A 144,179-nucleotide genomic window follows, 5' to 3' on the forward strand; every position below is an offset into this window, starting at 1 on the left:
ATTCTAGTGGCTATTAATCCATTCCCGTGTCCGGTTAAATGAACGATTATTCGTACATATAAATACCCCGCCCATCGTATCCGATCGAGTGTATATGGTAATTTATAAGGACATCCAATTGTAAATCTTTATATTAACATTAACAAACTATCATTTAGTTAAACAAATATAAAGCCTATTAATAGCCCATAGTCTAATTTCCACAAGTGTCGTTCTTTTGTCCAAACCCTAATTATGGTACAAAGTCCAATTACCCAATTTTAGTAATTAGCCCAACATCATGATTACTTCGTTTTAAATAAGCATAATAATAACTTAGCTACGAGACATTAATGTAAAAAGGTTGAACATAACTTACAATGATTAAAAATAGCGTAGCGTTACACGGACAGAATTTCGACTTACACCCTTACAATATTCGCTAACATACCCTTATTATTAGAATTATAATTAAAATTAAAATATAAATTATAAATATATATATATATTTTACGTATGAGAAGAAGAAGAAAAAGATGATGAAAATGATCAGAATTCGGTTGGCTTTATAGGCAGTTTTTCATTTTGGGGCTCCGCGACTCGCGGCCATTTTGGCCTTCAAACTCCGCGAGTCGCGGAGAATGAAATTACAGCTCAGTCCCTTGGAGTCTTTCTCTGCCGACGGTTTTTATTTATAAATATAATATATATATAATTAATATAATTAATTATATATTATATTATATTTATATACATAGTTAACTTGTAATTTTTAGTCCGTTGCTCGAGCGTTAAGAGTTGACTCTGGTCCCGGTTCCGGATTTTCGAACGTCCTTGCGTACAATTTAATATCTTGTACTTTGCATTTTGAATCTTGTACTCTTGTAATTTCGAGACGTTTCTTATCAATAATTGGAACCTTTTTGATTGTCTTTTGTACTTTTGAGCTTTTTGGTCGTTTGCGTCTTCAATTCGTCGAATCTGTCTTTTGTCTTCACCTTTTATTATTTAAACGAATATCACTTGTAAATAGAACAATTGCAACTAAAAGCTTGTCTTTCTTGAGAAATAATGCTATGAAATATATGTTCGTTTTTAGCATTATCAGTAACCTATAATGAATAATGATAAGATTATGATCAAGTATTATAGTTAATTGTTAATAATAAGATGAATGAATATAGTTAATAATGATTAGGGTCATTGGCTAATAATAAGATAAAGGTTGATCAAGTATATGTTAAGTATCATGAATGTAATGAATAAAAGGTTATGGATAAAAGAAAAAGTTATTAGGTTATAGTTTAGTTAGTATGCTTACATGAATTAATATGAACTAGTTTATATAAAATTGGAATGGACGATAATTGTGATTAGTAAGTGTTAATATATGAAAAGGATTATGTATGAGGTTGAACGTATGATAAAAGAATAATGATAACCTAGTTTAATAAGTTAAAGGTTTAACATGGGTACTTTTTATGGTTAATGAATATGGTTAGATGGAATATAAAGTAATGATTTTATGTGATTAAAAGATAATAAAGATTATGATTAAGGTTGATGAATAAAGTTATGATTTTATGTGTTGATTTAGTTAGGAGTATGAAGATTTAAATAGATAAAGATTTTGAATTGATTACGGCTAAAAAGATTACTAGTTATTAAGTTAAAAACTTATGATTTTATGTTAAAGCTAATAGTTTAAAGTTATGATAATTGGGTTATGATATCATGAGTATGAGTTAATTTAATAAGTAATAGTGAAGATGATACACGTGCATGCATGCATGCGTACGTATGGGCATGTATACACTGTATGTATATGTGTGTGTGTATATGTAAATATATACATACGTGCATATGTATGGGTATATGTGTATGTATATGTACGTGTGTATGTATATATGAATGTGTATTATATAAGTTATATAAGATTAGTAAAAATAATAATAAAAGTAATAAGTATATGTATATGTACCACCATAAATTATTATATAAGTAACACATACATCTACTATATATATATATATATATATATATATATATATATATATATATATATATATACCATATAGTTATGAACACATACATGTATAACAATAATAATAAAGAATATGTATATGTATATATCACATAGAGGTATATTTATAGATGTAACATATAATGATAGGTATATATAAAAGTTGAATAATTAAAGATTAATAATACTATTATTAGTATAACCTATACACATACCTATATAGTAACACTTAATAATACTAAGTATATTAACACTCATATAAATATAACTTTCTCGAAAACGGTCACTGTTAATATAGTCTACTATATTAATAAAAAAACTTTATTTCTATTAGACATCAACTAATCAAACATTATATCTCTAGGTTGAGATCTCCGATTACACACTCCATTCATACTACTTGCGTGGAATTTGTTTCTTGCTATTAAGGTGAACTTCATAGCCCCACTTTTTAACTGTTTCTATTACTTATTTTAAACTTTGGGGTGAGACACATGCTTGCTTTCAAACTGTTTTACGCTTAGACACAAGTACATGAAAACTTTCTTTTTATTAGTTCAAACTGTGCTGCATGCTTTGATTCATGCTAAATCCCTACCATGATATCGTTAATTGCTACGTATAAATGTAAACTTAGTTATTGTGAGTAGGCCTATTGAGAGCGACGTCTCAAACCATTTGACCACTGGTCTTTGGTTACATAATAATAATTTAACGACACGAACGAATAAAGTGATCACGGGGTAACTTTGTTTAGTCTCGATATCATACACCTCAGCACTACTACCGAACTGATTGAACTTTATAATTAAATCTTGTGGTCTAAACAATATTATAAACCTATGTTGTTCACTCAACCTCTTTGGTTGACACTTTAAACATGTAAAAACCCGACCTTAACCATAAGGACGAATACAATAACATATGATTTCATCGCGAGGTATTGACCTCTATATGCGATGTTTTTCAAAAACTGCATTCGTTTTTACAATACAAACCATAACTTTTATTACAAATACAAGATTTAAACAAGATAATAATGATTATCGTTTAGCGATAATCTTAGACTTACAAACTTTACATGTGATAATAACAATACGACTTCCAACATATTTTACATTACAAATCCTCCGATATGCAGTTTTATTTTTGACACAAATATGCATACTCAAGATCTTGCTTAAATTCAACATGTTGCAGCGGAAGCTTTTAGTTATCACCTGAGAATAAACATGCTTAAAACGTCAACATAAAGTTGGTGAGATATAGGTTTAATGCCGACAGCGTTATAAATATAGACCACAAGATTTCATATATAAACGTTTTAATAAAAATATTCTAAGTTGTTGAGCACTTGATAACCATACTTAACATTTAATCAATGTCGCATATTCCCTTTATTATGAAATCTTACTACACCGTACCAAGTGTAGTCACCGAAATGAAGTACTGTGCAACCGTTGAATACTGGTCGTCCAGTCCGGTTGGGGTTGTCAGGCCCGATAGATCTATCAACAGGATTCGCGTTTACAATACCTCATGTAAATAATAGTTACCAAGCTACATGGAAGTATGCCAGTGGTACAACTCAACGTAGAATATATATTTTTAATCACTTGTGTCCATAACGTAAATCATAAAATGCATGTATTCTCATCCCAAAATATTTAGAGTTTAAAAGTGGGACTATATACTCACCTTTTCCTTGAAGGTATTTAACTCGACTTAGTCTCCGATAGATATCACGAACCTAACCATATATATAATATATTAATATATTTTCTTTTCAAGTAATCGTTACATATATATATATATACTTATAATACTTTTAATATTTTCTTAGTCCGTAGTTAGCAGTCCGATGTTAGTGGTCCACAATTAGTTGCTTAAATAAAATAAATAAAGACCCCATCATATTCGTATTGATCAGAATTAATCTCGACCCATGGTACCATGTTGTCAAGTGAAGTGTTGCGTACATAAAGTACCGTGTTGTCAAATGACGTGTTGCGTACAATCATGAGGTCTTATGATTAATCTTCTCGTGTTGTTTACGGGTGGTCCTGAAATATATAAAATCAAATCATAAGTAAATATATATTTAATATTATGTTAATTAGCCAAGATATGATTAATCCGATTTTGTCATAATATGATATATTACAGGTCTTGAAGTGTTTTAAAAATCAAATTAGAAGGATCTATTTAGTTTGCGAACAAGTTTGAAATCATTCAAACTATGTTCTTGTTGTTAAAAATTTTATAACACAAAATAAGATAGCTATATAAATATGAATCGAATAAGATTATGAATAAGGTTACTACCTCAAGTTACTTGGATAAAGCTACTGGAAAAGATAGAAAATAATCTTGATCAAACTTTCTTATGATGATTATAGGTTGTTCATGAAACTAGTTCTTCATAAGTATTTGCTGAGATTGTGAAGAACACTTAGAGTTCCTAAGAGTGTGTTTTTGGTTAGAGAAAGATGGTTGTAAGAATGAAATGAAAAACCAAGGTGATGGTGATACTTATAGGACAGTCTGGCTGTTGAGGGAACAAGGACAAATTATTGTGTTGAATTTTTGAGTAATAATGTATGCTAGCTTACAAATAAGATTCCCTCTTATCTAGGGCAGATCAAAGGCTGATAAGGATATTGATTTGATGTGTATTTACCAATAGTAAATACGTATAGATGATGGATATGATACGGTAAAAGAAGCTCAAAATCGGGCTTTTATTTTGGGTCCAACGGGCCAAAAATAAAATTTTAAGACATTTTCAATAAAGCAATGTCAGCACGACCCCAGCCAGGGGCTCTGCCCCTTGGACCCCGCCAGGGGTTGCCACCCCTTGGACCCCGCTTATCGGGGGCGCTGCCCCCGAACCCCCGTCATAATCAAGATAAGTTCAAACAAGTGTGCACTCCACACTTCCCCAAACTTGTTCGATATTTATCAAGATTATTTTTGTTACAAATTAATCCCATTACACTTAAATCATATTGGTGACATAAATCACAACACATTATAGATTGTAAGTATATATGTCAAAGAACGTTACATATAGTTATCGTTTTGAAAACTTAAGTTAGTGGTCTCAAAGTATACTTATAACTCATTGTTGTTAGTTCAAAATGAAATGTTAAACCATCCTTAAATCATGTTAAATATGTATAGATATGTACATATACATAATCGTATAATTATCGTGTGTTATATAGTTCGTGATATCATCGGTCAAATTGGACGGTCAAACGTTGTGTAAAACTCTTTTCAAAAATATAAGTCTCAACAGTTTGGATTGCTTATCATGTTGGTAAGGTTTAATTTATGTAAATATTAATCTCATAGGTATAAAATGATCGGAAAAATCCGAGTCGTTACAGTACCTACCCGTTAAATAAATTTCGTCCCGAAATTTTAAAATTGTACCTATTTTGCGTTCTCGGGAAACAAATGTGGGTACTTTTGTTTCATCTGATCCTTTCATTCCCAAGTAAACTCGGGACCCCTTCGAGCATTCCAACGAACCTTAACGATCGGTATGTTGCTCTGCTTGAGTTGTTTAACTTCACGGTCCATGATTTCGACTGGTTCTTCTATGAATTGTAGTTTCTCGTCGACTTGGATTTCTTCAAGAGGAATGGTGAGATCTTCCTTTGCAAGACATTTCTTAAGGTTTGATACGTGAAATGTATTATGTACTCCGGCGAGTTGTTGCGGTAACTCGAGTCGATAAGCTACTGATCCAATGCGTTCGATGATCTTGAACGGGCCTACATACCTTGGGTTCAGTTTACCTCTTTTTCCAAAACGTATTACACCTTTCCAAGGTGACACCTTTAACATAACCATGTCATGAAATGTCCCGTTCTTATTGATTAAATAAAACGTTCCATATTAATTGATTTCGTTGCGAGGTTTTGACCTCTATATGAGACGTTTTTCAAAGACTGCATTCATTTTAAAACAAACCATAACCTTTATTTCATCAATAAAGATTTAAAAAGCTTTACGTATATTATCAAATAATGACAATCTAAAATATCCTGTTTACACACGACCATTGCATAATGGTTTACAATACAAATATGTTACAACAAAATAAGTTTCTTGAATGCAGTTTTTACACAATATCATACAAACATGGACTCCAAATCTCGTCCTTATTTAAGTATGCGACAGTGGAAGCTCTTAATAATCACCTGAGAATAAACATGCTTAAAACGTCAACAAAAATGTTGGTGAGTTATAGGTTTAACCTATATATATCAAATCATAATAATAGACCACAAGATTTCATATTTTAATACACATCCCATACATAGAGATAAAAGTCATTCATATGGTGAACACCTGGTAACCGACATTAACAAGATGCATATATAAGAATATCCCCATCATTCCGGGACACCCTTCGGATATGATATAAATTTCGAAGTACTAAAGCATCCGGTACTTTGGATGGGGCTTGTTGGGCTCGATAGATCTATCTTTAGGATTCGCGTCAATTAGGGTGTCTGTTCCCTAATTCTAAGATTACCAGACTTAATAAAAAGGGGCATATTCGATTTCGATAATTCAACCATAGAATGTAGTTTCACGTACTTGTGTCTATTTTGTAAATCATTTATAAAACCTGCATGTATTCTCATCCCAAAAATATTAGATTTTAAAAGTGGGACTATAACTCACTTTCACAGATTTTTACTTCGTCGGGAAGTAAGACTTGGCCACTGGTTGATTCACGAACCTATAACAATATATACATATATATCAAAGTATGTTCAAAATATATTTACAACACTTTTAATATATTTTGATGTTTTAAGTTTATTAAGTCAGCTGTCCTCGTTAGTAACCTACAACTAGTTGTCCACAATTAGATGTACAGAAATAAATCGATAAATATTATCTTGAATCAATCTACGACCCAGTGTATACGTATCTCAGTATTGATCACAACTCAAACTATATATATTTTGGAATCAACCTCAACCCTGTATAGCTAACTCCAACATTCACATATAGAGTGTCTATGGTTGTTCTGAAATATATATAGATGTGTCGACATGATAGGTCGAAACATTGTATACGTGTCTATGGTATCTCAAGATTACATAATATACAATACAAGTTGATTAAGTTGTGGTTGGAATAGATTTGTTACCAATTTTCACGTAGCTAAAATGAGAAAAATTATCCAATCTTGTTTTACCCATAACTTCTTCATTTTAAATCCGTTTTGATTGAATCAAATTGCTATGGTTTCATATTGAACTCTATTTTATGAATCTAAACAGAAAAAGTATAGGTTTATAGTCGGAAAAATAAGTTACAAGTCGTTTTTGTAAAGGTAGTCATTTCAGTTGAAAGAACGACGTCTAGATGACCATTTTAGAAAACATACTTCCACTTTGAGTTTAACCATAATTTTTGGATATAGTTTCATGTTCATAATAAAAATCATTTTCTCAGAATAACAACTTTTAAATCAAAGTTTATCATAGTTTTTAATTAACTAACCCAAAACAGCCCGCGGTGTTACTACGACGGCGTAAATCCGGTTTTACGGTGTTTTTTGTGTTTCCAGGTTTTAAATCATTAAGTTAGCATATCATATAGATATTGAACATGTGTTTATTTGATTTTAAAAGTCAAGTTAGAAGGATTAACTTTTATTTGCGAACAAGTTTAGAATTAACTAAACTATGTTCTAGTGATTACAAGTTTAAACCTTCGAATAAGATAGCTTTATATGTATGAATCGAATGATGTTATGAACATCATTACTACCTTAAGTTCCTTGGATAAACCTACTGGAAAAGAGAAAAATGAATCTAGCTTCAATGGATCCTTGGATGGCTCGAAGTTCTTGAAGCAAAATCATGACACGAAAACAAGTTCAAGTAAGATCATCACTTGAAATAAGATTGTTATAGTTATAGAAATTGAACCAAAATTTGAATATGATTATTACCTTGTATTAGAATGATAACCTACTGTAAGAAACAAAGATTTCTTGAGGTTGGATGATCACCTTACAAGATTGGAAGTGAGCTAGCAAACTTGAAAGTATTCTTGATTTTATGAAACTAGAACTTTTGGAATTTATGAAGAACACTTAGAACTTGAAGATAGAACTTGAGAGAGATCAATTAGATGAAGAAAATTGAAGAATGAAAGTGTTTGTAGGTGTTTTTGGTCGTTGGTGTATGGATTAGATATAAAGGATATGTAAATTTGTTTTCATGTAAATAAGTCATGAATGATTACTCATATTTTTGTAATTTTATGAGATATTTCATGCTAGTTGCCAAATGATGGTTCCCACATGTGTTAGGTGACTCACATGGGCTGCTAAGAGCTGATCATTGGAGTGTATATACCAATAGTACATACATCTAAAAGCTGTGTATTGTATGAGTACGAATACGGGTGCATACGAGTAGAATTGTTGATGAAACTGAACGAGGATGTAATTGTAAGCATTTTTGTTAAGTAGAAGTATTTTGATAAGTGTATTAAAGTCTTTCAAAAGTGTATAAATACATATTAAAACACTACATGTATATACATTTTAACTGAGTTGTTAAGTCATCGTTAGTCGTTACATGTAAATGTTGTTTTGAAACCTTTAGGTTAACGATCTTGTTGAATGTTGTTAACCCATTGTTTATTATAATAAATGAGATGTTAAATTATTATATTATCATGATATTATGATATATAATATATCTTAGTATGATGTATATACAGTTAAATGTCGTTACAACGATAATCGTTACATATATGTCTCGTTTCGAAATCATTAAGTTAGTAGTCTTATTTTTACATATGTATTTCATTGTTAATACACTTAATAATATATTTAATAATCATTTAACATAATTAACCAAGTGTATCAATATCTTAATATGATTCATATGTACCTAGTAAGACGTTGTTATAACGATAATCGTTATATATATCGTTTTCGAGTTTCTTAAATTAATAGTCTCATTTTTATGTATATAACTCATTGTTAAAATACCTAATGAGATACATACTTATAATAAAAACATGTTAACTATATATATAACCATATGTATGTCATCGTATAGTTTTTACAAGTTTTAACGTTCGTGAATCACCGGTCAACTTGGGTGGTCAATTGTCTATATGAAACATATTTCAATTAATCAAGTCTTAACAAGTTTGATTGCTTAACATGTTGGAAACATTTAATCGGGTAAATATCAATCTCAATTAATATATATAAATATGGAAAAGTTCGGGTCACTACAGTACCTACCCGTTAAATAAATTTCGTCCCGAAATTTTAAGCTGTTGAAGGTGTTGACGAATCTTCTGGAAATAGATGCGGGTATTTCTTCTTCATCTGATCTTCATGCTCCCAGGTGAACTCGGGTCCTCTACGAGCATTTCATCGAACCTTAACAATTGGTATCTTGTTTTGCTTAAGTCTTTTAACCTCACGATCCATTATTTCGACGGGTTCTTCGATGAATTGAAGTTTTTCGTTGATTTGGATTTCATCTAACGGAATAGTGAGATCTTCTTTAGCAAAACATTTCTTCAAATTCGAGACGTGGAAAGTGTTATGTACAGCCACGAGTTGTTGAGGTAACTCAAGTCGGTAAGCTACTGGTCCGACACGATCAATAATCTTGAATGGTCCAATATACCTTGGATTTAATTTCCCTCGTTTACCAAATCGAACAACGCCTTTCCAAGGTGCAACTTTAAGCATGACCATCTCTCCAATTTCAAATTCTATATCTTTTCTTTTAATGTCAGCGTAGCTCTTTTGTCGACTTTGGGCGGTTTTCAACCGTTGTTGAATTTGGATGATCTTCTCGGTAGTTTCTTGTATAATCTCTGGACCCGTAATCTGTCTATCCCCCACTTCACTCCAACAAATCGGAGACCTGCACTTTCTACCATAAAGTGCTTCAAACGGCGCCATCTCAATGCTTGAATGGTAGCTGTTGTTGTAGGAAAATTCTGCTAACGGTAGATGTCGATCCCAACTGTTTCCAAAATCAATAACACATGCTCGTAGCATGTCTTCAAGCGTTTGTATCGTCCTTTCGCTCTGTCCATCAGTTTGTGGATGATAGGCAGTACTCATGTCTAGACGAGTTCCTAATGCTTGCTGTAATGTCTGCCAGAATCTTGAAATAAATCTGCCATCCCTATCAGAGATAATAGAGATTGGTATTCCATGTCTGGAGACGACTTCCTTCAAATACAGTCGTGCTAACTTCTCCATCTTGTCATCTTCTCTTATTGGCAGGAAGTGTGCTGACTTGGTGAGACGATCAACTATTACCCAAATAGTATCAAAACCACTTGCAGTCCTTGGCAATTTAGTGATGAAATCCAAGGTAATGTTTTCCCATTTCCATTCCGGGATTTCAGGTTGTTGAAGTAGACCTGATGGTTTCTGATGCTCAGCTTTGACCTTAGAACACGTCAAACATTCTCCTACGTATTTAGCAACATCGACTTTCATACCCGGCCACCAAAAATGTTTCTTGAGATCCTTGTACATCTTCCCCGTTCCAGGATGTATTGAGTATCTGGTTTTATGAGCTTCTCTAAGTACCGTTTCTCTCATATCTCCAAATTTTGGTACCCAAATCCTTTCAGCCCTATACCGGGTTCCGTCTTCCTGAATATTAAGATGCTTCTCCGATCCTTTGGGTATTTCATCCTTTAAATTTCCCTCTTTTAAAACTCCTTGTTGCGCCTCCTTTATTTGAGTAGTAAGGTTATTATGAATCATTATATTCATAGATTTTACTCGAATGGGTTCTCTGTCCTTCCTGCTCAAGGCATCGGCTACCACATTTGCCTTCCCCGGGTGGTAACGAATCTCAAAGTCGTAATCATTCAACAATTCAATCCACCTACGCTGCCTCATATTCAGTTGTTTCTGATTAAATATGCGTTGAAGACTTTTGTGGTCGGTATATATAATACTTTTGACCCCATATAAGTAGTACCTCCAAGTCTTTAATGCAAAAACAACCGCTCCTAATTCCAAATCATGCGTCGTATAATTTTGTTCGTGAATCTTCAATTGTCTAGACGCATAAGCAATCACCTTCGTTCGTTGCATTAATACACAACCGAGACCTTGCTTTGATGCGTCACAATAAATCACAAAATCATCATTCCCTTCAGGCAATGACAATATAGGTGCCGTAGTTAGCTTTTTCTTCAATAACTGAAACGCTTTCTCTTGTTCATTATTCCATTCAAATTTCTTCCCTTTATGCGTTAATGCAGTCAAGGGTTTTGCTATTATGGAAAAATCTTGGATGAACCTTCTGTAGTAACCAGCTAGTCCTAAAAACTGGCGTATGTGTTTCGGAGTTTTCGGGGTTTCCCACTTTTCAACAGTTTCTATCTTTGCCGGATCCACCTTAATACCTTCTTTGTTCACTATGTGACCGAGGAATTGAACTTCTTCCAACCAAAATGCACACTTTGAAAACTTAGCGTACAATTCTTCCTTCCTCAATACTTCTAACACCTTTCTCAAATGTTCACCGTGTTCTTGGTCATTCTTTGAGTAAATAAGTATGTCATCAATGAAAACAATGACAAACTTGTCAAGATATGGTCCACACACTCGGTTCATAAGGTCCATGAACACAGCTGGTGCATTAGTTAAACCAAACGGCATGACCATAAACTCGTAATGACCGTAACGTGTTCTGAAAGCAGTCTTTGGAATATCATCTTCTTTCACACGCATTTGATGATACCCGGAACGTAAGTCAATCTTTGAATAAACAGACGAGCCTTGTAGTTGATCAAATAAGTCGTCGATTCTCAGTAGTGGGTAGCGGTTCTTGATGGTAAGTTTGTTCAACTCTCGGTAGTCGATACACAACCTGAATGTACCATCTTTCTTCTTGACAAACAAAACAGGAGCTCCCCACGGTGATGTGCTTGGTCGAATGAAACCACGCTCTAAAAGTTCTTGTAATTGGCTTTGCAGTTCTTTCATCTCGCTGGGTGCGAGTTTGTAAGGAGCACGAGCTATTGGTGCAGCTCCTGGTACAAGATCTATTTGAAATTCAACAAATCGATGTGGGGGTAATCCCGGTAATTCTTTCGGAAATACATCGGGAAATTCTTTTGCAATGGGAACATCATTGATGCTCTTTTCTTCAGTTTGTACTTTCTCGACGTGTGCTAGAACAGCATAGCAACCTTTTCTTATTAGTTTTTGTGCCTTCAAATTACTAATAAGATGTAGCTTCGTGTTGCCCTTTTCTCCGTACACCATTAAGGGTTTTCCTTTTTCTCGTATAATGCGAATTGCATTTTTGTAACAGACGATCTCTGCTTTCACTTCTTTCAACCAGTCCATACCGATTATCACATCAAAACTCCCTAACTCTACTGGTATCAAATCAATCTTAAATGTTTCGTTAACCAGTTTAATTTCTCGATTCCGACATATATTATCTGCTGAAATTAATTTACCATTTGCTAATTCGAGTAAAAATTTACTATCCAAAGGCGTCAATGGACAACTTAATTTAGCACAAAAATCTCTACTCATATAGCTTCTATCCGCACCCGAATCAAATAAAACGTAAGCAGATTTATTGTCAATAAGAAACGTACCCGTAACAAGCTCCGGGTCTTCCTGTGCCTCTGCCGCATTAATATTGAAAACTCTTCCGCGGCCTTGTCCATTCGTGTTCTCCTGGTTCGGGCAATTTCTAATAATGTGGCCCGGTTTTCCACATTTATAATAAACTACATTGGCATAACTTGCTCCGACACTACTTGCTCCGCCATTACTCATTCCGACACCATTTGTTCCTTTCGTTCTATTAACCCCTGGTCCGTAGACCTCACACTTCGCCGCGCTATGACCATTTATTTTACACTTGTTGCAAAATTTGGTGCAGAACCCCGAGTGATACTTTTCACACCTTTGGCATAGCTGCTTCTGATTGTTGTTGTTGTTGCGGTTATTATTGTTGTTGGGATGATTGTTGTAGTTGCTGTTGTTGTTGTTGTTGTTTTTGTTGTTGTTGTTGTTGGGCCGTTTGTTGCAGTTGCGATTGATATTGCGATTGTTGGGATAATTGTTGCGATTATTGTTGTAATTGCTGTTGTTGTTGTATTGGTGATTCTTATCACCGTTTTCCTCCCACTTTCTTTTGACTTGCTTCACATTGGCCTCTTCAGCAGTCTGTTCTTTAATTCTTTCTTCAATCTGGGTCACTAGTTTGTGAGCCATTCTACATGCCTGTTGTATAGAGGTGGGCTCGTGTGAACTTATATCTTCTTGGATTCTTTCCGGTAATCCTTTCACAAATGCGTCGATCTTCTCTTCCTCATCTTCGAATGCTCCCGGACACAATAGGCACAATTCTGTGAATCGTCTTTCGTACGTGGTAATATCAAATCCTTGGGTTCGTAACCCTCTAAGTTCTGTCTTGAGCTTATTGACCTCGGTTCTGGGACGGTACTTCTCGTTCATCAAGTGCTTGAATGCTGACCACGGTAGTGCGTACGCATCGTCTTGTCCCACTTGCTCTAGATAGGTATTCCACCATGTTAACGCAGAACCTGTGAAGGTATGCGTAGCGTACTTCACTTTGTCCTCTTCAGTACACTTACTTATGGCAAACACCGATTCGACCTTCTCGGTCCACCGTTTCAATCCGATCGGTCCTTCGGTTCCATCAAATTCCAAAGGTTTGCAGGCAGTGAATTCTTTGTAGGTGCATCCTACACGATTTCCTGTACTGCTAGATCCAAGGTTATTGTTGGTATGTAGCGCAGCCTGTACTGCGGCTATGTTTGAAGCTAGAAAAGTACGGAATTCCTCTTCATTCATATTCACGGTGTGTCGAGTAGTCGGTGCCATTTCCTTCAAAATAGTCAAATGGAACAAGTTAATCATACAGAATATTAAGAGTAGTTAATAGTATTTCGTACCATAATATGAACTCATTTATAAAAGCTTTTTCTTCATATTAGCGTTTTATAAGTTTAAATTCGGGTAGTACCTACCCGTTAAGTTCATACTTAGTAGCTAATATACAATTCAACTACTACAATTCTATATGAAAAACTGATTATAATAATATTTCGCGTTCAAACTTTTATACAATATTTTACAAACTTACAATACCGCTTATTTTACATAAAGCATGAAATATAGCACACAATAACTTTGATACAAGATAGTTGTGAAGATAATTCTAGCTAGTACACAAGTTGTCCAGCAAAGGCAATAAAGACACGTAATTCATACGTTCAGAAACAAGTCATGCATTCTGGTTTTACTAGGATTACTTCCCATCCTTGGTCTTGTGGAACATAACCGTTATGGCCGTTGATAAGACAGCGTGTTGTAACGTCGTCAAAGGGATGAGGGTTACGTAATGTCCAACAGTCCCGTAACAATCTAAAAACCTCATTTCTTACCCCAATTACCGACTCCGTCACTTGTGGAAACGTTTTGTTTAATAGTTGTAGCCCGATGTTCTTGTTCTCACTTTGGTGAGAAGCGAACATTACTAATCCGTAAGCATAACATGCTTCTTTATGTTGCATGTTAGCCGCTTTTTCTAAATCACGAAGTCCAATATTCGGATATATTGAGTCAAAATAATTTCTTAACCCGTTGCGTAAAATAGCATTTGGGTTCCCCGCAATATATGCGTCAAAGTAAACACATCGTAACTTATGGGTTTCCCAATGTGATATCCCCTATCTTTTAAACGAAAGTCTCTTATAAACCAAGACATTCTTGGAACGTTCTTCGAATGTCTTACAAACTGATCTCGCCTTAAATAGTTGTGCCGAGGAATTCTGACCGACTCTAGACAAGATTTCATCAATCATGTCTCCGGGTAGGTCTCTTAAAATATTGGGTTGTCTATCCATTTTGTGTTTTTAAACTGTAAAATAGACAAGAGTTAGATTCATAAAAAAATACTTATTAATACAAGCAATTTTTACATATATCATAAAGCATAAGCACACTATATTACATATATTACACCACACGAATACAACTATCTTATTCCGACTCGCTCTTTTCTTCTTCTTCGGTTTTGGTTCGTTTTGCCAAGTTTCTAGGGATATATGATGTTCCCCTAATACGAGCCGTAATTTTCCACATTGGTTTAGAAAAACCTGGTGGTTTAGAGGTTCCCGGGTCATTGTTACAACTTAAGGACTTCGGGGGTTGATGATACATATAAAGTTCATCGAGGTTGGAATTAGATTTCTCTATTTTTATGCCCTTTCCCTTATTATTTTCTTTTGCCTTTTTAAATTCAGTTGGGGTAATTTCTATAACATCATCGGAATTCTCGTCGGAATCCGATTCATCGGAGAATTTGTAATCCTCCCAATATTTTGCTTCCTTGGCGGAAACACCATTGACCATAATTAACCTTGGTCGGTTGGTTGATGATTTTCTTTTACTTAACCGTTTTATTATTTTCCCCACCGGTTCTACTTCTTCATCCGGTTCCGATTCTTCTTCCGGTTCCGATTCTTCTTCCGGTTCCGACTCTTCTTCCGGTTCCTCTTCGGGAACTTGTGAATCAGTCCACAAATCATTCCAATTTACATTTGACTCTTCATTATTATTAGGTGAGTCAATGGGACTTGTTCTAGAGGTAGACATCTATCACATAATATCAAACGCGTTAAGAGATTAATATATCACATAATATTCACATGTTAAAAATATATAGTTTCCAACAAAATTTGTTAAGCAATCATTTTTCAAGTAAACACGGTCGAAGTCCAGACTCACTAATGCATCCTAACAAACTCGATAAGACACACTAATGCAAAATTCTGGTTCTCTAAGACCAACGCTCGGATACCAACTGAAATGTCCCGTTCTTATTGATTAAATAAAACGTTCCATATTAATTGATTACGTTGCGAGGTTTTGACCTCTATATGAGACGTTTTTCAAAGACTGCATTCATTTTAAAACAAACCATAACCTTTATTTCATCAATAAAGGTTTAAAAAGCTTTACGTAGATTATCAAATAATGACAATCTAAAATATCCTGTTTACACACGACCATTGCATAATGGTTTACAATACAAATATGTTACAACAAAATAAGTTTCTTGAATGCAGTTTTTACACAATATCATACAAACATGGACTCCAAATCTCGTCCTTATTTAAGTATGCGACAGCAGAAGCTCTTAATAATCACCTGAGAATAAACATGCTTAAAACGTCAACAAAAATGTTGGTGAGTTATAGGTTTAACCTATATATATCAAATCATAATAATAGACCACAAGATTTCATATTTTAATACACATCCCATACATAGAGATAAAAGTCATTCATATGGTGAACACCTGGTAACCGACATTAACAAGATGCATATATAAGAATATCCCCATCATTCCGGGACACCCTTCGGATATGATATAAATTTCGAAGTACTAAAGCATCCGGTACTTTGGATGGGGCTTGTTGGGCCCGATAGATCTATCTTTAGGATTCGCGTCAATTAGGGTGTCTGTTCCCTAATTCTTAGATTACCAGACTTAATAAAAAGGGGCATATTCGATTTCGATAATTCAACCATAGAATGTAGTTTCACGTACTTGTGTCTATTTTGTAAATCATTTATAAAACCTGCATGTATTCTCATCCCAAAAATATTAGATTTTAAAAGTGGGACTATAACTCACTTTCACAGATTTTTACTTCGTCGGGAAGTAAGACTTGGCCACTGGTTGATTCACGAACCTATAACAATATATACATATATATCAACGTATGTTCAAAATATATTTACAACACTTTTAATATATTTTGATGTTTTAAGTTTATTAAGTCAGCTGTCCTCGTTAGTAACCTACAACTAGTTGTCCACAATTAGATGTACAGAAATAAATCGATAAATATTATCTTGAATCAATCCACGACCCAGTGTATACGTATCTCAGTATTGATCACAACTCAAACTATATATATTTTGGAATCAACCTCAACCCTGTATAGCTAACTCCAACATTCACATATAGAGTGTCTATGGTTGTTCTGAAATATATATAGATGTGTCGACATGATAGGTCGAAACATTGTATACGTGTCTATGGTATCTCAAGATTACATAATATACAATACAAGTTGATTAAGTTATGGTTGGAATAGATTTGTTACCAATTTTCACGTAGCTAAAATGAGAAAAATTATCCAATCTTGTTTTACCCATAACTTCTTCATTTTAAATCCGTTTTTATTGAATCAAATTGCTATGGTTTCATATTGAACTCTATTTTATGAATCTAAACAGAAAAAGTATAGGTTTATAGTCGGAAAAATAAGTTACAAGACGTTTTTGTAAAGGTAGTCATTTCAGTCGAAAGAACGACGTCTAGATGACCATTTTAGAAAACATACTTCCACTTTGATTTTAACCATAATTTTTGGATATAGTTTAAATCAAAGTTTATCATAGTTTTTAATTAACTAACCCAAAACAGCCCGCGGTGTTACTACGACGGCGTAAATCCGGTTTTACGGTGTTTTTTGTGTTTCCAGGTTTTAAATCATTACGTTAGCATATCATATAGATATAGAACATGTGTTTATTTGATTTTAAAAGTCAAGTTAGAAGGATTAACTTTTGTTTGCGAACAAGTTTAGAATTAACTAAACTATGTTCTAGTGATTACAAGTTTAAACCTTCGAATAAGATAGCTTTATATGTATGAATCAAATGATGTTATGAACATCATTACTACCTTAAGTTCCTTGGATAAACCTACTGGAAAAGAGAAAAATGAATCTAGCTTCAATGGATCCTTGGATGGCTCGAAGTTCTTGAAGCAAAATCATGACACGAAAACAAGTTCAAGTAAGATCATCACTTGAAATAAGATTGTTATAGTTATAGAAATTGAACCAAAATTTGAATATGATTATTACCTTGTATTATAATGATAACCTACTGTAAGAAACAAAGATTTCTTGAGGTTGGATGATCACCTTACAAGATTGGAAGTGAGCTAGCAAACTTGAAAGTATTCTTGATTTTATGAAACTAGAACTTTTGGAATTTATGAAGAACACTTAGAACTTGAAGATAGAACTTGAGAGAGATCAATTAGATGAAGAAAATTGAAGAATGAAAGTGTTTGTAGGTGTTTTTGATCGTTGGTATATGGATTAGATATAAAGGATATGTAATTTTGTTTTCATGTAAATAAGTCATGAATGATTACTCATATTTTTGTAATTTTATGAGATATTTCATGCTAGTTGCCAAATGATGGTTCCCACATGTGTTAGGTGACTCACATGGGCTGCTAAGAGCTGATCATTGGAGTGTATATACCAATATTACATACATCTAAAAGCTGTGTATTGTACGAGTACGAATACGGGTGCATACGAGTAGAATTGTTGATGAAACTGAACGAGGATGTAATTGTAAGCATTTTTGTTAAGTAGAAGTATTTTGATAAGTGTATTGAAGTCTTTCAAAAGTGTATAAATACATATTAAAACACTACATGTATATACATTTTAACTGAGTTGTTAAGTCATCGTTAGTCGTTACATGTAAATGTTGTTTTGAAACCTTTAGGTTAACGATCTTGTTGAATGTTGTTAACCCATTGTTTATTATAACAAATGAGATGTTAAATTATTATATTATCATGATATTATGATATATAATATATCTTAGTATGATGTATATACAGTTAAATGTCGTTACAACGATAATCGTTACATATATGTCTCGTTTCGAAATCATTAAGTTAGTAGTCTTATTTTTACATATGTATTTCATTGTTAATACACTTAATAATATATTTACTAATCATTTAACATAATTAACCAAGTGTATCAATATCTTAATATGATTCAAATGTACCTAGTAAGACGTTATTATAACGATAATCGTTATATATATCGTTTTCGAGTTTCTTAAATTAATAGTCTCATTTTTATGTATATAACTCATTGTTAAAATACCTAATGAGATACATACTTATAATAAAAACATGTTAACTATATATATAACCATATGTATGTCATCGTATAGTTTTTACAAGTTTTAACGTTCGTGAATCACCGATCAACTTGAGTGGTCAATTGTCTATATGAAACATATTTCAATTAATCAAGTCTTAACAAGTTTGATTGCTTAACATGTTGGAAACATTTAATCATGTAAATATCAATCTCAATTAATATATATAAACATGGAAAAGTTCGGGTCACTACATGTCACCGATCTGAAACTCTAATGGTTTCCTTCGGACATCAGCGTAGCTCTTTTGGCGACTACGGGCTGTTTTCAATCTCTCCTTGATTTGCACTATCTTGTCAGTAGTTTCATGGATGATCTCGGGTCCAGTTAATTGTCGATCTCCTACTTCGTTCCAACAGATAGGGGATCTACACTTCCTTCCATACAGTGCTTCGAATAGTGCAGCTTTAATGCTCGCATGATAACTATTATTATACGAGAATTCTGCTAATGGTAGATATTTATCCCATCCGTTTCCAAAATCAATCACACATGCCCTAAGCATGTCTTCAAGAGTCTGAATTGTTCTTTCACTCTGCCCGTCAGTTTGCGGATGATATGCGGTACTCATATCCAAACGAGTTCCTAGGGCCTCCTGTAGTGATTGCCAGAACTTTGATGTTAATCTACTATCACGATCGGATATAATGGAAATAGGTATTCCATGCCTTGAAACAATTTCCTTTATGTACAGTCATAATAGTTTCTCCATTCTATCCGTTTCCTTTATAGGCAAGACATGTGCAGATTTGGTGAGTCGATCAACTATTACCCAAATGGTGTCATAACCCCAGGCAGTCTTAGGTAACTTTGTGATGAAATCCATGGTAATACCATCCCATTTCCATTCTGGGATTTCTGGTTGTTGAAGTAACCCTGACGGCTTCTGGTGTTCTGCTTTAACTTTAGAACAAGTTAAACATTCCCCAACATACGTTGCAACGCCTGTCTTTAAATTAGGCCACCAATAATGCGTCTTAAGATCTTGGTACATCTTTCCAACTCCAGGATGTATCGAGTATCTTGTCTTGTGCGCCTCATTCAATATCAACTTCCTTAATCCACCCAACTTTGGTACCCAAATATGGTTTGCAAAATATCGAATTCCGTCTTCCCGTATAACGAGTTGCTTCGCATAGTTCTTCATTATTTCATTTCCTATGTTTTCTTTAGTAAGATCTTCTCGTTGAGCCTCTTTGATTTGTGAGTTGTGATTCATGCGAATTTTTATGTTCATCGCTAGTACTCGAATTGGTTCTCGTTCCTTTCTGCTTACAGCGTCGGCCACTACATTCGCTTTCCCGGGATGATAGCGAATCTCACAATCGTAGTCGTTTATCACCTCGACCCACCTACGTTGCCTCATGTTCAGCTGTTTCTGATCGAAAATATGTAGTGCATTTAACACCATATAAATATTGTCTCCATATCTTCAATGCAAACACTACTGCCCCCAATTCTAGATCATGCGTCGTATAATTCTGCTCGTGAATCTTCAATTGTCGGGATGCGTATGCAATAACTTTCTTTCGTTGCATAAGGACGCAACCAAAACCTTGTCGTGAAGCGTCACAATATATCTCAAAATCATCGTTCCCTTCAGGTAACGATAAAATAGGTGCCGTGGTCAACTTCTTCTTGAGTAATTGAAATGCACTCTCCTGCTCAAAGGTCCATTCGTACTTCTTCCCTTTTTGTGTTAACGCTGTCAATGGTTTAGCTATTCGGGAAAAATCTTGAATAAACCTTCTATAATAACCGGCTAAACCCAAAAATTGGCGTATCTGCGTTGGTGTCTTAGGAGTCTCCCATTTTTCAATGGCTTCAATTTTAGCTGGGTCAACCTGAATTCCTTTGCAACTAACAACATGACCAAGAAATTGAACTTCTTTTAACCAAAACGCACACTTAGAAAATTTGGCGTATAATTGTTCTTTTCTTAACAATTCTAATACCAATCTTAAATGCTGTTCATGTTCTTGCTCACTCTTGGAATAGATAAGAATATCGTCAATGAAAACGATAACAAACTTATCTAAATACGGACTACAAACTCGATTCATGAGGTCCATGAATACAGCTGGCGCATTCGTTAATCCAAACGGCATGACCAAAAATTCATAATGACCGTAGCGTGTCCGAAAAGCAGTTTTCGGAATATCTTCTTCTTTGACGCGTAGTTGATGATAGCCCGACCTTAGGTCGATTTTCGAGTAAACACATGATCCTTGCAATTGATTAAATAAATCATCAATTCTCGGTAGTGGATACCGATTCTTGATAGTTAACTTATTTAATTCACGATAATCTATACACATTCGGAAAGATCCATCTTTCTTCTTGACGAATAAAATCGGAGCTCCCCACGGTGAAGTGCTCGGTCGAATGAAACCACGGTCCAGTAATTCTTGTAACTGGCTTTGTAACTCTTTCATCTCAGATGGTGCAAGTCTATATGGAGCACGAGCCACTGGTGCAGCTCCTGGTACTAGATCTATTTGAAATTCTACAAATCTAAATGGAGGTAATCCCGGCAACTCTTCCGGAAATACTTCAGGAAAATCTCTTGCCACAGGCACGTCATTGATGCTCTTCACTTTCTCCTTCGTTTCGACTTTATTAACATGTGCTAAGATAGCATAGCACCCTTTCTTCAAGCACTTTTGAGCTTTCAAACAACTAATGAGTTTTAGCTTTGAGTTACCCTTCTCTCCATTAACCATTACTGGCGTTTTATCCTTACGAGGAATGCGAATTGCCTTATTGGCACACACAACTTCAGCTCTTATTTTGGACATCCAGTCCATGCCGACTATTACATCAAAACTTCCTAATTCTACGGGTATCAAATCATTCTTAAATGTTTCTCCGGCTAAATTTATTTTACAATAACGGCAAATTTTATCAGCTTTAATTAGTTTACCATTAGCTAACTCAATCATGTACTTAGCATCTAGAGGTAATGATGAACAATTCAATTTAGCGTAAAAGTCTCTGCACACGTAACTTCTATCGGCACCAGTATCAAATATAATAGATGCGGATAAGTTATTAATGGTAAACGTACCCGTAACAAGCTCCGGGTCTTCACACGCCTCTCTAGCATTAATAACAAATGCTCTTCCACGTGCAGATCCATTATTCTTCTCTGGATTCGGACACTGGCTCTTATAATGACCCTGTTTCCCACACCCATAACAAGTAACAGTGGCCAAGGCAGTTCTATTTGCATTGGTGGCAGGAGTCTTGGTACCGTTTGTATTTGTAGCGGGAACCCTACAATCTTCAGCAAGATGACCTTTTCGATTACAATTGTTGCACACCACATTACAATAACCAGAGTGATGTTTGTGGCATCTGTTACATAAAGGATTTCATCCCTTGTAACCTGAGTTCGAACCGCTACCCGCACCTTGCGTGGTTTCTTGTTTCTTGATGGATTGTTGATGATTACCTTCCCACTTTCTTTTGTTTCCCGATGTCTTGACATCGGTGTTCTTATCCAGAATAATCTGGTCCATCAATTCGTTCACCATGGTGATAGCTTCATGAATAGTCTTGGGTTTGGATGCTGTAACATTTGCCTTGACCTTTTTAGGCAAACCGTCTTTGTACAGTTCAATCTTCCGTTCTTCGGTTGGTACCAATTCGGGACATAGCAAAGCTAATTCCATGAATCGCTGATTGTAGTTGGTGAGTTCAGTACCAACAGCTTTCAGGCTTCGTAATTCAGCTTCCAACTTCCTAACCTCGTTCCTTGGACAATATTTGCTGATTAGCATTGTTTTGAATTCTTCCCAAGGAGTATCATAAGCTACATCTCCTCCTACGGCCTTCACATAGTTTTTCCACCACGTGAGTGCACTATCTTGTAGGGTGCACGATGCATACTTGGTCATGTCCTTCTCAATACAACCACTGATTTTAAACACAGACTCAATCTTTTCGATCCACCGGGTTAAGCCGACCGGTCCTTCTGTTCCACTGAATGATGAGGGCTTGCAACCTTGAAAAGTTTTGTAAGTGCACCCCACACGAGGATTTGGGTTAACTGCAGCACCTCTTGCAGCCTCGACCCATAACATTCTGTCGTTCACTCGCTGATTGATGAGTTCCTGGATTTCTTATTCCGTCATTCGGTTCAATCGCGCCATAATCTTCAATAAGAATGAAAAAAAATAATTATTCACATGGAATATTATAGATGTAGTATGTATTTACAGTACATCGTAGCTTATTAATAATATGAACCAGTTATTATTATAAAAGCCTTTTCTTCTTATTAGCGTTTTATAATTATATCTAGGGTAGTACCTACCCGTTAAAGTTCATACTTAATAGCTTAGTACGAAAATCAATTACTACCACCCAAATAATACTTAACCATGGAAAATTATTGCATTTCACACTTCACTATTTTACATATGCTTATCTTACATCAACCATTAAGCAAACCACACTAGTAATATTATACAAAACATTATATGATCCCATGGTTTAAAACAACAGCGCGTCATTTAACCCAAAGCGTTTGTGTTCAAAGAAATCGCTTAAAGGTTATCTTGGTTGTCTCCCTGCGTTTTGGCTGAGGAACCGAAGAACTGGATGTCGGGATAGAACTAATAGGAATAGCAGGAATAGGTGTGGAAGTATCTGGTGGAGTTGGTGCGACAACATTCTCTCTAGACTCGGGATTTGGATTTTCCATTTCAGTAGCCTTTCGTTTCTTTCCTCGTTCGAACTTGTCTTTCGTAATTTCCTGTATTTCTTCCTCCTCAGGATCACTTTCTGGTTCCTCTTCAATTGATTCATCCGGAACTTGTGAGTCTTCCCCAAAGGTGTCGTTTTCATCATCGGATAGATTAATGACTGGAACACCATCTGAAGAGTCTGGTTCGGAGTCGCTGAATGTGATAATAAGTTCTAAGCCATACATCTATCACATAACAACTAGCACGTTAATACCACATAATATTTACATATTAATTTTTAACCAACAAGGATAAGCAATAGTTTTCGAAATCAAACACGGTCAAAGTCCAGACTCACTAATGCATCCTAACAAACTCGATAAGACACACTAATGCAAATTTTCTGGTTCTCTAAGACCAACGCTCTGATACCACATGTCAAAACCCGACATTAACCATAAGGACGAATACAATAACATATGATTTCATCGCGAGGTATTGACCTCTATATGCGACGTTTTTCAAAAACTGCATTCGTTTTTACAATACAAACCATAACTTTTATTACAAATACAAGATTTAAACAAGATAATAATGATTATCGTTTAGCGATAATCTTAGACTTACAAACTTTACATGTGATAATAACAATACGACTTCCAACATATTTTACATTACAAATCCTCCGATATGCAGTTTTATTTTTGACACAAATATGCATACTCAAGATCTTGCATAAATTCAACATGTTGCAGCGGAAGCTTTTAGTTATCACCTGAGAATAAACATGCTTAAAATATCAACATAAAGTTGGTGAGATATAGGTTTAATGCCGACAGCGTTATAAATATAGACCACAAGATTTCATATATAAACGTTTTAATAAAAATATTCTAAGTTGTTGAGCACTTGATAACCATACTTAACATTTAATCAACGTCGCATATTCCCTTTATTATGAAATCTTACTACACCGTACCAAGTGTAGTCACCGAAACGAAGTACTGTGCAATCGTAGAATATTGGTCGTCCAGTCCGGTTGGGGTTGTCAGGCCCGATAGATCTATCAACAGGATTCGCGTTTACAATACCTCATGTAAATAATAGTTACCAAGCTACAGGGAAGTATGCCAGTGGTACAACTCAACGTAGAATATATATTTTTAATCACTTGTGTCCATAACGTAAATCATAAAATGCATGTATTCTCATCCCGAAATATTTAGAGTTTAAAAGTGGGACTATATACTCACCTTTTCCTTGAAGGTATTTAACTCGACTTGGTCTCCGATAGATATCACGAACCTAACCATATATATAATATATCAATATATTTTCTTTTCAAGTAATCGTTACATATATATATATACTTATAATACTTTTAATATTTTCTTAGTCCGTAGTTAGAAGTCCGATGTTAGTGGTCCACAATTAGTTGCTTAAATAAAATAAATAAAGACCCCATCATATTCGTATTGATCAGAATTAATCTCGACCCATGGTACCATGTTGTCAAGTGACGTGTTGCGTACATAAAGTACCGTGTTGTCAAATGACGTGTTGCGTACAATCATGAGGTCTTATGATTAATCTTCTCGTGTTGTTTACGGGTGGTCCTGAAATATATAAAATCAAATCATAAGTAAATATATATTAAATATTATGTTAATTAGCCAAGATATGATTAATCTGATTTTGTCATAATATGATATATTACAGGTCTTGAAGTGTTTTAAAAATCAAATTAGAAGGATCTATTTAGTTTGCGAACAAGTTTGAAATCATTCAAACTATGTTCTTGTTGTTAAAAATTTTATAACACAAAATAAGATAGCTATATAAATATGAATCGAATAAGATTATGAATAAGGTTACTACCTCAAGTTACTTGGATAAAGCTACTGGAAAAGATAGAAAATAATCTTGATCAAACTTTCTTATGATGATTATAGGTTGTTCATGAAACTAGTTCTTCATAAGTATTTGCTGAGATTGTGAAGAACACTTAGAGTTCCTAAGAGTGTGTTTTTGGTTAGAGAAAGATGGTTGTAAGAATGAAATGAAAAACCAAGGTGATGGTGATACTTATAGGACAGTCTGGTTGTTGAGGGAACAAGGACAAATTATTGTGTTGAATTTTTGAGTAATAATGTATGCTAGCTTACAAATAAGATTCCCTCTTATCTAGGGCAGATCAAAGGATGATAAGGATATTGATTTGATGTGTATTTACCAATAGTAAATACGTATAGATGATGGATATGATACGGTAAAAGAAGCTCAAAATCGGGTATTATTTTGGGTCCAACCGGGCCAAAAATAAAATTTTAAGACATTTTCAATAAAGCAATGTCAGCTCGACCCCAGCCAGGGGCTCTACCCCTTGGACCCCGCCAGGGGTTGCCACCCCTTGGACCCCGCTTATCGGGGGCGCTGCCCCCGAACCCCCGTCATAATCAAGATAAGTTCAGACAAGTGTGCACTCCACACTTCCCCAAACTTGTTCGATATTTATCAAGATTATTTTGGTTACAAATTAATCCCATTACACTTAAATCATATTGGTGACATAAATCACAACACATTATAGATTGTAAGTATATATTTCAAAGAACGTTACATATAGTTATTGTTTTGAAAACTTAAGTTAGTGGTCTCAAAGTATACTTATAACTCATTATTGTTAGTTCGCAATGAAATGTTAAACCATCCTTAAATCATGTTAAATATGTATAGATATGTACATATACATAATCGTATAATTATCGTGTGTTATATAGTTCGTGATATCATCGGTCAAATTGGACGGTCAAACGTTGTGTAAAACTCTTTTCAAAAATATAAGTCTCAACAGTTTGGATTGCTTATCATGTTGGTAAGGTTTAATTTATGTAAATATTAATCTCATAGGTATAAAATGATCGGAAAAATCCGGGTCGTTACAAAACATGTTTTGTCTCAGGTGAAGATTGCTAAAGACTTTGTGTACTATTTGGACTTTGCTGCTTTTGGAGTCCGCATTTTTATCATTTATATCATTGCATTAAAACAATTTAGTTTACATTTACTTTTGTTAAGGATTCAATTGTAATGACTTAATACTTTCCGCTGCGTTAATACATTGGTTTTTAATTAAAACGTCTCATATAGAGTCGTTCTCGCTTTTCACTTGTGTTATGATATTGGTTAGTCACATATTACCCCCGGTTCCATTTAGGGGGTGTGACAGGAAGTGTGCTGATTTGGTGAGACGATCAACTATTACCCAAATAGTATCAAAACCACTTGCAGTCCTTGGCAATTTAGTGATGAAATCCATGATAAATTTCTCTGGATGTATTGATTATCTGGTTTTATGAGCTTCTCTAAGTACCATTTCTCTCATATCTCCAAATTTTGGTACCCAAATCCTTTCAGCCCTATATCGGGTTCCATCTTCCCGAATATTAAGATGCTTCTCCGATCCTTTGGGTAATTCATCCTTTAAATTTCCCTCTTTTAAAACTCCTTGTTGCGCCTCCTTTATTTGAGTAGTAAGGTTAATGCGAATCATTATATTCATAGCTTTTACTCGAATGGGTTTTCTGTCCTTTCTGCTCAAGGCGTCAGCTACCACATTTGCCTTCCCCGAGTGGTAACGAATCTCAAAGTCGTAATCATTCAACAATTCAATCTACCTGTGCTGCCTCATGTTCAGTTGTTTCTGATTAAATATGTGTTGAAAACTTTTGTGGTCGGTATATATAATACTTTTGACCCCATATAAGTAGTGCCTCTTCAATTGTCTAGACGCATAAGCAATTACTTTCATTCGTTGCATTAATACACAACCGAGACCTTGCTTTAAGGCATCACAATATATCACAAAATCATCATTCCCTTTAGGTAATGACAATATAGGTTCCGTAGTTAACTTTTTCTTCAACAATTGAAACGCTTTCTCTTGTTCATCTTTCCATTCAAATTTCTTCCCTTTATGCGTTAATGCAGTCAAGGGTTTTGCTATTCTGGAAAAGTCTTGGATGAACCTTCTGTAGTAACCAGCTAGTCCTAAAAATTGGCGTATATGCTTCAGAGTTTTCGGGGTTTTCCACTTTTCAACGGTTTCAATCTTTACTGGATCCACCTGAATACCTTCTTTGTTCACTATGTGACCGAGGAATTGAACTTCTTCCAACCAAAATGCACACTTTGAAAACTTAGCGTACAGTTTTTCTTTCCTTAACAACTCTAGCACTTTTCTCAAATGTTCTTCGTGCTCTTGGTCATTCTTTGAATAAATAAGTATGTCATCGATGAAAATAATGACAAACTTGTCAAGGTATGGTCCACACACTCGGTTCATGAGGTCCATGAATACAGCTGGTGCGTTAGTCAACCCAAACGGCATAACCATAGACTCATAATGACCGTAACGCATCCTAAAAGCAGTCTTTGGAATATCATCCTCCTTCACCCGCATTTGATGATACCCAGAACGTAAATCAATCTTCGAATAAACCGACGAACCTTGTAGTTGATCAAATAAGTCGTCGATTCTCGGTAGTGGGTAGCGGTTCTTGATGGTAAGCTTGTTCAACTCTCAGTAATCGATACACAACCTAAATGTACCATCCTTCTTCTTGACAAACAAAACAGGAGCTCCCCACAGTGATGTGCTTGGTCGAATGAAACCACGCTCTAAAAGTTCATGTAACTAACTTTGTAATTCTTTCATTTCGCTGGGTGAGAGTCTGTATGGAGCACGAGCTATTGGTGCAGCTCCTGGTACAAGGTCTATTTGAAATTCAACGGATCGATGTGAGGGTAATCCCGATAATTCTTTCAGAAATACGTCGGGAAATTCTTTTGCGACGGGAACATCACTGATGTTCTTTTCTTCAGTTTTAACTTCCTCGATGTGTGCTAGAATGATGTAATAACCTTTTCTTATTAGTTTTTGCACCTTCATGCTACTAATAAGATTTAATTTCGCGTTATTCTTTTCTTCGTACACCATTAAAGGTTTTCCTTTTTCACGCACAATGCGAATCGCATTTTTGTAACAAACGACCTCTGCTCTCACCTTTTTCAACCAGTCCATGCCAATTATTACATCAAAACTCCCTAACTAGACTGGTATTAAATCAATTTTAAACGTTTCATCCCCCAGTTTAATTTCTCTACCCCGACATATATTATCTGCAGAAAATAATTTACCGTTTGCTAATTCGAGTAAAAATTTACTATCCAAAGGCGTCAATGGGTAACTTAATTTAGCACACAAATCTCTACTCATATAGCTTCTATCCGCACCCGAATCAAATAAAACATAAGCAGATTTATCGTCAATAAGAAACGTACCCGTAACAAGCTCCGGGTCTTCCTGTGCTTCTGCTGCATTAATATTGAAAACTCTTCCGCAGCCCTGCCCATTAGTATTCCCTTGGTTCGGGAAATTTCTAATAATGTGGCCAGGTTTTCCACATTTATAACAAACAGCGTTGGTATTACTTGCTCCGGCACTATTCGTTCCGGCATTACTTGTTCCGACACTATTTGTTCTATTAGTTCTGTAAAACCTTGGTCCGTAAAACTCACACTTCACCGCGCTATGACCATTTCTTTTACACTTGTTGCAAAATGTCGTGTAAAACCCGAGTGATTTTCTTCACACCTATGACATGGCTGATTTTGGTTTTTGTTGCCGTTGTTGTTATTGAGGTTATTGTTGGGATTGTTATTGTTGTTGGAACGGTTGTTGTAGTTATTGTTGTTGTTGGGACGTTTGTTGTAGTTACTGTTAGGATTGCGGTTATTGTTGTGATTGTTGTTGCGGTTGTTGGGATAGTTGTTGCGATTGTAGTTGTAATTGTTATTGTTGTTGTACTGGTGATTCTTTTCACCGTTTTCCTCCCACTTCCTCTTGAGTTGTTTCGTGTTGGCTTCTCCGATCGCCTGTTCTTTAATTCTTCCCTCAATCTAATTTATGAGTTTATGAGCCATTTGACTTGCCTTTTGTATGGAAGCGGGCTCGTGTGAACTCACATCTTCTTGAATCCTTACTGGTAACACTTTTATAAACGCTACGATCTTCTCTTCTTCATCTTTGAACTTTCCTGGACACAATAGGCACAACTCTGTGAATCGTCGTTCATATGTGCTAATGTCGAACCCTTGTGTTCGTAACTCTCTAAGCTCTACCTTGAGCTTATTGAATTCGTTTCTAGGACGGTACTGCTCGTTCATCAATTGCTTGAATGCTGACCACGGTAGTGTGTAAGCAGCATTTTGTCCTACATGTTCAAGATAGGTATTCCACCACGTTAACGCAGTACCTGTGAAGGTATGCGTAGCGTACTTAACTTTGTCCTCTTCAGTACACTTACTTATGGCAAACACCGATTCGACCTTCTCGGTCCACCGTTTCAATCCAATTGGTCCTCCGGTTCCATCAAATTCCAAAGGTTTGCAGGCAGTGAATTCTTTGTAGGAGCATCCTACACGATTTCTTATGAAATTAGTTCCACTGCTAGATCCAGAGTTATTGTTATTTTGCATCGCAGCCTGTACTGCAGCTATGTTTGCTGCAAAGAAAAAATGGAAGTCTTCCTCGCTCATGTTCAAATTCTGACGAGTCGTCGGTGCCATTTCCTTCAAAAATAGCCCAAAAGAATTAAGTTAATCATATAGAATTTTAAGAGTAGTCAATTGTATTTCGTAGCATAGTATGAACTCATTTATAAAAGCTTTTTCTTCATATTAGCATTTTATAGTTTTAATTCGAGTAGTACCTACCCGTTAAGTTCATACTTAGTAGCTAATATACAATTCAACTACTACAATTCTATATGAAAAAACTGATTATAATAAAATTTCGCATTCAAATTTTATACAATATTTTACAAACTTACAATACCGCTATTATACATATAGGATGAAATATAGCACATAATAACTTTGCTACTCGGCACCTATAAAGGCAATCCTAGTTAATACGCAAGTTGTTCAGCAAAAGAAATAAAGACACGTAATTCATAAGTCCAGAAACAAGTCATGCATTCTGGTTTTACTAAGACGACTTCCCATCCTTGGTCTTGTGGAAAGTAACCGTTATGTCCATTGGCTAGGTAGTATATTGTAATGTCGTCAAAAGGACGAGGGTTTCGTAATACCTAACAGCCCCGTATTAATCTAAAAACCTTATTTCTCACCCCAACTACTGAATCCGTCACTTGTGGGAAGGTTTTATTTAAAAGTTGTAACCCGATGTTCTTTTTCTCACTTTGGTAAGAAGCGAACATCACTAACCCGTAAGTATAACATGCTTCTTTATGTTGCATATTAGAAGCTCTTTCTAACTCACGAAATCCTATGTTGGGATATGTTGAGTCAAAATAGGTTCTTAACCCATAGCGTAAAATTGCATTTGGGTTCCCCGCATTTAACACTTTAAAGAAAACACGGCGTAACTTACAGTCTCCCCAGTGTGATATACCCCACCTATCAAAGGAAAGCCTTTCAAATGTTTGACAAGTTAATTTCGCCATAACTAAACGTGCTAATGAATTCTGACCGACTCTAGACAAGATTTCCTCAATCATATCCTCTGGTAGGTCTTCTAAAATATTCGGTTGTCTGCCCTTAACATCCATTTTTTTTATACTGTAAAATAGACAAGGATTAGATTCGTAAAAGATAATTAACAAACAATACAAGCAATTTTTACATAAAACATAAAAGTACAAGTACACTACAATACATATAATACACAACATGATTACAACCCTTTAATCTGAATCACTGGTTTATTCTTCTTCGGGCTTGGTTCGTTTTCCTAATTTTCTAGGGATATATGGTGTTCCTCTAATACGAGCCTTCGTTTTCCACAATGGTTTAGAAAAACCTGGTGGTTTAGAGGTTCCCGGGTTATTGTTACAATTTAGGAAATACGGATGTTGCCGATACATATAAAGTTCATCGGGGTTGGAATCAGGTTTCTCTATTTTTATACCTTTTCCCTTATTATTCTCTTTTGCTTTATTAAATTGGGTCAAGGTAATTTCTATAAATCATCAGAATCCTCATCGGGATCCGATTCATCAGAAAAATGGTAATCTTCCCAATATTTGGTTCCTCGGTGGAAACACCATTAACCATTTTTAACTTTGGTCCGTTGGTTGAGAATTTTCTTTTATTTAATCGATTTACTGTAGGTATCAATATTTCTTCCTCTGAACCTCTTCTTCTTCCGGTTCCTCCTCTTCCGGTTCCTCCTCTTCCGGTTCCTCTTCGGGAATTTGTGAATCTTCCCAAAGTATATTTGACTCTTCATTATTATTAGGTGAGTTGATGGGATTTGTACTAGAGGTAGACATCTATCACACAATATCAAACACGTTAAGAGATTAATATATCACATAATATTTACATGTTAATAATATATAGTTTCCAACAAAAAAATGTTAAGCAATCGTTTTTGAAGAAAAACACGGTCGAAGTCCAGACTCACTAATTAATCCTAACAAACTCGGTAAGACACACTAATGCAAAAATTCTGGTTCTCTAAGACCAACGCTCTGATACCAACTGAAATGTCCCGTTCATATTGATTATAAAAGTTCTGTATTAATTGATTTCGTTGCGAGGTTTTGACCTCTATATGAGACGTTTTTCAAAGACTGCATTCGTTTTTAAAATAAACCATAACCTTTATTTTATCGACAAGGATAAAAAGACACCACCTAGATTATCCAGAAATAATAATCTAAAAATATCACACTTACACACTACCAATACATATTGGTTTACAATATTAATATGTTACAACAAAATAAATCCTGAATGCAGTTTTAAACAATATTATACAAGCATGTTGACACCAAATCTTGTCCATATATTAGCATGCAACAGCGAAAACTTTTAATAATCACCTGAGAATAAACATGCTTTAAATGTCAACAAAAATGTTGGTGAATTATAGGTTTAACCTATATATTTATCAAATTGTAATAATAGACCACAAGATTTCATATTTCAATATACATCCCATATATAGAGATAAAAATCATTCATATGGTGAACACCTGGTAACCGACATTAACAAGATGCATATAAGAATATCCCCTATCATTCCGGAAAATCCTTCGGACATGATAAAAACAACATCGAAGTACTAAATCATCCGGTACTTTGGATGAGGTTCGTTAGGCCCAATAGATCTATCTTTAGGATTCGCGTCAATTAGTAGATCGGTTTACTAATTATTAGGTTACCAAGCAAAAAGGGGCATATTCGGCTTCGATCATTCACCCATATAATGTATTTTCATTTACTTGTGTCTATTTCGTAAAAAAAATTTATAAAATTTCATGTATTCTCATCCCAAAATATTAGATTTTAAAAGTGGGACTATAACTCACTTTCACAGATTTTTACTTCGTCGGGAAGTAAGACTTGGCCACTGGTCGATTCAAGAACCTATAACAAATATGTACATATATATCAAAGTATGTTCAAAATATATTTACAACATTTTTTTATTATGTTTTAATGATTTGAGTTTATTAAGTCAGCTGTCCTCGTTAGTAACCTAAAACTAGTTGTCCATAGTTAGATGTACAGAAATAAAGCAATATATATTATCTTGAATCAATCCACGACCCATTATATACATGTCTCAGGCTAGATCACAACTCAAAGTATATATACTTTTGGAATCAACCTCAACCCTGTATAGCTAACTCAATCATTACTGCATATAGAGTGTCTATGGTTGTTCCAAATAATATATATGCATGGGTCGATATGATATGTCAAAACATTTTCATACGTGTCTATGGTATTCCAAGATTACATAATATATTAGAATACATGTATAATACAATATAAGTTAGCTAGGATATGATTTGTATAGATTTGTTACAAATTTCACGTAGCTACAACAAGCAAAATTATCCAATCTTGTTTTACCCATAACTTTATCGTTTTAAATCCATTTTGAGTGATTCAAGTTTCTATGGTTTCATATTGAACTTAAGGTTATGAATCTAAACATAAAAAGTATAAGTTTATAGTCGAAAATACAAGTTACAAGTTATTTTTGTAAAGGTAGTCATTTTAGTCGTAAGAACGACGTCTAGATGACCATTTTGGAAAACATACTTCTATTTTGAGTTTAACCATAATTTTTGGATATAGTTTCATGTTCATAAGAAAAATAATTTTCCCAGAAGAACAACTTTTAAATCAAAGTTTATCATAGTTTTTAATTAACTAACCTAAAACAGCCCGCGGTGTTACTACGACGGCGTATATCCGGTTTTACGGTGTTTTTCGTGTTTTTAGGTTTTAAATCATTAAGTTAGCATATCATATAGATACAAAACATGTGTTTAGTTGATTTTAAAAGTCAAGTTAGAAGGATTAACTTTTTTTGCGAACAAGTTTAGAATTAACTAAACTATGTTCTAGTGATTACAAGTTTAAACCTTCGAATAAGATAGTTTCATATATATGAATCGAATGATGTTATGAACATCATTACAACCTCAGGTTTTGTGGATAAGTCTACTGGAAATGAGAAAAATAGATCTAGCTTCAAAGGATCTTTGGATGGCTTGAAAGTTCTTGAAGTAGAATAATGACACGAAAACAAGTTCAAGTAAGATTTCCACTCGAAATAAGATTGTTATAGTTATAAAAATTGAATCAAAGATTGAATATGAGTATTACCTTGTATTAGAAAGATATCTTAATATAAATAAGAAAGATTTCTTGAGGTTGGATGATCACTCAAAGTGGATTTGCAAGATTGGAAGTAAGCTAGCAAACTTGGAAGTGTTCTTGATGTGTTCTTGAGTTGTTGTTTTGTAAGTTGGTTTATGTATGGATTTATGAACTAGATTGATGTAGATTTTGATGAAGGTGATGAAGAACACTTAGAACATGAATAGAGAGTTTGAGAAAGAGTAATTTGATGCATAAAAATTAAATGAGAATGTGTTTGTGAGGTTGATCATTCACGTGAATATGGGGGTTCCATATAGCCTCCATTAGTTTGTTGTTCTGTTAGATATTTCATGCTAGATGTTAAATGATGGTTCCCACATTTATTAGGTGACTCACAAGGGCTGCTAAGAGCTGATCATTGGAGTGTATATACCAATAGTAAATACATTTAGAAGCTGGGTATTGTACGAGTACGAATACGGGTGCATACGAGTAGAATTGTTGATGAAAATGAACGAGGATGTAATTGTAAGCATTTTTGTTAAGTAGAAGTACTTTGATAAGTGTCTTAAAGTCTTTCAAAAGTGTACAAATACATATTAAAACACTACATGTATATACATTTTAACTGAGTCGTTAAGTCATCGTTAGTCATTACATGTAAGTGTTGTTTTGAAACCTTTAAGTTAACGATCTTATTTAATGTTGCTAACCCATTGTTTATTATATCTAATGGGATGTTAAATTATTATATTATCATGATAATATTATGTATTAATATATCTTAATATGATATATATATATATATTTAAATGTCGTTACAACGATAATCGTTACATATATGTCTCGTTTCGAAACCCTTAAGTTAGTAGTCTTGTTTTTTACATATGTAGTTCATTGTTAATATACTTAATGAGATACATACTTATCATAATATCATGTTAACTATATATATATATATATCCATATATATGTCATTATATAGTTTTTACAAGTTTTAACGTTCGTGAATCACCGTTCAACTTGGATGGTCAATTGTCTATATGAAACCTATTTCAATAAATCAAGTCTTAACAAGTTTGATTGCATAACATGTTGGAAACACTTAATCATGTAATTTACAATTTCATTTAATATATATAAACATGGAAAAGTTCGGGTCACTACATTCTTCATCTCGTAAAACCTAAAAACACAAAAATTCAGAATGGAGTGAGAAGACTAGTCTTTAGGATCTGCTAGGGAAAGACCAATATGATTCCATTCTCAGAAACTACACGAAAACAGAACATCTGACTCTAACAGAAATTCATAATCTTAAAATATTCGATTCTTCCCACACTTAGTTAGCTGTGGTGTCGAAATTGTGATTAACTTCATCTTCAACTTCCATTGGACTATCTATGTAATGTTTAACTCTGTGATCGTTATCTTTAAATTCAATCCTATTTGAATTTATTAATTCTACTATTCCGTACGGAAAAACTCTTTTGACTATGAATGTTCCAGACCATCTAGATTTCAACTTCCCAGGAAATATCTTGAATCTTGAATTGAAAAGAAAGACTCTGTCTCCTTCCTTAAATTCTTTTAAACTTCAGATTCTTTTATCATGCCATTTCTGTAGTGACCCGAACTTTTCCATGTTTATATATATTAATTGAGATTGATATTTACATGATTAAATATTTCCAACATGTTAAGCAATCAAACTTGTTAAGACTTGATTAATTGAAATATGTTTCATATAGACAATTGACCACCCAAGTTGACCGGTGATTCACGAACGTTAAAACTTGTAAAAACTATATGATGACATATATATGGATATATATATATAGTTAACATGATACTATGATAAGTAAACATATCATTAAGTATATTAACAATGAACTACATATGTAAAAACAAGACTACTAACTTAATGATTTTTAAACGAGACATATATGTAACGATTATCGTTGTAAAGACATTTAATGTATATACATCATATTAAGAGATATTCATACATGATAATATCATGATAATATAATAATTTAAAATCTCCTTTGATATTATAAACATTGGGTTAACAACATTTAACAAGATCGTTAACCTAAAGGTTTCAAAACAACACTTACATGTAACGACTAACGATGACTTAACGACTCAGTTAAAATGTATATACATGTAGTATTTTAATATGTATTTATACACTTTTGAAAGACTTCAATACACTTATCAAAATACTTCTACTTAACAAAAATGCTTACAATTACATCCTCGTTCAGTTTCATCAACAATTCTACTCGTATGCACCCGTATTCGTACTCGTACAATACACAGCTTTTAGATGTATGTACTATTGGTATATACACTCCAATGATCAGCTCTTAGCAGCCCATGTGAGTCACCTAACACATGTGGGAACCATCATTTGGAAACTAGCATGAAATATCTCATAAAATTACAAAAATATGAGTAATCATTCATGACTTATTTACATGAAAACAAAATTACATATCCTTTATATCTAATCCATACACCAACGACCAAAAACACCTACAAACACTTTCATTCTTCAATTTTCTTCATATAATTGATCTCTCTCAAGTTCTATCTTCAAGTTCTAAGTGTTCTTCATATATTCTACAAGTTCTAGTTACATAAAATCAAGAATACTTTCAAGTTTGCTAGCTCACTTCCAATCTTGTAAGGTGATCATCCAACCTCAAGAAATCTTTGTTTCTTACAGTAGGTTATCATTCTAATACAAGGTAATAATCATATTTAAACTTTGGTTCAATTTCTATAACTATAACAATCTTATTTCAAGTGATGATCTTACTTGAACTTGTTTTCGTGTCATGATTCTGCTTCAAGAACTTCGAGCCATCCAAGGATCCGTTGAAGCTAGATCCATTTTTTTCTTTTCCAGTAGGTTTATCCAAGGAACTTAAGGTAGTAATGATGTTCATAACATCATTCGATTCATACATATAAAGCTATCTTATTCGAAGGTTTAAACTTGTAATCACTAGAACATAGTTTAGTTAATTCTAAACTAGTTCGCAAACAAAAGTTAATTCTTCTAACTTGACTTTTAAAATCAACTAAACACATGTTCTATATCTATATGATATGCTAACTTAATGATTTAAAACCTGGAAACACGAAAAACACCGTAAAACCGGATTTACGCCGTCGTAGTAACACCGCGGGCTGTTTTGGGTTAGTTAATTAAAAACTATGATAAACTTTGATTTAAAAGTTGTTATTCTGAGAAAATGATTTTTATTATGAACATGAAACTATATCCAAAAATTATGGTTAAACTCAAAGTGGAAGTATGTTTTCTAAAATGGTCATCTAGACGTCGTTCTTTCGACTGAAATGACTACCTTTACAAAAACGACTTGTAACTTATTTTTCCGACTATAAACCTATACTTTTTCTATTTAGATTCATAAAATAGAGTTCAATATGAAACCATAGCAATTTGATTCACTCAAAACGGATTTAAAATGAAGAAGTTATGGGTAAAACAAGATTGGATACTTTTTCTCATTTTAGCTACGTGAAAATTGGTAACAAATCTATTCCAACCATAACTTAATCAACTTGTATTGTATATTATGTAATCTTGAGATACCATAGACACGTATACAATGTTTCGACCTATCATGTCGACACATCTATATATATTTCGGAACAACCATAGACACTCTATATGTGAATGTTGGAGTTAGCTATACAGGGTTGAGGTTGATTCCAAAATATATATAGTTTGAGTTGTGATCAATACTGAGATACGTATACACTGAGTTGTGGATTGATTCAAGATAATATTTATCGATTTATTTCTGTACATCTAACTGTGGACAACTAGTTGTAGGTTACTAACGAGGACAGCTAACTTAATGAACTTAAAACATCAAAATATATTAAAAGTGTTGTAAATATATTTTGAACATACTTTGATATATATGTATATATTGTTATAGGTTCGTGAATCAACCAGTGGCCAAGTCTTACTTCCCGACGAAGTAAAAATCTGTGAAAGTGAGTTATAGTCCCACTTTTAAAATCTAATATTTTTGGGATGAGAATACATGCAGGTTTTATAAATGATTTACAAAATAGACACAAGTACGTGAAACTACATTCTATGGTTGAATTATCGAAATCGAATATGCCCCTTTTTATTAAGTCTGGTAATCTAAGAATTAGGGAACAGACACCCTAATTGACGCGAATCCTAAAGATAGATCTATTGGGCCTAACAAACCCCATCCAAAGTACCGGATGCTTTAGTACTTCGAAATTTATATCATATCCGAAGGGTGTCCCGGAATGATGGGGATATTCTTATATATGCATCTTGTTAATGTCGGTAACCAGGTGTTCACCATATGAATGATTTTTATCTCTATGTATGGGATGTGTATTGAAATATGAAATCTTGTGGTCTATTATTATGATTTGATATATATAGGTTAAACCTATAACTCACCAACATTTTTGTTGACGTTTTAAGCATGTTTATTCTCAGGTGATTATTAAAAGCTTCCGCTGTCGCATACTTAAATAAGGACGAGATTTGGAGTCCATGCTTGTATGATATTGTGTAAAAACTGCATTCAAGAAACTTATTTTGTTGTAACATATTTGTATTGTAAACCATTATGTAATGGTCGTGTGTAAACAGGATATTTTAGATTATCATTATTTGATAATCTACGTAAAGCTTTTTTTAAAACCTTTATCTATGAAATAAAGGTTATGGTTTGTTTTAAAAATGAATGCAGTCTTTGAAAAACGTCTCATATAGAGGTCAAAACCTCGCAACGAAATCAATTAATATGGAACGTTTTTAATCAATAAGAACGGGACATTTCAGTTGGTATCCGAGCGTTGGTCTTAGAGAACCAGAATTTTGCATTAGTGTGTCTTATCGAGTTTGTTAGGATGCAATAGTGAGTCCGGATTTCGACCGTGTTTACTTGAAAAATGATTGCTTAACAAATTTTGTTGGAAACTATATATTTTTAACATGTGAATATTATGTGATATATTAATCTCTTAACGCGTTTGATATTATGTGATAGATGTCTACCTCTAGAACAAGTCCCATTGACTCACCTAATAATAATGAAGAGTCAAATGTAAATTGGAATGATTCGTGGACTGATTCACAAGTTCCCGAAGAGGAACCGGAAGAAGAGTCGGAACCGGAAGAAGAATCGGAACCGGAAGAAGAATCGGAACCGGATGAAGAAATAGAACCGGTGGGGGAAATAATAAAACGGTTAAGTAAAAGAAAATCCTCAACCAACCGACCAAGGTTAATTATGGTCAATGGTGTTTTCGCCAAGGAAGCAAAATATTGGGAGGATTACCAATTCTCCGAAGAGTTTAAAAGGTGTGGTTCCAATTGGAGTTTTGTAGGCGGTTCGAAAAGGCCAAAGTGCATCCTCCAATTTCATGGACCATTTCTTCGGATTTGTTCCTATAGTTTTTTCTAGAATAAGTTTTAAAGCTCGGTTGGTATTTTCAACTTGTCCACTGGTTTGTAGATGATAAGCGGTTGAGATTTTATGAGTTACTCCATATCTTTTGAGAACTTTCTCAAGTTGATTATTACAGAAATGAGTACCCCGATCACTTATTAAAGCTTTCGGTGTTCCGAACCTAGCAAAAAGACGTTTTAAGAAGTTGACTACAACTCGTGCATCGTTAGTTGGGAGAGCTTGTGCTTCCGCCTATTTAGATACATAATCAATGGCAACGAGAATGTAGAGATTATTATGAGATTTTGAAAATGGACCCATAAAGTCAATACCCCAAACGTCGAATAATTCACATACTTGAATGACATTTTGTGGCATTTCATCTCGTTGACTTATTTTTTCGGCCCTTTATCATGCATCACAGGATTTAAAAAGAAGGTGTGCGTCTTTGAAAATTGTAGGCCAATAGAATCCAACGTCGTAAACTTTTCTTGCTGTGAGTTGAGGCCCATAATGCCCTCCTGTTGGTCCTGTGTGACAATGATTTAATATTTGACTAGCTTTATCCCCGAATACACATCGGCGTATTATTCCATCTGGACAACTTTTAAACAGATGTGGATCTTCCCAAAAATAGTGTTTTATATCATTAAAGAATTTCTTTCATTTTTGGTACGATAACCCTTTTTCAAGGAATCCGCATACTTAGTAGTTTGCCAAGTCTGCAAACCATGGAATTTCACTATAATCGATTTTCAAGAGATATTCATCAGGAAAGTTATCTTGTATGGCCGATTCATTTATAACTTCTAATTCAGGATTTTCAAGGCGAGAAATATGATCAGCGGCAAGATTTCCTGCTCCCTTTTTATCTCGGATTTCAATATCGAACTCTTGTAAGTGTAAGATCCAACGGATTAATCGTGGTTTGGCATCTTGTTTCGAAAATAGGTATCTAAGAGCAGAATGGTCAGTATAGAACACCGTTTTAGCTAGAACGAGATATGAACGAAATTTGTCAAAAGCAAAGGCAATAGCAAGGAGTTCTTTTTCAGTAGTTGTATAATTCGTTTGTGCTACTTGTAACGTCTTACTAGCGTAATAAATAGGTTGAAATTGTTTTTCAATTCTTTGACCTAAAACAGCTCCCATTGCAAAATCACTTGCATCGCACATGAGTTCAAATGGTAGATTCCAATTTGGAGTAATCATGATCGGCGCATTAGTGAGTTATTCTTTAAGAATATTAAAAGATTTGATGCATTCATCCGAAAAGATGAATTGAACATCTTTTTCAATGAGTTTATTCATAGGAGTGGCAATTTTAGAAAAGTTTTTTATGAAACGTCGGTAAAAACCGGCATGCCCTAGAAAACTCCTAACTCCTCTAACATTGGTGGGATGTGGAAGTTTAGCAATTACATCTACTTTAGCTCTATCCACTTCAATTCCTTCACTTGAAATTTTATGACCAAGAACGATGCCTTCTTTAACCATGAAATGGCATTTCTCCCAATTAAGTACTAGATTTGATTTCTCGCATCTAATAAGCATTCGTTCAAGATTAACTAGATATGTTTTAAAAGTATCACCGAAGACTGAAAAGTCATCCATCAAAACTTCCATGCATTCTTCTATCATGTCGTGAAAAATCGCCATCATGCACATTTGAAAGGTTGCAGGGGCGTTGCAAAGTCCAAATGGCATGCGTTTGTAAGCAAAAGTACCATAAGGGCACGTGAAGGTGGTTTTCTCCTGGTCCTCGGGTGCGATTGGAATTTGAAAGTATCCGGAGAAACCGTCAAGAAAATAATAGTAACTATTCCCAGCTAACCTTTCTAACATTTGATCAATGAAAGGTAAGGGAAAGTGATCTTTTCTGATGGCGTCATTTAATTTTCTATAATCAATACGTTCACGCCATCCTGCTACAATTCTAGTAGGAATAAACTCATCTTTTTCATTTGTGATGACAATAATGCCACCTTTCTTAGGTACACATTGAACTGGGCTTACCCATGGACTATCAGAAATTGGATAAATTAAACCTGCATCGAGCAGTTTAATAATTTCTTTCTTAACAACATCTTGCATATTTGGATTTAGTCTTCATTGGAGTTGCACATATGTTTTATGACCTTCTTCCATAAGGATTTTATGTGTGCAATACGAAGGACTTATGCCTTTAATGTCATGAATCTTCCATGCAATAGCTGGTTTATGAGCTTTTAGCACAGAAATGAGTTGAGATTTTTCATTTTTTGTAAGAGAAAACGAGATTATTATAGGTAATTCAGATTAACCATGTAAATAAGCGTATTCCAAATGGTTTGTAAGTGGCTTTAATTCTAATATCGATGGTTCTTCTATCGATGATTTGTATCGATATCTGTCTTCCGCTTTTAGCATTTGAAGTTCTTCTGTTATTGGTTCGTATTCATTAGCAATAAGTGTAGCTAACATTTCAGTTTCATCAATTGGTTCAGTTCCTTCTCCTAAAGAACATTTTCCCATTTCTTGTAATTCTGGAAATTCTTGTAACAATTATGCATGTGAATCTATAGTTTGAACATAATAACATGTATCATCTGCAGATTGCGGTTATTGCATGGCTCTATCAACAGAAAAGGTAACGCTCTCATCCTCTATACTTAGGGTCAGTTTCTTACCAAACACGTCTATTATTGCTTTAGCCGTGTTTAAGAATGGTCTTCCTAATATGAGAGGAACTCGAGAATCTTCTTCCATGTCCAGAATAACAAAGTCTACTGGAAATACTAAAGTACCAACTTTAACTAGCATGTTCTCCATTATCCCTCTAGGATATTTTACTGATCGGCCTGCTAGTTGTATGCTTATTCGTGTTGGTTTCAATTCTCCAAGGTCTAGTTTAGCGTATAATGAATATGGCATTAAATTTATACTAGCACCTAAGTCTGCCAATGCTTCTATTGAACTAAAACAACCCAGAAAACTTGGAATTGTGAAACTTCCTGGATATGATAATTTTTCTAGTATCTTATTCAATAACACTGCAGAACAATTAGAATTCATTATACTCGGGTATGGAAGCGGTGGTTGGTATGGTTTAACATAAGGCTTTGCCTTAACAGTGTTATCTTCATTAACCTTTTCAACTATCGGTTCTGATTTCTTCTCTTGCTCAGGCTATGGTGCCTGTGTAGTAGGAATAGATCATCAGAAATTACAGGTATTTCAGGTGGTTTAAGTGTAATACCACTTCTTGTGGTAATTGCTTTTGCTGTTTCATTTCAGGGGTTAGCATTTGTATATCTAGGTAGACTCCCCGGTTTTCTTTCACCTATTAACCTTGCTAGGTTACTTACTTCTTGTTCCAGATTTTGTATATGTAACGACCCTGGAATTTCCAACGTTTATTTATTAATAATTATTATTATTAATACGTGTGACTAAACGAATGTATGTTATTACATTTACATTTACATGTTGCCATGATTATCCGTACTTGACTTTAAATGCCCGAAACGTCTTTGTGACACAAGAAACTTTCACGAATAATATTTTTAGAATATTATTTACATTCATGATTGATATCATTAATCATTTTAATTAACTAAAGTTATTAGTTAATTACTTGGGCCTTCATTAGTGTTAATGGACCTTTACTTGAATTAATTTGTTAATTAATACATACTTGGGCTTTATGATTGAACATGGGCTTATAAAGCCCACCCTACTCCTTTCATGGACTCTTAAGCCCATACTTACATGTAAGTATTATTTATGACACAACTAGTTAGTTTAAAGACTTGTTACATAATACTTAAACCTTATCCCCATGAACACACCCTTATTAACCAACTTTTGTGACCTTTAAATGCTTGAGACTAGTAGGCAAATCCCTCCCCCATTTGGCTTGCCAAACCGTCGGCATTGGGAAGAGAAAGGGAGAGTTCAAAATTATTTTTTTTACTTATCACTTGTATCTCTCATTTTACTCTTCCACTTTTACACACACACTTCATCTTACTTACAACTTTTCTCTCATTTGCTCTCTACATTGTGAGTTCTTTCAAGGCTTTCTCTTCTTCTTTTTCCTTGTCAAAACCAAATTACACCCACACAAATCATCATCATTCTTTGTTGTGTTGTTACTTGTTTCATGTTGTTGTTGAGTACTTACTTTGTTGTTGTTATTCTTTACTAGTTACTAAGAACCAAACTTTCTAGTTTGATTCTTCATTTTATCTTGTAATTTCAAGAACACACAAGAACTAAACTTACTAGTTTATGTTCTACATATGTTGTTTCAAAAGATTTTAAGGTTCATGTGTTGTAAATCACACTTGTGAATCATGTTTGTGAACTTTAAAGTTTACTTTCTTAAAGATCAAGCTTTGGTTTGAATCTTTAAAGTATGAACAACCCATGAACTAGTTACTAGTTACTTAGTTTATTTACTTCATATTATGCATTTTGAATTCATGTTTGTTGGTTGAAATTGTTCAAATGTTACTAGTTAACTTTGATCTCATTAATCTTGAACTAAAAGTTAACTTTGAAAGTTCAAGAACATGTAAGTAAGCTTTCTTTAATTATAACTTTGTGTACTTATGCTTGATCTAGACTTTTGAGTCTTGGATCTTCAAGATCTAACTAAGAACTATGTTCTACAACTTAAGATCTTGATTTCATAAGTTTACTTTCAAGTTTGTAACTTATTATTAGTTTTAAAGTTCATGTATGTGTTGTAGCGACCCGACAAAATTGTCATTTGACGGCGCCGACTACTTAGGTCCTGTTACGTGGTCATAAGTCTTTAAAATAACGTTTGACCAAAAATATGTCACATTCATTGCAAAAGTAAAGATTGTTCCCTAGTTTACAAGAATTGTTCATCCAAAAGTTACGTTACAAAGTTATAAGTACAAATGAAACCTATGCGACACAATTTAAAAGTAGCCAAAAGATGCTCCATGTATGCATAAATACTCGACATCCAAAGCAAGTATCAAAATAATGAGCGGAAGCATGTAACACATATCGTTCAAAGACCTGAGAAAAACATAGAAATCTGTCAACGAAAACGTTGGTGAAATCATAGGTTTAAGTAAGTAAGTGAGTAAATAAGTAGATTGAACCACAAGATTTGCAACATCGAATTAATAGTTAACCATTCCAAAATTTGTTTCACGAGCACCCAATTATCAATGCTTAACATTTCTCCCATTGAACCCCATCACTTAGTGCTAGAACATACACTGTTTCTCGAAAATATATTTCATTCGTAAACGGTAGTGAACCGTTTGAATGAGGGTTTGTCAAACCCATATGGATCCATACAACATAAGTTCTCGCTTACACCCGGCAAGTGTAACTAATGATAATCGAATTGAGGATTTTGTTCTAAACTCGTATGTAGAATGTTTGTTTTCCTGTACTTGTGTTCACTTAGTAAAAGAAACGTTTATGTTTTCTCATCCCAAATGTAAGTTCAAAAAGAGTAAAAGTGGGACTATGATCTCACCTTGAGTGCACGAGTAGTAAAGTACTTGAACAAGTAAACGTGTGCAAATAACAATGCTAATCTTGACCTAAACAATAGGTTGTATCAATAACGAAAAACACGATAGGTCAAAGATGTTCAATTAGTCCTATGGCTCGTTACGACTCGATTATGTAGCATGTGAATCAAATTGTCACGTTTCATGCAAGATACAAGTATAAAAGCAGGTTAGAACGATTGCACAACCATTTGGTTAAGTTTGATTAAAAGTCAACTTGGTCGGGTCAAAGTCAACGAAAAAGTCAACATGTTCCGGTCGGGTCCCGAACTATTTTTCTGAGGTTTTTAATCATATATGAGCATGTTAGAACAAGTTTCATGTGAATCGGAGGTCCGTAGTATGCCAAACATTTTTCGTATTTTGGACATGGAGGTCAGAACCTGACCACGGCTTATGTCGCGCCGCGGCATTGGCCGTGCGCTGGTACCTGGTCAGTCTCAATTGTTCAAGTCCCAAATCAAAACTCTTTCAAGCATAAATTACAAACCGCTAACTCTTAGAACTCGCACCTTATATCGTTGGAAAGGTAATTTGACAAAGAACACAACTAAATATATTTCACCAACCAAAAACATTATTTGTAACAATCGGCTTTCCAAAATAAATGATCGATTAATGCACACATTTAATACTCGAATTTGATAAGTGCACATTTATGATTCGGGCATTTAATGCATACATACAACACGCCGTTTTGTAGGTAATCGAGCATACAATACAACTAACTACTTACTAACAATAATTCATGGCATTCAATGTATCATCTATTCATTTCAAGCTTATCAAACCCTAACCCAAATTCACCAAAAATCACTAATCAAGTTTATGGAGTTTTCTCAAGCAACCTACACATCAAATTGGAGCTAGTGATACTAGGAACACAATTAGAACATGAACTTTTAACATCTAACAACATATGATCATCCAAAATTCAAGAACAACACACCAAAATTCATGTTCATGCTAGTTATACTAAAACAACGAGATCGAGCATACAAATTACATACACGACATCACAATGAGCCATAGACACTAACTAACACCATTTCAAGTCAAAAACACGAATTTAGAGAAATCTAGAGTTTTAGAAATGTTACCCAAACGAGATGAAGTTGGTACCAAAATGAAGAGGATGAAGAGAGGATCACGAGTATGTAATTTATTTTGTTGCTAGCTCCCTAAATCGAATTTGGTTGATGATTTTGTGTTTGAAGGTTTTGAGAGCATAAAAGGGAAGTAAGAAAAAGAGATAGAGAGAAATGGGAGGTTGGTGGTGGATGGTGGGTTACTAGTTAGCCAAGTTTGCCCGAGTGGCGAGATTAGTCCCTCGCGTTTGTAGTCGGGTGCGGGAATTACCTAAACGGAATATTTTAAAACGCGTATTAACGGAGGATGTTAAAATCCAATAACGGAAAAATATTAAGAATGTTAGCTAACGGAGGATACGAATTTAGTTACGAAGGATATTTTTAAAATAAAAAGACGGGCGTTAAAATAATTTAACGGAAAAATGCGGGATGTTACATTACCCACACCTTAAAAGAAATTTCGTCCCGAAATTTAGTTGGAAGTAATAGTCGATGTCTCTTCCTTGAGACCTTGCATTGTCAATGCTATGAATAAGTGAAGATACGTCCTTGGGCATTCCCACGAATTTGGACAGTCGGGGTTTTATGTTGTATTAAGGCTTGGTTTTACGATCCACAATTTCAACCGGTCTTTCTACAAAGAGGAGTTGTCATCAATAGTAAGTTTATCTAGAAGGATAGCACGTTCCTGTTCCGCGGGACACGTATCTAAGTTTGTTACATGGAACGTAAGGTAAACGGAAACTTAATTGAGTCGGAGGTTCTAAACGGTAGGAAGCGGTTCCAAGACGCCCCAAGATTTCAAAAGGATCAATATTGCGGATATAAATTTCCTCGATTTCCCGAAACGGATTACACCTTTCCAAGGTGTGGTTTTCAATATTACACGGTTACTGACTTTAAATTTGAGAGATTTTCATCTAACATTGGTATAACTCCTTTGGCGACCACGGGCCGTCTTGAGCCCTTCGCGGACTTGAACTATCTCAAAGGTTGTTTCTTGAATGATTTCGGATCTGATGATTTGCTTGTCACCTACTTCGGTCCAACGAATAGGAGAACAACATTTGTGGTTATATAAAGTTTCGAAAAGTGCGCGTTAACACGCGAGTGGTAACTACTGTTGTAAGAGGGATCAACTAAAGGCGACAATACAAGTTTGTAACATGTCTTTCCAAGATGTAAATTGTTCGTTTACTTAGCTCGTCTGTTTGTGGAAGATACGCAGTACTCACGTCTAAACGTATTCCGAAGGCTTCTTGTAAACAAGATGTGTAACGAGTATTTTCGATCCGGGATAATTGACAATGATACACCGTGTTGGAATATAATTTCTTAAGATATGCTTGGACAAGTTAGTTAGGGTTCGAAAGCGTTTGTTGGAACATGTTTCTTGTCGGCTACTGAAAAATGTTCGTAAGGGCTAGTCACCCTCGGGGCGAATACTAGTAACACGTGAAGAGTCTCTCTCTCCATTGAGAAATTATATAAAAAGGTTTCCGTATACGGAAGTACAAGCGAAAAGATAGGAGTGAAACGAGAACTTAGAATAGGATGAGTTCACATTTTGAGGTAGCCATATCGCGCATCTAGTGGCCAAATGTTGAGACTTGGTGGGAAACGAGATAGTACACGTAGTTGTATAGCTCGGGGTTGAGTAGTAGTTGGCCGTATAACAGAAGCACAAGGACGTTAAGTCAAAGAAGAAAGGGGTATCCTTGGATTGTGTGTTATCTTTGGTCTCAGTAATATCAGACGGTAATAGTGAAATAGCAGAGCTATGTATCGTGGTACGCGATGACGAGAAGATTGATCGGATCCATAAATAAGTATTCAAATTCTCCGTGTAAAATAACGAATTTCAGCTTCCTTGATTTCGAGTCGAGAGGGGTTGCCTTTCAGGCGTTCACGTAGAAGTATTTCTATATTTGAGTTCCATTTTGTGCCACACGAATTTATCTAGTAAGGTTGGTGTGAAAAATCACGTTCAAAGTCCGGACACGGAAAAATGTTTAATTTTTTTTTTCCTTAGTACGTTAACGAGGTTAGAGGACGAGCGATACGGGAAAAATCGGAAATTAATCTTTGGTAATAATCGCGAGATCCAAAATTTTACGAATACAAGTCGGAGTCGTGAGGGTTTCTCCAAAATTAATTAATTAATTCAAAATATTTTTTTTATTTTTTTTTTTATTTTTTTTTTTTTTTGCGAGATCTACTGTAATACCTTGACCACTAACAATATGGTTTAGAATTTGGACTTCGTTTAACCAAAATTCTCACTTGGAGAATTCGGCATAGAGTTGCTCTCTTCTCAAGAGTTCGAGCGTAATACGGAGACGTTGTTCGTTTTTCCTTTCCGCTTGAATAGCTTATAATTATAAGTACGGTAACGGATTTGTCTAGATAAGTTTGCATACGCGGTTCCGGAGGTCTATGAATACGGGCGGAGCCTTAGATAAACTGAACGGCACTAAAAGAAATTTATAACTATCGTAGCGAGTTCGGAAAGCGGTTTAGGAGACATATTCTCCCCTAACCCTCAATTGATGATAACCAGAATGAAGGTCGATTTTAGAATATACGCGAGATCCGTGTAACGGTTCAAGAGGTTGTTGATACGGGGAAGAGGATATCGGTTCTTAAACGGAAATTATTTAGTTCACTAAAATCACATATATGTGGGGAAAACATTCCCTTCCTAACGTATAGGTTTTGGGCTCCCTAGTTCTATAGATGTCAAATCAAAGTTCGAATTACCTACCCGATAAGTTTGACGTACACTCTCCGATAAATTTGTCGGTACGTAATAGTTTTCCGTTGGTCACTTGAATGGCCTAAGTAATATCTAGGGGGTGGTGGAGTGCAAATAGTAGGCTCTAAAGCCTTGGATACAAAACATTTATCGACATCCGAATTGAATAAACACGAAGTATAGGAGTTGTTAAGAAGAAACGTACCCGTGACTAGTTCATGTCGTCTCGAGCATCCTCGGTGCTAATGTTGGAAGTTCGGCCGCGTGTGTTGGGGTTGGCTTTCTTCGTTGGACATGCATTCCTAAAATGACCCGGTTGGCCACATTCGAAACAAACACCCGGCTTTTGTGTGTTGGGTCCCTTTTGACTGACGGTGTAGTGACCCAAACTTTTCCATGTTTATATATATTAATTGAGATTAATATTTACATGATTAAATGTTTCCAACATGTTAAGCAATCAAAATTGTTAAGACTTGATTAATTGAAATATGTTTCATATAGACAATTGACCACCCAAGTTGACCGGTGATTCACGAACGTTAAAACTTGTAAAAACTATATGATGACATATATATGTATATATATATATAGTTAACATGATACTATGATAAGTAAACATATCATTAAGTATATTAACAATGAACTACATATGTAAAAACAAGACTACTAACTTAATGATTTTTAAACGAGATATATATGTAACGATTATCGTTGTAAAGACATTTAATGTATATATATCATATTAAGAGATACTCGTACATGATAATATCATGATAATATAATAATTTAAAATCTCATTTTATATTATAAACATTGGGTTAACAACATTTAACAAGATCGTTAACCTAAAGGTTTCAAAACAACACTTACATGTAACGACTAACGATGACTTAACGACTCAGTTAAAATGTATATACATGTAGTGTTTTAATATGTATTTATACACTTTTGAAAGACTTCAATACACTTATCAAAATAATTCTACTTAACAAAAATGCTTACAATTACATCCTCGTTCAGTTTCATCAACAATTCTACTCGTATGCACCCGTATTCGTACTCGTACAATACATAGCTTTTAGATGTATGTACTATTGGTATATACACTCCAATGATCAGCTCTTAGCAGCCCATGTGAGTCACCTAACACATGTGGGAACCATCATTTGGCAACTAGCATGAAATATCTCATAAAATTACAAAAATATGAGTAATCATTCATGACTTATTTACATGAAAACAAAATTACATATCCTTTATATCTAATCCATACACCAACGACCAAAAACACCTACAAACACTTTCATTCTTCAATTTTCTTCATCTAATTGATCTCTCTCAAGTTCTATCTTCAAGTTCTAAGTGTTGTTCATAAATTCTACAAGTTCTAGTTACATAAAATCAAGAATACTTTCAAGTTTGCTAGCTCACTTCCAATCTTGTAAGGTGATCATCCAACCTCAAGAAATCTTTGTTTCTTACAGTAGGTTATCATTCTAATACAAGGTAATAATCATATTCAAACTTTGGTTCAATTTCTATAACTATAACAATCTTATTTCAAGTGATGATCTTACTTGAACTTGTTTTCGTGTCATGATTCTGCTTCAAGAACTTCGAGCCATCCAAGGATCCGTTGAAGCTAGATCCATTTTTCTCTTTTATAGTAGGTTTATACAAGGAACTTAAGGTAGTAATGATGTTCATAACATCATTCGATTCATACATATAAAGCTATCTTATTCGAAGGTTTAAACTTGTAATCACTAGAACATAGTTTAGTTAATTCTAAACTTGTTCGCAAACAAAAGTTAATCCTTCTAACTTGACTTTTAAAATCAACTAAACACATGTTCTATATCTATATGATATGCTAACTTAATGATTTAAAACCTGGAAACACGAAAAACACCGTAAAACTGGATTTACGCCGTCGTAGTAACACCGCGGGCTGTTTTGGGTTAGTTAATTAAAAACTATGATAAACTTTGATTTAAAAGTTGTTATTCTGAGAAAATGATTTTTATTATGAACATGAAACTATATCCAAAAATTATGGTTAAACTCAAAGTGGAAGTATGTTTTCTAAAATGGTCATCTAGACGTCGTTCTTTCGACTGAAATGACTACCTTTACAAAAACGACTTGTAACTTATTTTTCCGACTATAAAGCTATACTTTTTCTGTTTAGATTCATAAAATAGAGTTCAATATGAAACCATAGCAATTTGATTCACTCAAAACGGATTTAAAATGAAGAAGTTATGGGTAAAACAAGATTGGATAATTTTTCTCATTTTAGCTACGTGAAAATTGGTAACAAATCTATTCCAACCATAACTTAATCAACTTGTATTGTATATTATGTAATCTTGAGATACCATAGACACGTATACAATGTTTCGACCTATCATGTCGACACATCTATATATATTTCGGAACAACCATAGACACTCTATATGTGAATGTTGGAGTTAGCTATACAGGGTTGAGGTTGATTCCAAAATATATATAGTTTGAGTTGTGATTAATACTGAGATACGTATACACTGGGTCGTGGATTGATTCAAGATAATATTTATCGATTTATTTCTGTACATCTAACTGTGGACAACTAGTTGTAGGTTACTAACGAGGACAGCTGACTTAATAAACTTAAAACATCAAAATATATTAAAAGTGTTGTAAATATATTTTGAACATACTTTGATATATATGTATATATTGTTATAGGTTCGTGAATCAACCAGTGGCCAAGTCTTACTTCTCGACGAAGTAAAAATCTGTGAAAGTGAGTTATAGTCCCACTTTTAAAATCTAATATTTTTGGGATGAGAATACATGCAGGTTTTATAAATGATTTACAAAATAGACACAAGTACATGAAACTACATTCTATGGTTGAATTACTAAACCGAATATGCCCCTTTTTAGTCTGGTAATCTAAGAATTAGGGAACAGACACCCTAATTGACGCGAATCCTAAAGATAGATCTATTGGGCCTAACAACCCCCATCCAAAGTACCGGATGCTTTAGTACTTCGAAATTTATATCATATCCGAAGGGTGTCCCGGAATGATGGGGATATTCTTATATATGCATCTTGTTAATGTCGGTAACCAGGTGTTCACCATATGAATGATTTTTATCTCTATGTATGGGATGTGTATTGAAATATGAAATCTTGTGGTCTATTATTATGATTTGATATATATAGGTTAAACCTATAACTCACCAACATTTTTGTTGACGTTTTAAGCATGTTTATTCTCAGGTGATTATTAAAAGCTTCCGCTGTCGCATACTTAAATAAGGACGAGATTTGGAGTCCATGCTTGTATGATATTGTGTAAAAACTGCATTCAAGAAACTTATTTTGTTGTAATATATTTGTATTGTAAACCATTATGTAATGGTCGTGTGTAAACAGGATATTTTAGATTATCATTATTTGATAATCTACGTAAAGCTTTTTTTAAAACCTTTATCTATGAAATAAAGGTTATGGTTTGTTTTAAAAATGAATGCAGTCTTTGAAAAACGTCTCATATAGAGGTCAAAACCTCGCAACGAAATCAATTAATATGGAACGTTTTTAATCAATAAGAACGGGACATTTCAGTTGGTATCCGAGCGTTGGTCTTAGAGAACCAGAATTTTGCATTAGTGTGTCTTATCGAGTTTGTTAGGATGCATTAGTAAGTCTGGACTTCGACCGTGTTTACTTGAAAAATGATTGCTTAACAAATTTTGTTGGAAACTATACATTTTTAACATGTGAATATTATGTGATATATTAATCTCTTAACGCGTTTGATATTATGTGATAGATGTCTACCTCTAGAACAAGTCCCATTGACTCACCTAATAATAATGAAGAGTCAAATGTAAATTGGAATGATTCGTGGACTGATTCACAAGTTCCCGAAGAGGAACCGGAAGAAGAGTCGGAACCGGAAGAAGAATCGGAACCGGAAGAAGAATCGGAACCGGATGAAGAAATAGAACCGGTGGGGGAAATAATAAAACGGTTAAGTAAAAGAAAATCCTCAACCAACCGTCCAAGGTTAATTATGGTCAATGGTGTTTCCGCCAAGGAAGCAAAATATTGGGAGGATTACCAATTCTCCGATGAATCGGATTCCGACGAGAATTCCGATGATGTTATAGAAATTACCCCAACTGAATTTAAAAAGGCAAAAGAAAATAATAAGGGAAAGGGCATAAAAATAGAGAAATCTAATTCCAACCCCGATGAACTTTATATGTATCGTCAACCCCCGAAGTCCTTAAGTTGTAACAATGACCCGGGAACCTCTAAACCACCAGGTTTTTCTAAACCAATGTGGATCACGACGGCTCGTATTAGGGGAACATCATATATCCCTAGAAACTTGGCAAAATGAACCAAAACCGAAGAAGAAGAAACAAGCGAGTCGGAATAAGATAGTTGTATTCGTGTGGTGTAATATATGTAATATAGTGTGCTTATGCTTTATGATATATGTAAAAATTGCTTGTATTAATAAGTATTTTTTTTATGAATCTAACTCTTGTCTATTTTACAGTATACAAACACAAAATGGATAGACAACCCAATATTTTAAGAGACCTACCCGGAGACATGATTGATGAAATCTTGTCTAGAGTCGGTCAGAATTCTTCGGCACAACTATTTAAGGCGAGATCAGTTTGTAAGACATTCGAAGAACGTTCCAAGAGCCTTGGTTTATAAAAGGCTTTCGTTCGGAAGATGGGGGATATCACATTGGGAAATCCATAAGTTACGATGTGTTTACTTTGACGCATATATTGCGGGGAACCCAAATGCTATTTTACGCAATGGGTTAAGAAATTATTTTGACTCAATATATCCGAATATTAGACTTCGTGATTTAGAAAAAGCGGCTAACATGCAACATAAAGAAGCATGTTATGCTTACGGATTAGTAATGTTCGCTTCTCACCAAAGTGAGAACAAGAACATCGGGCTACAACTATTAAACAAAACGTTCCCACAAGTGACGGAGTCGGTAATTGGGGTAAGAAATGAGGTTTTTAGATTGTTACGGGACTGTTGGACATTACGTAACCCTCGTCCCTTTGACGACGTTACAACACGCTGTCTTATCAACGGCCATAACGGTTATGTTCCACAAGACCAAGGATGGGAAGTAGTCCTAGTAAAACCAGAATGCATGACTTGTTTCTGGACGTATGAATTACTTGTCTTTATTGCCTTTGCTGAACGACTTGTGTACTAGCTAGAATTATCTTCACAACTATCTTGTATCAAAGTTATTGTGTGCTATATTTCATGTTTTATGTAAAATAAGCGGTATTGTAAGTTTGTAAAATATTGTATAAAAGTTTGAACGCGAAATATTATTATAATCAGTTTTTCATATAAGAATTGTAGTAGTTGAATTGTATATTAGCTACTAAGTATGAACTTAACGGGTAGGTACTACCCGAATTTAAACTTATAAAACGCTAATATGAAGAAAAAGCTTTTATAAATGAGTTCATATTATGCTACGAAATACTATTAACTACTCTTAATATTCTATATGATTAACTTGTTCCATTTGACTATTTTGAAGGAAATGGCACCGACTACTCGACACACCGTGAATATGAATGAAGAGGAATTCCGTACTTTTCTAGCTTCAAACATAGCCGCAGTACAGGCTGCGCTACATACCAACAATAACCTTGGATCTAGCAGTACAGGAAATCGTGTAGGATGCACCTACAAAGAATTCACTGCCTGCAAACCTTTGGAATTTGATGGAACCGAAGGACCGATCGGATTGAAACGGTGGACCGAGAAGGTCGAATCGGTGTTTGCCATAAGTAAGTGTACTGAAGAGGACAAAGTAAAGTACGCTACGCATACCTTCACAGGTTCTGCGTTAACATGGTGGAATACCTATCTAGAGCAAGTGGGACAAGACGATGCGTACGCACTACCGTGGTCAGCATTCAAGCACTTGATGAACGAGAAGTACCGTCCCAGAACCGAGGTCAATAAGCTCAAGACAGAACTTAGAGGGTTACGAACCCAAGGATTTGATATTACCACGTACGAAAGACGATTCACAGAATTGTGCCTATTGTGTCCGGGAGCATTCGAAGATGAGGAAGAGAAGATCGACGCGTTTGTGAAAGGATTACCGGAAAGAATCCAAGAAGATATAAGTTCACACGAGCCCGCCTCCATACAACAGGCATGTAGAATGGCTCACAAACTAGTGAACCAGATTGAAGAAAGAATTAAAGAACAGACTGCTGAAGAGGCCAATGTGAAGCAAGTCAAAAGAAAGTGGGAGGAAAACGGTGATAAGAATCACCAATACAACAACAGCAGCAATTACAACAATAATCGCAACAATTATCCCAGCAATCGCAACATCAATCGCAACTACAACAAACGGCCCAACAACAACAACAGCAACAACAACAACAACAGCAACTACAACAATCATCCCAACAACAATAATAACCGCAACAACAACAACAATTAGAAGCAGCTATGCCAAAGGTGTGAAAAGTATCACTCTGGGTTCTGCACTAAATTTTGCAACAAGTGTAAAAGAAATGGTCATAGCGCGGCGAAGTGTGAGGTCTACGGACCAGGGGTTAATAGAACAAAAGGAACAAATGGTGTCGGAACGAGTAATGGCAGAGCAAGTAGTGTTGGAGCAAGTTATGCCAATGTAGTTTGTTATAAATGTGGAAAACCGGGCCACATTATTAGAAATTGCCCGAACCAGGAGAACACGAATGGACAAGGCCGCGGAAGAGTTTTCAATATTAATGCGGCAGAGGCACAGGAAGACCCGGAGCTTGTTACGGGTACGTTTCTTATTGACAATAAATCTGCTTACGTTTTATTTGATTCGGGTGCGGATAGAAGCTATATGAGTAGAGATTTTTGTGCTAAATTAAGTTGTCCATTGACGCCTTTGGATAGTAAATTTTTACTCGAATTAGCAAATGGTAAATTAATTTCAGCAGATAATATATGTCGGAATCGAGAAATTAAACTGGTTAGCGAAACATTTAAGATTGATTTGATACCAGTAGAGTTAGGGAGTTTTGATGTGATAATCGGTATGGACTGGTTGAAAGAAGTGAAAGCAGAGATCGTTTGTTACAAAAATGCAATTCGAAGCTAAATCTTATTAGTAATTTGAAGGCACAAAAACTAATAAGAAAAGGTTGCTATGCTATGGTGGTTGGTATGGTTTAGCATAAGGCTTTGCCTTAACAGTGTTATCTTCATTAACCTTTTTAACTATCGGTTCTGATTTCTTCTCTTGCTCAGGCTATGGTGCCTGTGTAGTAGGAATAGATCATCAGAAATTACAGGTATTTCAGGTGGTTTAAGTGTAATACCACTTCTTGTGGTAATTGCTTTTGCTGTTTCATTTCGGGGGTTAGCATTTGTATATCTAGGTAGACTCCCCGGTTTTCTTTCACCTATTAACCTTGCTAGGTTACTTACTTCTTGTTCCAGATTTTGTATATGTAACGACCCTGGAATTTCCAACGTTTATTTATTAATAATTATTATTATTAATTCGTGTGATTAAATGAATGTATGTTATTACATTTACATTTACATGTTGCCATGATTATCCGTACTTGACTTTAAATGCCCGAAACGTCTTTGTGACACAAGAAACTTTCACGAATAATATTTTTAGAATATTATTTACATTCATGATTGATATCATTAATCATTTTAATTAACTAAAGTTATTAGTTAATTACTTGGGCCTTCATTAGTGTTAATGGACCTTTACTTGAATTAATTTGTTAATTAATACATACTTGGGCTTTATGATTGAACATGGGCTTATAAAGCCCACCCTACTCCTTTCATGGACTCTTAAGCCCATACTTACATGTAAGTATTATTTATGACACAACTAGTTAGTTTAAAGACTTGTTACATAATACTTAAACCTTATCCCCATGAACACACCCTTATTAACCAACTTTTGTGACCTTTAAATGCTTGAGACTAGTAGGCAAATCCCTCCCCCATTTGGCTTGCCAAACCGTCGGCATTGGGAAGAGAAAGGGAGAGTTCAAAATTATTTTTTTTACTTATCACTTGTATCTCTCATTTTACTCTTCCACTTTTACACACACACTTCATCTTACTTACAACTTTTCTCTCATTTGCTCTCTACATTGTGAGTTCTTTCAAGGCTTTCTCTTCTTCTTTTTCCTTGTCAAAACCAAATTACACCCACACAAATCATCATCATTCTTTGTTGTGTTGTTACTTGTTTCATGTTGTTGTTGAGTACTTACTTTGTTGTTGTTATTCTTTACTAGTTACTAAGAACCAAACTTTCTAGTTTGATTCTTCATTTTATCTTGTAATTTCAAGAACACACAAGAACTAAACTTACTAGTTTATGTTCTACATATGTTGTTTCAAAAGATTTTAAGGTTCATGTGTTGTAAATCACACTTGTGAATCATGTTTGTGAACTTTAAAGTTTACTTTCTTAAAGATCAAGCTTTGGTTTGAATCTTTAAAGTATGAACAACCCATGAACTAGTTACTAGTTACTTAGTTTATTTACTTCATATTATGCATTTTGAATTCATGTTTGTTGGTTGAAATTGTTCAAATGTTACTAGTTAACTTTGATCTCATTAATCTTGAACTAAAAGTTAACTTTGAAAGTTCAAGAACATGTAAGTAAGCTTTCTTTAATTATAACTTTGTGTACTTATGCTTGATCTAGACTTTTGAGTCTTGGATCTTCAAGATCTAACTAAGAACTATGTTCTACAACTTAAGATCTTGATTTCATAAGTTTACTTTCAAGTTTGTAACTTATTATTAGTTTTAAAGTTCATGTATGTGTTGTACCGACCCGAAAAAATTGTCATTTGACGGCGCCGACTACTTAGGTCCCGTTACGTGGTCATAAGTCTTTAAAATAACGTTTGACCAAAAATATGTCACATTCATTGCAAAAGTAAAGATTGTTCCGTAGTTTACAAGAATTGTTCATCCAAAAGTTACGTTACAAAGTTATAAGTACAAATGAAACCTATGCGACACAATTTAAAAGTAGCCAAAAGATGCTCCATGTATGCATAAATACTCGACATCCAAAGCAAGTATCAAAATAATGAGCGGAAGCATGTAACACATATCGTTCAAAGACCTGAGAAAAACATAGAAATCTGTCAACGAAAACGTTGGTGAAATCATAGGTTTAAGTAAGTAAGTGAGTAAATAAGTAGATTGAACCACAAGATTTGCAACATCGAATTAATAGTTAACCATTCCAAAATTTGTTTCACGAGCACCCAATTATCAATGCTTAACATTTCTCCCATTGAACCCCATCACTTAGTGCTAGAACATACACTGTTTCTCGAAAATATATTTCATTCGTAAACGGTAGCGAACCGTTTGAATGAGGGTTTGTCAAACCCATATGGATCCATACAACATAAGTTCTCGCTTACACCCGGCAAGTGTAACTAATGATAATCGAATTGAGGATTTTGTTCTAAACTCGTATGTAGAATGTTTGTTTTCCTGTACTTGTGTTCACTTAGTAAAAGAAACGTTTATGTTTTCTCATCCCAAATGTAAGTTCAAAAAGAGTAAAAGTGGGACTATGATCTCACCTTGAGTGCACGAGTAGTAAAGTACTTCAACAAGTAAACGTGTGCAAAGAACAATGCTAATCTTGACCTAAACAATAGGTTGTATCAATAACGGTAAACACGATAGGTCAAAGATGTTCAATTAGTCATATGGCTCGTTACGACTTGATTATGTAGCATGTGAATCAAATTGTCACGTTTCATGCAAGATACAAGTATAAAAGCAAGTTAGAACGATTGCACAACCATTTGGTTAAGTTTGATTAAAAGTCAACTTGGTCGGGTCAAAGTCAACGAAAAAGTCAACATGTTCGGGTCGGGTCCCGAACAATTTTTCTGAGGTTTTTAATCATATATGAGCATGTTAGAACAAGTTTCATGTGAATCGGAGGTCCGTAGTATGCCAAACATTTTTCGTATTTTGGACATGGAGGTCAGAACCTGACCACGGCTTATGTCGCGCCGCGACATAAGCTGGCCGCGCCGCGGCATTGGCCGTGCGCTGGTACCTGGTCAGTCTCAATTGTTCAAGTCCCAAATCAAAACTCTTTCAAGCATAAATTACAAACCGCTAACTCTTAGAACTCGCACCTTACATCGTTGGAAAGGTAATTTGACAAAGAACACAACTAAATATATTTCACCAACCAAAAACATTATTTGTAACAATCGGCTTTCCAAAATAAATGATCGATTAATGCACACTTTTAATACTCGAATTTGATAAGTGCACATTTATGATTCGGCCATTTAATGCATACATACAACACGCCGTTTTGTAGGTAATCGAGCATACAATACAACTAACTACTTACTAACAATAATTCATGGCATTCAATGTATCATCTATTCATTTCAAGCTTATCAAACCCTAACCCAAATTCACCAAAAATCACTAATCAAGTTTATGGAGTTTTCTCAAGCAACCTACACATCAAATTGAAGCTAGTGATACTAGGAACACAATTAGAACATGAACTTTTAACATCTAACAACATATGATCATCCAAAATTCAAGAACAACACACCAAAATTCAAGTTCATGCTAGTTATACTAAAACAACGAGATCGAGCATACAAATTACATACACGACATCACAATGAGCCATAGACACTAACTAACACCATTTCAAGTCAAAAACACGAATTTAGAGAAATCTAGAGTTTTAGAAATGTTACCCAAACGAGATGAAGTTGGTACCAAAATGAAGAGGATGAAGAGAGGATCACGAATATGTAATTTATTTTGTTGCTAGCTCCCTAAATCGAATTTGGATGATGATTTTGTGTTTGAAGGTTTTGAGAGCATAAAAGGGAAGTAAGAAAAAGAGATAGAGAGAAATGGGAGGTTGGTGGTGGATGGTGGGTTACTAGTTAGCCAAGTTTGCCCGAGTGGCGAGATTAGTCCCTCGCGTTTGTAGTCGGGTGCGGGAATTAACTAAACGGAATATTTTAAAACGCGTATTAACGGAGGATGTTAAAATCCAATAACGGAAAAATATTAAGAATGTTAGCTAACGGAGGATACGAATTTAGTTACGAAGGATATTTTTAAAATAAAAAGACGGGCGTTAAAATAATTTAACGGAAAAATGCGGGATGTTACATGTGTTAGATCTAAGACTTTGATGTAACTTTGGTTCATCAAACTTCATACAACTCTTAAGTGAGTTGTGCTACATGTCTTAGACCTACACTTGTGTCCTAATAGTCAAAGCTTGGTTAATATTACTTTTACATTTCATGTATGTGTTGAATCTAAGACTTTGATGTAACTTTGGTTCATCAAAACACTTGCAACACTTAAGTGAGTTGTGCTTCATGTCTTAGACTTACACTTGGGTTATGATGGTCAAACTTTGGTGAAGCTATATGCATCAAGGATGAGAACCATGATAAGCATCGAGCACCAAGAACCACCGGAACCTACTGACCCTACTATTTTTCTGTTTTTGGGTCCGATCAGTAAGACCTGGGCTGTTTTAATGTTTATTTTCAGATAGCTCTGTTCGAGTAGATAACTTTTCATATAGGACTCGTCTTAATCCGAGTTACGGTTTAGGATTTATGGCCCTCCGATCGTCACTATGTCCTTTTAACGTTGTGCAGAAATTTCTAACCTACTCGCACTTAGACCGTAGCCACGGTCAAACAAAGACGAGTTTGCTTCTGTAAATTTTACCACACTTAAAGGACTCATATACGGAGCCATGGCTACTGTTCTCACCTTATTTCAGAAAAGGTAGAGGCCGTGGTGACTGATCAAATTCAGCCTTTGTTTTAAACTACTTTCATAAACGAAACTTACTTTACACCTTTTGTTTGATGATGAATGATGATGACCTTTAAGACCTTATTTACATACTTTTAAACCTTTTGGGATGATTTAATGACTTAGTACTATTTGACTTAGGTTGAGGACTCGTTGGACCTTTCGGACCGATTACTTGCACACTTTTCCCGACTCGACTTTACCACTACTTTATCATTGTGAGTTATAGCATTCCCTTTTTACTTTAACTTATTTTGGGAACTGAGAATGCATGCGGATTTTATGTTTTACATACTAGGCACGAGTACTTAAACTTATATATGTGTGGTTATACAACGGCAGAAACATTCCCTTTAGCTCGGTAACGTTTAGTCATTGGTTTTTGAACCGGTGAACTCGAATCTTAGATATGGATCCATAGGATTTGACATCTCCACTCGGGCTAGTAGCGCTGGAATTTAACGAGTGTTTAATACTTCGTAAACATACGCACTTGCCAAGTGTACTTTCAGGGGGTATAAACGTTAAGTTAGTTACCAAGTGCCCAAGGTTAACATATACTTTATCATACTGTTTTGAAACGCTCTTTGTATCACTAAAATCTCGTGGATTACCTTACATACTATTATACTTAAACTATAGCTCACCAACCTTTGTGTTGACTTTTTTAAGCATGTTTTTCTCAGGTGCTTAAGGTTATTTGCTTCCGCTGTCGTGCTAGTCTTGCCGTAGACACCCGCTGCACTAGTGTTATCACCGCATGAACTACTTTATCTTGCATTCAAACTTAATTACATTTGAAACTATATTTTGTAACGACCTAAGGGTCACATACATTTATTCATGCTTGCTATTCGTAGAAGCATACTGTTGGTGTAAAACAATTGACGTCGGTTATGATGTCATCTTTTTATCGTGAATGCAACTTCTTTTATTACAGCATGTAGTACTTAACCTTGTAATGATCCTGTTGTTGATGATTCGTACACGATGGTTTTGTACAGGGCATCACATTTGGTATCAGAGCATTGGTTGTAGGGAATTAGGTTGCATTAGTGAGTCTAAGACTGACCCGAGTAGGATTCACTAATAGGACTAATCTATAACTTGCTAGTTTACTTGTTTCCGCTGAATTTACTGCATGCTGCTGCTTACTTTTACTGCTATATGCCGTATGCTATTACATGATTTCACTACTGCATGCTATTATCTGCTTTCGATTGCATGATACTTGTCGTTATTGCCATGCTACTTATTGTTATACATGATTTAAATTGTTGGCCTAATATGTGCTTGCTTTATGAGTTACTGACATCGAAAAATTTATTTTTCCTTGTTCAGATGTCGGATACTCCACCTGCTATCATTTTGGGCAGTTCAGACTCGTCAACCACCCCACTTGCTGCTGCTGCCGACACACCGATCCCGCTACCCACGAGTGACCCCGGCGCTTCATCTTTCGGGACTAGCAGCCAGGCGCCTGCACCAGTGGTTACATCTAGCGGAGCCCAGGACCCTTCGGAGATTCCAGCTCCATCTGCCCCCGGACCCTCAGGATCACAGCCCCGCTCCGGTGAGATTGTGATTCCCGCGGAATTCGGGGAAGGTCCATTCCGTAACCGGTATCGCCATTGGTGCCGACGCGCCCCTGATGGACGTCTCATTCTGATCGGACCTTCTTGTTACCAACAGATGATGGCCACTCAAGGACGGCCAGTTCAGCCACCCGTACAGCCACCACATGATTCAGACGACCCGTCATCCACTGATGCTTCATCTGACGACACCTCCTCAGTTGACTCCGACGAGGAGGACCCCGATGCACCTGTTCAGCCACCCTCCACCCCGCCGAAGAAGCAGTATCGCTTCGACGGTACCATCATTCCGGGGATCAACAGAGGATGAGCCTTCACCGACGAGTTTAGTCGACATCGTAGGGTTACTGCCCGTAAGCGGCTTGTGCCTTACCCTGCCGACCCATAAGTGCGTAAGGCACCCCGTTACGTACTGACTATTTCTGGAACTGGAACATCTGCACCCCGTTATGTAATGTCTGCACCACCGGCACCACCCGCACCACCGGCACCCCCAGCACCACCTGCCCCACCATCTCCCACTGTCGAGGAATTGACAAGGGAGGTGGAGACCCTCCAAGCTCGAGTTGCTGAGCTAGAGGACCATATGGCCCATGTTATGGACATCCTTCACCCACCTTCACTGTAGGGCTTTTGTATTTAGATTTCATTATGTAATCTAGTTTTAGTTTTATGTTTCACTTATGTATTGTACGGACTTATTCAGATGTATGAAACTTATTATTATTAATGGAACTTTGCGTTATTTAATTCTTGCACGATGTTCTATTTACATTACTGTATGATGATTATGTGGTATTTGTACCTAGATGCGTTATTTAATAACATGTGATGTTTTGATTCCATGTTGGTTACTATATACTATATTATTATATATTGAATGCTGGATTTTGACTTGAGTCAAAATTTTTGTTTAGAACATCATGGCTAACGGTCGATCCACACCTACTACTGCTCAAATTGAAGAGATGATCCAAGAACGTGTAGCCACAGCCATTGCGGAAATGCAACCCCAAGCTCCACCGCCACCATCACCGGTTATTCAGCCCATTCGAAATGGGTGTACTTACAAGGAATTCCAGAGCTGTAAACCACATAACTTCAGTGGAACCGAGAGACCGGTTAGTCTCACCAGATGGTTCGAGAAACTTGAATCAGTATTCCGAGTTAGCAACTGTTTGGAGGACAACAAAACCAAATTTGCTTCTTGCACGCTGTCTGACGGCACGCTCACGTGGTGGAACACAATGGCACAGGCACAAGGCATTGATGAGGCGTATGCCACGCCATGGGAAGTATTTAAGTGTGCCATGATTAAGGAGTATTGTTCGAGAACCGAAATCCAAAAGATGGAAATGGAATTCATGCAGTTAAAGGCCGTTGGGAACGACCTTGATGGTTACAACAGGAGATTCTTGGAACTAGCCCTGATGTGTCCGACAATGGTCACCCCAGAATTCAAGCGTATGGAGAGATACTTTTGGGGACTCCCTAAGTCCATCAAGGGTAATGTCACCTCGTCCAAGCCACCGAATGTCCCAGAAGCAATGCGCATGACGCATACTTTAATGAATCAAATAAATATCGATGAACCAGAGAAAACTAAGTCTGAAGCGGGTACTAGCGAGAAGCACAAATGGGATAACCACAACAACAACAACAACAACAACAACAACAACAACAACAGGGGAAGAAACTATGATCAAAACCCGGCGAAATGACATGAGGGTTTCAGGGGAAACAACAACGGTGGAAATCCCAATCCAAACACCAAATCAAACCCGAACTACAAAGGAACCTTACCACAATGCAAGAGGTGTTACAAACACCACACTGGGTATTGCAATGTTGTCTGCGAGAAGTGTCAACGGTCTGGGCATGTTGGAAAATACTGCAAGGTCACCACTTTGAATGGGAAGCTGTAACAACCCTGCTTTTTCCGTCACTTCCGTGACCTTTCTGTTAATTAATTTAACGGCGATTACTTGACTTTTATGCGTTTATGTGTAATAAATACATACTTGATCCTTGGAGGGTTACAATAATTAATATGGGTTGATATTAATGCGAATAAATATTTCAGATAAAGAAATACGATAAAAATGACACGGTTTTGATAACTGCTTTTCGAGCAACGAAACGTTCGGGTTTATTTTAATAATTAATTTATTAATTATTAACTTTTTAAAAATATTTAATTTATTGGATTTTTAATAAATTAAACGTTTGGTTGTGTTTTAACGATCGGTTTAGCATTCCGGGCCTTCGGTACGACTAAACGGCACTTGAAACGGACCACGAGTACAAGCAGTCCTAACGAAGTTAAATTTACATACCAATTAAAAAAAAAAAATAACTTACCATTTGCTTCCAAATATGAGTTAGTTAGAGTCAAAAACTAACTTACCATTTGCTTCCAAATATGAGTTTGTTAGAGTCAAAAACTAACTTACCATTTGCTTCCAAATATGAGTTATTTAGAGTAAAAAACTAACTTATCACTTGTTTCCAAATTAGAGTTAGTTAAAGTCAAAAGTTGTAGGCAAAGGAATATTATTAATTATATTTCTCAAATGTCACATGCACTCACATATACGTAAGTAACTAGAGATACCTTTTCTTTGAATAAAATCAACAAATCTTTGTTTCTAAGTTTTGGCAAATTATCTTGATCCATATTACTATACCACTAATTCCTCACTAAGGTAAGATCTAAAAACTCTATTTTTCCATATTTATTTTCTAATCATATGATTTAGATGTTCTATTGCTCAATTGGCCGCGTTTGTACATATATTTACTCGTTATATTATCCGAATTGCGAGTTAAGGTTTAATCACGAATTGTATCTCTATGCTACTGATTTTGTGACTTTGTTTTCTGTAATTGAAAAGTGTTTAGATGGATAGCTTTCGAAAAACTATTAACTTTAGACTTGGATTTCACTTGATTTCGTTATCGTATGCTTAAGATATGTTAAATCGAAGTTTTGACTAGTTTATGATTGAAATCCGAATTCTCTGAGATATGTGTTTATTGAATTAGCTAATGAAAATTGTACTACTATAATTCTTTGAAAAATCATGCATGTTAGACTTAATAATTGCATCAAAAGCTTTTGTAATGCTTCCGATATGTTTAAACGAAGATTCATACGTTAAAGTGTACCGAAACTGTTTTAATGCTAGAAATAATTACCTATAGTGAACTAGAAATTGATTGAGGCTTTGATATTATGGATTATGTTATTTCATATGTTCCTTGACATATTTAATTTGCATGTTAACATCTGAAAACATTAATTGCCATGAGTTATAAGCTTGATAATTTGATATGTCTAATTGTTGTCCAAAACTGATAGATCAATAAAGATCAGTTAGTCTGTAAAAATTGGCTACACCAAAATTGCTCGATTTTTGATATGTGTTAGTTTAACTTGTTTGTGAACTATGACCACTGGTCTTGTATCGATTGCATGTTCCTAACTCCGGTTATAGCCAAAACTAAATCAGTGCGCGGTCAGAAACTGATTTGGCAAACCATAAATGTATCCCTTCTGATTCCTGACTTTTAATTATCGTATGAGACCCTGGCCGGATTTTTTGGAATTGATTTTTGTATAAATATGATCTGGAGTTTGCCATGTTTGTATGAATTTTGTACTATGAGATAATATGCTAAGTTTGCTACATGTACATGAACTTTGTGCACAACGATAAACTGAAATTGTGAAATTGACCATGTATGACCTAAAACGTGTTGTTTGACTTAGGTTTGACATGTTGACCAACATTTGACATGAACCTAATGATGTTTACCTTAGTTGACTACTTTGACCAAGTTTGACTTTTGGTTTGACTTTGGTTGACTTTGTTTGACTTGCATGATCTAGTTGACTATATGTTGACTTTTACTTTGAAAAGCGTCGAGTTGAGCAATAAGACAACTTACACTATGAAACCACATTTGCTTAAGACATATATGTTGACCAACCTGAATACGTATACTTAGGTTGCATTACTCGGCACTAAACCATACAAGTTATTTGTCCACTTTTCAATCCGAGCTTTATTCAAGGTGAGACTACAGTCCCGCTTTTTACATGTTTTTCAGGGATGAGAATACACGCTGTTATACATATATTATCAAATGCTTTTGTATTGAGACGAGTACTATATATGCATATTGAGTTTGTTCAAAAAGCCTCTACCTTGAAAACTATAAATACCATCGGTGTAGGCACAATTTAGATGGACGGATCCGTTAGGTTGACAACCTCACCCTACAATATTAACTGTGGTGCATTTACTTTGAACATAATACATTCGAACAAATGTATAACATTTTATGAGGTAAAGGCGGGTATAGTGGATTCTATACTCGGGTCATTGCTAGTATTCAGGTGCTCATAGATTATGCAAACGTTTCGCAACTTGGAGTTGTACTTGTAGAATCTCGTGGTCAAGGAACTTAAACTATTTTTCTGATAACTGTTTTTCAGATACTGTTACATTACTTTAAACTTGTAGATTCCCCAACATTATTTGTTGACCTATTTTTGCGTGTTTTATTCTCAGGTCCTTAAGAGGTAGACTTCCGCTGTGTTTGCTGCATGGTCTGGCCGTGGAGTCAGCATATTATTTAAAGAACATTATTTACCTTCACATTTAAAACTTTTTTAACTGTTTAAATATTGTTGGCTTGTGGTGACGATCACAACAGTGTTTCTATTTTGGAGTTTATTGACTTATGTTTTGAAGTCAACTTTTAATAAAATTAAATGCGATTGCTTTAAACGTCTCATATAGAGGGCGTAACTGTTATCTGTGGGACCTTGATTAACGCACCGTCAGATGGTAATTTGGCAGGGTGTTAAAGAAGCCGAACCCCACAGGGCCAAGGAAGTGTTATGAATGCGGGCAGACAGGCCATTTCAGAAATTCGTGTCCAAATAAGCGAAAAGATGGCGGACCACCGCGCGCTAGAGCTTTCAATGTTAATGCAAGGGACGCACGCGAAAACCCTGACTTGGTGATAGGTATATTCAAAATCAACAATCTTTTAGCTTCTGTCTTGTTTGATACTGGTGCGGTTAGAAGTTATGTATGTAGACATTTTTGCGATAAGATTAATTGGTCATTAGTCCCGTTAAAAGAGAGTATGCTTGTCGAGGTCGCCAATGGAAAACTTGAGAAAGTTGACCATATCAGTCGAGGAGCTATTATCAACATAGCTGGTGCAGATTTCGAAATTGATTTGATACCTATCAAATTGGGAAGTTTTGACGTGATCGTCCGTATGGATTGGTTGAGCAAGATAAGAGCCGATATCATTTGTGGAGATAAAGCTCTTCGTATACCACAAGGAGATGGTGAGCCACTGGTTATCAATGGAGAGAGATGTACCTCAAATTTGAACCTCATTAGTTGCGTGAAAGCGCAAAAGATTATGAAGAAGGGACGTTTTGCTGTCCTAGCACATGTGAAAGCAGTGGAAACTGAGGTGAAGAGCGTGAACGATGTTCAAATTGTGAACGAATTTTCCGATGTCGTCCCAGAGGAATTACCTGGATTGCCGCCGCAGAGAGCAGTAGAGTTTCAGATTGATTTAGTGCCAGGAGCTGCACCTGTAGCTCGCGCACCTTATAGACTCGCACCTTATAGACTCGCACCTTCCGAGATGCAAGAATTACAGAGTCAACTACAAGAACTACTAGACCGAGGGTTTATCCAACCAAATTTCTTGCCTTGGGGCGCACCTGTGTTGTATGTGAAGAAGAAGGATGGATTCTTCCATATGTGTATCGACTACCGTGAACTCAACAAATTGACTATCAAGAATCAGTATCCTCTTCCCAGAATTGATGATCTTTTTGATCAACTACAAGGATCGAGCGTTTACTTAAAGATCGATTTGTGATCCGGTTATCACCAGTTGAGGGTGAAGGAAAGTGATGTGATGAAAACTGCATTCAGGACCCGTTATGGTCATTATGAGTTTCTCGTGATGCTATTCGGTTTGACAAATGCACCTGCCGTGTTCATGGACCTCATGAATCTTGTCTGCAAGCCGTACTTAGATAAGTTTGTTATCGTCTTCATAGATGATATCCTCATCTACTCTAAGAGCGAAGAAGAGCATGAGCAACACCTCCGACTAGTACTTGAACTCTTGAGGAAAGAGCAACTTTACGCCAAATTCTCCAAGTGTGAATTTTGGCTGAAGGAAGTCCAATTTCTGGGTCATGTTGTGAGCGATCAAGGTATCAAAGTTGACCCCGCCAAGATTGAAGCCATCAGCAAGTGGGAGACCCCCACTACTCCAACTCATATTCGCCAATTTTTAGGTCTCGTCAGTTACTACCGAAGGTTCATTGAAGGATTTTCTCTGATTGCGCGTCCTTTGATCGCGCTAACTCACAAGGGCAAGAAGTTCATTTGGGAACCCGCACATGAATCAGCATTTCAAACTTTGAAGAAGAAGTTAACCTCCGCACCTATCCTATCGCTTCCCAAAGGTAGTGACGATTTCGTTGTTTATTGCGATGCTTCGAAGAGTGGTTTTGGTTGTGTACTGATGCAACGATCAAAGGTTATTGCCTATGCCTCCCTCCAATTGAAGATTCATGAGCGGAACTACACTACTCATGATCTTGAACTTGGAGCCATTTTCTTTGCGCTCAAATTGTGGAGACACTATTTGTATGGAACTAAGAGTACTATCTTCACCGATCACAAGAGTCTCCAGCACATCTTCGATCAGAAGCAACTGAATATGAGACAGCATCGATGGATCGAGACGCTCAACGACTACGATTGTGAACTCCGTTATCATCCTGGCAAGGCCAATGTTGTAGCTGACGCTTTAAGCCGAAAGGAGAGGATGACACCTCTTTGTGTTAGGGCTCTGAACATCACCATCCATTCGAACCTCAACAGCCAGATCAGATTAGCCCAAGATGAGGCTCTCAAGAAGGAGAATATAACTCATGAACATTTGAACATACTGGTCTCTCGATTCGAGGTTAGGGAGTCTGGACTCCGATGTTATGCCAGAAGAATTTGGGTACCTCTTTATGGAGATCTACGGAACCTTATACTTGATGAAGCACACAAATCGAGATATTCGATTCACCCCGGTGCAGGTAAGATGTACCACGACCTTAAAGAACGGTATTGGTGGCCGAATCTTAAGAAGGACGTTGCAACCTATGTTGGTAAGTGTTTGACTTGCTCGAAGGTTAAAGCCGAGCATCAGAGAACTTCTGGGTTACTTCAACAGCCGAAAATCCCACAATGGAAGTGGGAAAGGATCACAATGGATTTCATTACTAAGCTGCCGAAGACAGTGGGCGGATACGATACTATTTGGGTTATTGTTGATCGCCTTACTAAATCTGCACACTTTCTAGCGATGAAGGAAACAGATACAATGGAGAGACTTGCTCAATTATACATCAAGGAGGTTGTATCTCGTCATGGCGTGCCTTTATCGATCATCTCCGATCGCGATCTCCGTTTTGTTTCTAGATTTTGGCGTTCTTTGCAAGAAGCTATGGGAACTCGTCTCGACATGAGTATTGCTTATCATCCACAGACTGACGAGCAAAGTGAACGAACGATTCAGACCTTGGAAGACATGTTGCGTGCATGTGTCATTGATTTCGGAAAGGCCTGGGAAAGGCATTTGCCACTCGCCGAATTTTCTTACAACAACAGTTATCACTCGAGCAATAATGCTACACCTTTTGAAGCATTGTATGGCCGTAAGTACCGATCTCCTATTTGTTGGGCCGAAGTAGGCGAAAATCAAATCACCGGACCCTAGGTAGTCCATGAAACGACGGAGAAGATTGCTCAGATTCAAGCGAGACTTAAGACTGCCCGTGATCGACAAAAGAGTTATGCCGATCTTAAACGTAAAGACTTTGAATTCAACGTTGGTGATCGTGTTATGTTGAAGGTTGCACCTTGGAAAGGTGTGATCCGTCTTGCTGCACCCGAACTTATCATACCACTTGAGGAACTTACGATTGACGACAAACTTCACTTTGTGGAAGAACCTGTTGAAATTATGGATCGTGAGATCAAAACTTTGAAATGCAACAAGATTCCGATCTTCCGAGTACGATGGAATGCCAAACGAGGACCTGAGTTTACCTGGGAGCGAGAGGATCAAATGATGCGGAAGTATCCTCACCTTTTCCCAACTCCTCCATCTACCTCAGCTTAAAATTTCGGGACGAAATTTTCTTTAACAGGTGGGTAATGTAACGACCCTGGAATTTCCAATGTTTATTTATTAATAATTATTATTATTAATATGTGTGATTAAACGAATGTATGTTATTACATTTACATTTACATGTTGCCATGATTACCCGTACTTGACTTTAAATGCCTGAAACATCTTTGTGACACAAGAAACTTTCACGAATAATATTTTTAGAATATTATTTACATTCATGATTGATATCATTAATCATTTTAATTAACTAAAGTTATTAGTTAATTACTTGGGCCTTTATTAGTGTTAATGGACCTTTACTTGGATTAATTTGTTAATTAATACATACTTGGGCTTTATGATTGAACATGGGCTTATAAAGCCCACCCTACTCCTTTCATGGACTCTTAAGCTCATACTTACATGTAAGTATTATTTATGACACAACTAGTTAGTTTAAAGACTTGTTACTAATACTTACACCTTATCCCCATGAACACACCCTTATTAACCAACTTTTGTGACCTTTACATGCTTGAGACTAGTAGGCAACTCCCTCCCCCATTTGGCTTGCCAAACCGTCGGCATTGGGAAGAAAAAGGGAGAGTTCAAAATTATTTTTTTTACTTATCACTTGTATCTCTCATTTTACTCTTCCACTTTTACACACACACTTCATCTTACTTACAACCTTTCTCTCATTTGCTCTCTACATTGTGAGTTCTTTCAAGGCTTTCTCTTCTTCTTTTTCCTTGTTAAAACCGAATTACACCCACACAAATCATCATCATTCTTTGTTGTGTTGTTACTTGTTTCATGTTGTTGTTGAGTACTTACTTTGTTGTTGTTATTCTTTACTAGTTACTAAGAACCAAACTTTCTAGTTTGATTCTTCATTTTATCTTTTAATTTCAAGAACACACAAGAACTAAACTTACTAGTTTATGTTCTACATATGTTGTTTCAAAAGATTTTAAGGTTCATGTGTTGTAAATCATACTTGTGAATCATGTTTGTGAAATTTAAAGTTACTTTCTTAAAGATCAAACTTTGGTTTGAATCTTTAAAGTATGAACAACCCATGAACTAGTTACTAGTTACTTAGTTTATTTACTTCATATTATGCATTTTAAATTCATGTTTGTTTGTTGAAATTGGTCAAATGTTACTAGTTAACTTTGATCTCATTAATCTTGAACTAAAAGTTAACTTTGAAAGTTCAAGAACATGTAAGTAAGCTTTCTTTAATTATAACTTTGTATACTTATGCTTGATCTAGACTTTTGAGTCTTGGATCTTCAAGATCTAACTAAGAACTATGTTCTACAACTTAAGATCTAACTAAGAACTACAACTTATTTCAGTAAGGGTAGAGGCCGTGGTGACTGATCAAAGTCAGCCTTTGTTTTAAACTACTTTCATAAACGAAACTTACTTTATACCTTTTGTTTGATTATGAATGATGATGACCTTTAAGACCTTATTTACATACTTTTAAACCTTTTGGGATGATTTACTGACTTAGTACTATTTGACTTAGGTTGAGGACTCGTTGGACCTTTCGGACCGATTACTTGTACACTTTTCCCGACTCGACTTTACCACTACTTTATCATTGTGAGTTATAGCATTCCCTTTATACTTTAAGTTATTTTGGGAACTGAGAATGCATGCGGATTTTATGTTTTACATACTAGGCACAAGTACTTCAACTTATATATGTGTGGGTTATACAACGGCAGAAACATTTCCTTTAGCTCGGTAACGTTTAGTCATTGGTTTTTGAACCGGTGAACGCGAATCTTAGATATGGATCTATAGGGTTTGACATCCCCACTCGGGCTAGTAGCGCTAGCATTTAACGAGTGTTTAATACTTCGTAAACATACGCACTTTCTAAGTGTACTTTCAGGGGGTATAAACGTTAAGTTAGTTACCAAGTGCCCACGGTTAACATATACTTTATCATACTGTTTTGAAACGCTCTTTGTAGCACTGAAATCTCGTGGCCTACCTTATATACTGTTATACTTAAACTATAGCTCACCAACCTTTGTGTTGACGTTTTTAAGCATGTTTTTCTCAGGTACTTAAGGTTATTTGCTTCCGCTGTCGTGCTAGTCTTTCCGTAGACACCCGCTGCTCTAGTGTTATCACCGCATGAACTACTTTATCTTGCATTCAAATTTAATTACATTTGAAACTATGTTTTGTAACGACCTAAGGGTCACATACATTTATTCATGCTTGCTATTCGTAGAAGCATACTGTTGGTGTAAAACAATTGACGTCGATTATGACGTTATCTTTTTATCGTGAATGCAACTTCTTTTATTACATCATGTAGTACTTAACCTTGTAATGATCCTGTTGTTGATGATTCGTACACGATGGTTTTGTACGGGGCATCACAGTATAGAAGCTAGTTGATTTCTAAATGCTTGAGCATTTTGTTCATTAGTTTGTTTCTGAGATGTGAAAAATTGAGTTTGAGATTCAACTAGTTTCAACATCATATCTTCTAAATTTGACTTTTTATCATCGGTTTGTGGTGGTTTATTAAAATAACCAGGTCTTTGCTGATTGTAAGTATTATTAGATACTTTTTGATTGCTAGGACCTTGTTGGTTGTTGTGCTGAGCATTCGGATTATACGGAATGTTTTGATTTCAATTGTAGTTTGGCCTTGGCGGTTGATAATTATTTTGATAATTATTTCCAGGCCTTTGATTCATGTATGAAACATTCTCTCTTTGTTCCATTGTTTGTTCAATAATGAGACAATATTTTGTCAAATGTGGTCCTCCACACTGCTCACAACTAACTTGTATTGCGTGAATATCTTTAGTCATCTTCTCCATTCGTCTCTCGAAAGCATCTAACTTTGTGGAAATAGAATCAAAGTCATGGCTAGAATCGGCTCTAGCCGCTTTAGATGAATGAAATATATCTTTTTCCTGGTGCCACTCATGTGAGTGGGATGCTGTGTTATCAATAATTTTGTGAACTTCAGTTGCGGTTTTCTTCAGAATGGAACCACCAGCTGCTGTGTCGATGTCTTTTCGTGTAGCAACGTCAACACCTTGGTAGAATATTTGTACTATTTGATAAGTGTCTAAACGGTATTGAGGACATCCTCTCAACAATTTTCCGAATCTTGTCCATGCCTCATATAATGTTTCATTTGGCTTTTGCGCGAACGTAACAATTTCTCCTTGAAGTCTCACGGCTTTAGATGCCGGAAAGAATCTTTTAAGAAATTTCTCAACTAAAACATCCTATGTATCAATCGCTCCTTCAGGTAACGATTCTAACCAATATTTGGCTTCTCCCTTTAAAGTCCAGGGAAACAACATGAGATAGATCTGTTCATCCTCAACTTCTCTGATTTTAAATAGAATACAGATACTATTAAAATTTTGAAGATGTTCGTTTGGATCTTCTTTTGGCGTACCACTAAATTGGCATTGATTAGTTACCATGTGTAGGATTTTTCCTTTGATTTCATAATTTGGCGCATTAATGTCTGGTTGAGTAATGGCATGACCTTGGCCAGTGCGTGTAGCTCTCATTCGGTCTTCCATACTTAGAGGTTCCGGATTTTCCATGATTGAATTTGTTGAATCTGAATCATTAGAGGATTCTGATTTAATGGTTTCTTCCTCGACAACCTCTGATTGTATGATTTGTTGTTCAGGAGGAATGATTAGTGGTTCATGATCTCTGAATTGTCCGTGAATATCCTCCGGGTTCTCAATTGTGAAGTCGGGTTCAAAAAATAGATTATCAGATATTTGAATTGGAATACTCGTTCGACTAGATGATGATTCTAAAGAAAAATCAACGGCGACAATATTGGCTAGATATCTTGATCGAGTTACAGGAGGTGAACGTATGAAAGGTGGTGAACATTTCGCTCGGTGCATTCACTGAATATCTTATTAAAAATTATATAAGTTATCAAATTAATAGACTTTTCTGCTTTTACCCACGTTTCGAATAGCCAAAAGATGTAGCAGGGAGCCAGGATCCTTTAAGTCGGAAAATCCACAACTCAGTCACTAACAAATCCAACTATTACTACGAAGCAGAAAATTTTGGATGTCTATCAATTTAATCGCTTAAAATAATTTTTTTGTCAAAATTTAAAGAAGATAAAAATCTATGTCCTAAAAATAAAGCGTAGAAATGAAAAAGAAAAAGCACGCGAAAAATAAGATGTCGAAAAACAAACGTCGAAAAACAAAAAGTTGAAAAATATTAATAAGAAAGTAAAGCGTCGAAACTTAAAAGTCTAAAAACTAAAAATTAAAGATTGCGTCTAAAGGTATTAAAGCTTAAAGGAATTCTATATCCAAAACGGCAATAACTTAAAAGGCACCAAAATCTATTAAATATTAAAGCGATAAGCGACGTCTTAAAATTCTAAAGCGCCTAAATCTTAATCTAAAGAAAAAGCACTTAAGGGATTTTACGGAAAAGCCTAAAAATCTAGAAATATAAAATACCTACGGCAAAATACTAATTTTAAAACTAATTACGAACGATAAATATTCAAATTACTAATTAAATGATTAAAAGATACAATTTATAAAAAAGAAACTTAAAGTTATAAAAGTACAATTTTTATAAAAGTATTATTTTTAAATTATTATTATATAAAAGTATTAATTTTATAATTAATAAAACTAAATAAACTTAAATTACAAAATAACTTAAATTAAAAGTAAATATTAAATAACTAAACCCTAATTAATAATAATTATAAATTAAAAACCCTAAGCGTAATAAATGGCGTACTAGGTTTTAGATCTGTCAGCTCAATCCAAGTGTTCGCATGGGTTTAAAGCACTGCAGCCATGCGATCGCATTGGATGCAGGTTCAGAAATGATGCAGGCCAAAAATTCGCAGGCTCAGTTTTCTTTATTATTGGGTTTCGAAAATTTAACTGGCCCAATGCAGTTTTGATGTTAAATTTTTTTTTTAATTTAATTTATAGAAAATATTTATATAAAATATAATAAAGTTATATTTAAAAAAATAAAAATAATTTTATAAACTAAATATTAAAAATATATCTTTTATATATATATATATATATTATTTTATATATTTAAAACTTAAATTATATTTTTACAAAAATAGATTAAACACTTCATTTTTTTTTAATATAGCGTTTCGCTTCGGCGTTGTTCCCCGGCAGCGGCGCCAAAAATGTTTGATGTGTGCAGCGGTGTATACGAAATACTATTATTTTTATTACGAAATACTATTAAATACGATAAAATTTACACAAGTTTTTTTTATCTATTTAAAGAATTGATATACCTAAACCTTGCTACAACACTTATAGGCAGTGTACCTAATCGTAAAGTAGTGTAGTTTTTAGTAAGTCCGGTTCGTTCCACAGGGAGACACTTATTGCGTACACTATATTTATTTTACAACTTATATTTGTATATATATATATATATATATATATATATATATACAAATATAAGTATTATTATTATTATTAAAAGGGGGTTTTACCGTTTAATGACCGGTTTGTCAATTTTAAGTCCTAATGCAAAATATTAAAAATAAATATAAATTAATTTAAAGCGTAAAGTAAATGACGATAATTAAAAGTGCGATATATAAAAGTGCAATAATTTAAAGTACGATAAATAAAATGACGATAAATAAAAGTGCGATGAGATATAGATTAATAGAATTATGCTTATTTAAACTTCCGTAATCATGATTTTTGACGTGTTGGTTTTAGTTTATCACCAAGGGTTAATTGTCCTTTGTCCTGGTTTATTTGATACGTCCATCTGGTTTTTGTCCATAATAGTCCATCGGTCATATATATAAAGTGCGAGTGTCCTAGTCAAATTACCCTTATACCCGAAGTCAAATATTCCAACTAATTGGGGACTTAAACTGTAACAAGGTCTTAATACTTTGTTAATGATTACACCAGGTTATCGACTGTGTGTAATCCAAGGATTTAATACACTGTTAATAATTGCACCAAGTATCCTTGTATGTAATCCACCCCTGTTTTAATGAGTCCAATGACTATTAATCCATTACCGTGTACGGTCAAATGAACAATTATTAGTATTTATAAATATCCCGCCCATCGTATCCGATCGAGTGTATGTGGTTATTTATAGATACGTCAAATTGTAAATCTCTATATTAAATTAATGAACTATCAATCAGTTAAACAAATATAAAGCCCATTAATAACCCATAGTCCAATTTCCACAAGTGTCGGTCTTTTGTCCAAACCTCAATTATAGTCCAAAGCCCAATAACCCTGTCTTTAATATTTAGTCCAACATCACGATTACTTCGGCTTAAATAAGCATAGTAATAACTTAGCTACGAGAAATTAATTTAAAAAGGTTGAACATAACTTACAATGAGTATTAATCGCATAGTGTTACATGGAGAGAATTTCGACTTTAAAACCCGTAAAACATTCCTTACAATAACCTAATTTTTATTAAACTTAAAATAAAATTAAAATTAAAATTATAAATATATATATTTTTACTGAAGAGAGAAAGAAAAATTAAGGTGTAAAGAACTCGTCTAATTCGTTGGCCATTTATAGGACCTGACCAACCTTTTGGGGCCATGCGGTCGCATGGCCTGGGAGTGTTATTCCCATGCGATCGCATGGAGCCTGACACAAGCTCACATTCATTTGTTTTTTTGTTTGCCGACACATTTAAATAATATAATATAATATATATAATTTTATATAATTATATATATATATTATATTATATTCATGTGCATAGTGGACTTGTAATTTTAGCTCCGTTAACTTGCTCGTTGATGCTCGGTTTATGTCTCGGTTCCGGATTTTTGAACGTCCTTTCGTACGCTTAGATATTTTGTACTTTGCGTTTCGCGACTTGTACTCTTGTAATTTTTAGACGTTTCTCATCAATAATTTGAACCACTTAGATTGTAACTTGTACTTTTTAGTGTTTTGGTCAATTGCGTCTTCAAATTGTCGAATCTGTCTTTTGTCTTCACCTTTTATTATTTAAACGAATATCACTTGTAAATAGAACAATTGCAACTAAAAGCTTGACTTTTTGGAAGGATAATGCTATGAAATATATGTTCGTTTTTAGCATTATCACCTCGCTCATTGTGCAAGAAAGTTCACTCTCGTTGAAAGATCACACCTTTCGTACGTATTCCTTTCGAAAATATAATGAAAATTTACTTTGAAGTCTATGATCCTCGTTATCCTCTTTGAAAGAATTGCCTTAAACATCTATACCACTGATATGACTACTCTATATATTTCTTCCTTCGTTGGTTGCAACTGTATCTCATTCATCCTAGTTTGTCCCATTGAGAAGCCCCTGTTTTGTTTGTTAAGAAGAAAGATGGTTCGTTCCGATGTGTATTGATTATCACGAGTTGAACAAGCTTACTGATAAGAATCGTTACCCCCTTTCGAGAATTGATGATCTGTTTGACCAACTTCAAGGTTCGTCCGTTTATTTTGAGATCGATCTTCGTTTTGGTTATCACCAATAGTGCGTTAAAGAAACTGGTATTCCGAAAACTGCTTTCCGAACCCGTTATGGTCGCTACGAATTTCTGGTTATGCCGTTCAGATTGACTAACGCACCTGCAGTGTTCATGGACCTCATGAACTGTGTGTGTAGACCTTATATGGATAAGTTCGTTATCGTTTTCATCGAGAGTGATCAAGAGCACGAATAGCATTTGAAGTTAGTGCTTGATTTGTTAAGAAAGGAAGAGCTATATGCTAAATTTTCAACGTGTGCATTCTGGCTGAAAGAAGTTCAATTCCTTGGACACATTGTTAGTAAAAAGGGAATACAAGTTGATCCTGCAAAGATTGAGGCGATTGATGTAATGACCCCAAATCACTTTACCAAAAACGTAGCACTATATATATATATATATATATATATATATATATATATATATATATATATATATATATATATATATATATATATATATATATATATATATAAGTTAGGTCCCGTTAATACATGATATTTCTAACTCTATTTTAATCAATACTTAATACCACAATGACACATTTAACAATTTATAACGACCCTTGATACACAAATAACACATTACAAAAGCAATTGTAATAATGAACCAATCATACAAATTACGGGTTAATACTCGACAACACAACCCGATACCAAGAGCATAATCCCGGGGACTACCAAATCCCCCAATCCGCGTCCGACTATCCAAAATCTAATCCTCCAAGCTTAAGCAACGTCTATTAATCCTAGTCTAGCAACTAGGTAACTCCGCATCAATAATACCTATAAAAGGTAAACAACGAGAGGGGTAAGTATAAAGCTTAGTGAATGCAATAATTATACATATACATATATAATCAACTTACTTGCAATCACTTACATAATTACCGCATACACGCTAGCAATTTAATTAGCATACCATCGCAAAGTGTAACGCTAAAATCTCCAATACGCAAGCTAGCACAAACAATAGCATATAATCCGAACAATAAAATATGCTCCACTACAACACATAACCATGGTTAACCCAAAATCCAAACAGAACAATTCTCGCGAATGAACCGTTAGCCACGCAGACTCCGTTAGTATGCATCACTAGCCCCTTGAGTGGTATCGAACGCCCGAACTTATGACCACCTTTAACGACCCGTCCTAATTCATCTAGACGAATACATTACATTTGGTTACATTGCGAGGTATTTGACCTCTATATGATACATTTTACAAACATTGCATTCGTTTTTAAAAGACAAACTTTCATTACATCGAAAGTTGACGGCATGCATACCATTTCATAATATATCCAACTATAGTTGACTTAATAATAATATTCATGAACTCAACGAATCGAATGCAACGTCTTTTGAAATATGTCATGAATGACTCCAAGTAATATCTCTAAAATGAGCAAATGCACAACGGAAGATTTCGTTCATACCTGAGAATAAACATGCTTAAAAGTGTCAACCAAAAGGTTGGTGAGTTCATAGGTTTATCATAAAACAATAAAATCCATCATTTTGATAGACCACAAGATTTAAATACAGTAAACATATCTCGTGTACTAAACCGTTTTTCATAATGCTTGGCAGAGTAGGTTCGTATCCTTTTCTCCCTCGTATGTTGCCTCGCGATTTTTAAAAACCGTACACATAACTCGTGCACAAAAATAATACACATAACCTGTGTATAAAAATGATTCTCTCGATATATAACATTCACTTTGATTTCATTGCTCAACATGATAACCGACCTTAACATATAATGCGCATCAATAATTTCCCCAAAACAGAACATCTCGTCTGTATAATATATAAACTTCGAAGTACTAAACACTACGCCCACTAGCTCTTCCGTCTAGTGAACATTCTGGGTGGGGGTGTTAAACCCGGTAGCTACCTTTAGGATTCACGTGAATTAGGGCCATACCCGTTTTCTAATTCTTAGGTTACCAAGCAATAATAATCAGGGGAAATATTCCCAACAATTAGTGGCAACTATAACGTCCAACTAATTCAATAATAATCCACATAACTTCTGTCTGCATAATAATTCATTCGAGGAATGTTTTGTTTGTGTCTATCTCATCAAACATTTATAAAAGCATCTCATGTATTCTTAGTCCAAAAATATAGATTTCAAAGGCATTTAATAAAACAGTTGTAAAAACAGCGCATGTATTCTCAGTCCCAAAAATATAAAGAGTAAAAGGGAATCAAATGAACTCACGATACGATATTTTGTAGTAAAAATATGCATACGACGAAACTGAACAATGCAGGGTTGGCCTTGGATTCACGAACCTATATCAAATATATATATATTAACACGTTGTAATATTAATTAACTAAGTTTATATATTTTATAATACATATAGATTAATATCCTTATATATAGTTATATTAACCTTTAAGATTTGTTATAATACGTATATGTATATACTTTCATAAATGTTACATTAATATAAATAATACTATATTAGTTAATATATTAGAAATTTAGTATATTTATGATATATGAAATAAATATATATTTTTACATAAATCTATTCTGTTTGTAAAAATAATAATAATAATAATAATAATAATAATAATAATAATAATAATAATAATAATAATAATAAAATAATGATAATAATATTAATAATGATAAAACTAATAATAATAATGATATTGATACTTTTAATGATAATTCTAATAATAAAAAAATAATAATAATAATACTATCAATAATAATATTAATAATATTACCAAAAATAATAATAAAAATAAAAATATACTACCTTTAAGAATAAGCTTCCTAAAAAAAAAAAAAAAAATTAGAAAAACCACTCCTCTGCTTTCCCTTTTCTGATTATATTCATACGAAATTTCTTTTATCCCTCAAATATGTACGGCCTAGAATTTAGTTCATCACAAGCCCAATTATATGCTGAGGAGCCCAATTATAAAGGTCCAGTAAACAGCCCATCATATCCAACATCAAAAGCTCGATTGGTTTTGCAGTTTTTATGAAGTGGCAGTATAACGAAGAAGTAGTAGGGTTTTGGGTTTTCTTGACCAGAAAAAGAAACAGGTAATCGAATAGAGCATCTGAAACAAGCTGGTTTCTTGATCAAAACAAAGACAAGATAATAAGGGTAGCAGCAGCAGGTTAATATCCGATTGGGTTTACAAACGAAACAGCAACAATCAATCACCATCTCATTCATCTTCATCAACTCATCTCGTTCATCCTTCATATCATTACCATCATGATATCATACGGTTCATCATCTTATCATCACTTCGACATCGTGACATCATCATTAACATACTGTTCATCGTCATCTTCATTTCACCATCATCAATTTCGTTCATCATCATTCTTTGTCACTGTTACAGAAGCATAAAATAACAGCTAACAGCAGTAACATAGGGTTGTTATCGCCAGTTGAAACAAAAAAAAAATAAAAAATAAAATAAAAGAACAATCACGATGAGATGGTGGTGACGTGTGGTGCTTCATGTTTGAACATAAACAGGAAACTACAGGTGGTGGTTGTGGGACGAGTTATTGTGGCGATGAACTGTGGTGGCTAGGGTGGTGGAGAAGAAAAGTGAAGTGGTACGGTGTGACCTGGGTTTCGTAAACAGACCCCAAGACTGCAGCAGTCAAAGATCAATTTGTAGCAGTCACATTTAACTAACACGAGTAGTGGTGATGTGCTTCACGAAAGGAAACATAAATAGATGGGTTTGAAGATGTTGATCGAGTGGGGTTTCGTTTTTGTTAGGGTTTGATGATGTAATTAGAGTAGTAAGTAGGAACTAGGAAATTTGTTGGGTTTCATGGTGATTGAGGATGGTGGTTGTGGTGTTGTTATTTGGAAGTGGTAGTGGAATAGTGGAGGGTTTTAGTTGTGGTGATGATGTTTTTATGAGACTGAATGTATATATAACCATATATATGTATATATCTGTCATCTAACGATATATATATATATATATATATATATATATATATATATATATATATATATATATATATATATATATATATATATATATATATTAATTAATAATAATATAATATTAAAAATCTTAAATGGAATGCTGGTGTTCGATCAAGACAGCAAACGAAAATAAAAGGTAATAGTGATCAAATAGTGGTTTTGATTTCAATCATGCATCTAACTTTATAAATATTACATGATACGAATGAATGGATACAAATGAAACGTGCACTTAATTAATTAAAAAAAATAGTAATCTAGTTTACCGACAGTTTTCAAGGAGTGATATATCATAGTCCGTGATTAATTTATTTGCGTATAAAAAGTCTTCAGAAAAATTTCATATTTTTAAATTAAATATATTTAATTATTCTAGTCATTATTTTATGAAAATAATTATTAATTGTTTAAATCAAAATTAACTCAACTGTCCGTGCTCGATCCTGTGTAATATATATAGAAAGTTTTAAAATTTAACGAGTAGCTCCTAAATACATATTTAATAAGCCTAAAATTTATATAACTCATTTTTGAATCACCGTTTATTCTGTAAATCATCTAATTTTGAATTCAACTTGTTCAAATAACCATCTAGTGCTACAATCGTTTATTAAACGAATTCAAAATCACATATATATTTAATATACTTCAATTATATATATTGATATATTTTAAATAATAATAATTATAATATCATATTTTATTTTATTTTACATAATTAATTTTGATAACAACAACATATAATACTTCAAATTAATATATATATATATATATATATATATATATATATATATATATATATATATATATATATATATATATCTATTTATAAATAGTTGTTCGTGAATCGTCGGCAATAGTCGAAGGTCAATTGAATATATGAAATAGCTTAAAATTTTTTAAGCCTCAACCTAACAGACTTTGCTTATCGTGTCAAAGATATTAAATCGTATCGAGAGTTTAATTTAAAATTAGTCAAAACTTTCCGGATCGTCACAGTACCTACCCGTTAAAGAAATTTCGTTCTGAAATTTGATCGCGGTCGTTATGGCTAATGATAAGAATGTTTTCATGACGAATATGAGTTGATAAATAGAGTTTTATTACCATAGAGTAATATGGATAAAACAATTCAATTATTTAAAGGGTACGAATGAAGCTATCACAAAAGAGTGAAATGAGTAAACGTAGGTTTGTCATATCTTTTGACGTAGATAGGATTGATTTTCCAATGTTCAAGAGATTTGGAGAAAATCTTCGTAAAAAAATTTGATTCATTGGTAATCAAGAAAATTAGGATCCGCTTTAAATGCGATCATCTGTTTTGATTGCTCTGTCGGATATTTTACTATAAATCCACCCCCTTCGTTTCCATTATATTTTGGAGTTCCATCCCTTTTCTTTTCCTTTCCCGACTTTAAGTCAAGCGAATAATGATTTAGAATTCGTAGGTATGAAGTTTCGATTGAACATGACTAATGTTCTAAGAGAGAAATTGTAATAGCCCGATATTGATTGGTTAAATTACCAGAATTCAAGAGAAAAGATAGAACTATCAGAAAGATATATTCTTGATATGTTTGGAGATTAAGTAGAATGTAAGAATCATGTAACATGGCACATGATCACGTTATGATTTGAGAATCATCACGTTCCATTAGAAACTCAGCATGACTTACAGTAATATAATCACATTGATCAAGTGTCATTATATTATACTAACTCATGCTTCAGTTCCCAACACTACTTCAATAACATTCATATTTTAAGTTCAAATTTTTCAGAATTTAGAAACTAAAATAGTTTCCTTTCGGATGTAACATTGATATCGCGAAGAGATAAATGATTTCAGATAAGAATAGTTATGAAAATATCTTCAGAAATATCGAGGATATTTATAATGAGAGGTACGATGATATCTTAGAATTTCTAATATCGATGGATGATGATGAAGATTTGTTCATGAAAGTGTAGAGGCAAGAGCAAGGTATTCGTTAATGACTTCAGCAGATACTGACTCATTTGGATTCTTTGAAGGCAGGTTTAGTCTTTGTGATTTGTCCACAGCCTCCTTCATGGTTTGCTCAATCCGTTTTCCAGTTTCAACTTTTCTGAGCTTTGCCAACATACTATTCTTTATCATCAAACTTCTGATGGTTAAGGTCGTTTACAGTTTTTGCTGCTTCATCAGAAATTTTCAAAATTGGGAGTATTGATTCGTAGACTAGGTGCTTTTCAGAGTTTCAGAATGGAAAATCATAATTCTAAGAGATAAATGTTATATGTGTACATATAACTGTTGATGTAGACATGCTGCAAGATTTCAAAATACTAATTGCTGATTCTCGGTATTTGGTACTGCAATTCTTGTTATCAGATGCAGATGAGTAGATGATTGGGTTTCAATGAATATAATAACTTTTTAGAAAGCCAAAGATCAATGAAGTTGCTGGTAAGTTTTCTGCTAAGGTGGTGGGATATAAACGGTTCTCCAGTAACGATGATGAAGAGGTAATCTTTATAATAAGCTTTATTCGAATGAAAAATTGAAGTTGATTTGCTGGAGCTGTGACAAAATTGGCTAATTTGAAAAAAATTACAATGTTATTCTCGGTAAGAACAATGCCAAAGGAGCTAGCACAGATATGTGTTAAATGTTTACTCAGGTTCCAAGTGTTTTCAGGTGCATAACTATATGCATCAATCTTTTCTTCTGTAGATGAAGTGCGGTTGGTTCATCCTCTCGATTGAGGTGTTTTCAAGAATTATGAAAGGTTTGAACGAAGATTGAAATTGTCAATATAAAAATGAGGTTTTAGATGAAATCAAGTGGCAAACTTGAATAAATGTTTAGTTTCATATGTTATAATCAATATTTTAATTCATTTTAATTGTCCAATGTTAGTATTCCACAGTTAGTAGTCCACAATTAGTAGTCCACAATTAGTAGTTCAACAATTCATATATAGTTTAATATATAATATTCGAATTAATTAATACATGTCGTGACCCATTGTATACATGTCTCAGACTCGATCACAACTCAAAGTATATATTTTATTTTAGAATCAACCTCGACCCTTTATATGCTAACTCGAGCATTACCACGATATAGAGTGACTTACAGTTATTCCAAATAATATATATATATGATGTCAATATGATATGTCAAAACATTGTATATGTGTCCCGATATATATATAGAGAACAAAAGATTTCGTACTTTACGGAGGAATTTATAGAATACGTCAAGCAAAGTTTATAGTAACAGATACGCTAAGATGTGAATTAGCAGGTACGCTAAGATATGAATTTTTGTCTATACACTATTCATGCAATCAATGCAGTAAGATGTGTCTAGACTAAGAATGATAAGCAAATGATTCCCTAAGAATGATAAGCAGGTTATTTTCGACAAGAAATGATAAGCATGCAGACACGGTCGAAGTCCAGACTCACTAATGCATCTAAATAACTATCAGTTAGACACACTAATACAAGACCTGGTTCGCTAAGACCACCGCTCTGATACCAACTTTAATGACCCGTCCTAATCCATCTGGACGAATACATTACATTTGGTTACATCGCGAGGTATTTGACCTCTATATGATACATTTTACAAACATTGCATTCGTTTTTAAAAGACAAACTTTCTTTACATCAAAAGTTGACGGCATGCATATCATTTCATAATATATCCAACTATAGTTGACTTAATAATAATCTTGATGAACTCAACGACTCGAATGCAACGTCTTTTGAAATATGTCATGAATGACTCCAACTAATATCTCTAAAATGAGCAAATGCACAGCGGAAGATTTCTTTCATACCTGAGAATAAACATGCTTAAAAGTGTTAACCAAAAGGTTGGTGATTTCATAGGTTTATCATAAAACAATAAAATTCATCGTTTTGATTGAACACAAGAATTAAATACAGTACACATATCTCGTGTACTAAACCATTTTTATAATGCTTGGCAGAGTAGGTTCATATCCTTTTCTCCCCCGTAGGTTGCCTCACGATTTTTAATAACCGTACTGTAACGACCCTGGAAATTCCAACTTTTAATTAATAATTGTTATTATTAATACTTGTGTTAAACGAATGTATTTTACTACATTTACTTGTCACCGTACTTGACTTTTATTTGCCCGACACGTCTTTGTGACACACGTACATTACACGAATAATATTTTCAGATATTATTTACATTCATGATTAAGTTTTATTAATCATTTTTAATTAACTAAGGTTTCTAGTTAATTACTTGGGCTTTATTGAATTTAATTGTTAACTACTAGAATTTAGGCTTTTATTAGTGTTAATGGACTTAAGAGCCCACCCTACTTCTTTAATGGACTAGTTAGCCCATTTTATTATGCAAGTATTACTTTCAAACTTAACTAAATTGATTAGGCATATGGAATCAAGTTACAAGCTCCTTACACCTAGTTCCCATGCAAGGCCATCTTATAACCATCTTTTTAGTCAAATTACATGAAGTAACTAGTGAACATTTCCTTTCCCCCTCCCCCTTTGATGACCGTCGGCCTATAGGCCTTTGGAGTGTGTTTTTGTTTTCAAATTTTGATTACATAGTCACTCATACTTACTTCACTTCCTCACACACACAAAATACTTCCATTTCTCTCAAACGTTTTCCCTTTTTTCTCTCATCTTGTAAGTAACTTGAACAAATACTTCTCTTCTTTTTTCTTCATCAAAACTGAACCAAAACATCTCATATCATCATCATCATCTTCTCATTTGTTTAATTACTTGTTATTGGTTAATCACTTACTTTGTTAGTTGTTATTTGTGTTGTAAGAATCAAACTCTTTAGTTGTTCTTCATTTTATCGTGTTTATTCAAGAACATAAAGAAACTAGGAGAATCAAGTTTATGTTTTGATTCTTCCATAATACTTGTTAAAATATTAAAGTTCATGTGTGGTAAAAATCATTACTTGAATTCATGTTAGTAAACTTAAAGTTTACTTCCTTAAAGATCAAGACTTTGGCTTGAATTCTTAAAGTATGAACAACCATGAACTAGTTACTTGTTTGTTTAGATTATATCTTCATTTCCTAGCATTTAAAATTCATGATTCATGTTGTTGTTGGTCAAGTGTTACTAGTTAACTTTGATCTCATTTTTCTTCAACTAAAGTTAACTTTAAAAGTTCAAGAACATGGAAGTATAACTTTTTAGTTATAACTTCATACACTTGTGTTAGATTTAACTTAATAACTTTAGATTTATACTTTTGGGTCTTGGATCTTCAAGATCTAACTAAGAACTATGTTCTACAACTTAAGATCTTGATTAGTTAGTTTACTTTCAAATTTGTAGTTCAATATCACTTTTATAACTCTTGTATGTGTTGGATCTAAGGTCTTGATGTAACTTTGGTTCATCAAACATCATACAACTCTTAAGTGAGTTGTTCTTCATATCTTAGACTTACACTAGTGTCATGATAGTCAAAACTTGGTTAATATTACCTTTAGTGTTCATGTATGTGTCGGATCTAAGATCTTGATGTAACTTTGGTTCATCAAACTACTTGCAACACTTAATTGAGTTGTGCTACATGTCTTAGACTTACACAGGTGTTATGATGGTCAAACCTTGGTTAAGATGATGCAAACACATCAACGAGTTATACACTTGAACCTATATGCATCAAGGATGAGAACCGTGATAAGCATCGAGCACCAAGAACCCACTGGAACCTACTGTTTACTATTTTCTGGAACAGACCCGAATACCTGGGATCCTGTAAAGCCGATTTTCAGTTATCTCTATTCGAGTAGATAATTTTTCATTCAAGACTCATCTTAATCCAAGTTACGGTTTAAGATTTATGGCCCTCCGAGTGTCACTATGTCCTTTTAACGTTGTGCTAAAAATTCTGACCTACTCGCACTTAAACAGTCGCCACAGTCAAACAAAGATGAGTTTGCTTCTGGAATTTTTACAGCAACTAAAGGACTCATATACGGAGCCATGTCCACTGGTTTCACCTTATTTCAGTAGGTATAGAGGCCATGGTGACTGATCGAAATCAGCCTTTATTTTAAACTCTTTTCATGAATGAAACTTACTTTACACCTTTTGTTTGATGATGAATGATGATGACCCTTAAGACCTTATTTACATACATTTGAACCTATTGGGATGATTTACTAACTTAGTAATATTTTACTTAGGTTGAGGACTTTCCGGACCTACGTACTTGCTTACTTCCCGACTCGACTTTACCACTACTTTATCACTGTGAGTTATAGCATTCCCTTTTTACTTTAACTTATTTTGGGAACTGAGAATACATGCGCATTTTACGTTTTACATACTAGGAATGAGTACTTAAACTTTATATATGTGTGGGTTATACAACTGCATAAACATTCCCTTTAGCTCGGTAACGTTTAGTCATTGGTTTTTGAACCGGTGAACGCGAATCTTAGATATGGATCCATAGGGTTTGACATCCCCACTCGGGTTAGTAGCGCTAGCATTTAATGAGTGTTTAATACTTCATAAACATACGCACTCATAAAGTGTGCTTTCAGGGGGTTATAAACGTTAAGTTAGTTACCAAGTGCCCACGGTTAAACATATATTTTATCATACTATTTTGAAACGCTATTTGTAGCACTGAAATCTCGTGGCCTAGCTTACATACTGTTATACTTAAACTATAGCTCACCAACCTTTGTGTTGACATTTTTAAGCATGTTTTTCTCAGGTGCTTAAGGTTGCTAGCTTCCGCTGTTGTACTAGTCTCACTGTAGACACCCGCTGCTTTAGAGATGTCACTGCATGAACGTTATCTTGCATTCATAAACTTTATTACTTTTGAAACTATGATTTGTAACGACCTAAGGGTCACGCACTATTAACTTTGCTTCTGTTCATAGAAGCATACTTTTGATGTAAAACATTCGACGTTAGTTATGATGTCACCTTTTATCATGAATGCAAACTTGTTTTGAAAACGCATATAGTGTTTGACCTTGTAATGATCCTGTTGTTGATGATTCGTACACGATGGTTTTGTACGGGCATCACACATACACATAACTCGTGCACAAAAATAATACACATAACCTGTGTATAAAAATCATTCTCTCGATACATAACATTCACTTTGATTTCATTGCTCAACATGATAACCGACCTTAACATATAATGCGCATTAATAATATCCCCAAAACAGAACATCTCGTCTGTATAATATATAAACTTCGAAGTACTAAACACCACACCCACTAGCTCTTCCATCTAGTGAACATTCTGGGTGGGGGTGTTAAACTCGGTAGCTACCTTTAGGATTCGCGTTAATTAGGGCCATACCCGTTTTCTAATTCTTAGGTTACCAAGCAATAATAATCAGGGGAAATATTTACAACAATTAGTGGCAATTATAACGTCTAACTAATTCAATAATAATCCACAGAACTTCTGTCTGCATAATAATTCATTCGAGGAATGTTTTGCTTGTGTCTATCTCGTTAAACATTTATAAAAGCATCTCATGTATTCCTAGTCCAAAAATATAGATTTCAAATACATTTAATAAAACAGTTGTGAAAACAATGCATGTATTCTCAGTCCCAAAAATATAAAGAGTAAAAGGGAATCAAATGAACTCACGATACGATATTTTGTAGTAAAAATATGCATACGACGAATCTGTACCATGCAGGGTTGGCCTTGGATTCACGAACCTATATCAAATATATATATTAACACGTTGTAATATTAATCAACTAAGTTTATATATTTTATAATACATATAGATTAATATCCTTATATATAGTTATATTAATCTTTATGATTTGTTATAATACTTATATGTATATACTTTCATAAATGTTACATTAATATAAATAATACTATATTAGTTAATATATTAGAAATGTAGTATATTTATGATATATGAAATAAATATATATTTTTATATAAATCTCTTCTGTTTGTAAAAATAATAATAATAATAATAATAAAATAATGATAATAATATTAATAATGATAAAACTAATAATAATAATGATATTCACACTTTTAATGATAATTCTAATAATAAAAAAATAATAATAATACTATCAATAATAATAATAATAATATTACTAAAAATAATATTCATACTAAAAATAATATTACTAAAAATAATACCTCTATCAGGGCTCGAACCGGTGACTTCTCACTTAACGAACACATACCCAACCACTCCTCTGCTTTCCCTTTTCTGATTATATTCATACAAAATTTCTTTTATCCCTCAAATATGTACGGCCCATAATTTAGTTCATCACAAGCCAAATTATATGCTAAGGAGCCCAATTATAAAGGTCCATAAACAGCCCAGCATATCCAACATCAAAAGCTCGATCGGTTTTGCAGTTTTTATGAAGTGGCAGTACAACGAAGAAGTAGTAGGGTTTTGGGTCTTCTTGATCAGAAAAAGAAACAGGTAATCGAATAGAGCATATTAAACAAGCTGGTTTCTTGATCAAAACAAAGACAAGATAATAAGGGTAGCAACAGCAGGTTAGTATTCGATTGGCTTTATAAAAGAAACAGCAACAATCGATCACCATCTCATTCATCTTCATCAACTCATCTCGTACTTCCTTCATATCATTACCATCATGATATCATACGGTTCATCATCTTATCATCACTTCGACATCATAACATCATCATTAACTTACTGTTCATCGTCATCTTTGTTTCACCATCATCAATTTCGTTCATCATCATTCTTTGTCACTATAACAGAAGCATAAAATAACAGCTAGCAGCAGTAACAGAGGGTTGTTATCGCCGGTTGAAACAAAAAAAATAAAAAAATAAAATAAAAGAACAATCACGATGGGATGGTGGTGGCGTGTGGTGGTTAATGTTTGAACATAAACAAGAAACTGCTGGTGGTGGTTGTGGGTCGAGTTATTGTGGCGATGAACTGTGGTGGCTAGGGTGGTGGAAAAGAAAAGTGAAGTGGTAAGGTGTGACCTGGGTTTCGTAAATAGACCCCAAGACTGCAGCAGTCAAAGATCAATTTGTAGCAGTCACAATTAACTAACACGAGTGGTGGTGATGTGCTTCACGAAAGGAAACATAAATAGATGGGTTTGATGATGTTGATCGAGTGGGGTTTCGTTTTTGTTAGGGTTTGATGATGTAATTAGAGTAGTAAGTAGGAACTAGGAAACTTGTTGGGTTTCATGGTGATTGAGGATGGTGGTTGTGGTGTTGTTATTTGGAAGTGGTAGTGGAATAGTGGCAGGTTTTAGTTGTGGTGATGATGTTTTTATGAGATTGAATGTATATATAACCATATAAATATATATCTATCTGTCATCTAACTATATATATATATATATATATATATATATATATATATATATATATATATATATATATATATCATTATAGTAATATTAATTAATAATAATATAATATTAAAAATCTTAAATGGAATGCTCGTGTTCGATCAAGACAGCAAACGGAAATAAAAGGTAATAGTGATCAAATAGTGGTTTTGATTTCAATCATGCATCTAACTTTATATATATTACATGATACGAATGAATGGATACAAATGAAACGTGCACTTAATTAATTAAAAAAATATAAGCAGCCTCACAATTTGTAATCTAGTTTACCGACAGTTTTCACGGAATGATATATCATAGTCCGTGATTAATTTAGTGGCGTACAAAAAGTCTTCAGAAAAATTCCATATTTTTAAATTAAATATATTTAATTATTCTAGTCATTATTTTATGAAAAATAATTATTAATTGTTTAAATCAAAATTAACTCAACTGTCCGTGCTCGATCCTGTGTAAAATATAAAGAGTTTTAAAATTTAACGAGTAGCTCCTAAATACATATTTAATAAGCCCAAAAATTATATAACTTATTTTTGAATCACCATTTATTCTGCAAATCATCTAAGTTTGAATTTAACTTGTTCAAATAACCATCGAGTGCTACAATCGTTTATTAAATGAATTCAAAATCACATATATATATTTAATATACTTCAATTATATATATTGATATATTTTAAATAATAATTATTATAATATCATATTTTATTTTATTTTACATAATTAATTTTGATAACAACAACATATATATATATATATATATATATATATATATATATATATATATATATATATATATATATATATATATATATATATATATATATATATATATATATATATATATATATATATATATATATATATATATATATATATAGATAGATATATATATGTGATGACCCGAGAATTTCCGACTAAATTTAAACTTAATCTTTATACGATTTCGTTATGATAAGCAAAGTCTGTAATGTTAAGTCTCAAAAAGTTTGAACTGTTTCATATATCAAATTACCCTTTGACTATTCCCGACGACTCACGAACAATTATTTGTAAATAAATATGTATAGGTGTATACATATGTAAATGTAAATAAATATAATAATTGGAAATAATAAAATTTAATCATTTGAATTAAGAATTATTATTATTAAGTATTGACAGTAAGAATTATTATTATTATTGTTATTATTATTATTATTATTATTATTGATCTTATACAATATCGTATAATTAATAAGATGTAAGGTTAATTTCTAATATAATAAATTTAATTATAAGTTAAACTATAATTGTTATAATAATAATATTATTACTTTCAATATTAATATATATAACATAATTATTAATATTATTATGAAAAATGAATATAAATATAAGTTGTTATATTTATAATAATTAATAATTGTATTATAAGTATCATTAGGGTTATAATATGAAAATGGAATACAAGTAATTTGTTATATCTTTTATATCATTGGTATTATTAAATATTATTATTAAGAATTATCAGTATTATTATAATTTAATATTATCATTAAGAATCTAATATCTTTTATTATTATTACTATTTTTACTATTTTTATCATTATCATTATTATTAAACTTATTAAAGATTATCAATATCATCATATTATTAATACTATTATTTTTTTAGTCTATCAAATTTAGTATATTGTCAATAATAATAAAATTATTATTATTAATGTAATTCTTAATTATTATTATTATTATTATTATTATTATTATTATTATTATTATTATTATTATTAATTATTAAAATTAATTATATAATTCCTAAAAGCAACAAGGAGTACAAATTGGTTACATGTATCTATCTATACTGTATCATCTTTTTGTTTTTGTCTACTAGAGTTGATGAACTGAAATCTATTTTCCATATAGAAACAGATCAATTGTACGATTTAATTTGTTTATTATTTTTATTTTTATTTTTTTTCTTTTCTCTCTTTATTTCTTTTCACTGATTTAATCCAGTCGATGTCCTCGGTTATAAATCAATCGAGTGTCTCTGTTACTCTCACAATCACACAAGTAATCACCTTTTATATCAATTACAGCTATATATTTTTTTTTACAGAAATCGAATCCCAATTTAACCAAATTTTATTTATTAACCTCTGTTCTTGATAATTTGAGTCAAAATTAGAATTTGAGTTATTTTTAAAAATCTAGAAATGCAGTTGTGCTTGAAATCATCTTAGAAAACTTTCTGTAAAGTCTCATCCTCCAATTTTTCGAATTGAGTTTGAATTTGTGAGTCAAACTTTTATTTTCAAAAAGTCAACATATGTTCTTCAACAAAATTCGAAATTCCTATTGTGTTTTAAGACAAATTGACAAGCCATAAACTTTCTGGAATCGATTTAGAATAAACTTCATGTAGAAACTTTTGTCTAAAAGTTTTTGGAAATTAAAAATCGAATTTGGAGTTCATATGTATACAGCGACGGTACCAATTGTATTTTTTTTTTATTATTCCAGCAATCATATAAATGTTTCTATTTTAACAATATATTCTACATTAATTACGTAATCAAAGATTAGTTTGGATTTAGATATTGAATCGATTTTTTTTTTTGATGAAGAAGAAGAATAGAAACCAGGAGCACACGGTTTAAAAATAATTAGATTAGTGTTTAATCAGAAAGATTGTGAACGGAGCAATGGTATAGGGTGTTTTTCGGGAGCGAGAGGTCGCGAGTTCGAGTCCCATACTTGCCATTTTTTTTAAAGGGCTTCATGAGGTAGTTAACATCTCTATTATTGTTGTTGTTGTTATTATTATTATTATTATTATTATTATTATTATTATTATTATTATTATTATTATTATTATTATTATTATTATTATTATTATTATTATTATTATTGTTATTGTTATTGTTATTAATTATTAATGTCATTATTATCTAAGTATTATTGTTATTAGTATTATTATTTGAATTAGGATTAACAAAGTAAGTATTATTAAGTATCAAATATAAATATAATTTTTTTATTATTATTATTATTCTTATTACTACAATTGTTATTGATATCATAAAAGGATAATAACTTTATTAGGAATTGACTAAGTATAATTGTAATATGATGAACGAGATTGTGATAATAAAAGATTATAAGTATTACGAATTAGTTACGAATATAATTAAGACGATATGTGATGTTACAAAAGATTATAAAGTGTTTAAGATTTAAAACATGAATGTAAAGTTAAGAGAAGTATTGCGAAGATTCTTTTTATAAAAAGATGATCAATAAAATCATATAAAATCATAGGTTATAATCTGAACTTGATCATGAATATGGTTTTGATATAAAAATAATGATGGTTATGATTTTTTTTTAAACAAAGTATTTTAATTACTAGGATTACTACTATTATTATGATTAATATTATATTATGAGTATGATGATAGCAAATAAATAAATAAATATATTTACTACATATACAATAATTATATTAAGGTTCCATATAACTATATATTAAAATTATCTAGATAAATATTTACATGTAACAAATTATTTATTTTCAAACATAATAATAAATACGTATACATACATGCATATATATGCATGGATATACATATTAATATAACTAAAGGTATAGATCTTGATCATTTTAAAATATATATACAAAATAAATATATATATATATAACATATAATTTGAGATATAATATAAATATATGTTTTTAAATGGAATTAAATATAAATCCTATATAACTACAAAAAAAAAAAAAATATATATATATATATATATATATATATATATATATATATATATATATATATATATATATATATATATATATATATATATATATATATATGCATATGCATATTAATAAATAAAATTATGTGCTTGCCATTATATATTTTAATATATATACAAATGATATAGGTTCGTGAATCCGAGACCAACCCTGCATTGTTCAGTTGTTCATTATAGTCATATGTATTTTTACTACAAAATAAATTAGGTGAGTTTCATTTGCTCCCTTTTTAAATGCTTTTGCAATATATATTTTTGGGACTGAGAATACATGCGCTGCTTTTATAACTGTTTTATGAAATAGACACAAGTACGTGAAACTTTATTCTATGGTTGAATTATCGAAATTGAATATGCCCCTTTTTATTAAGTTTAGAAATCTAAGAATTAGGGAACAGACACCCTAATTGACGCGAACTCTAAAGATAGATCTATCGGGCCCAACAAGCCCCATCCAAAGTACCGGATGCTTTAGTACTTCAAAATTTTATATCATGTCCGAAGGAGGATCCCGGAATGATGGGGAAATTCTTATATACATATTGTGAATGTCAGTTACCAGGTGTTCAATCCATATGAAGGATATTTTTGTCTCTATGCATGGGACGTATGTTTATGAGAAATGGAAATATGAAATTTTGTGGTCTATTAAAATTATGAAATGATTATTTATGTTAAACTAATGAACTCACCAACCTTTTGGTTAACACTTGAAAGCATGTTTATTCTCAGGTATTAAAGAAATCTTCCGCTGTGCGTTTGCTCATCTTAGAGATATTACTTGGAGTTATTTATAATATATTTCAAAAGACGTTGCATTCGATTCGTTGAGTTCATCAAGATTATTATTAAGTCAATTATAGATAGATATATTATGAAATGATATGCATGTCGTCAACTTACGATGTAATGAAAGATTGTCTTTTCAAAAACGAATGCAATGTTTGTAAAATGTATCATATAGAGGTCAAGTACCTTGTAATGAAATCAACTGTTGTGAATCGTTTATAATCGATATGGACTTTGTCCGAATGAATTAGGACGGGTCCTTTTAGTTGGTATCAGAGCGGTGGTCTTAGCGAACCATGTCTGCATTAGTGTGTCTAACTGATAAGTCGTTAGGATGCATTATTGAGTCTGGACTTCGACCGTGTCTGCATATCCAAAGTTTTGCTTATCATTTTGTGTCAAAAATTACCTGCTTATCATTCTTAGAGAATCACTTGTTTATCATTCTTAGTCTAGACACGTTTTACTGCATTGACTGCATGAATAGTGTATAGACAAAATTCATATCTTAGCGTATCTGCTACTTCAATTCTTAGCGTATTTGTTACTGTAACTTTGACAACTTCCGTAGATTCCTCCGTAACTTATGGGATTTTAGTATTATATATGCATATGTAAATTATGTATTGCAGGGTACTAATCTACATCCTATAATCTATTTCTTATCGAAAATCCTTCATCTGATCGTACGAGATGAATCCTGCAACCAGTTCGAGTCCCTCAGATTCCGATAGCTATTCCGATAGTTATTCTGACAGCTATTCCGACATAGATGTTCACCTAAGCTCCGAAAACAGCGTCATCGGCGTGAATCAACAAATCAGTCATTATCAATTCATATGATGGGTTCATAGTCGACTTAATTAATGGAAACGCGCAGAAGGCAATCCCTTCCACCAACCGAATTCACCTCTTGACAATGAACCTGAAGCGTTTACCGGCGAACCTGTTCGAGACACCATTTTCAGTCTCATTTCCAGGGTAACTCGACAAGATTATATTCTATCCACAATTCTAAAACTTATTCATCTGCTCGTTCCGACCGACAATCATCTTGGAATAATAGGAGAAGTCAATGAACTTCGCGCTCGAGTAATCAATCTGGAGAATATAGTACAAAATGTACCAGCTTCAGCAACATCACCGGCACCAACAGTACCATCAGTAATAGCACCAGTACCATCAACAATCCATGCCTCAACATCTCATTATGTACCTCGAGTATAATCATCGTTCTACGTATCGTTCTACATCGATTATCTTCGTTCTTCATGACGATTAAGTAATCTCTAAATATTTTAGAGATTATGTATTCTAGTTCTAATGGTAAACCAAATGAGTTTAATATCATATTAACTCATTAAATCCATGATTATATCTGAAGAAAATATATATGTATATATATTTTCATAAAGATTGTAATTAAAAATTCTTTTGTACTAACTGTTGATGATGAAAATATTTTAACGGGTAGGTAATACCCGAGGACTATTTAAATTTCACATTAATAAGTGACATTGTATGTTCTTCGAATCTGTTTCAACAGTCATATACTATCCTACTTACATCCACCGATATACAAATCCGTTCACTACAGAATAACCATATTCATCCAATTACATATTTAGATTTTGACCTATCAGAATCCAACAAGTGGCATAATGAAGAAATAATGGACACAATAAAAATTAATTAGAAACAGATTAATTAACAATATGAAATTCTATTAAGAATCCACGCTAACAAAATCCTAGCTAACTGTTCCTAGCTAACTGTTAATTCCGTATTACCATTTAATTATCGCAATTTATTTATCGCAGTTTATTTATCGCAATTTACATTCTCGCAATTTTATTTATCGTCATTTAATTTCTGTTATTTACTTTACGCACTTTAATTATCATTATTTAATTTCTGTTATTTATTTTACGCACTTTAAATATCGGGACACGTATACAAGGTTTTGACATATCATATCGACGCATCTATATATATTATTTGGAATCACCATAGACATTCTATATGCAGTAATGATCGAGTTCTCTATACAGTGTTGAGGTTGATTCTCAAATAATATATATACTTTGAGTTGTGATCGAGTCTGAGACATGTACACGGGTCACGATATTTATTAATTAATTCAAATATTATATATTAAACTATATATGAATTACTGGACTGTTACTGTGGACTATCAACTGTGGACTACCAACACTGGACAATTAAAATGAATTAAAATATTGATTATAACATATGAAACTAAATAATTCTTCAAGTTTGCCACTTGATTTCATTTTAAACCCCATTCGTATCATCACAATTACAATCTGTGTTCAAATCTTTCATGATTCTTGAAAACACCTCAATCAATAGGATGAATCAACCGCACTTCATCTACGGGAGAAAAGATTGATGCATTTAGTTATGCATCTGAAAAACTCTCGGAAACTGAGTAAATGTTTAACACATAGTTGTGCTAATTCCTTTAGTGTTATTATTACCCAAAATAACTTGATAATGCCTTTCAAAGTAGCAAATTTTGTCACAGCTCCAGCAAATCAACTTCGACTTTTCGTTCGAAACAACCTTATTATCACCTTGATTTATATGTATGCACTTTTATTGTTACCAGGGAACCTTTCATATTCCACCATATTACCATCAGCGTTTAATCATCTAAAAACACAATTTTCCTGAAACCACCTCGGATTAATAACCGATGATTCAGATATCATAGCATTAAATGCAGAGGAAATAGAAAAATGGTAGATGGTCTAAACAACCAAAAGCTTAATGATAAAGAAAGGAGTGTTAGGAACGCTCGATAGAAAATTGGGTATTGAAAAACAGATTAAGCTACCCATGAAGGAGACCAAGGACAAATACAAGGACCAAACCCTATATTCAAAGGATTCAGGTAACTCTGGATCCGTTGAAATCTTTAGAGAATATCTTGCTCCGAAGTCATGTTAAAATTTTACGGAAAATTTTTCTCTATCAACTATCGAACTTAGAAATTCCAAAATATCATCATCAATATCTTCGATATTTCTGAGGATATTTTCATAAATATTCTCGTCCGAAATTATATACCTCTTCGTGCTTCCTGGGTATCATTATATTGGAAACGTTCAATAGAAAATTTAGTACCGAAAAGCAGTTTATGTGAAACTATGAAGAAAGCCGTGGACAAATCACAAAGAATAAGTTTGACTTCAAAGAATCTAAATGATTCTGTTTCTGATGAAATATTTAGCGAATACCTTGCTTCCGAATCTAAACCCTTACGGATAAATCTTCTTCATCATCCATCGATATTAGAAATTCCAAGATATCATCGTATCTTTCATTATAAATATCCTCCATATTTCGGAAGATATATTCATAACTAATCAAATCTGAAATCATTAATCTCTTCGTGCTATCAGTGTTACATCATATAGAAACTGTTAGTTTTCTATATTTTGTAAACTTTCGAGTTTAAAATACGAATGTTTTGAAGTAGTGTTGGGAACTGATGCATGAGTTAGTATAATATAATGACACTTGATCAATGTGATTATATTACAGTAAGTCATGCCGAGTTTCTAATGGAACGTGATGATTCACAGATCTTAACGTCATCATGTGCCATGTTACATAACTCTTTCATTCTGTAGTGACCCGAACTTTTCCATGTTTATATATATATTAAATGAAATTGTTATTTACATGATTAAGTGTTTCCAACATGTTAAGCAATCAAACTTGTTAAGACTTGATTAATTGAAATATGTTTCATATAGACAATTGACCACCCAAGTTGACCGGTGATTCATGAACGTTAAAACTTGTAAAAACTATACGATGACATATATATGGTTATATATATAGTTAACATGCTTTTATTATAAGTATGTATCTCATTAGGTATTTTAACAATGAGTTATATACATAAAAATGAGACTATTAATTTAAGAAACTCGAAAACGATATATATAACGATTATCGTTATAACAACGTCTTACTAGGTACATATGAATCATATTAAGATATTGATACACTTGGTTAATTATGTTAAATGATAAGTAAATATATTATTAAGTGTATTAACAATGAAATACATATGTAAAAATAAGACTACTAACTTAATGATTTCGAAACGAGACATATATGTAACGATTATCGTTGTAACGACATTTAACTGTATATATATCATACTAAGATATATTATATATCATAATATCATGATAATATAACAATTTAACATCTCATTTGTTATAATAAACAATGGGTTAACAACATTCAACAAGATCGTTAACCTAAAGGTTTCAAAACAACATTTACATGTAACGACTAACGATGACTTAACGACTCAGTTAAAATGTATATACATGTAGTGTTTTAATATGTATTCATACACTTTTGAAAGACTTCAAGACACTTATCAAAATACTTCTACTTAATAAAAATGCTTACAATTACATCCTCGTTCAGTTTCATCAACAATTCTACTCGTATGCACCTGTATTCGTACTCGTACAATACACAGCTTTTAGATGTATGTACTATTTGTATATACACTCCAATGATCAGCTCTTAGAATCCCATGTGAGTCACCTAACACATGTGGGAACCATCATTTGGCAACTAGCATGAAATATCTCATAAAATTACAAAAATATGAGTAATCATTCATGACTTATTTACATGAAAACAAAATTACATATCCTTTATATCTAATCCATACACCAACGACCAAAAACACCTACAAACACTTTCATTCTTCAATTTTCTTCATCTAATTGATCTCTCTCAAGTTCTATCTTCAAGTTCTAAGTGTTCTTCATAAATTCTACCAGTTCTAGTTTCATAAAATCAAGAATACTTCCAAGTTTACTAGCTTACTTCCAATCTTGTAGAGTGATCATCCAACCTCAAGAAATCTTTCTTATTTACAGTAATATATCTTTCTAATACAAGGTAATACTCATATTCAAACTTTGATTCAATTTCTATAACTATAACAATCTTATTTCGAGTGGAAATCTTACTTGAACTTGTTTTTCGTGTCATGTTTCTGCTTCAAGAACTTTTAAGCCATCCAAGGATCCTTTGAAGCTAAATCCATTTTTCTCATTTCCAGTAGCTTTATCCAGAAAACTTGAGGTAGTAATGATGTTCATAACATCATTCGATTCATACATATAAAGCTATCTTATTCGAAGGTTTAAACTTGTAATCACTAGAACATAGTTTAGTTAATTCTAAACTTGTTCGCAAACAAAAGTTAATTCTTCTAACTTGACTTTTAAAATCAACTAAACACATGTTCTATATCTATATGATATGCTAACTTAATGATTTAAAACCTGGAAACACGAAAAACACCGTAAAACCGGATTTACGCCGTCGTAGTAACACCGCTGGCTGTTTTGGGTTAGTTAATTAAAAACTATGATAAACTTTGATTTAAAAGGTGTTATTCTGAGAAAATGATTTTTATTATGAACATGAAACTATATCCAAAAATTATGGTTAAACTCAAAGTGGAAGTATGTTTTCTAAAATGGTCATCTAGACGTCGTTCTTTCGACTGAAATGACTACCTTTACAAAAACGACTTGTAACTTATTTTTCCGACTATAAACCTATACTTTTTTTGTTTAGATTCATAAAATAGAGTTCAATATGAAACCATAGCAATTTGATTCACTCAAAACGGATTTAAAATGAAGAAGTTATGGGTAAAACAAGATTGGATAATTTTTCTCATTTTAGCTACGTGAAAATTGATAACAAATCTATTCCAACCATAACTTAATCAACTTGTATTGTATATTATGTAATCTTGAGATACCATAGACACGTATACAATGTTTCGATCTATCATGTCGACACATCTATATATATTTCGGAACAACCATAGACACTCTATATGTGAATGTTGGAGTTAGCTACACAGGGTTGAGGTTGATTCCAAAATATATATAGTTTGAGTTGTGATCAATACTGAGATACGTATACACTGGGTCGTGGATTGATTCAAGATAATATTTATCGATTTATTTCTGTACATCTAACTGTGGACAACTAGTTGTAGGTTACTAACGAGGACAGCTAACTTAATAAACTTAAAACATCAAAATATATTAAAAGTGTTGTAAATATATTTTGAACATACTTTGATATATATGTATATATTGTTATAGGTTCGTGAATCAACAAGTGGCCAAGTCTTACTTCCCGACGAAGTAAAAATCTGTGAAAGTGAGTTATAGTCCCACTTTTAAAATCTAATATTTTTGGGATGAGAATACATGCAGGTTTTATAAATGATTTACAAAATAGACACAAGTACGTGAAACTACATTCTATGGTTGAATTATCGAAATCGAATATGCCCCTTTTTATTAAGTCTGGTAATCTAAGAATTAGGGAACAGACACCCTAATTGACGCGAATCCTAAAGATAGATCTATTGGGCCTAACAAACCTCATCCAAAGTACCAGATGCTTTAGTACTTCGAAATTTATATCATATCCGAAGGGTGTCCCGGAATGATGGGGATATTCTTAAATATATGCATCTTGTTAATGTCGGTTACCAGGTGTTCACCATATGAATGATTTTTATCTCTATGTATGGGATGTGTATTGAAATATGAAATCTTGTGGTCTATTGTTACGATTTGATATATATAGGTTAAACCTATAACTCACCAATATTTTTGTTGATGTTTTAAGCATGTTTATTCTCAGTTGATTATTAAGAGCTTCCGCTGTCGCATACTTAAATAAGGACGAGATTTGGTGTCCATGCTTGTATGATATTGTGTAAAAACTGCATTCAAGAAACTTATTTTGTTGTAACATATTTGTATTGTAAACCATTATGTAATGGTCGTGTGTAAACAGGATATTTTAGATTATCATTATTTGATAATCTACGTAAAGCTTTTTAAACCTTTATTGATGAAATAAAGGTTATGGTTTGTTTTAAAATGAATGCAGTCTTTGAAAAACGTCTCATATAGAGGTCAAAACCTCGCAATGAAATCAATTAATATGGAACATTTTTAATCAATAAGAACGGGACATTTCAGTTGGTATCCGAGCGTTGGTCTTAGAGAACCAGAATTTTGCATTAGTGTGTCTTATCGAGTTTGTTAGGATGCATTAGTGAGTCTGGACTTCGACCGTGTTTACTTGAAAAAATGATTGCTTAACAAATTTTGTTGGAAACTATATATTTTTAACATGTGAATATTATGTGATATATTAATCTCTTAACGCGTTTGATATTATGTGATAGATGTCTACCTCTAGAACAAGTCCCATTGACTCACCTAATAATAATGAAGAGTCAAATGTAAATTGGAATGATTCGTGGACTGATTCACAAGTTCCCGAAGAGGAACCGGAAGAAGAGTCGGAACCGGAAGAAGAATCGGAACCGAAAGAAGAATCGGAACCGGATGAAGAAATAGAACCGGTGGGGGAAATAATAAAACGGTTAAGTAAAAGAAAATCCTCAACCAACCGACCAAGGTTAATTATGGTCAATGGTGTTTCCGCCAAGGAAGCAAAATATTGGGAGGATAACCAATTCTCCGATGAATCGGATTCCGACGAAAATTCCGATGATGTTATAGAAATTACCCCAACTGAATTTAAAAAGGCAAAAGAAAATAATAAGGGAAAGGGCATAAAAATAGAGAAATCTAATTCCAACCCGGATGAACTTTATATGTATCGTCAACCCCCGAAGTCCTTAAGTTGTAACAATGACCCGGGAACCTCTAAACTACCAGGTTTTTCTAAACCGTTGTGGAAAACGACAGTTAGTATTAGGGGAACATCATATATCCCTAGAAACTTGGCAAAACGAACCAAAACCGAAGAAGAAGAAACGAGCGAGTCGGAATAAGATAGTTGTATTCGTGTGGTGTAATATATGTAATATAGTGTGCTTATGCTTTATGATATATGTAAAAATTTCTTGTATTAATAAGTATTTTTTTTTATGAATCTAACTCTTGTCTATTTTACAGTATAAAAACACAAAATGGATAGACAACCCAATATTTTAAGAGACCTACCCGGCGACATGATTGATGAAATCTTGTCTAGAGTCGGTCAGAATTCTTCGGCACAACTATTTACGACGAAATCAGTTTGTAAGACATTCGAAGAACGTTCCAAGAATGTCTTGGTTTATAAGAGACTTTCGTTTGAAAGATGGGGGATATCACATTGGGAAACCCATAAGTTACGATGTGTTTACTTTGACGCATATATTGCGGGGAACCCAAATGCTATTTTACGCAACGGGTTAAGAAATTATTTTGACTCAATGTATCCGAATATAGGACTTCATGATTTAGAAAAAGCGGCTAACATGCAACATAAAGAAGCATGCTATGCTTATGGGTTAGTAATGTTCGCTTCTCACCAAAGTGAGAAAAAGAACATCGGGCTACAACTATTAAACAAAACGTTTCCACAAGTGACGGAGTCGGTAATTGGGGTAAGAAATGAGGTTTTTAGATTGTTACGGGACTGTTGGACATTACGTAACCCTCGTCCTTTTGACGACGTTACAACACGCTGTCTTATCAACGGCCATAACGGTTATGTTCCACAAGACCAAGGATGGGAAGTAATCCTAGTAAAACCAGAATGCATGACTTGTTTCTGGACGTATGAATTACGTGTCTTTATTGCCTTTGCTGAACGACTTGTGTACTAGCTAGAATTATCTTCACAACTATCTTGTATCAAAGTTATTGTGTGCTATATTTCATGCTTTATGTAAAATAAGCGGTATTGTAAGTTTGTAAAATATTGTATAAAAGTTTGAACGCGAAATATTATTATAATCAGTTTTTCATATAGAATTGTAGTAGTTGAATTGTATATTAGCTACTAAGTATGAACTTAACGGGTAGGTACTACCAGAATTTAAACTTATAAAACGCTAATATGAAGAAAAAGCTTTTATAAATGAGTTCATATTATGCTACGAAATACTATTAACTACTCTTAATATTCTGTATGATTAACTTGTTCCATTTGACTATTTTGAAGGAAATGGCACCGACTACTCGACACACCATGAATATGAATGAAGAGGAATTCCGTACTTTTCTAGCTTCAAACATAGCCGCAGTACAGGCTACGCTACATACCAACAATAACCTTGGATCTAGCAGTACAGGAAATCGTGTAGGATGCACCTATAAAGAATTCACTGCCTGCAAACTTTTGGAATTTGATGGAACCGAAGGACCGATCGGATTGAAACGGTGGACCGAGAAGGTCGAATCGGTGTTTGCCATAAGTAAGTGTACTGAAGAGGATAAAGTGAAGTACGCTACGCATACCTTCACAGGTTCTGCGTTAACATGGTGGAATACCTATCTAGAGCAAGTGGGACAAGACGATGCGTACGCACTACCGTGGTCAGCATTCAAGCACTTGATGAACGAGAAGTACTGTCCCAGAACCGAGGTCAATAAGCTCAAGACAGAACTTAGAGGGTTACGAACCCAAGGATTTGATATTACCACGTACGAAAGACGATTCACAGAATTGTGCCTATTGTGTCCGGGAGCATTTGAAGATGAGGAAGAGAAGATCGACGCGTTTGTGAAAGGATTACCGGAAAGAATCCAAGAAGATATAAGTTCACACGAGCCCGCCTCCATACAACAGGCATGTAGAATGGCTCACAAACTAGTGAACTAGATTGAAGAAAGAATTAAAGAACAGACTGCTGAAGAGGCCAATGTGAAGCAAGTCAAAGGAAAGTGGGAGGAAAATGGTGATAAGAATCACCAATACAACAACAACAGAAATCGCAACAATTATCCCAACAATCGCAACATCAATCGCAACTACAACAAACGGCCCAACAACAACAACAACAACAACAACAACAGCAACTACAACAATCATCCCAACAACAATAATAACCGTAACAACAACAACAACAATCAGAAACAGCTATGCCAAAGGTGTGAAAAGTATCACTCGGGGTTCTGCACCAAATTTTGCAACAAGTGTAAAAGAAATGGTCATAGCGCGGCGAAGTGTGAGGTCTACGGACCAGGGGTTAATAGAACAAAAGGAACAAATGGTGTCGGAATGAGTAATGGTGGAGCAAGTAGTGTCGGAGCAAGCTATGCCAATGTAGTTTGTTATAAATGTGGAAAACCGGGCCACATTATTAGAAATTGCCCGAACCAGGAGAACACGAATGGACAAGGCCGCGGAAGAGTTTTCAATATTAATGCGGCAGAGGCACAGGAAGACCCGGAGCTTGTTACGGGTACGTTTCTTATTGACAATAAATCTGCTTACGTTTTATTTAATTCTGGTGCGGATAGAAGCTATATGAGTAGAGATTTTTGTGCTAAATTAAGTTGTCCATTGACGCCGTTGGATAGTAAATTTTTACTCGAATTAGCAAACGCTAAATTAATTTCAGCAGATAATATATGCCGGAATCGAGAAATTAAACTGGGTAGCGAAATATTTAAGATTGATTTGATACCAGTAGAGTTAGGGAGTTTTGATGTAATAGTTGGCATGGGCTGGCTGAAGAAGGTGAAAGCCGAGATCGTATGTTATAAAAATGCAATTCGCATTGTACGAGAAGAAGGAGAACCCTTAATGGTGTACGGAGAAAAGGGCAACATGAAGCTACATCTTATTAGTAATTTGAAGGCACAAAAACTAATAAGAAAAGGTTGCTATGCTGTTCTAGCACACGTCGAGAAAGTACAAACTGAAGAAAAGAGCATCAATGATGTTCCCGTCGCAAAAGAATTTCCCGATGTATTTCCGAAAGAATTACCGGGACTACCTCCACATCGATCTGTTGAATTTTAAATAGATCTTGTACCAGGAGCTGCACCAATAGCTCGTGCTCCTTATAGACTCGCACCTAGCGAGATGAAAGAACTGCAAAGCCAACTGCAAGAACTATTAGAACGTGGTTTCATTCGACCAAGCACATCACCATGGGGAGCTCCTGTTTTGTTTGTTAAGAAGAAGGATGGTACATTTAGGTTGTGTATTGACTACAGAGAGTTGAACAAACTTACCATCAAAAACCGTTATCCACTGCCGAGAATTAACGACTTATTTGATCAACTACAAGGCTCATCGGTTTATTCGAAGATCGATTTACGTTCTGGATATCATCAAATGCGAGTAAAGGAGGATGATATTCCAAAAACTGCTTTTAGGACGCGTTATGGTCATTACGAGTTTATGGTTATGCCGTTTGGATTGACTAACGCACCAGCTGTGTTCATGGACCTTATAAACCGAGTGTGTGGGCCATATCTTGACAAGTTTGTCATTGTTTTCATCAATGACATACTTATTTACTCAAAGAATGATCAAGAGCACGAAGAACATTTGAGAAAAGTGCTAGAAGTATTGAGGAAAGAAAAACTGTACGCTAAGTTTTCAGAGTGTGCATTTTGGTTGGAAGAAGTTCAATTCCTCGGTCACATAGTGAACAAAGAAGGTATCCAGGTGAACCCGGCAAAGATCGAAACTGTTGAAAAGTGGGAAACCCCAAAAAACTCCGAAGCATATACGTCAATTTTTAGGATTGGCTGGTTACTACAGAAGATTCATCCAAGATTTCTCCAAAATAGCAAAACCCTTGACTGCATTAACGCATAAAGGGAAGAAATTTGAATGGAAGGATGAACAAGAGAAGGCGTTTCACGTATTGAAGAAAAAGCTAACTACGGCACCTATATTGTCATTGCCTGAAGGGAATGATGATTTTGTGATTTATTGTGACGCATCAAAGCAAGGTGTCGGTTATGTATTAATGCAACGGACGAAGGTGATTGCTTATGCGTCTAGACAATTGAAGATTCACGAGCAAAATTATACGATGCATGATTTGGAATTAGGCGCGGTTGTTTTTGCATTAAAGACTTGGAGGCACTACTTATATGGGGTCAAAAGTATTATATATACCGACCACAAAAGTCTTCAACACATATTTAATCAGAAACAACTGAATATGAGGCAGCGTAGGTGGATTGAATTGTTGAATGATTACGACTTTGAGATTCGTTACCACCCGGGGAAGGCAAATGTGGTAGTCAATGCCTTGAGCAGAAAGGACAGAGAACCCATTCGAGTAAAATCTATGAATATAATGATTCACAATAACCTTACTACTCAAATAAAGGAGGCGCAACAAGGAGTTTTAAAAGAGGGAAATTTAAAGGATGAAATACCCAAAGGATCGGAGAAGCATCTTAATATTCGGGAAGACGGAACCCGGTATAGGGCTGAAAGGATTTGGGTACCAAAATTTGGAGATATGAGAGAAATGGAACTTAGAGAAGCTCATAAAACCAGATACTCAATACATCCTGGAACGGGGAAGATGTACAAGGATCTTAAGAAACATTTTTGGTGGCCAGGTATGAAAGCCGATATTGCTAAATATGTAGGAGAATGTTTGACGTGTTCTAAGGTCAAAGCTGAGCATCAGAAACCATCAGGTCTACTTCAACAACCCGAAATCCCGGAATGGAAATGGGAAAACATTACCATGGATTTCATCACTAAATTGCCAAGGACTGCAAGTGGTTTTGATACTATTTGGGTAATAGTTGATCGTCTCACCAAACGCTTGAAGACATGCTACGAGCATGTGTTATTGATTTCGGAAACAGTTGGGATCGACATCTACCGTTAGCAGAATTTTCCTACAACAACAGCTATCATTCAAGCATTGAGATGGCGCCGTTTGAAGCACTTTATGGTAGAAAGTGCAGGTCTCTGATTTGTTGGAGTGAAGTGGGGGATAGACAGATTACGGGTCCGGAGATTATACAAGAAACTACCGAGAAGATCATCCAAATTCAACAACGGTTGAAAACCGCCCAAAGTCGACAAAAGAGCTACGCTGACATTAAAAGAAAAGATATAGAATTTGAAATTGGAGAGATGGTCATGCTTAAAGTTGCACCTTGGAAAGGCGTTGTTCGATTTGGTAAACGAGGGAAATTAAATCCAAGGTATATTGGACCATTCAAGATTATTGATCGTGTCGGACCAGTAGCTTACCGACTTGAGTTACCTCAACAACTCGCGGCTGTACATAAAACTTTCCACATCTCGAATTTGAAGAAATGTTTTGCTAAAGAAGATCTCACTATTCCGTTAGATGAAATCCAAATCAACGAAAAACTTCAATTCATCGAAGAACCCGTCGAAATAATGGATCGTGAGGTTAAAAGACTTAAGCAAAACAAGATACCAATTGTTAAGGTTCGATGGAATGCTCGTAGAGGACCCGAGTTCACCTGGGAGCGTGAAGATCAGATGAAGAAGAAATACCCGCATTTATTTCCAGAAGATACGTCAACACCTCCAACTGCTTAAAATTTCGGGACGAAATTTATTTAACGGGTAGGTACTGTAGTGACCCGAACTTTTACATGTTTATATATATATTAAATGAAATTGTTATTTACATGATTAAGTGTTTCCAATATGTTAAGCAATCAAACTTGTTAAGACTTGATTAATTGAAATATGTTTCATATAGACAATTGACCACCCAAGTTGACCGGTGATTCATGAACGTTAAAACTTGTAAAAACTATACGATGACATATATATGGTTATATATATAGTTAACATGATTTTATTATAAGTATGTATCTCATTAAGTATTTTAACAATGAGTTATATACATAAAAATGAGACTATTAATTTAAGAAACTCGAAAACGATATATATAACGATTATCGTTATAACAACGTCTTACTAGGTACATATGAATCATATTAAGATATTGATACACTTGGTTAATTATGTTAAATGATAAGTAAATATATTATTAAGTGTATTAACAATGAAATACATATGTAAAAATAAGACTACTAACTTAATGATTTCGAAACGAGACATATATGTAACGATTATCGTTGTAATGACATTTAACTGTATATATATCATACTAAGATATATTATATATCATAATATCAAGATAATATAACAATTTAACATCTCATTTGTTATAATAAACAATGGGTTAACAACATTCAACAAGATCGTTAACCTAAAGGTTTCAAAACAACATTTACATGTAACGACTAACGATGACTTAACGACTCAGTTAAAATGTATATACATGTAGTGTTTTAATATGTATTCATACACTTTTGAAAGACTTCAAGACACTTATCAAAATACTTCTACTTAACAAAAATGCTTACAATTACATCCTCGTTCAGTTTCATCAACAATTCTACTCGTATGCACCTGTATTCGTACTCGTACAATACACAGCTTTTAGATGTATGTACTATTGGTATATACACTCCAATGATCAGCTCTTAGCAGCCCATGTGAGTCACCTAACACATGTGGGAACCATCATTTGGCAACTAGCATGAAATATCTCATAAAATTACAAAAATATGAGTAATCATTCATGACTTATTTACATGAAAACAAAATTACATATCCTTTATATCTAATCCATACACCAACGACCAAAAACACCTACAAACACTTTAATTCTTCAATTTTCTTCATCTAATTGATCTCTCTCAAGTTCTATCTTCAAGTTCTAAGTGTTCTTCATAAATTCTACAAGTTCTAGTTTCATAAAATCAAGAATACTTCCAAGTTTACTAGCTTACTTCCAATCTTGTAGAGTGATCATCCAACCTCAAGAAATCTTTCTTATTTACAGTAAGATATCTTTCTAATACAAGGTAATACTCATATTCAAACTTTGATTCAATTTCTATAACTATAACAATCTTATTTCGAGTGGAAATCTTACTTGAACTTGTTTTTCGTGTCATGATTCTGCTTCAAGAACTTTTAAGCCATCCAAGGATCCTTTGAAGCTAAATCCAATTTTCTCATTTCCAGTAGCTTTATCCAGAAAACTTGAGGTAGTAATGATGTTCATAACATCATTCGATTCATACATATAAAGCTATCTTATTCGAAGGTTTAAACTTGTAATCACTAGAACATAGTTTAGTTAATTCTAAACTTGTTCGCAAACAAAAGTTAATCCTTCTAACTTGACTTTTAAAATCAACTAAACACATGTTCTATATCTATATGATATGCTAACTTAATGATTTAAAACCTGGAAACACGAAAAACACTGTAAAACCGGATTTACGCCGTCGTAGTAACACCGCGGGCTGTTTTGGGTTAGTTAATTAAAAACTATGATAAACTTTGATTTAAAAGTTGTTATTATGAGAAAATGATTTTTATTATGAACATGAAACTATATCCAAAAATTATGGTTAAACTCAAAGTGGAAGTATGTTTTCTAAAATGGTCATCTAGACGTCGTTTTTTCGACTGAAATGACTACCTTTACAAAAACGACTTGTAACTTATTTTTCCAACTATAAACCTATACTTTTTTTGTTTATATTCATAAAATAGAGTTTAATATGAAACCATAGCAATTTGATTCACTCAAAACGGATTTAAAATGAAGAAGTTATGGGTAAAACAAGATTGGATAATTTTTCTCATTTTAGCTACGTGAAAATTGGTAACAAATCTATTCCAACCATAACTTAATCAACTTGTATTGTATATTATGTAATCTTGAGATACCATAGACACGTATACAATGTTTCGATCTATCATGTCGACACATCTATATATATTTCGGAACAACCATAGACACTCTATATGTGAATGTTGGAGTTAGCTATACAGGGTTGAGGTTGATTCCAAAATATATATAGTTTGAGTTGTGATCAATACTGAGATACGTATACACTGGGTCGTGGATTGATTCAAGATAATATTTATCGATTTATTTCTGTACAACTAACTGTGGACAACTAGTTGTAGGTTACTAACGAGGACAGCTGACTTAATAAACTTAAAACATCAAAATATATTAAAAGTGTTGTAAATATATTTTGAACATACTTTGATATATATGTATATATTGTTATAGGTTCGTGAATCAACCAATGGCCAAGTCTTACTTCCCGACGAAGTAAAAATCTGTGAAAGTGAGTTATAGTCCCACTTTTAAAATCTAATATTTTTGGGATGAGAATACATGCAGGTTTTATAAATGATTTACAAAATAGACACAAGTACATGAAACTACATTCTATGGTTGAATTATCGAAATCGAATATGCCCCTTTTATTAAGTCTGGTAATCTGAAAATTAGGGAACAGACACCCTAATTGACGCGAATTCTAAAGATAGATCTATTGGGCCTAACAAACCCCATCCAAAGTACCGGATGCTTTAGTACTTCGAAATTTATATCATATCCGTTGGGTGTCCCGGAATGATGGGGATATTCTTAAATATATGCATCTTGTTAATGTCGGTTACCAGGTGTTCACCATATGAATGATTTTTATCTCTATGTATGGAATGTGTATTGAAATATGAAATCTTGTGGTCTATTGTTACGATTTGATATATATAGGTTAAACCTATAACTCACCAACATTTTTGTTGATGTTTTAAGCATGTTTATTCTCAGGTGATTATTAAGAGCTTCCGCTGTCGCATACTTAAATAAGGACAAGATTTGGTGTCCATGCTTGTATGATATTGTGTAAAAACTGCATTCAAGAAACTTATTTTGTTGTAACATATTTGTATTGTAAACCATTATGTAATGGTCGTGTGTAAACAGGATATTTTAGATTATCATTATTTGATAATCTACGTAAAGCTTTTTAAACCTTTATTGATGAAATAAAGGTTATGGTTTGTTTTAAAATGAATGCAGTCTTTGAAAAACGTCTCATATAGAGGTCAAAACCTCGCAACGAAATCAATTAATATGGAACGTTTTTAATCAATAAGAACGGGACATTTCACATTCTACTTAACTTCGGAACATATCAAGAAAATGTATTCTTGATGATTCTATCTTCTGTAATTTTGATAAATTTGAAAATCAAATCGTGCTATCACGTTCCACCCTACTTAGAACATTATAATCATTCGAAACTCTATATCTACAAATTCTGGACCATTATTCGCTTGACTTGGAGTCGGGAAGAGAAAACAAGAGCATGGAGCTCCGGAAAATAAAAAGAAATAGGAAACCGATCATAAACACAGGAATTACAAACTGTGCATATCAATGTTTATCGCAACATAAAGACATGGGAGAATTAAAAACATTATAACCCCAAGGGCGAAGTAGAAGAAAACAGATTCCTCCGGTGGTAGTTGGAAAAGGAGAATAATTATTGCGATAGTAAGGATAAGGACAATGATTAAAACTGGATGAAGCATATTTACTGATGAATTGAAAGTATGAATTAAAATATAGAAATTGGAAGAGGTGAGAAGTAATAGAACGGAAGAAGTTCATTTATAGTGAAAATACTAGACAGAGAAATCGAGACAGATGATCACATTTAATTATAGAGATCTTATTTTCCATAAATCCCGAAGAATCAGATCTTATAGATTTTCAAGATTTTCTTTTAAATCCCTTGAATTCCGGAATCCACCAAGACAACGTAAAAGGTTAAGATGCACCTTATTTTGTAAATTCAACCCTGACCCTGTCAAAAGTTAAGATAAATCTTTACTTTCCTATTTCATTCTTTTGAGATAGCTTCATTCGTACCTTTCGGTTAATCGAATGGTCTTATCCTTATTACTCTATGGTAATAAAACTCTATTTATCAACTCATACTTGTCAGGAAAACATTTTTATTGTTAGCCATGACCACCTCACTCAAATTTCGGGACGAAATTTCTTTAACGGGTAGGTACTGTGATGACCCGGGAATTTCCGACTAAATTTAAACTTAATCTTTATACGATTTTGTTATGATAAGCAAAGTCTGTAATATTAAGTCTCAAAAAGTTTGAACTGTTTCATATATCAAATTACCCTTTCACTATTCCCGACGACTCACGAACAATTATTTGTAAATAAATATGTATAGGTGTATACATATGTAAATGTAAATAAATATGATAATTGGAAATAATAAAATTTAATCATTTGAATTAAGAATTATTATTATTAAGTATTGACAGTAAGAATTATTATTATTATTATTTTTATTATTGATCTTATACAATATCGTATAATTAATAAGATGTAAGGTTAATATCTAATATAATAAATTTAATTATAAGTTAAACTATAATTGTTATAATAATAATATTATTACTTTCAATATTAATATATATAACATAATTATTAATATTATTATGAAAAATGAATATAAAAATAAGTTGTTATATTTACAATAATTAATAATTGTATTATAAGTATCATTAGGGTTATAATATGAAAATGGAATACAAGTAATTTGTTATATCTTTTATATCATTGGTATTATTAAATATTATTATTAAGAATTATCAGTATTATTATAATTTAATATTATCATTAAGAATCTAATATCTTTTATTATTATTACTATTTTTACTATTTTTATCATTATCATTATTATTAAACTTATTAAAGATTATCAATATCATCATATTATTAATACTATTATTTTTTTAGTCTATCAAATTTAGTATATTGTCAATAATAATAAAATTATTATTATTAATGTAATTCTTAATTATTATTATTATTATTAATTATTAAAATTAATTATATAATTCCTAAAAGCAACAAGGAGTACAAATTGGTTACATGTATCTATCGACACTGTATCATCTTTTTGTTTTTGTCTACTAGAGTTGATGAACTGAATTCTATTTTCCATATAGAAACAGATCAATTGTACGATTTAATTTGTTTATTATTTTTATTTTATTTTTTTTCTTTTCTCTCTTTATTTCTTTTCACTGATTTAATCTAGTCGATGTCCTCGGTTATAAATCAATCGAGTATCTCTGTTACTCTCACAATCACACAAGTAATCACCTTTTATATCAATTACAGCTATATATATTTTTTTTACAGAAATCGAATCCCAAGTTAACCAAATTTTATTTATTAACCTCTGTTCTTGATAATTTGAGTCAAAATTCGAATTCGAGTTATTTTTAAAAATCTAGAAATGCAGTTGTACTTGAAATCATCTTAGAAAACTTTAAAGTCTCATCCTCCAATTTTTCGAATTGAGTTTGAATTTGTGAGTCAAACTTTTATTTTCAAAAAGTCAACATATGTTCTTCAACAAAATTCGAAATTCCTATTGTGTTTTAAGACAAATTGACAAGCCATAAACTTTCTGGAATCGATTTAGAATAAACTTCATGTAGAAACTTATGTCTAAAAGTTTTTGGAAATTAAAAATCGAATTTGGAGTTCATATGTATACAGCGACGGTACCAGTTGTATTTTTTTTTATTATTCCAGCAATCATATAAATGATTCTGTTTTAACAATATATTCTACATTAATTACGTAATCAAAGATTAGTTTAGATTTAGATATTGAATCGATTTTTTTTTTGATGAAGAAGAAGAAGAATAGAAACCAGGAGCACACTGTTTAAAAATAATTAGATTAGTGTTTAATCAGAAAGATTGTGAACGGATCAATGGTATAGGGTATTTGTCGGGAGCGAGAGGTCGCGAGTTCGAGTCCCATACTTGCCATTTTTTTAAAGGGCTTCATGAGGTAGTTAACATCTCTATTATTGTTATTATTATTATTATTATTATTATTATTATTATTATTATTATTATTATTATTATTATTATTATTATTATTATTATTATTATTATTATTGTTATTGTTATTGTTATTAATTATTAATGTCATTATTATCTAAGTATTATTGTTATTAGTATTATTATTTGAATTAGGATTAACAAAGTAAGTATTATTAAGTATTAAGTATTAAATATAAATATAATTATTATTATTATTATTATTATTATTATTACTACAATTGTTATTGATATCATAAAAGGATAATAACTTTATTAGGAATTGACCAAGTATAATTGTAATATGATGAACGAGATTGTGATAATAAAAGATTATAAGTATTACAAATTAGTTACGAATATAATTAAGACTATACGTGATGTTACAAAAGATTATAAAGTGTTTAAGATTTAAAACATGAATGTAAAGTTAAGAGAAGTATTGCGAAGATTCTTTTTATAAAAAGATGATCAATAAAATCAAATAAAATCATAGGTTATAATCTGAACTTGATCATGAATATGATTTTGATATAAAAATTATGATGGTTATGATTTTTTTTTTTAAACAAAGTATTTTAATTACTAGGATTACTACTATTATTATGATTAATATTATATTATGAGTATGATGATAGCAAATAAATAAATATATTTACTACATATACAATAATTATATTAAGGTTCCATATAACTATATATTAAAATTATCTAGATAAATATTTACATGTAACAAATTATTAATTTTCAAACATAATAATAAATACGTATACATACATGCATATATATGCATGGATATACATATTAATATAACTAAAGGTATAGATCTTGATCATTTTAAAATATATATACAAAATAAATATATATATAACATATAATTTGAGATATAATATAAATATATGTTTTTAAATGGAATTAAATATAAATCCTATATAACTACAAATATATATAAATATATATATATATATATATATATATATATATATATATATATATATATATATGCATATTAATAAATAAAATTATGTGGTTGCCATTATATATTTTAATATATATACAAATGATATAGGTTCGTGAATCCGAGGCCAACCCTGCATTGTTCAGTTGTTCATTATAGTCATATGTATTTTTACTACAAAATACATTAGGTGAGTTTCATTTGCTCCCTTTTTAAATGCTTTTGCAATATATATTTTTGGGACTGAGAATACATGCGCTGCTTTTATAACTGTTTTACGAAATAGACACAAGTACGTGAAACTATATTCTATGGTTGAATTATCAAAATCGAATATGCCCCTTTTTATTAAGTCTGGTAATCTAAGAATTAGGGAACAGACACCCTAATTGACGCGAACTCTAAAGATAGATCTATCAGGCCCAACAAGCCCCATCCAAAGTACCGGATGCTTTAGTACTTCGAAATTTTATATCATATTTGAAGGAGGATCCCGGAATGATGGGGATATTCTTATATACATATTGTGAATGTCGGTTACCAGGTGTTCAATCCATATGAATGATATTTTTATTTCTATGCATGGGACGTATGTTTATGAGAAATGGAAATATGAAATCTTGTGGTCTATTAAAATTATGAAATGATTATTTATGTTAAACTAATGAACTCACCAACCTTTTGGTTGACACTTGAAAGCATGTTTATTCTCAGGTATTAAAGAAATCTTCCGCTGTGCGTTTGCTCATCTTAGAGATATTACTTGGAGTCATTTATAATATATTTCAAAAGACGTTGCATTCGATTCGTTGAGTTCATCAAGATTATTATTAAGTCAATTATAGATAGATATATTATGAAATGGTATGCATGTCGTCAACTTACGATGTAATGAAAGATTGTCTTTTCAAAAACGAATGCAATGTTTGCAAAATGTATCATATAGAGGTCAAGTACCTCGCAATGAAATCAACTGTTGTGAATCGTTTATAATCGATATGGACTTCGTCCGAATGAATTAGGACGGGTCCTTTCAATATATATATATATATATATATATATATATATATATATATATATATATATAAATATATATGTATCTATTTATAAATAGTTGTTCGTGAATCGTCCGCAATAGTCGAAGGTCAATTGAATATATGAAATAGCTTAAAATTTTTGAGACTCAACCTAACAGACTTTGCTTATCGTGTCAAAGATATTAAATCGTATCGAGAGTTTGATTTAAAATTAGTCGAAATTTTTCGGGTCGTCACACCACCCGTTACGCTCAATATATATATATATATATATATATATATATATATATATATATATATATATATATATATATATATATATATATATATATATATATATATTTAAATATATATGTATCTATTTATAAATAGTTGTTCGTGAATCGTCCGCAATAGTCGAAGGTCAATTGAATATATGAAATATCTTAAAATTTTTGAGACTCAACTTAACAGACTTTGCTTATCGTGTCAAAGATATTAAATCGTATCGAGAGTTTGATTTAAAATTAGTCGAAATTTTTCGGGTCGTCACACCACCCGTTACGCTCAATGTGGTATCGATCGCCCGAACTTAAAACCCACATTTCACGCCACACACACATGAGGATAGGGTATCGAATGCTAGAACTTAAAACCCGTAACCCAAGCATTACTCATGTTAATAAGGTATCGACGCTCGAACTTTAAACTCTTATTACATGAAAAGTACAATGTGGTATTGATCGCCTGAAATTTAAACCCACATTCCACTCATGATGATGAGGTATCGAATGCTTGAACTTTAAACCCTCATCTCATGCCAAGACGATGTGGTATCATACGCCCGAACTTAAATCCCACATCGCATTTCACACAAATAAATACATTATATACATACAAGTATAATTATTCCACTCACCTTAACGCCTCGATGAAGTGCAATCCAAATCCCGCAACTCGCCAATGCAACATACCTATTCCGTTTATCACATAATCATCAATACAAACTCATTTGGACTCTCGACCCGCCCAAATGAACATCAAGTGCAAAATACACCCTTATGCACTTTTAACGCTACCCGAAGGTCCAAAACTAACGAGACTAGTTTCCGCGTTCCCAAATTACCCAAAGACACCACATATAACCATTAAACACCCACTAGCCCGCATATTCGCCCAAAAACCCAATTTGACCCTTAATAAAGTCAAATTCTCACATTTGCTAGTTTTAACTTCAAAATGCCATTAACTCAATTTTGTTCTATAACTTAACTCATTTTAAATTTACAAACCTCACACAATCGATAATCGGTCCATTATCCCCAACAAACCCTAATTTGACTCTATTAGAAATTAGTCAATTAAATGAGCACAAAAGGCTTCCATCACTTCAATAATCACTAAATACAAGTGATTACACTCATTTGCAAGTCTCACATGAGTTAAACTTGTTCACCAAACCCAAAACCCGCCTTCATTACTTATAAACCCGAATCTAGGTGTTAAACTTCCATTAATAACTAATGGGGTTTCATTATGAACTCACAATCAAAAACCCCTAAATATGAACATGAATTATAAGAACGAAATACGAATAGGAGACTTACCACTAGTATCAAATCTTAGCTAAGAACAAGGAGAACGGCATTTGTTCTTGCTCCAAAGATTGAATCCTACTTCTTCCCTTCCGAATCACACTTTGAGTCAATTGGGGTTTTGAAGGAAATGAGAGAAAATGGAGAAGAAAAAGGAAAAGAAAAAGGAAAATAAAATAAGAAAATGAAATGAATGGACCAGATTTGGGGATATAAGCTATCCCATATGCAAAAAGACCAAAATACCCTCACTTTCCCTTTAATATTGCAAAAATGCGGAACCAGCTCACCTGAACCATCGTGCCGCGACCACCCTGGTTCGCGCCGCGGCTAACTACATGGTCTGGTGGTCTTGTTTGCATGCCGTCTAATCTTGCTTCGAGTACAATACCGTGCCGCGATCCCACTAGGCCGCGCCGCAACCTAGTGTGGGTTCTGTCCATTTTTCGCTTACTAACACCCTTCTAATTGTACACGCTTTGTTCTCTTCATTCACGCAACATACATACACTTTAGAACACATATAACCTCCCTTCGATCATCCTCGAACCCTCTATATACATGCATGCAACGTACATGCATAAACATACATATATACTTTGCCTATATAATCTAAACTTGTATACATATATACACATATCATTTACATTCTTGAACGCTTTCATTATCTCTCCATGCATATATACGTATATATTCTCATGCACTCTTATGCACGTACATATACACATATATATATTATCGTGTACATGCATACGTATATATATTCTCTTGCATTCATTCACGTACTTCATAACTTCACGTCACAATTCGAATAATATCTCGTTAAACCCATCATACGCTATTTATGTATATATAACACGTACATACATGTACACATATATATATATATATATATATATATATATATATATATATATAGCATACGTATATATATTCTCTTGCATTCATTCACGTACTTCATAACTTCACGTCACAATTCGAATAATATCTCGTTAAACCCATCGTACGCTATTTATGTATATTTAACACGTACATACATGTACATATATATATATATATATATATATATATATATATATATATATATATATATATATATATATATATATATATATATATATATATATATATATATATCCGTTATACGTCGCATGTGCTCTACATATATATATCGTATGAATAAACGGGTCTTACAACTCTCCCCCACTTATTTCGATCACATCCTCGTGATCCTCGTCATTTAACTGACCGAACCCACACTCTATAGTCCTCCGACACACATCCAAACTCGATGTGCACAACGATTTCCATTAACCCGAACGTCTCACCACACGCTAATAACCATTAGCATGCATAACCGCAACAAACGGTATCTCGTACACTCAACATCCAATGCCCACTTAGGAAAAATACGGAAAACACCATTATATTCCTTCAAATTCTCCCGGCTACAACTCGCAACAAGTTACATTCACAACTATATCACCCAACGCGGTCTACTAAGTCCACTACGCCGTGAACCAAGTCTTGCATTAATCCAAATCGAGAAGGACTTATGCCGCGTCAAGTCTCCGTACTTCGACGACTCGTAAACTAGCAATTCAAGAAGGTTCTCTTAATCAATAATCAACTTCCCCCGTCTGCACCACCGGGTCATTCCTTTAACGAAGAAATCTCGGAAATCATTCTGACATACAATGAAAATCTTTCGTTCCCAACATTTAAAAACTTCGCATTTCCGACTAATGTCGCGGCATTTCCTTCAACAATCGCTTCAAGGTCCAACTCGTGACTTTTCCGAAGTCTTTCAAAGTCTTTATTTTTCTATTTGAGCAACCTCCGCTCGTTCAACATGCAAACTTAACTTTTCAACGAACACGATGCCATTATCTTCACGCAGGGCATTCACAAGTCGAAATTCAATCAATCGAATCAACACTTTACGTTCCTCGATCATTTTTTGTTGGGTCGACTTTCACCAACCCGTACGATCACGTTCACTATGTAGGGGCTATACCGCAATCCCCGGTAGCTAACTCCCCCACTTAGGATCTTTAATTCCATACATTCACCTCCAAGATCATCGCATCTCGTGAAATTTTAACCTTTCGATTTACAAATTTTAGTAGACGTTATCATAACGATAATCGTTATATATATCATTTCGAGTTTCTTAACTTAGTAATCTCATTTCTTATGTATATCACACATTGTTAATATACTTAGTGAGATACTTACTCATCATAATCTCATGTCAACCATATATTTATGTCTATATATACCACAACATGTAGTTTTCACAATTTTGTAACGTTCGTGAATCGCCGGTCAACTTGGGTGATCAATTGTCTATATGAAACTTATTTTATTTAAGCAAGTCTTAACAAGTTTGATTGCTTAACACGTTGGAAACATTTAGTTATGTAAATATCAATCTCAATTAATATATATAAACATGGAAAAGTTCAGGTCACTACATACTCCATCCCGCATTTATCTCAACCGTTGCACGGTTATCAACAACTTCAAAACGAGTCAACACCCGTGACTTTACTCGTACTCGTACGTAGTCAACAAAAATGCCCGTCGAACGACATACTATGATTTCATGCAAACAAAAGAAAAGTGGCTGTCAAGAGTGTACAACACTCGCCACTCAATCACAAAACCATCATGGTTTACAAAAGTGAGATTCACTGGCATCACCCACTACTTCGTATCTAACCACCAACGAAAAACGAATCACTAATCAACATGTACATACCCCCAACATGCTAATATTATTTATCGCACAGTTGCACTCGGTTATGCCCTAATTGGTTTCACCAAGTCTTCCATCCGTCGGGTCCTCTCGACCCTTACTACTTAACCGTCCAATCCCCGACATACACTTGTTCACCCTCATGGGAAAGAGCGATCAATCGTTAGTAAAATGAATGTGCTTCCCGCATCATCACCGTCTCACTACCTCCTAGACTTAACCGACCGTCAAGTCCGTTACCGCCTCACCTATCGAGATTTAAGGTCTCGATCATTAGGGTTTCATACGTCTGATGTCACCCCGTATTCTACTAAGTGACCCGAGGTCATTCATACTCAATGAACCTTATGGTTCGCTAACTTCCAATCACGCAAGCGAATACACGTCATCAAGCGTACACCCAAGTCCTTCTCACGACTTGGTTGACATTATTTTCTCATAACCATGGAATGCTTGGAAGCGCCAAGTCCCATATCCACCGCCCGTCAACTCAACCGCCATCGTACTAAATTTCTTACTGGAACGCTTCCCAATAACCATAAACACACTGACACCATAGCATCGCCCTATCGGAATCGTTACCGAATCTGGAACTTCGTACTCTCTCCCGAGCATCGCAATACAACACGCACTTAAGAGACTTATTTTAGTCCAATACGGATCTCAAAAGTCTCTAATTCACACCCAAACCGGTCATTCTATTTCGGTAGAAAACCTAAATCGTACAAGTCAACCATGAAATGTCCCGTTCTTATTGATTAAAAATGTTCCATATTAATTGATTTCGTTGCGAGGTTTTGACCTCTATATGAGACGTTTTTCAAAGACTGCATTCATTTTTAAAACAAACCATAACCTTTATTTCATAAATAAAGGTTTAAAAAGCTTTACGTAGATTATCAAATAATGATAATCTAAAATATCCTGTTTACACACGACCATTACATAATGGTTTACAATACAAATATGTTACATCGAAATCAGTTTCTTGAATGCAGTTTTTACACAATATCATACAAACATGGACTCCAAATCTTGTCCTTATTTTAGTATGCAACAGCGGAAGCTCTTAATATTCACCTGAGAATAAACATGCTTTAAACGTCAACAAAAATGTTGGTGAGTTATAGGTTTAACCTATATATATCAAATCGTAACAATAGACCACAAGATTTCATATTTCAATACACATCCCATACATAGAGATAAAAATCATTCATATGGTGAACACCTGGTAACCGACATTAACAAGATGCATATATAAGAATATCCCCATCATTCCGGGACACCCTTCGGATATGATATAAATTTCGAAGTACTAAAGCATCCGGTACTTTGGATGGGGCTTGTTGGGCCCGATAGATCTATCTTTAGGATTCGCGTCAATTAGGGTGTCTGTTCCCTAATTCTTAGATTACCAGACTTAATAAAAAGGGGCATATTCGATTTCGATAATTCAACCATAGAATGTAGTTTCACGTACTTGTGTCTATTTTGTAAATCATTTATAAAACCTGCATATATTCTCATCCCAAAAATATTAGATTTTAAAAGTGGGACTATAACTCACTTTCACAGATTTTTACCTCGTCGGGAAGTAAGACTTGGCCACTGGTTGATTCACGAACCTATAACAATATATACACATATATCAAAGTATGTTCAAAATATATTTACAACACTTTTAATATATTTTGATGTTTTAAGTTTATTAAGTCAGCTGTCCTCGTTAGTAACCTACAACTAGTTGTCCACAGTTAGATGTACATAAATAAATCGATAAATATTATCTTGAATCAATCCACGACCCAGTGTATACGTATCTCAGTATTGATCACAACTCAAACTATATATATTTTGGAATCAACCTCAACCCTATATAGCTAACTCCAACATTCACATATAGAGTGTCTATGGTTGTTCCGAAATATATATAGATGTGCCGACATGATAGGTCGAAACATTGTATACATGTCTATGGTATCTCAAGATTACATAATATACAATACAAGTTGATTAAGTTATGGTTGGAATAGATTTGTTACCAATTTTCACGTAGCTAAAATGAGAAAAATTATCCAATCTTGTTTTACCCATAACTTCTTCATTTTAAATCCATTTTGAGTGAATCAAATTGCTATGGTTTCATATTGAACTATATTTTATGAATATAAACAGAAAAAGTATAGGTTTATAGTCGGAAAAATAAGTTACAAGTCGTTTTTGTAAAGGTAGTCATTTCAGTCGAAAGAACGACGTCTAGATGACCATTTTAGAAAACATACTTCCACTTTGAGTTTAACCATAATTTTTGGATATACTTTCATGTTCATAATAAAAATTATTTTCTCAGAATAACAACTTTTAAATTAAAGTTTATCATAGTTTTTAATTAACTAACCCAAAACAGCCCGCGGTGTTACTACGACGGCGTAAATCCGATTTTACGGTGTTTTTCGTGTTTCCAGGTTTTAAATCATTAAGTTAGCATATCATATAGATATAGAACATGTGTTTAGTTGATTTTAAAAGTCAAGTTAGAAGGATTAACTTTTGTTTGCGAACAAGTTTAGAATTAACTAAACTATGTTCTAGTGATTACAAGTTTAAACCTTCGAATAAGATAGCTTTATATGTATGAATCGAATGATGTTATGAACATCATTACTACCTTAAGTTCCTTGGATAAACCTACTGGAAAAGAGAAAAATGGATCTAGCTTCAATGGATCCTTGGATGGCTCGAAGTTCTTGAAGCAAAATCATGACACGAAAACAAGTTCAAGTAAGATCATCACTTGAAATAAGATTGTTATAGTTATAGAAATTGAAACAAAGTTTGAATATGATTATTACCTAGTATTAGAATGATAACCTACTGTAAGAAACAAAGATTTCTTGAGGTTGGATGATCACCTTACAAGATTGGAAGTGAGCTAGCAAACTTGAAAGTATTCTTGATTTTATGAAACTAGAACTTTTGGAATTTATGAAGAACACTTAGAACTTGAAGATAGAACTTGAGAGAGATCAATTAGATGAAGAAAATTGAAGAATGAAAGTGTTTGTAGGTGTTTTTGGTCGTTGGTGTATGGATTAGATATAAAGGATATGTAATTTTGTTTTCATGTAAATAAGTCATGAATGATTACTCATATTTTTGTAATTTTATGAGATATTTCATGCTAGTTGCCAAATGATGGTTCCCACATGTGTTAGGTGACTCACATGGGCTGCTAAGAGCTGATCATTGGAGTGTATATACCAATAGTACATACATCTAAAAGCTTTGTATTGTACGAGTACGAATACGGGTGCATACGAGTAGAATTGTTGATGAAACTGAACGAGGATGTAATTGTAAGCATTTTTGTTAAGTAGAAGTATTTTGATAAGTGTATTGAAGTCTTTCAAAAGTGTATAAATACATATTAAAACACTACATGTATATACATTTTAACTGAGTCGTTAAGTCATTGTTAGTCGTTACATGTAAGTGTTGTGTTGAAACCTTTAGGTTAACGATCTTGTTAAATGTTGTTAACCCAATGTTTATAATATCAAATGAGATTTTAAATTATTATATTATAATGATATTATCATGTATGAATATCTCTTAATATGATATATATATACATTAAATGTCTTTACAACGATAATCGTTACATATATGTCTCGTTTAAAAATCATTAAGTTAGTAGTCTTGTTTTTACATATGTAGTTCATTGTTAATATACTTAATGATATGTTTACTTATCATAGTATCATGTTAACTATATATATATCCATATATATGTCATCATATAGTTTTTACAAGTTTTAACGTTCGTGAATCACCGGTCAACTTGGGTGGTCAATTGTCTATATGAAACATATTTCAATTAATCAAGTCTTAACAAGTTTGATTGCTTAACATGTTGGAAACATTTAATCATGTAAATATCAATCTCAATTAATATATATAAACATGGAAAAGTTCGGGTCACTACAGTACCTACCCGTTAAATAAATTTCGTCCCGAAATTTTAAGCTGTTGAAGGTGTTGACGAATCTTCTGGAAATAGATGCGGGTATTTCTTCTTCATCTGATCTTCACGCTCCCAGGTGAACTCGGGTCCTCTACGAGCATTCCATCGAACCTTAACAATTGGTATCTTGTTTTGCTTAAGTCTTTTAACCTCACGATCCATTATTTCGACGGGTTCTTCGATGAATTGAAGTTTTTCGTTGATTTGGATTTCATCTAACGGAATAGTGAGATCTTCTTTAGCAAAACATTTTTTCAAATTCGAGACGTGGAAAGTGTTATGTACAGCCGCGAGTTGTTGAGGTAACTCAAGTCGGTAAGCTACTGGTCCGACACGATCAATAATCTTGAATGGTCCAATATACCTTGGATTTAATTTCCCTCGTTTACCAAATCGAACAACGCCTTTCCAAGGTGCAACTTTAAGCATGACCATCTCTCCAATTTCAAATTCTATATCTTTTCTTTTAATGTCAGCGTAGCTCTTTTGTCGACTTTGGGCGGTTTTCAACCGTTGTTGAATTTGGATGATCTTCTCGGTAGTTTCTTGTATAATCTCCGGACCCGTAATCTGTCTATCCCCCACTTCACTCCAACAAATTGGAGACCTGCACTTTCTACCATAAAGTGCTTCAAACGGCGCCATCTCAATGCTTGAATGGTAGCTGTTGTTGTAGGAAAATTCTGCTAACGGTAGATGTCGATCTCAACTGTTTCCGAAATCAATAACACATGCTCGTAGCATGTCTTCAAGCGTTTGTATCGTCCTTTCGCTCTGCCCATCAGTTTGTGGATGATAGGCAGTACTCATGTCTAGACGAGTTCCTAATGCTTGCTGTAATGTCTGCCAGAATCTTGAAATAAATCTGCCATCCCTATCAGAGATAATAGAGATTGGTATTCCATGTCTGGAGACGACTTCCTTCAAATACAGTCGTGCTAACTTCTCCATCTTGTCATCTTCTCTTATTGGCAGGAAGTGTGCTGATTTGGTGAGACGATCAACTATTACCCAAATAGTATCAAAACCACTTGCAGTCCTTGGCAATTTAGTGATGAAATCCATGGTAATGTTTTCCCATTTCCATTCCGGGATTTCGGGTTGTTGAAGTAGACCTGATGGTTTCTGATGCTCAGCTTTGACCTTAGAACACGTCGAACATTCTCCTACGTATTTAGCAACATCGGCTTTCATACCCGGCCACCAAAAATGTTTCTTGAGATCCTTGTACATCTTCCCCGTTCCTGGATGTATTGAGTATCTGGTTTTATGAGCTTCTCTAAGTACCATTTCTCTCATATCTCCAAATTTTGGTACCCAAATCCTTTCAGCCCTATACCGGGTTCCATCTTCCCGAATATTAAGATGCTTCTCCGATCCTTTGGGTATTTCATCCTTTAAATTTTCCTCTTTTAAAACTCCTTGTTGCACCTCCTTTATTTGAGTAGTAAGGTTATTATGAATCATTATATTCATAGATTTTACTCGAATGGGTTCTCTGTCCTTCCTGCTCAAGGCATCGGCTACCACATTTGCCTTCCCCGGGTGGTAACGAATCTGAAAGTCGTAATCATTCAATAATTCAATCCACCTACGCTGCCTCATATTCAATTGTTTCTGATTAAATATGTGTTGAAGACTTTTGTGGTCGGTATATATAATACTTTTGACCCCATATAAGTAGTGCCCCCAAGTCTTTAATGCAAAAACAACCGCGCCTAATTCGAAATCATGCGTCGTATAATTTTGTTCATGAATCTTCAATTGTCTAGACGCATAAGCAATCACCTTCGTTCGTTGCATTAATACACAACCGAGACCTTGCTTTGATGCGTTACAATAAATCACAAAATCATCATTCCCTTCAGGCAATGACAATATAGGTGCCGTAGTTAGCTTTTTCTTCAATAACTAAAACGCTTTCTCTTGTTCATCATTCCATTCAAATTTCTTCCCTTTATGCATTAATGCAGTCAAGGGTTTTGCTATTCTGGAAAAGTCTTGGATGAACCTTCTGTAGTAACCAGCTAGTCCTAAAAACTGGCGTATGTGTTTCGGAGTTTTCGGGGTCTCCCACTTTTCAACAGTTTCTCTCTTTGCCGGATCCACCTTAATACCTTCTTTGTTCACTATGTGACCGAGGAATTGAACTTCTTCCAACCAAAATGCACACTTTGAAAACTTAGCGTAGAATTCTTCCTTCCTCAATACTTCTAACACCTTTCTCAAATGTTCACCGTGTTCTTGGTCATTCTTTGAGTAAATAAGTATGTCATCAATGAAAACAATGACAAACTTGTCAAGGTATGGTCCACACACCCGGTTCATAAGGTCCATGAACACAGCTGGTGCATTAGTTAAACCAAACGGCATGACCATAAACTCGTAATGACCGTAACGTGTTCTGAAAGCAGTCTTTGGAATATCATCTTCTTTCACCCGCATTTGATGATACCCGGAACGTAAGTCAATCTTTGAATAAATAGACGAGCCTTGTAGTTGATCAAATAAGTCGTCGATTCTCAGTAGTGGGTAGCGGTTCTTGATGGTAAGTTTGTTCAACTCTCGGTAGTTGATACACAACCTGAATGTACCATCTTTCTTCTTGACAAACAAAACAGGAGCTCCCCACGGTGATGTGCTTGGTCGAATGAAACCACGCTCTAAAAGTTCTTGTAATTGGCTTTGCAGTTCTTTCATCTCGCTGGGTGCGAGTCTGTAAGGAGCACGAGCTATTGGTGCAGCTTCTGGTACAAGATCTATTTGAAATTCAACAGATCGATGTGGGGGTAATCCTGGTAATTCTTTCGGAAATACATCGGGAAATTCTTTTGCAATGGGAACATCATTGATGCTCTTTTCTTCAGTTTGTACTTTCTCGACGTGTGCTAGAACAGCATAGCAACCTTTTCTTATTAGTTTTTGTGCCTTCAAATTAATAATAAGATGTAGCTTCGTGTTGCCCTTTTCTCCGTACACCATTAAGGGTTTTCCTTATTCTCGTATAATGCGAATTGCATTTTTGTAACAAACGATCTCTGCTTTCACTTCTTTCAACCAGTCCATACCGATTATCACATCAAAACTCCCTAACTCTACTGGTATCAAATCAATCTTAAATGTTTCGCTAACCAGTTTAATTTCTCGATTCCGACATATATTATCTGCTGAAATTAATTTACCATTTGCTAATTCGAGTAAAAATTTACTATCCAAAGGCGTCAATGGACAACTTAATTTAGCACAAAAATCTCTACTCATATAGCTTCTATCCGCACCCGAATCAAATAAAACGTAAGCAGATTTATTGTCAATAAGAAACGTACCCGTAACAAGCTCCGGGTCTTCCTGTGCCTCTGCCGCATTAATATTGAAAACTCTTCCGCGGCCTTGTCCATTCGTGTTCTCCTGGTTCGGGCAATTTCTAATAATGTGGCCCGGTTTTCCACATTTATAACAAACTACATTGGCATAACTTGCTCTGACACTACTTCCTCCGCCATTTCTCGTTCCAACACCATTTGTTCCTTTCGTTCTATTAACCCCTGGTCCGTAGACCTCACACTTCGCCGCGCTATGACCATTTCTTTTACACTTGTTGCAAAATTTGGTGCAGAACCCCGAGTGATACTTTTCACACCTTTGGCATAGCTGCTTCTGATTGTTGTTGTTGTTGCGGTTATTATTGTTGTTGGGATAATTGTTGTAGTTGCTGTTGTTGTTGTTGTATTGGTGATTCTTATCACCGTTTTCCTCCCACTTTCTTTTGACTTGCTTCACATTGGCCTCTTCAGCAGTCTGTTCTTTAATTCTTTCTTCAATCTGGTTCACTAGTTTGTGAGCCATTCTACATGCCTGTTGTATGGAGGCGGGCTCGTGTGAACTTATATCTTCTTGGATTCTTTCCGGTAATCCTTTCACAAACGCGTCGATCTTCTCTTCCTCATCTTCGAATGCTCCCGGACACAATAGGCACAATTCTGTGAATCGTCTTTCGTACATGGTAATATCAAATCCTTGGGTTCGTAATCCTCTAAGTTCTGTCTTGAGCTTATTGACCTCGGTTCTTGGACGGTACTTCTCGTTCATCAAGTGCTTGAATGCTGACCACGGTAGTGCGTACGCATCGTCTTGTCCCACTTGCTCTAGATAGGTATTCCACCATGTTAACGCAGAACCTGTGAAGGTATGCGTAGCGTACTTCACTTTGTCCTCTTTAGTACACTTACTTATGGCAAACACCGATTCGACCTTCTCGGTCCACCGTTTCAATCCGATCGGTCCTTCGGTTTCATCAAATTCCAAAGGTTTGCAGGCAGTGAATTCTTTGTAGGTGCATCCTACACGATTTCCTGTACTGCTAGATCCAAGGTTATTGTTGGTATGTAGCGCAACCTGTACTGCGGCTATATTTGAAGCTAGAAAAGTACGGAATTCCTCTTCATTCATATTCATAGTGTGTCGAGTAGTTGGTGCCATTTCCTTCAAAATAGTCAAATGGAACAAGTTAATCATACAGAATATTAAGAGTAGTTAATAGTATTTCGTAGCATAATATGAACTCATTTATAAAAGCTTTTTCTTCATATTAGAGTTTTATAAGTTTAAATTCGGGTAGTACCTACCCGTTAAGTTCATACTTAGTAGCTAATATACAATTCAACTACTACAATTCTATATGAAAAACTGATTGTAATAATATTTCGCGTTCAAACTTTTATACAATATTTTACAAACTTACAATACTGCTTATTTTACGTATAGCATGAAATATAGCACACAATAAATTTGATACAAGATGGTTGTGAAGATAATTCTAGCTAGTACACAAGTCGTTCAGCAAAGGCAATAAAGACACGTAATTCAAACGTCTAGAAACAAGTCATGCATTCTGGTTTTACTAGGATTACTTCCCATCCTTGGTCTTGTGGAACATAACCGTTATGGCCGTTGATAAGACAGCGTGTTGTAACGTCGTCAAAGGGACGAGGGTTACGTAATGTCCAACAGTCCCGTAACAATCTAAAAACCTCATTTCTTACCCCAATTACCGACTCCGTCACTTGTGGGAACGTTTTGTTTAATAGTTGTAGACCGATGTTCTTGTTCTCACTTTGGTGAGAAGCGAAGATTACTAACCCGTAAGCGTAACATACTTCTTTATGTTGCATGTTAGCCGCTTTTTCTAAATCACGAAGTCCTATATTCGGATATACCGAGTCAAAATAATTTCTTAACCCGTTGCGTAAAATAGCATTTGGGTTCCCCGCAATATATGCGTCAAAGTAAACACATCGTAACTTATGGATTTCCCAATGTGATATCCCCCATCTTCCGAACGAAAGCCTTTTATAAACCAAGGCATTCTTGGAACGTTCTTCGAATGTCTTACAAACTGATCTCGCCTTAAATAGTTGTGCCGAAGAATTCTGACCGACTCTAGACAAGATTTCATCAATCATGTCTCCGGGTAGGTCTCTTAAAATATTGGGTTGTCTATCCATTTTGTGTTTTTATACTGTAAAATAGACAAGAGTTAGATTCATAAAAAAATACTTATTAATACAAGCAATTTTTACATATATCATAAAGCATAAGCACACTATATTACATATATTACACCACACGAATATAACTATCTTATTCCGACTCGCTCGTTTCTTCTTGTTCGGTTTTGGTTCGTTTTGCCAAGTTTCTAGGGATATATGATGTTCCCCTAATACGAGTCGTCGTTGTCCACATTGGTTTAGAAAAACCTGGTGGTTTAGAGATTCCCGGGTCATTGTTACAACTTAAGGACTTCGGGGGTTGACGATACATATAAAGTTCATCGGGGTTGGAATTAGATTTTTCTATTTTTATACCCTTTCCCTTATTATTTTCTTTTGCCTTTTTAAATTCAGTTGGGGTAATTTCTATAACATCATCGGAATTCTCGTCGGAATCCGATTCATCGGAGAATTGGTAATCCTCCCAATATTTTGCTTCCTTGGCGGAAAAACCATTGACCATAATTAACCTTGGTCGGTTGGTTGAGGATTCTCTTTTACTTAACCGTTTTATTATTTCCCCCACCGGTTCTATTTCTTCTTCTGGTTCCGATTCTTCTTCCGGTTCCGATTCTTCTTCCGGTTCCGACTCTTCTTCCGGTTCCTCTTCGGGAACTTGTGAATCAGTCCACGAATCATTCCAATTTACATTTGACTCTTCATTATTATTAGGTGAGTCAATGGGACTTGTTCTAGAGGTAGACATCTATCACATAATATCAAACACGTTAAGAGATTAATATATCACATAATATTCATATGTTAAAAATATATAGTTTCCAACAAAAATGTTAAGCAATCATTTTTAAAGAAAACACGGTCGAAGTCCAGACTCACTAATGCATCCTAACAAACTTGATAAGACACACTAATGCAAATTTTCTGGTTCTCTAAGACCAACGCTCTGATACCAACTGAAATGTCCCGTTCTTATTGATTAAAAACGTTCCATATTAATTGATTTCGTTGCGAGGTTTTGACCTCTATATGAGACGTTTTTCAAAGACTGCATTCATTTTTAAAACAAACCATAACCTTTATTTCATAAATAAAGGTTTAAAAAGCTTTACATAGATTATCAAATAATGATAATCTAAAATATCCTGTTTACACACGACCATTACATAATGGTTTACAATACAAATATGTTACATCAAAATCAGTTTCTTGAATGCAGTTTTTACACAATATCATACAAACATGGACTCCAAATCTTGTCCTTATTTTAGTATGCAACGGCGGAAGCTCTTAATATTCACCTGAGAATAAACATGCTTTAAACGTCAACAAAAATGTTGGTGAGTTATAGGTTTAACCTATATATATCAAATCGTAACAATAGACCACAAGATTTCATATTTCAATACACATCCCATACATAGAGATAAAAATCATTCATATGGTGAACACCTGGTAACCGACATTAACAAGATGCATATATAAGAATATCCCCATCATTCCGGGACACCCTTCGGATATGATATAAATTTCGAAGTACTAAAGCATCCAGTACTTTGGATGGGGCTTGTTGGGCCCGATAGATCTATCTTTAGGATTCGCGTCAATTAGGGTGTCTGTTCCCTAATTCTTAGATTACCAGACTTAATAAAAAGGGGCATATTCGATTTCGATAATTCAACCATAGAATGTAGTTTCACGTATTTGTGTCTATTTTGTAAATCATTTATAAAACCTGCATGTATTCTCATCCCAAAAATATTAGATTTTAAAAGTGGGACTATAACTCACTTTCACAGATTTTTACTTCGTCGGGAAGTAAGACTTGGCCACTGGTTGATTCACGAACCTATAACAATATATACATATATATCAAAGTATGTTCAAAATATATTTACAACACTTTTAATATATTTTGATGTTTTAAGTTTATTAAGTCAGCTGTCCTCGTTAGTAACCTACAACTAGTTGTCCACAGTTAGATGTACAGAAATAAATCGATAAATATTATCTTGAATCAATCCACGACCCAGTGTATACGTATCTCAGTATTGATCACAACTCAAACTATATATATTTTGGAATCAACCTCAACCCTGTATAGCTAACTCCAACATTCACATATAGAGTGTCTATGGTTGTTCCGAAATATATATAGATGTGTCGACATGATAGGTCGAAACATTGTATACGTGTCTATGGTATCTCAAGATTACATAATATACAATACAAGTTGATTAAGTTATGGTTGGAATAGATTTGTTACCAATTTTCACGTAGCTAAAATGAGAAAAATTATCCAATCTTGTTTTACCCATAACTTCTTCATTTTAAATCCATTTTGAGTGAATCAAATTGCTATGGTTTCATATTGAACTATATTTTATGAATATAAACAGAAAAAGTATAGGTTTATAGTCGGAAAAATAAGTTACAAGTCGTTTTTGTAAAGGTAGTCATTTCAGTCGAAAGAACGACGTCTAGATGACCATTTTAGAAAACATACTTCCACTTTGAGTTTAACCATAATTTTTGGATATAGTTTCATGTTCATAATAAAAATTATTTTCTCAGAATAACAACTTTTAAATTAAAGTTTATCATAGTTTTTAATTAACTAACCCAAAACAGCCCGCGGTGTTACTACGACGGCGTAAATCTGGTTTTACGGTGTTTTTCGTGTTTCCAGGTTTTAAATCATTAAGTTAGCATATCATATAGATATAGAACATGTGTTTAGTTGATTTTAAAAGTCAAGTTAGAAGAATTAACTTTTGTTTGCGAACAAGTTTAGAATTAACTAAACTATGTTCTAGTGATTACAAGTTTAAACCTTCGAATAAGATAGCTTTATATGTATGAATCGAATGATGTTATGAACATCATTACAACCTTAAGTTCCTTGGATAAACCTACTGGAAAAGAGAAAAATGGATCTAGCTTCAATGGATCCTTGGATGGCTCGAAGTTCTTGAAGCAAAATCATGACACGAAAACAAGTTCAAGTAAGATCATCACTTGAAATAAGATTGTTATAGTTATAGAAATTGAAACAAAGTTTGAATATGATTATTACCTTGTATTAGAATGATAACCTACTGTAAGAAACAAAGATTTCTTGAGGTTGGATGATCACCTTACAAGATTGGAAGTGAGCTAGCAAACTTGAAAGTATTCTTGATTTTATGAAACTAGAACTTTTGGAATTTATGAAGAACACTTAGAACTTGAAGATAGAACTTGAGAGAGATCAATTAGATGAAGAAAATTGAAGAATGAAAGTGTTTGTAGGTGTTTTTGGTCGTTGGTGTATGGATTAGATATAAAGGATATGTAATTTTGTTTTCATGTAAATAAGTCATGAATGATTACTCATATTTTTGTAATTTTATGAGATATTTCATGCTAGTTGCCAAATGATGGTTCCCACATGTGTTAGGTGACTCACATGGGCTGCTAAGAGCTGATCATTGGAGTGTATATACTGTGATGACCCGGGAATTTCCGACCAAATTTAAACATAATCTTATATGATTCGACTCGATAAGCAAAGTCTATTAAACCGAGTCTCATTATGTTTGAACTATTTCATGATAACATTTGACCTTTAACTATTTCCGACGATTCACGAACCTTTAATTGTAACTAAGAATGTAAATATAAATAATTATATATAAAACTAATTATATTAGTATTAATGAACTATTAAGTAATTTTGTTATTATAAAAGATAACATTTAATAACTAAAGATTTTCATTTTGAATATATATAGTATATTGTATATAAATGATTCAAACATATTTTACCAACGTTATCAAAATATTAAATGTACAATGTTATACTTTGTAGTTAATTGTTTAATATACATAATTAATCATCTACTCAACATTTAAAACATGATTTTATATATATGGTAGTATACATATATACATAAATATAACTATATATATATATATATATATATATATATATATATATATATGATTTTATACATAATTATTATATTATGTATATGTAGAAATTTATAATATATCTATGATGAAATAATGTACTATTTTAATAAATATATATAATACTTACATATATAAAACATTTATATTTTTCATAATTACATACATAAGTATAATATAATTAGTATGTAAATAAATATTATAATATATTTATATTAAAATGCATAAATATATAATATTCAGTATATGTTACAATACATATTACATAATTATTAAATATTACATAATAATAGATGATATTAATAAATTAAATTTAAATACAAATATAGTTGTTGTAGTAATGTTATTTGTATCGTCAAATATCAATATTTGTATTCATAATATCACTTTATATCATATAAAGATGAAATTGGATGTATAAATTAGATTATTATTACTAATATTATTATTATCGATAAAATATTAATATTATCATAATTAGTATGGTATTATTATTATTATTATTATTATCATTTTTACAATTATTATTATCATTAATATTATATTTATCATTATTATTAATTTTATTAATATTATTAGATATTAATAGTATTGTTATTATATATTATTATTATTAATTAAAAAAAAGCAGTAGGGATCTATATTATACGCTTGACCTCTGTATCCTTTATCTCTATTATTATTATTTTTTTTGTTTCTTTCCTGCTCCCAACTCGTGAACCTGTGTTGACATTTTCTCCATTTTTTATCAACCGATCTCTATTATTACAACATGATTATGTATAATTGCAAATCAAATAAAAAGGAAATCCAATGGGATTAAAGAGCACAGCGATATTTTTGTTTTCTTCTTCTCTGCACGCTCCAATTTTTTTTTCTCTTAATTCAATTTCGAATAAAGTTTCAAAATCTAAAAATGCAGAAAGGTTAGAAATCTTTCTTTGAATCTATCTGCAAAATCTCAACTCTCAAATCTTTATATCGATCTTGAATTTTGAAGTCAAAGTTTAGTTTAAAAAAAGTCAACAATTGTTCTTGAGACAAATTCGCGTTCGTGTATATGTTTCTGATCAAATTGACGATTCCAGTAGTTTTTATACATGTTTAGAAAACTATTTCGTGTTATAAACATTATCTATAATGTTATCTATTACGAAATCAATTTTTTTTGTTTTGTTCCAAGAACCGACGCTGCAGTAGGCCTTAGTGTTTTTTTTTTTTATTTTAGAACCCAAATTATTTTTTTTTCTGTAATGTTTTGAAGCTTTAAAGGGAACCCCGATTTTTTTATTTTTTTTTGGTTATTGATGTTTTGTTGAATCCATGAGACTTGTGGAGAAGAAGAGGAATAGAAGAAAAACAGTTTATATATAAAATTTAAATTCGATATTAGTACAGAGAATCAGAATTGGTGGGATGGTCGAGAGTGTTTGCGTGTGAGCATGTGGTCACGAGATCGAGTCCAGAGGACGGTAGTTTCTTTTTTTTTTTTTAAAACTCTTTTCATGTGAGGTAGTTTTCTTTTCTAATTTTTTTATTGTTATTATATATTAATTATTATTAGTATTATTATTATTATTGTGATTGTTTTGATTGTTATTGTTATTGTTATTATTAGTATCATACTTGTTATCATATTTGAAAGTATTATAGACATTACTATTATTATTATGATAGGTATTAATAATATTATTATTAGTAATAAACTTATCATTTTAGTATTTTATCATCATTAGGATTATGATTATGATTATCATTATTATTATTATGAAGGAAATAAAAATATATTATTATCATCAATATTAGAATTTGTACCGGTTTATAAATAATAGTATCATCAGTACATTTACAATTAATAATATCATATTTATCAGTATCATCATTAATATTTACTAGTATTATTATGATTATCATTTATCATTTTATAAATATTAGAACCCTTATTATTAACATAAGTATGGTATTAGTATTAATATTATTTTAGAGTTATTATTATTAGTATCATTAACAGTTATCATTTTCATTTTTTTTGCTATTAGTATTATCATTATTAATAAAATTATTATTATTATTAGTAAATCATTATTATCTAAATTATTATTTTAACAAATAAATCTTTTGTACACTATATATATACTTATGGTATATACTAGGATTGTATTAATAATTCACATAACAAACTAATAAAATTTCATAAATACAATACTAACCACAAATATATGTATATAAATATATTAATGTCACTATTTATATAAACGTAAATCATTATAGATATATACATAAAATCGATATATATATATATAAAATATAACTTAAAATATAATATAAGTATACGTTTTAAAATAAAGGTTAGAATAAATTCTACAAAACTATAATATATAAATAATACATATTAATAAATGAAATTTTGTAACTTACATTATACGTATTAATATATACACAATTGATATAGGTTCGTGAATCCGAGGCCAACCCTGCATTGTTCAATGACGTCATATGTATTTTTACTACAAAATACAGTATCGTGAGTTTCATTTGCCTTTTTACCCTTTATATTTTTGGGCTGAGAATACATGCGCAACTTTTATAACTGTTTTACGAAATTGACACAAGTACGTGAAACTACATTCTACGGTTGGATTATCGAAGTCGAATATGCCCCTTTTTATTAAGTCTGGTAATCTAAGAATTAGGGAACAGACACCCTAATTGACGCGAATCCTAAAGATAGATCTATCGGGCCCAACAAGCCCCATCCAAAGTACCGGATGTTTTAGTACTTCGAAATTTATATCATGTCCGAAGGAGGATCCCGGAATGATGGGGATATTCTTATATATGCATATTGTTAATGTCGGTTACCAGGTGTTCAATCCATATGAATGATATTTTTGTCTCTATGCATGGGACGTATGTTTATGAGAAATGGAAATCTGAAATCTTGTGGTCTATTAAAATGATGGAAACGATTGTTTAAGTTAAACTAATGAACTCACCAACCTTTTGGTTGACACTTTAAAGCATGTTTATTCTCAGGTACGAAAGAAATCTTCCGCTGTGTATTTGCTCATTTTATAGATATTACTTGGAGTCATTCATGGCATATTTCAAAAGACGTTGCATTCGAGTCGTCGAGTTCATCAAGATTATTATCAAGTCAATTATAGTTGGATATATTATGAAATGGTATGCATGCCTGTCAACTTTCGATGTAATGAAAGTTTGTCTTTTCAAAAACGAATGCAATGTTTGTAAAATGTATCATATAGAGGTCAAGTACCTCGCGATGTAATCAACTGTTGTGAATCGTTTATAATCGATATGGACTTCGTCCGGATGGATTAGGACGGGTCTTCACAGTTGGTATCAGAGCGGTGGTCTTAGCGAACCAGGTCTTGCATTAGTGAGTCTAACTGATAGTCGTTAGAATGCATTAATGAGTCTGGACTTCGACCGTGTTTGCATGTCAAAAGTTTTGCTTATCATTTAGTGTCAAAAAAAATTATTTGCTTATCATCCTTAAAGTCTAAGACACGTCTTACTGCCTTTATTGCATAGACAGTGTATATTTAAATTCATATCTTAGCGTATCTGTTATTGTTACCTTTGCCTGACAGCTTCCGTAGATTCCTCCATAGCTTATGGGATTTTAGTATTATATATGCTTATGTAAATTATGTATTGCAGGGTACTAATCTACATCCTATAATCTATTTCTTATCGAAAATCCTTCATCTGATCGTACGAGATGAATCCCTCAACCAGTTCGAGTCCATCAGATTTCGATAGCTATTTCGATAGTTATTCCGACAGCTATTTCGATATGGATTTCCACTCGAGCTCCGAAAGCAGAGTAACCGGAATGAATCGATCAATTAGCCATCATCTATTCTGAATGAATTAGAGATGGGTTCGTAGTCGACTTAATCAATGGAAACGCGAAGAAGGCGATCATTTCCACTAACCAAATTCACCTCTTGACAATGAACCTAAAACGTTTACCGGCGAACCTGTTCGAGACACCATTTTCTCTCTCATTTCCAAAGTATCTCATCACGATCATATACTATCTCAGATTCTAAACCTCATTCATCCGCTCGTCCGAACCGACAATCATCCCGGTGTAATAGAAGAAGTTAACGAACTTCGCGCATAAGTTGTAGTCTTGGAAAATATGGTGCAAAACGTACCAGCTTCATCCAAATCACCGGCACCAACAGTACCACCAACAACCCAAATTTCAATATCACATGCCTCAACATCTCAATCTATACCTCGAGTATAATCATCATTCTACATGACATTCTACATCAGTTATCTTCGTTCGACATGGTGATTATGTAATCTCTAATGTTTTAGAGATTATTTATTCTAGTTCCAACTGAAAACTAAATGAGTTTAATATCATGTTAACTCATTAAATTCATGATTACATCTGAAGAAAATATATATGTATATATGTTTTCATAAAGATTGTAATTAAAAATTCTTTTGTACAAACTGTTAATAATAAAAATATTTTAACGGGTAGGTAATACCCGAGGAATATTTAAATTTCACATTAATAAGTTACACTGTATATTCTTCGAATCTGATTCAACAGTTATTCACTATCCTATTTACAACCACCGGGATACTTATCCGTTCACCAAAGAATAACTATTTTTATTCAAATTCAATTTCATATTTGAATTTTGACCTATCAGAATCCAACAAGTGGCATAATGAAGAAATAATGGACACAATAAAAATTGATTAGAAACAGACTAATTAACAATATTAAATTTTATTAAGAAACCACGCTAACAAAATCCTAGCTAACTGTTCCTAGCTAACTGTTAATTCCGTATTACATTTTATTTATCGCAATTTATTTATCGCAATTTATTTATCGCAATTTATTTTATCGCAATTTATATTCTCGCAATTTTATTTATTGTCATTTAATTTCTGTTATTTACTTTACGCACTTTATTTATCGTCATTTAATTTCTGTTATTTATTTTACGCACTTTAAATATCGGGACACGTATACAAGGTTTTGACATATCATATCGACACATCTATATATATTATTTGGAATCACCATAGACACTCTATATGCAGTAATGATCGAGTTCTCTATACAGGGTTGAGGTTGATTCTATAATAATATATATACTTTGAGTTGTGATCGAGTCTGAGACATGTACACGGGTCACGATACGTATTAATTAATTCAAATATTATATATTAAACTATATATGAATGATTGCACTGTCAACTGTGGACTATCGACTGTGGACTAATAACATTGGACAATTAAAATGAATTAAAATATTGAATATAACATATGAAACTAAACAATTCTTCAAGTTTGCCACTTGATTTCGTCTTAAACCTCATTTGTATCTTCACGATTACATTCTGCGTTCAAACCTTTCATGATTCTTGAAAACACCTCAATCGATAGGATGAATCAACCGCACTTTATCTACGGAAGGAAAGATTTATGCATATAGTTATGCACCTGAGAAACTCTCGGCAATTGTGTAAAAGTTCAACACGTAGCCGCGTCAGATCCTTTGGCATTTATTAACAAAAACAACTTTGCGATCCCTTTTCAAAATTAGCCAATTTTGTCACAGCTCCAACAAGTCAACTTCGACTTTTCGTACGAAACAACCTTATTATAACGTTTATATATACGCGTGCTCTTTTATTGTTACCAGGTAACCTTTCATATTCCATCATATTACCATCAGCGTTTAATCATCTAAAAACACAATTCTCCTGAAACCACCTCGGATTAATAACCGATGATTCAGATATCATAGCATTAAATGCAGAGGAAACAGAAAAATGGTAGATGGTCTAAACGGACAAAAGTTTGATGATAAAGAAAGGAGTGTTAGGAACGCTCGATAGAAAATTGGGTATTGAAAAACAGATTGAGTTACCCATGAAGGAGACCAAGGACAAATACAAGGACCAAATCCTATATTCAAAGGATTCAGGTAATTCTGGATCCGTTGAAATCTTTAGAGAATATCTTGCTCCGAAGTCATGTTAAAATCTTGCGGAAAATCTTTCTCCATCAACCGTCGAACTTAGAAATTCCAAAATATCATCATCAATATCTTTGATATTTCTGAGGATATTTTCATAAATATTCTCGTCCAAAATTATATACCTCTTCGTGCTTCCTGTGTATCAATATATTGGAAACATTCAATAGAAAATATAGTGCCGAAAAGCAGATTATGCGAAACTATGAAGAAAGCAGTGGATAAATCACAAAGAATAAGTTTGACTTCAAAGAATTCAAATAATTCAATGTCTGCTAAAGTCTATAGTGAATAACTTGCTCCTTACTCTAAACCCTTGCAGACAATAGTTTCTATCATCCTATGATCTTAGATATTCTGAGATATTATCGTACCTTTCATTATAAATATCCTCCATATTTCTGGAGATATTTTTATAACTATTCTTATCTGAAATCATTAATCTTTTCGTGCTATCAGTATTACATCATATAGAAACTGTTAGTTTCTATATTCTGTAAATTTTCAAGCTTAAAATATGAATGTTATTGTAGTAATGATGGGAACTAATGCATGAGTTAGTATAATATAATGACACTTGATCAACGTGATTATATTACAGTAAGTCATGCTGAGTTTCTAAATGAAACGTGATGATTCACAGATCATAACGTCATCATGTGCCATGTTACATAACTCTTTCATCCTACTTAACTCCGTAACAAATCAAGAAAATGTATTCTTGATGGTTCTATCTTCCGTGATGTTGATAAATTTGAAAATCAAATCGTGCTATCACGTTCCTTCATGCTTAGAACATTATAATCATTCGAAACTCTATATCTATAAATTCTGGACCATTATTCGCTTGACTTGAAGTCGGGAAGAGAAAACAAAAGCATAGAGCTTTGAAATATAAGGGAGAATATAAAGTCCGATAACAACACATAAATTACAAACCGTGTATATCAATGTTTATCGCAACATAAAGACACGGGAGAATTAAAAACATTATAATCCCGAGGGCGAAGTAGAAGAAAGCAGATTCCTCTGGTGGAAGTTGGAAAAGGAGAATGATTGTTGCGATAGTAAGGATGAGGACAAGGATCAAAACTGGATTAATCATTTTCAGAATCTTTTGGATGTATGAACTAAGAAAGAAAGTATAAGAATGGTGAGAATAATGGAAAGGAAGAGCTTAATTTATACTGGAAATATCAGACGTAGTAATCGGGGCAGATCACCGTATTTAATTAAAGAGATCTTAATTTCCATAAATCCCGAAGAATCAGATTTTATAGATCTTCAAGATTTTCTTTAAATTCCTTAAATTCCGGAATTCAACCAAGGCAATGTCAAAAGTTAAGACGCGCCTTATTTTCTAAATTCAAACCTGACTACGTCAAAAGTTAAAAACAAATCTTTGTTTCTCATTTCATCCTTTTGTGAATAGCTTCATTCGCACTCTTCGAATAATCGAATTATTTTTATCCATATTACTCAATGATGATAAAACTCAAGTTATCAACTCATATTCGTCAGGAAAACATATTTATTGTTAGCTATGACGACCTCACTCAAATTTCGGGACGAAATTTCTTTAACGGGTAGGTACTGTGATGACCCGGGAATTTCCGACCAAATTTAAACATAATCTTATATGATTCGACTCGATAAGCAAAGTCTATTAAACCGAGTCTCATTATGTTTGAACTATTTCATGATAACATTTGACCTTTAACTATTTCCGACGATTCACGAACCTTTAATTGTAACTAAGAATGTAAATATAAATAATTATATATAAAACTAATTATATTAGTATTAATGAACTATTAAGTAATTTTGTTATTATAAAAGATAACATTTAATAACTAAAGATTTTCATTTTGAATATATATAGTATATTGTATATAAATGATTCAAACATATTTTACCAACGTTATCAAAATATTAAATGTACAATGTTATACTTTGTAGTTAATTGTTTAAAATACATAATTAATCATCTACTCAACATTTAAAACATG

This window comes from Rutidosis leptorrhynchoides, chromosome 8, assembly GCF_046630445.1.
Source record: "Rutidosis leptorrhynchoides isolate AG116_Rl617_1_P2 chromosome 8, CSIRO_AGI_Rlap_v1, whole genome shotgun sequence".
NCBI lineage: Eukaryota > Viridiplantae > Streptophyta > Magnoliopsida > Asterales > Asteraceae > Rutidosis > Rutidosis leptorrhynchoides.